This window comes from Artibeus jamaicensis, unplaced genomic scaffold, assembly GCF_021234435.1.
Source record: "Artibeus jamaicensis isolate MK-2021 breed Jamaican fruit bat unplaced genomic scaffold, CSHL_Jam_final contig_354, whole genome shotgun sequence".
Lineage (NCBI taxonomy): Eukaryota > Metazoa > Chordata > Mammalia > Chiroptera > Phyllostomidae > Artibeus > Artibeus jamaicensis.
The window spans coordinates 15,858,388-15,971,174 of NW_026521803.1; the positions used below are offsets into that span (position 1 = coordinate 15,858,388).

Below are 112,787 nucleotides of genomic sequence, written 5' to 3' on the forward strand. Positions count from 1 at the left end.
TCATTTCAATTAAAATTGTTTTTTGTTTTGGGTTTTTTTCTTTAGGATTGCACATTGATACTCTAAGTTTTTATTCCTATTTTTTAAAATTACCTTTAAGTCATCAACCATTTCAACAGTCATTTGAAGGCATATTATTTTTCAATGAACAACTTTTCAAGAAAATTTAATTCTTCTCTTTAGATGCTTTACTCTAATTCATAAACCTAAGGTTTTTCACACACCTAATAAAAGAAATACAAGCTATTTAAGATGTGAATAGTTATCATTCAAATCCATATTGCAAACTGAATCTCTGATCACTTTTCTCAACAAAAGAATAATAACTTAAATGTTATATATACAAAGTTTGAAACAAAGTTTAGTGTTTACAAAGCGTCTGACTTCTAAAGCAGAAGTTGGGGGCAAAAATTAATGCATTATTCATACTTATTTTATTATGTAATATCAACCAAAATACCAACTTGAGCTAATTTTATACTGAATTTTAGATGTATATGTATGCTACATGTTTTTAATTTCTATGTTGCCTGATCAAACTAAATTTGCACTGAAAAACTAACAAAATGAAAGTATGTGTTTAGAGTTACATATAGGCCTTCATCAGAACATCTGTCTTATCTTCATGTATAAAGATTTTAGCCTCATAATCTTCATTCAATGTAATGTGAGAAAATTTTAATTTTATGTCTTCAAAAGTTATATATTCTCTTCCAATGGACATTTTTAATCCTGTACAAAATTCATTTCTGGATTTATATCAACACATGAGTGCCCACTGGGCTGTTTCATATATGACACACTCAGACTTCAGTAGCAGTTTAAAGTAGGGGATGTTATTATCATTGACTAAAATGGCCACAGCTACGTGGGAAAGATATTTGAAGCCCAAAACAAAGTTTAAAAGTATTGCCATATTTTTCCATACCTATTTAATAAATCCCGACCTTGTTGAGATTTTGAGTATTGTTAGGACCTACTTAGCATTGCTCTAGATCACACCAGTCCACATAGATGATTAGTAGCCATGTGACAGAATCTGTCTTTCAGTTCCAGATTATTCAATCTGTGAGGACAAAAATATGAATCAATCAACCTGTTATCCATCAAATAATTTTAAAACAGTAATCTGTTTTCTTTCCTACAGTCTCACCATTTAGTTGTGTCAGAATTACTAAACTCTCTGTCACCAAGCTGTATGTAGTCTAACTTATCTTTCTTTTGATATTTCACAAGCACTTTTAAACTCTAACAGTCATCTTTGGTAAGGCTTCAAACAATGGCTTTTACTTCAAGTTTCAAAATAAACGTTCATGGATTATTTGGGTGCTATTTCTTGCTTGGTCATCTGTTGGCTGTTTTAAGTTGGTTTGTCATTTCCACAGAATTATATTTACAGCAGTAAAATGACTAATGTTGCTTTTATTATCTTTTTTTAAATGATAAGAGGTGTTGGATAATAGACTATAATGAAAAATTAGAGGTTCTCAAATCTAGTTGGTATTTGCAGATCATTTAAGGGAAGAATTTTTTTAAATATTCATGCTATTAAAATTTATTTTCACCTTCTATTTCCATTTTTTGTTCCTGTTCACTGAGGAGCCTTCTTTCTGGAGTGAAGCTTAGTAATGTCGGCGCACAGTCGTGAGCAGCCCCACACAGAAAACTTAATGATACGTGTTAATGATTTGCATTTTTAATTTTTATTTGATAGCTCTAAAATCTTTATGTTTTTAACTTTCCTTCTTTGCTATCCTATTTTTTAAATTTCTGTTTATACTACCAATTTATTTCTTTTAAAATAGCTTTTCTTTTTGTTTGCTTTTAAAATTACACCCTCTCATCTTCACTGGATGCATCTCTTTGCTCTCCAATGCCACTTTTTGAATTATTATCATCTTCAACTTGCACAAGACCTTACCCTTTCCAGACATATGTGATCTGCTTATAACTCCCTCCCTCTATTCTCCAAGTGCCATTAACTGACCTCTTTCTTACTGATGTCCCCACTCTTACTGAAGACTCATATTCAGGCCCAAAATCTTCTGTGACTTTTCCAATTCCTGAGGGCATTCAAAGTGACTTAAATGACCATGTGGGTGAGGCACTCAAATCCCCACATTCTTAGATCCCAGATGCCCATTTTCCCTTCTCCACCTCTCCCTGGTCATAAACTAGCATGGCAGCACCTTGGATGCCTCTGTTTCACTTCCTCCTCAGCCTTTTCTAAGTACTCCAGTTGTTGCAATTTCTCCTCTTCATCAAAACTTCCATTTGTTTGGGACTCCCACCACTTTCTCACTGTCTGTTAGTTTCACTTTCCTTCTTATCTAATCAAGCTTTATGAATCCGACTCTAGTCACTTCTTAGTGAATACCTTCAACCTCCTTGCCTTGCCATCCCACTTACATATCCCAAATCTTTCACCCTCCATCTCTGTCTACACACAAACAGCTGATTCAAGTGAGTTGACATTTTCATTTTAAATATTCAAACACAAATCATGGAGTAACATCTACTGCTTTTCCTGATAGACTTCTTTGATATATTCCTTGATAGACTTCCCATCTCACACCTAGCAGACTGAATACTATGCCATCTCTTGTTGATTCTCCAACCTCCCACTTCTCCTCTTTCCTCTCCATTCCTAGTTGGTGATCTAATCCTATTGTTTCTTGAGAAAACAAGTCATCAGTCTTGAATCCGCTCATCTTCCTTGGCCAAACCTACACATCCACCTGCATGTGCAACCATTTCCTCCCTGCACCTATTACAATAGAGTTACTGTCCTACTCACACAAAAAGACAATCCCCATTTGTGCTCAATGACTTTGTTCTTCCCCTAATAGTCTTTTTGCTATACCTGCTCTTTCTTTCCCTTTCCTTATCTCTCTGTCTCTCTCTGTCTCTGCCTCTCTCTCTTCCCACTCTGAAGCATTTCCATTAACACACTTTCTTGTACCTACTACCTCACTTTTGATTGATTCGTTTCACCAAACTTCTTAAGATTCATGCACACATGCTTTTTTTCTTTCTCATATCCCATCAGACTTTAACTCCTACCCATTAGTCCATCATAACAACCCTTGTCAAGTTCTTCTAAGACCTATACATTGCCAAATACAAGGCCCACTTTTCTGTCTTTTTTAAAATATGTTTTATTGATTGTGCGATTACAGTTGTCCCATTTACCTCCCTTCATTCCCCTCTACCCTGCACATGCTCTCTCACTCACAAACCCCCCTTTAGTTCATGTCCATGTGTCATAAGTTCTTTAGCTTCTACATTTCCCATATTCTTGCCCTCCCCCTGTCTATTTTCTACCTGTCATCTATGCTACTTATTCTCTGTACCTTTTCCCCCCTCTTTCCTCCTCCCATTCCCTTGTTGCTAACCCTCCATGTGATCTCCATTTCTGTGATTCTGTTCCTGTTCTAGTTGTTTGCTTAGTTTGTTTCTGGTTTTGTTTTAGGTGTGTTTGTTAGTAATTGTGAGTTTGCTGTCATTTTACTATGCATGTTTTTATCTTCTTTTTCTTAGATAAGTCCCTTTAACATTTCATAAAATAAGGGATTGGTGATGATGAACTCCTTCAGCTTGACCTTATCTGAGAAGCATTTTATCTGCCCTTCCATTCTAAATAAAAGCTTTGCTGGATAGAGCAATCTTGGATGTAGGTCCTTGTCTTTCATGACTTGGAGTACCTCTTTCCAGCCCCTTCTTGCCTGTAAGGTCTCTTTTGAGAAATCAGCTGACAGTCTGATGGGAACTCATTTGTGGGTGACTGTCTCTTTAGCTCTTGCTGCTTCTAGGATTCTCTCCTTCATTTCAATATTGGCTAATGTACTTATGATGTGCCTTGGTGTATTCCTCCTTGGGTCCAACTTCTTTGGGATTCTCTGAGCTTCCTGGACTTCCTAGAAGTCTATTTCCTTTGCCAGATTGGGGAAGTTCTCCTTTAATATTTGTTCGAATAACTTTTCCACTTGTTGCTCTTCCTCTTCCCCTTCTGATACCCCTATAATTTGATGTTGGAGCATTTAAAGATGTCCTGGAGGTTCCTAAGCCTCTCCTCATTGTTTTTAATTCTTTTTTCTTCATATTTTTCTATTTGGTCATTTTTTTCTTCTTTCAGTCCACTCCCTTGATTTGAGTCCCAGTTTCCTTCCCATCACTACTGGTTCCCCGTGTATTTCCCTTCATTTTACTTAGCATAGCCTTCATTTTTTCATCTAATTTGTGACCAAATTCAACCAATTCTGTGAGCATGCTGATCACCAGTGCTCTGAACTGTGCATCTGATAGGTTGGCTGTCTGTTCATCACTTAGTTGTATTTGCTGTGGAGCTTTGATCTGTTTTTTCCTTTGGGCCATTTTTTTTGACTTGTCACACCTGTTACATAGTGAGGGGCGGAGCCTTAGATGTTATCCAGGGTGGGACAGCCCACATAGCTGGGTTGTGACCCTGTATGTGGGGGTGGGGTCAGAGAGGGAACAATGGCGCTTGCTGTGCTCTCTGTTGGATCTCAGTCACTTCTGCCACTTTCCCCAAGCAAACTGGGCCTCTCTGGTGCTGATTCTCAGGTGGATGGGCTTGTATACATTCTAGGACCCTGTGGGTCTCTCCAACAAACTCTCCAAGAGGCTGGAAGTCTATCTCTGCACCTCAACCCCCACAGATATTTTCAATCAGTGTTTTGAGGCTTTATTTCCCCACCCTGGGACCCTGGGTTGCATGGTCTGTTTTACTTCCCAATTTCACATGGTTTATCTGCTCGAGAGATTGTGGGACCACCCACTCAGCTGCCTTGCATGCAGTGCCTCACTTCACAACCGCCACCTCGCAGGGTCTGCCCATTGCTACCCCATGCCTGGGGTCTGCCAGGCACCTCCTGTGTGCCCTGGGTCCGCCCACTGCTGTCTGGTGGGCCCAAGGTGCCTTTCGCACCAGGCGCCACTGCTTTTTGTGCCTTGACCCCTCTGCATCTGGCTGCCTCACTCCACCCCACTTACCGGTCTGGATGAATGTGTCTATTTTATCTCCTTGGTTGTTGAACTTTCATACAGTTCAATTTTTTGTTAGTTCTGGTTGTTATTTTGTTCCTAAATTGTTGTTGTCCTTATATTGGTTGTTCGAGGAGGCACAGTGTGTCTACCTACGCCTCCATCTTGGCTGGAAGTCACCACTTTTTTGTCTTTGTCTTTCATAACTTCTGGGAAGAGTCTGAAAAAAGTTAACTATTCTCTCTTCTTTGAAAACCTTCTTTCTTAGCTTTTATAACACCATCCACTCAGGGTATTACTTACATTGTATTGGTCACTCTCTTATTCTTTTTTGTTTGTTCCCAACCCACTCAACTTTTAAATGGCAATATTCCCCTAAAATTTGGCCCCAGCACCTTTCTTTTTAATGCTCTACACTGTCTCTATGAGACCTCGTCCAAGCCCTTTCTTAAATGTTCAAAATTTAACTTACAGTTTTACCACGCAAATATCCCTCACCCCAGTTAATGTGACCCCATTGACCCATTGCTCAAGCCAGAAACTAAGTACTTGTCCTGGATTTTATCCTTTCCCTCACTTCTTAAATTTGATCTGTTAAGTCCTGTTGATTCTACAACCAACATATATCTAAGTCCATCTAAGACGTTCCAACCCCATTTGCTACCATCCTACCACAACTGCCTCAAAAATAGTCTCTCTACTTTCATACAGATCATTTAAAAATAACTTTCTACATATGAACTAGGTGATCTTCTAAAATATAAATTAGGTTAAGTCAACTCTCACTCTTTTGAGCAGGTTAGTGATTTCTCATACCCAATTCTGTACAAATTTCTCTTACAGAAGCTTGTAAGTTCTATAACATTTTATTCATGTAACATTTCATTTTTATTTGCATATTAAAAAACAGTGTTAGTTATTAAGATGAATGTAACAGGGTATAGCCAGGGCCCACCCTCAAAAGAGGGATTTGTAATGGGTCCAGAACTTGTGGTGCCCAGGAATTATAAAATATAGGATATCCTCACCTCCACAAGTCTGAACTGGGGGATGGGACACATGAAACAGGACCATTAAAAGCTATTTTGCATATCAGCAGTTGGCCAACTTCATAGCTGATATGCAAAAACAGTTATTTTGCATATCTATAGCTGTTGGCTGGCTTCACAGATATGTTAAGTAGCTGTGGCCACGCTTTGAGCCAGGGAGATGGGAGTGACTTCAACCCATGTCTTAAATGGGAGGCAGCTCTCCCTGGTTACAGCATCTGCATGAAATCTTGGAGATGGTTTGCTCCATGCCATGGGATAATGCCTGCCTGGACTTACTGTGGCAGCCCAGAAAAACTGAGAAAATATGGGAATGCTGGCAGGTGTAGCCGATTGTAGGAGGAGTCAGAACATGGATGTAGAGGAAGATTTGTGACGGACTTTAAGACCCAGACTTGGTAACAACATGGAGGGGGCAGAACCATGCAGTTTTGGGGGCTAACCACTCATTTTGTGGACTCCCTTAACCATGCAGCATAGGAAACAGGAAAGCAAGTTGTAGCAACCATGCAGAGCTCTTTCTTAGCAGTTTGGAAGAAGGCAGGACAGACATTGCAGGAAGGAGAGTGGCGAAAGGACTCCTGCTGGTGGGCCATGAAAGGTGTCCTGTGGGTTTGATTAAGAACTGGAGATCCCAGTGATACAGCTGATGGTGCTGGGAATTGTGGGAGGCTTGCCAGCTGAGCACAGATTACTGGGAAGAACTGGGGGCTACCTGAGCCACGGACTTTTTTCTCCCTGAAATATGATACCCCAGACTGGGCAAAGCAGGGGGAAGGAAGGACTGTGTGTTTGTGGGTATTTTAAGGGACTTTGGGATTTTAACAAAGACATTAAGTCATTACTCTAAGTCCATATAACTTTTTAATAAATAGTTTATTTCCTTTTCACCAAACTCTGGCATTGAGAGCCATAATTCCTAAGGTCTGCAGGCAAGGTGAACCTAGTACAGAGGGACCTCGGGTGGGAGCAGGCATGTTTTGGTAACTCTATCTTGGCCCTACCCCAGGCCAAGCCTATTCTGTAACATGAATACCTCACTTATATTCATGTCACAGATCCTCTGTAGTACTTGTGGATGCCTCCCAGTGCCAGTGAGTGCACTGCTCTCCCTGACTCCCTGGCAGCCTCCACGGAGAGGACACAAGTTGTTGCCATTGACTCCACTGGCCAGCAGATTAGCACAGTTGTGTCCCTTGCATGTTCTCTAGACTTCTGAGCGATGTCCCCATCATCTTCTTTGGGATTCTTAGAGAGTGAGGCTTGAGTTCAATGGAGCTGAGTTTGTTGAAGGGGAGAAGAGAGGAACTGCTTTAGTAATAACATAAAAACCATGAGACAACAGTGTTTTGGATTTGGAAGACCATTATCATCAGGCTCAAATGACTCCTTAAGGCTGCAAGGTCATTTACAACCTCACTCCTGCTGATGCCTCTGGTTTTCTCACTCACACTTCTCTTCACAGGCTTCATTTAATCTCTGCTGAACTACCTGAAGATCCACAAATTCACTATCCAATTCATAAACCTGAGCATTTCTCTTCTCCTTACTTCTCGATCAATATCCCTGAATATCTGCCGATTTTACTGTGTGTTCTTCTCCCAGACTCTAAGTCCACCATTCTATGACTCATAATATACACCCTTAACTGCTTGCATGTGCAGTTCTAGAATTTAGTCATCAGCACTTCATATTACCAGGTTGATTATATGGAATTTTGAAGATGCTTACCAGGAATTTTGCAGTTGCTTATGCTGGAAAATCCTCCCAAGAACCAGAAAAATGTTTCAAACCTGTTGCCAGGTTTCTTATTGTAACTCTGTCATAATTGCCAAAAGATATTTACTGCTCACGATGACAACCACAACTTTATTCTTGAAATCCTCAATAATAAAAAAATGAAAAAATTCACTGCTTGAGATCAAGTGATAAGGAACTAAATCTGACTAATACTAATTATTTTTCAAAAGTTGGGATGAAGAGCTTCCATGGACATGCTATGAGAGCTAAGGTGGCAGAATTTCTGGAAACTGGCCCTTCCATTTAATTTAACTTAAAATATTTATCAGGCATGTATAGGGTTGCAAGAAATGCCAGGGAAGTACAAGGCAGAAGACATATTTCCCAACTTTAAGGAGCTTTTAATTACTTGGGAAGCCTGTTCATAATATCTACAGTACAAATCATACCGTCATAAATGACAGTTCCTGTGGCCACACCCTAAGCCTTGAGAAATTGTTCCGCTTCTAACATTTAAATTACAACACAAAAGCTTTAGAGCAGCAACCAGCTCTGCTTCCATAAATATCATTCTTTTGCTTTTGACACACATATCTTTGACCTCATTTAGACTTCGAGACATTTATGCTCTGCATTTCTTCAGAATCAATCACTTAGGGGATACAGTCCTTTCTTCTTTTTTCTAGAGCAAACTCCATAGTTTTCTCTTTGGATACTCTTGTCAGTACCCACTTTCACATTATTCTAGGTGTCTCTGGAATTCACTAACCATTTTCTATTTTCAGATAGAAAGGGTCTTCATCATCTTAAATGTCACAACAAAGTTTGAAACATACACCTTTCCTTCTTGAAACTCCACATTGCTTGGGGTTATTTATTAATTCAAAAATATTTATTGAGCATACTCTCATGTGCGAGGTATCAGGAATACAATTTTAATTTTAAAAAATATGATTTCTATTTTCCTAGGACATAACATCCTAGTGGTGAGGACAGAGTAACCGTAACACAAATACACATGAACTTGCAACTATGATAATTGCAAAAAAGAAGATGTACAAGAACCCAGAGTTTTGTTCCCATTTTTCTAAAAGCCATTGAAGTTTCTTTAAAGGAGATGCTACACTTAAGTTTGCTCTTGGGAATACTTTTTCAAGCACTAGTGTAGTAAACAGGTAAGAGACAGGCCAGAACAGATGCTGGTCTATTTGGAAGTTAAGAGCAACAATCCAGGTGAGGCACAATAATTACTTACTGTAAAGACAGTGGTTGTCAGATGAAGGAAAGGAAATGAAGCTGAAAGAGATGAATTAGATTTAATATTAATAGAACATGGTGGTGGATAGGAAATAGAAGGGTAAGGAAAAAATGTATTGATAATATCACTTGGGCATCTGTCTTATACAACTAGATAGATGGGCAGTATTATTGCCTGGTCAAAAGGAAAGAACCTTTTCTGAAAGGAAGAACATAAATTTTCAGCATGTTGAATTTGAACTATAATTGAAACTTTCAAGAGGAGATTTCAAGCAGGCTTTGGATTTGGATGTGGAGGGACAGAGTTCAGAATGAAAGAGCTTGGACTGGATAGATCATTGCAGGTCATTCTTGCATGAGACCAATGAGAGACTGCAGACAGGGAAGAGGGTCTAGATGCAGGGCACGCCTAAAATGAAACAGTGCATCAAATGAGTGCTAGAGAAGAATATGGCTGCAGAGAAACAAGAGTAAGAGCCAGATTGTGGGGGAAGAAATCAGGAGAATGGTGCACTCCTTTTATTTTCCTCCTGTCTTCAGGACTGTTTTGGAAACTTTTCATTCTTCTTTTGACTTGAATTACATTGGTCCAAAATGATTCTATTTCTTTGAAGGACTTTTTTTCTGGCTGTTTTGCTGACTTTTCTCTCCCTCTCCGAGACAAATTTAAGTATGCAAATTGTCTCTTCAGATATTTTCATGTCTTTCTCTTCATGCTCCCCTAAGTGATTTCCTCCACTTTGCAATTTCAATGTCACCTTCAAACTGACAACTTTCGCATACATATCTCCAATCCCATCTCTCTACCTGTTTTCAGATGGACACTTAACATTAACTCATTTCTAAATGGTCAATTATAAAGCTTAAAATATTTTTACATTTTTTTACATAATGAAGTCCTACTAATAATAAGAGATAGAAATGGGTAAGCAGAATGCATAATCAAATATACAATTTGTTTTCCAATATGCAGACTTTTGTAAATAATTCCAGCAAATATTTATGCATATGTAAAAATGTGTTATACACACATTTATACACAAAACATTTATACATATATATACAAAATATATGTTTTACACACAAGAGTATGTGTTCATACTCTTGTACCTCTTGGTTTTAAACTTACTGTAACCTGCACTACTTTTCATATAGGTATATAAGGATCTGTCTCACGTTTTTACTCCACTATACAATTGTGTCCTAATTCATTTAACAAATTCTACTCTGATAGACATTTCGGTTATTACCTTTTTTCACTAGTACAACAATAATGCAAAATCTTCCTTTTATGTGAGTTTTTAATCAGTTGTACCCCATATACATGGGGTTAAATGAGACAATAGAAATTGTTACATCAAAGTGCGTGCATGCCTAAGTTTGCGTTAGCTATTGTGAAATTGCCTTCCCCACACATTTTACCAACTTTCACATCTACATTCAGGCAAGATGATGATTTCCTATTTTCCTATTTCCTCCACAGCAATGAGTGTTATCTACTGCTTTTGTTCTCAAATGCTAATCTGACATGTGAAACATTTTTACCTATATTTATTGTACTTATTTGTATATCTAATTCTGACTGATGTTGGGCATCTTTTCTTCTGTTTATTGGCCATTCTATGTCTTTTTGAGTAAAAGGTCTGTTTATGTCCTTTGCCTATTTAAATATTTTGAGTTGTCAACCTTATTACAGATTTGTAATAGCTCATTATATATTATGGGAACTAAACTCTCATTGTTACACATGTAAAAAATCTTTATTCTAACTTATCACCTCTCCTCACCTTTGGTTATACTTGTTTGTTATGTACATGTCTTGATTCTTATACTTCTAAAATGCATCAATTCTTTACTTTCTGGGTTCTGGAGGTAGGTAGACATCCTAACTTCAAAATATTTATTTTTTTCTTTTCTTTTCTTTACCCCCCCCCCCTCCCCCCTCCCCCCCCCCGTTAAAACTATGAGTTTGTTGTCCTTTCACTGTTCATGCTTCTTTAACTTCTTTTTCTTAAAGTTTTACTCAGTTGTTTTCTTCCATGACGAGCTTCCTTTACAAAAAATATCTTTTCTCCGTCTTGATTGTTTCCATTACAAGGAGAATATTAATTTTGCTTTAAATGCCTAGTCACATGCTCAATACCATCTTTTGAATTGTGTACAGTTTCCTCACTGATTTAAAAACCCATGTGTATTTAAGAGTAGAGATCTTTTCTTATCCATACATTAAATCTATTCCTGGACCCCTTAACCTATTTCATTGATCTTTTCATCTATTTTCCAATTCCAAAGTGTGTTTTTTACTGTTGTGTTAACTTTAACCCTTGTCAGGCTTGACTTTACTCATTACTGCATTTTTCACATATTAGAATTTTAATTTGCGTTCTCAATTATTTATTACTTTATATGAAATTATATTGTCAAGTTCCAAAAGATACAGTGTGAGGATTCTGAAACATATTGGATCTTTCTATAAAATAAACAAAGTATAGCTTGCTATTTATTTATGTCTTCTTCTTGTCCCTCAGTGAACCTTAAAGGTTTTCACAATGCCAGTTCTGCATGTTTCTTCTCTGCTTCATTATGAAGTACTTTACATTTATAGTTGCTACTATGAACTATTTTATTATATTTCTTTTATGATATCCACTAACTAATAACTCTGTAGATTACTAAATATTGCTTATTAACTTGGTACTTAGTCACCTTAAAACATTTTTATGTCATTTGTAATATTTTACTTGGTTCTCTTAAAATTCTTAAGTAGAAAAATTTATGATATGAGAATAGTCATCATGATAATATCTTCTAATATTTGTATTTGGTTGTGCCACAGAAATATTAAGTAATGTAATAGTGGGATTTTTTTCAATTGTAATAAAAATGTGTTTACCATTCCACACTAAGCATAATGGTAGATTTTTGTGAGATGCACCATTTCTATCAAGTTAGTGACCATTTCTTTACATTTTAAAAAACCTATGAATGCTATTTTTTATTTTAGTTGTTATAATGGTTAAATATTATAACTAAACTTTCTAAAATTGAGCCACCTTACATTTGTAGAAGACAATATCAACTGGTCTCCAAATTCATCTTTCTCTCTAGTATCTCTTCTCTCTCCATTCATCACAAAATATCCATCACAAATTCTTTAAACACAACTATGACTAGATCAATACCTTGCTCTGAAGCCCACTGTGGTTATCTGTCTGCCATAGAATACCATCCAAATTTCTCAGGAGGGCATTCAAAGTCTTCCACACTGTGTTAACTCATCAGTACTGCTACCTCTCACAAATGTTACACTTAGGTCTGATCTGACTCCTTTTTGGCCTGAAAAAAAAACATATTCCCTTCTGTCTTCTTTTTAGTTTAGATTTTCACTTATTGAGAATATAGTCATCCTGAAAATTTCAAAGCTACCTTTTCCATGAAGTAGTCTCCAATGTCTTTGATATGGAAATTATTTCCCTTTTGCTGGACTCATAAAACACTATAAGCCTTTGCTATAGCACATATATTAATGTGCCTTATAGTAGAGACCTCATCACTCTTTTGAGATGCAATAAAGAATATAGCATCTGCAAAGAAAGAAACTTCTGTTACATAATTTTATCTCTCCTATAAACTTTCAGCATCTCTAGAGGGACTCAGAAAAATGAAAGTGGAATTCGGTTTTTAAACCTTCACTCAACAACACAGTGAAGTAAAATTTTTACTTGTTCATAGACTATAAACACTCAAATAATAAATATTCTAGGCAAATGTCAATTAATATCTTGCCCTAAGTCATGTTGGTACCATCATCATTGAAAGTAGGCTCTTGAAAAATGAAAGTCAAACACTAAAAATCTTAAGACTGTAGAGGTGATTGCATTTTGTTTCCACCAGATATAGTAAATAACCTAAGAACATAGAAGCTGAAATACAAAGATACTTTGACCTGGGAGGAAATATGGAGTTACTGTGGTTTCTTGAGAAAAGGCATGATACACGGAAAGCAAACTTTCAGAAACACTACTCTGGACAATGAACATGAAATGGATTTGGAAGGAAGAGTGACAGGTGCAGTTAGAAGTGTGGCACAGCAACACACATGGAGAGGAACACGAGCAAATAACAACAAAAATAAAGGCCAAAAGCCAAAGCTGAGCTAAAACAAGATATAAATTTGACAGTATAATGTTTGTTGATTTAGGTAAGCAACAAAAAAAGAAGAAATGGAGCATTTCAGAAATCAATGTTATCATGTCATAAAGGTGTAACCTTCAACAGTAGAATAAGTCTTCACTTACTGTCATTGATAAGTTCTGCAACCTTAAGAAAGATGTCATATAACAAAATCAATTTCACCATGGGCTAGTTGTAAAACAAGAGTTATGTTTCTATAGCATGATCACCATTAATGAAATGATGTTGAAATTACCTCCTTATTCAAGGACCTGCATGCTTCTAATTAGCAAGTTGGGGGAAAGTCTGTTGTCCTTCTCATTCAGCTAACCTGATACACTTGAGAGTGAGGACCAGAAAGTATCCATGTTTATAACTCTGGTGCTCAGCATAGTGCAAGACATAGAATAGAACAAAGAAAAAATATTGTAGAACTTAATTGATGATCATTTATTATACATAATAAGAAGAACTTAACTTGTTCCTTAATGTAGTTCCCTCAATTTTTTCTCTATTTAAGATTTATGTTTATGTTTCATTTATTTTTAAATACTTTGTACAACTGGTTATGTTAGTTCAGACAAATACATGAATCCAGAGGTTCACATACAACATAAAAGCATATCCATGGAAATGCATGATCCATGCTATGGATGCTGTGTAAATAAAGGAGGATGGAATTGCCAGTTACTTTTATTTGGCTAAAAAAATTCAAGATCAGTAGAACCCATCACCTTCGTGAAAGATGCTGATTACTTTGTCTTTCAAGATGATATGCCAGTATCCCAGGCTGTGAACAAATGTAGAAATGCAGACACTTGAGATGACATTCAAGGGTTTGCAGTGCCTTATGAAAGACAGGAAAATCCTTTCCCGGGAAAAGCGTGATGCTTGTAAGAAAAAGCTGTTAGTTAACCAGGAAGATTCTAAACAGAAAATCACTCCAAATTTCATAGAATTTCTATAAAATGAAGACTACTGACACATATGTGGAGGCACACCTAATAAACAATGTTCAGAGTAGAAATAGGGCACTGCGATACCACCTGGAAAAAGCAAACGAGTAGTGCAGGTCCGTGACAATGTAGTGTGAGCTCACAGACAAGGGGGCTGGAAAATGTGAACATGGGAAAAAGAGGGATTTGTGTCATCTGTGTTTTAAAGTATCTTATCTCCTTAGCATTAGAGAATAGGATCAGTAAAGAGTCAGGAAAGAGGACTGGACCAACCGAGAAAATAGGACCATACGAAGAAAAGGGAACCAAGAGCTGCTAAGTGAAAACTGGAGCAAAGCTAGGATAACCTCAGTGGAGAACAGGAGTTGAATGTATGAAGAACAGACAGAGTTGAAGCAAAGAGTAAGTTAGAAGATAAGAGTATTCTTCAATATAGTAACTGCAAGCCACATGTAGTTATTCAGATTTAAATTAACTAAAATATAATAAAGTTAAAAATTCATTCCCTCAGTCATGGCAGCCACTGTTAAATGCTCAGTAGGGTTAGTGGCTAACCTCATATTGGAGAGCACCGGGAGAGAACATTTCCACACCTCAGAGAGTGCTATGCAATAGCACAGTACTGAGGACACTAAAATGAGTGGGAAGGAGAACACAGCAGAAGAAGAGGTGAAGGAGGAGGGGTGGTGGTTCAGAATCCCCCTGTCCCATTCATGCTTAATTCCTCATGTGACCAGTCAAGACAGCAGCTGCTCTGCAACAGCAGGGTCGGCCACACCCCCTCTCACAAAGGTGCTCAGAGGTTGCTGCTTTACCCACACTCAGGCTGTTGGGATCTTTGGAGCAGGGCATTGAGTCAGGGGTGGAGCCAAGGCTGGTGGTGGATGAAGAGGGCCTGGGCAGCCCCTGGTGCCATGCCCAGAATTCAAGGTCGGTAAAGCACTCACTTGGCTCTCAAAACCTGCAAGAGTAGGTTCCTTCACCTCTGGTGTCCAGTGAGTCTTCAGTCACTCGTGGGCATGCAGTCCTCCTGCTCATATATTGCTCAGCCTAAGGCAGAGGGTGGCACTCACTTTTATCTTATTCCACCATGAAGAAATTCATAGAAATTTGTTCTGACCACCACCTTTTATTTTACTTATTCATATCAACCAATTCTAAGCATTCATATTCACTGCAAGTAAATGTAGGCAGCCTATCTCTTCCCTCTAAGCTCCATGAGGACTAGCATGACTACTCAAACCTCTGTGGAGTAACCTTTGTCACGCATCTGCAGTGAAATGACAGCATTCTGTAAAATCTCTAGCCCTCAGATTATCCTTCCTTTCTAGAGCATTTTTAGTATTTTTTGGACAAAATCAACTTCTTGTATAATCCAATAGGTCTTTTGTTCCAGACCCCTATTTCAAATCCCATAGACTTCCTGCCACACACAGTATTTATACCTGACATTAGGAGGTGAAGAGAACATATCCCAAGAACACTGTCAAATGCTGCCTGCCTTGTGGGAGTCACTATTTATTTCACAAACTCAGGGCTGCTCAGTTCCCCATTTGCATGTGTGGGCAGCTCTTTCTTCAATGTATTCCTTGTGTTGTAATTGGCTCACTATACAGGTTCTTGGCTCTGTGCTTGGGAATCGTCACTGACTTTTAACCCACCTCACCTGAAGAGGTTTCTGTGTGTCCACTAGTATTTCAGGTACAGATCCTCATCTTAGAAATTATCAACAGGATTTTAATTGGAGGTTTTGATTGTTTACTTTTAATCTGTTTAGTGGTATTTTCTTTACTGATATTTTATAGCAGTTGAAAAAGGCAAAACTTGAAAGAGAGAAAAAATGTTGGGAGAGAATGTATTCATTTAGAGCCAAACACGGAGACTTCCTGGGACTCAGGCTGATCACTTAAATGCAGACAACCTTATAATCGTAAGTATCAGAGTTTTGCTTATATGAACTAATGTTTTAAAAATATTCTCCCTCTTAACATTAGCAAATTTTGTGCCTCATCATGAACAATTTTGAAGATGGCTGGATATTCCCTAACATCAACTGAAATGGAAAGTTTATAGTTTTCTACTGTGTCCTGTCTGCTTATGAGCATGGGCCAGATAATCCTCCTGGAATATTGTAAACTCACATCCAGATTCCACTTGCCTTTCAATATGGGAAGAACCTAAACAACCTGTGAATAGAGCTTACTGTGAGAAGCCCCTATCAATTGCAGCATTCTCTATACTCCTGATCATTTAAATGCCTGCCACTGAAAACCTTCAGTAAAAGAATGAATATGCCAGTAGCTACAGAGAGCTGCCTTTTAGCTAGAGGAAGGGTGTGTCCCCATCTTTTAGCTGGAAGCAAGGATGATCTCGTCAAGCATCCTTCATGAGACCAGCCCAAGTTTTTAGGGTGGGGATCTAGACTAGTTATACTTACCTTCAGTCCTTCTTCCAGCAAAGTCAGAAACACCTCAAAGCCTGCATGTAGAACATCTACTGAGAAGTTGCTTTAATCAGACATCAGCTAATTGGGGGAAAGAAACAGAACAGAAAACATACAGCACTCCCCTGGTCTTGGATGTAAGAGCACCCAGCAGCGATGGACTGGCGCTTCGGGACAGCTGCAGTGCTGTTCATTTTTCTGGTGAGTGGATTCTGTTAAAAATCCTGCATGTTTACTCTCGTTGTCAGCAGGTGAGAACTTGTTTAATAGTGTATATTTATTTATTTTTAGAGCAAGGGGAAGGGAAGGAGAAAGAGAGTAAGAGCAATACCAATATGAAAGAGAAACATCCATCTATTTCTTCTTATATGTGCCCTGACTGGGGATTAATCGGGCACCCAGGCACGTCACCTGACTGGGAATTGAACTGGTGACCTTTTGCTTTGCTTGCTGATGCCCAATGTAGAGCCACACTGGTCAGGGTGACAAGTCAGAACTTTTTAGACAATGTTATTTAGTGTTATTTCTAACCTAAACCTATTAAAAGCTTATGTTAATGACAATGTGATTTTATGAACTGGATTTTTAAATAGTGTTTCTCTCTTGAATTGAAGACTGGAGATCACATTAATGCACCAGTGTCAACTCATCAGATGAAATCTCTGACATCAAAGACATTGCTATGTCACTTAGGGAAAATATTGAATTTGGGCTAGTCATCTCACCATTTAATTGCACTTTGTCATTCAAATTCACTTTTGCAGTTGGGCTTTTAGAGTCATATCACAGACACGTCCTGACTGTTAACCCAAACATTTTTCATTCTTTTGCCATCTTTGCAGGATGCATGTAGTGCTGTGGTTCATATCTGTTTCTACTTGCTTAAGTTTTAACTGGATTGTTGGGTTTCTACAATAACAAGTTAGATCTTTAATTCAATGTATGCTGGTTAGTTTTAGTTACGTTCATTAATTAAGATGTGTCATAACCAGTGGATTTAGTTATAAATGAGCATCAAGAAGCTGGCAGCTTTAGAGTCAAGGTGCCCTTTAAACATGAGCTCTCTTCCATGGACTTTCTAAGGGATCTTTAGGACCAGTTGATATCATAACTCGGGATGTGGCAGGGCTTAATGAGCATCATGCAGTATGTGTGTGAACAGAGGGGAATTTATTTGTACTTTGTGAAATAACAAAATACTTTCATTTTTAATTTTATATAAATTTGATATTAAGGCCTATTAGAGCGACAGTTGTTTAAAGATTGTACATTCATAAGTTTATAAGATACTTATTTGATTATATTTATGATTATTTTTAATTAACTACACCCTATAAAATGTCTTTAAACAGCCATGTTTCAATTAGTCATTCTTCAGTAAAATGTATCATTTTCTTAAAATCATGTATCCTTAGTGAACTTTCCCTCTTTGTACACAGGTTTTGGGGCATTTGTACTTATTTTCTGAGTCTGAATGGGTATCTTATGTGTGGATAATTTGTCTGGTTTTTTGCTGTATTTTTCTTTGGAATCAATCACAAGTTTCTCACATGCCTTATGAATATTATTTCTCAAAGAACTTGCTCTATGATGAGTTCAAATGTTTCACTTTTACACATTATTGTAACATTTTTGTAAAACATTTCAGTTTCTAAGAGAAAATCATAATTTATTTTCACTACTGATTTTACCAAATGATTTAGATAAATATACTTTGGGGTTATGCTATTTTTGCTTTAAAATACTTTTTACTCTCAAAATTAACCACCAGTATAGAAGACTTTTTCACTAATTTCTTAGTAACCTGTGAATGTCTACTTTTACAAAAAAAGGAAAGGAAAGAAAATGAAAGTAAAATATTTATGTAAAGCATTTATATTCTAGTCTGCTCAAAGTAAAAAGTGAGGGAGCATAGTTGGACAATTTTGAATGTCTTTAATACATTTAAACTGATTGCAACTTTAATGCAAATCCCTTTGAGAAGTGGGCAGCCATCTACTTGCAAATATGTTGTATAGTCCTCTCAACATTCTGAAGCTATAGACCTTGTTCAGATTAGTGGGTTAGAGCTGGAAGAATAAAAATGAAAAATCTGCTGTTACAGAACCCAGCATTGTCAGGTGATTCTTCTATTATTTAGACAAGTCTCTTGGGGAAAAAATAGCTTACACTTATTATAACATAGCAAGCCAAGTAAATGTTCTTGAGTCTGCCTTTATTTTTTGTTCCTTTTTGTTGCCATGGAGTTTTTGTATGGGGTAGGGAAGGAAGTATTCTAGGCCAGAGAACAAAGTTAGCTAAGCACCAAGTACAAGAAGTTTCTGCGAATGCTTGTGTGGTATGGCTTGGTCACTGTGGTAAAGTGAAATGGAACCAGTAGAATTTTTATAGTTCTAATGATTTCTAAAACTTATTTGTAAGTTTACCAACATACTTTCAAGGTGTATTTTTCTAGAAAGCAAACTTCTGCAGCAAAGAACTAAAAAAAAAGTGTTTGTATCTAGTACCTAGAAGGATCCAATTTCTTCAGCATATAATACTTGTCTAGCTTTGCCTCTTTCCATGGTTAATATTTCCTTTCCAAAAAATCCCTGTGACTATGTGACTACCTGATAAACTAAGCCCACACTTTGAACTTAGCTGAAATTACTTAGTCTTTAAGCAGGAGTTTACCTGATTATTTCTCAACACGTGGGCAAAAGTACACAAAAAATAACATAGGCGGTAAAAGGTGGGTTTACAGTCATGAGTAACCTAAGCACAAAGTTTATTCTTGCACGATTACTTATTAATTATTACAATATTTATTAAAATTAAAACACCAAACCTACTTTTTCCCTGCCTGTGTATGCATTATTACATATTTCATCAACTTATTTGAACTGGGAGTCTTAAATACCCATAACTGTGTTCACTGATGCATAAAGCAGAGGAAGGATTAAGAAACTCCTAGAGACCAACGGGAGACAAACAAGAGAATTCTTTATGATTTCTTGAGTACATGTTATAATAACATATTATACATATAAGTACTTCAATAAAATATCTTATAGAAAATGAAAGCAATATTTCTGTTCTCATGTTTAGTAAAATTTATAAATTATATCTAAGCAAAATCCTTTCCACTTACTTGAGGCTCTTAACTGCAGATTTTTATGGCACATTTAAGACTAGCATCTTCTTTCACCTTTATGAAAATGAAGAGTTCAAATGTATCATCCTTTAATTGGTTTTTATTGCTGCAGAGTAAATACATTTTGCCATGTCTGATTTAGACAATAGAAAAACTTAGAATGCTTCCCCTTGATTAATCTGAAGGTATGGCCCCAAAGGGACAAGATACACCTATTTAACAGGGCTCATGAATCTAGAGAAACAACACTCTTGTCTATACCCGGAGCACTGAACTTCTGATAACTCTTTCTTCACCATGCCTTCTTCAAGGACATTATTGCTGAATATCCCCATGTTCTAATGAGAATTGCCTAACATATGAGCAGGAAGCATGCTTGATGATGCAGTTAGGCTCACTGTACTCCGATCAGTGAGGAAACACCCTTACAGAATGCTGGATCATCCACCCTTGCTGATGATGCTTGGCGTACAAATTCTTTTAATGGACTTGGGTGGGTCAAAGTTATTTAAATGCCATTGGCTGTTGATCTTGCCCTCAACTGGTCTATAAGAATAAAGCTCACTCCTTTACACATATCTAATGAAAAACCACATCCCCACAAATTAACGATTGCCTGTTGCTCATAAAATTACTTGACCGTAAGTTATACAAGGGCAGGTTCTGTCTGATTCACTTTTGTACCTTTCATAGCACATTACATCAGTGCAAGACTGCTGAGTAGGTACATAAGCACAGAGCATGGAGTCATCAGAAGGGAATTTTGGGATAGTTTATATTTTATTTCTCCTACAAACTCCAAAAATTGTCAAGGTATTAAACCTGGATATCATCATGTTGAGTTTCCCTAATACTTACTTTGATAATGTAGTATTACACTTTCTTTTCATTTTATCTAAGGCTTACCATACTGTTTTTAGTGCTTAAGATCTTTAAATGTCTTAATCTGGCCTTGGATTCAACTAATATATATTCAATAAATATTTGTCAAATAAATACATAAACCAACTAACAAATAAGAGAAATCAACCAGTCAAGAAGTCAACTAGTGACTGATATCTTCTGTCCAGTACTACAAAGGAAAACAAAAGAGACATTTCTTAAAATAAACAAATTATATGTTCACTTTGTCTCAAGTTCATTCTTATGATGTCTAGAAGAGTTAAATACCTTGGAATTTGATGTGTAACCAAAACTGTTAAGTAACAGGAAGACCTCTTCATAAATGCAAGATGTTTTCCTTATAAAAATTATAAATTACTACATTCAGACCATTTTTGTTAAATGCAAAGAAATGTGAAACTGAATTAAAAGGAAAAGAACTAAAAATGCGTATAATTAGAAAATCATTGAACTTGGCATGCAATGTTGTATCTGGTTGTAGTTGGGTTTTGCTTTTGTTTATTTGTTTACTGTTGTTTTTGGTTTTTAATACATAAATGAGCTTCTGAAATAGAGATGAAGGGAAGAGATATTGAAGATTCACTTGAAGCAAATTATTCACTGTTTCCATTTTTTAATAAAATGAGCTTTAGTCTCATATAGATAAGAAGACTGAGTGACTTACCCCAATGCCCATAGCCAGGGGGCAAGAGTCTGAGAGGTACTCAGTGCACTTGACACCCCTGTATTCACCTCTAAGTAAATCTTCTTACAGCCTCCATGGAACATATTCCCAACTTATTTTGGTATCCAAAACACTCCCCTAATTACCAGACAACAACCTTCCCCTTACCCTAGAGACAAGGTCTGGATCATCCAGTATGATGTCCTTCAGTTTCCCTGTCCTAATCAATTGACTTTAATCTCCATCCTCTCACTCTTCCCTACCCTCTGTCTTCAAAGCCCTCTCTCTCTGCTGCTTCCCTCCTGCTCATCACATACCTCCAGCAAGTACTTTCTCAACCTCTCCTGTTTCCAATCAAAATCTCATTTTCTCCTCTTTCTCTGCCTTCAAAATTCGCATCTCCTTCTCCCCAAAAATCTCCCGGTACACTTCATCTTATTCTACTATCACTTCTGTTTCCTTATATCACCAGATTTCTCCAAAAAAGTGGCATCCTTACATCCTCTTCTCCTCCATCTTGTTCCCCACTCCTTGTCAGTCAGGAAGGCCCCATTCCATCCAACTGAAAGCATTCTCCTGAAGGTCACAGAAAAGCTCAGTGTTTCTCAGGATTCACCCTGTTCAACTTGTGTATGTCATCTGACACTTGTTTACCATCTATCTGTCTTTTGATTCTCCTTCCTTTGACACCCATGACATTGAATTATGTTTTCTTCCTATTTCTTTGGCCACTTCTTTTCTCTCTTTTGCTGTTTCTTGTTTATTGTCATGGTTCCCAGTCATATAAATGTAGGAATTCCCCTGGTTTCATCCTCAGCCATGGGCTATTTCTTTCCTGTGTTCTCTACTTCAGGGATCTCAAATTCTCCCATGAGTCCAACCTTTCTACCAAAGTGGGTGTCCCTCAAATCTGTGCATCAGGCCTAAACACTTGTTCATGGTGCTGACACATATTTCCAATTCCTATACATCTTCACCAGGCATTGCTCTGGTACCCCAAACTGGATGTGTTCTAACCTGCTTAATTGTGCTTCTGCCTTGCTCCTGATCTCCTAGTTTATAACCGCAATGGTCTCAGATTCTCCCCCTCATTACACCCACACACCGCTTGTTCTCAAACCCTGTCTATTTCAACCCAGCTCTATCTCCTCATGGATCTTTCCCAGTCTCATCTCTGGACTGACATGATGCAGAAATTCAACTGCTTTGGTTGCCTGTAATTACTGCCTCTTCCCACCACTTCCATCATGTTATCAGAGGCTTCATTAAAATCCACAACTTTATCATGTCTTTCTCATCATCAAGAAACTTCAGTATTTTCCTACTGTACAGAGATTTGATGTTAGAATTCAAAAAGTAACTGTATGAAATCTAGTTAATACCTATCACTTTATGAATGAGAAAACTAAAACTCAGAGAATGTAGGTAGTACATTGGACATTTTCTGAGTCCACCTAATGCTCCTTGAATCTCAACATTTTGCCTTAAATGTCAAAGAGTGACTTTGTTTTAGATTTAATTTTACACTCTGACCAAAAGGCATTATGGATATTTCAGTACAACATATTTTTAAGAAGACCTGGAAGTTTTTTTTTTATTGCTATTCCAATTGAGAGCCTCACTATACAGTGAAACCTACTTGGTCTTCTGCCTAAGTTGCCTCTCACAGCAAACAGAATGACCCAGTTTCATAAAGTGAGGAGGTTAGTGGCCTCTGGCAGGGTTCTCCAAACAAACAGTGGTGCTGACAGTTCAGTGTGGTGAGGGAAGTGCAAGAGAGAGGAGAGATGAATATGCAGTCCTGTAGCCATGAAGAATAGGCTTCCACACAGACAAACCCCACCTCCAACACCCACAAATGAGAGCAGTAAGTGCTCATGAGTTCATGGTAGAAAAAAGCACACAGGTGACCTAACATCATTTCAATTCTGCTCCCAAATGGGACCATAGCATTTTGGTTATTTGCCCAAAGCATTGGGCCATTCACTTTTCTTCTTCCCCTTCCTAGTATGACTATTGTTGCTTCCTAGTATGACTATTATTGTGCGTAAGCATTCCTAATCACAAGGATAATATGAGATTATATTAAAATTCAACATTTTTGGAGTTCCTAAAATTGTAATGTTGCTTCTCTGTAGTATATTTTATTTAGTGTTTTCCATAAAATTGGCTATCTTATACTTAATTGTAAAGCACACACCTCAAAGATATATTTAGGCTGAATAGTATTGGGTTGTATTAAGTTATTGAATTCAAAACCTCAATTTCTCATGTTTAAAATGAGATAATTAGGGTATTGACCACATGTTCTTGTTAAGATTAAATGCATGGGTTTCTCTAAACATGTCGTCTAGTATTTAGTTATCATTTAGTGAATTGTAAGGATGATAATGATAATGATTGACATTAACTATATACCATCAATATATAACTCCTACAATAAAAATATTATCTTTTTTAAGATTTTACTTATTTTTTTAGAAAGGGGGAAGGGAGGGAGAAAGAGAGGGAGAGAAATATCAATGTGTGGTTGCCTCTCACGCACCCCCTACTGTGAACTTGGCCAGCAACCCAGGCATGTTTTCTGACTGGAAATCAAACTGGCAACCCTTCCAGTTCACAGGCCAATACTCAGTCCACTGAGCCACACCAGCCAGGGCAAAAATATTATCTCTTTAAACTACACATATTAACCATAAGTACAAATTTTCTTAAATTATCAACGATGTGATTTAAAAATATACTTAGACATTAAAATTTATTTTAATTTAATGATGAAATTAAAGCTCATATGTAGTCATTACTATATTTTGAATATACTATTATTAGTATTTTTAAAATATAAACCATAATTTTATCTTTTGAGTAATACAGATAGTGTGTATTTATAACAACAGTTTTCATACTTTGCAATACTAAAATTAATTGAAGTTGAAGTTTAAAATATCTTATTTAGGCAGAGACAAGAACTAAAGATTCACACTCTATTTATTAATTTTGAGTGCAATTTTTTTTTGTTATTCAGCTACAATTGTCTTCATTTTTCTCCACCACTCTCCCCTGCCCTACACAAGCCCATTTCCCACATTCAGTCCTACCACTCTCCCGAAGGCTTTATCCATGTATCCTGTGTACACGGTCTTTGATGACCCTTCCCTTTCTTTCCCCAGTTACCCTCCTCCTCTATCCCCTCTGGTTACTGTCAGTTTGTTTTTTATTTCAATGTCTCTGGTTATATTTTGTTTGTTTGTTTTGTTAGTTAGATTCCAATTATAGGTGAGATCATATGGTGTTTGTCTTTCTCTGCCTGGTTTATTTAACTTAGTGTAATGCTCTCCAGTTCCATCCATGCTGTTGAGAAGGGTAGAAGCTCCTTTCTTTGTTGCATAGTATTCCATTGTGTAAATGTACCACAGTTTTTTGACCACTCGTTTACTGATGGGCACTTAGTCTGCTTCCAGCACTTGGCTATTGTAAATAATACTTCTATGAACATTGGGATGCCTAGGTTCTTTTGAACTGGTGTTTCAGGATTTTTAAGGTATAATCCCAGCAGTGGAATTGAAAACCATAAAAATCCTAGAAGAAAATATAGGCAGTAAAATCTCGGCAATTGCTCTTAGAAATTTTTATCAGATATATCTCCTAAGTGAAATAAGCTAGTCAGAAAAAGACACATACCATATGATTTCACTCATATGTGGTATCTAATGAAGAAATTTAAACAGGCAAAACAGAGACAAACTCATAGATGGAGAACAGATGACAGCTAGTGGTGCAGGGGAAGGTGAGGGAGAGGGATTGAACAAAAAAGGGGAAAAGACTCATGGACATGGACAGCAGTGAGATGATGGCTGAGGGAAGGGAATATAAAGGGATAAAATGGTAATGGAAAAAATACAACAAAGATATATTTAAAAAACTTATAAATGCAAAATAGCCTTCAAATTCACACCTAATTTTTTAGGAAGACATTTTACAATGCCTTAGGCATGCTCATATATTATTAAACTTAATACTTAACATAAGTGTTGTGTTTTTAGAAATGCTTTTGGTTTTTGGAGAAAAATAAATTTAAAAACCCTGATTTAACATGACAAATCATATGTAAAAGTCAAGGCCATAGCTGAGCTGAAAGTAGGCAGAGTTGCACTTGACGAGCTCACTTATTTAATGCAAGAGAAAAAAACTAATGATGGTTGCTTACCCAGCAATTAGTACCCACACTCTGAAATGTCTTCTCCTTACTATGGAAGAAAGCATGTATATCATCACCGTTGATTAGTGTGAACATTAAAACATCAAATATGAGCTCATTTATACATAGAGAAAATTATTTGGTTTTATTTTAGAACTTTATATCTCGTATTTCAAAGCAAATAATAAATTTTTCATCTTAAGACTTTCAAGAATAATGAAAATTCATTCATTTAGAATTAGAAAATTAAGAAGCGAGCATTCTGGAGCTTTCCAGTTACTCTTTGCTATGCTTTCTTCACCCAAACATGTTTTTTTGTACTTTCATCTGAGTCTACTCAGAGTCTAAAACTATAGTCAAAAGTTTGAGTTTCATAACTTACTGTTGAACATCGCTAAATATCTCCAGCTCTTCGGGCACAGGATTTACGGACAGGAGCCTGTTTTCCAACCCAGTGGATATAATAACCACTGGGTTCTACCTTCAAATGTCCTCACTCATGTGAGTATCTGTATCTTCATAGGCTAAAAATGGGGGGGGGGAAGGTTAGAAAGTAAAAAGTAATAAAAAGAAGAAGAGCAAAATTAAAAAGTAAAAACTAAAAGAAAAAAATCATTATCATCATTATCAGACCTGAGAGATTAAACCAGCTTCACCTGCTATATAGACCAAGAAAGTAATTTTAATGACTCACATTTGATTTTTTAATGATTTGGTAACATAAATTGTAAAACATTTATTTAAAAGTTAAACATTGTATTTATCATATTTTTTATAGGTGGTGGTGGAAGTTAACAGTGAATTTCAAATCCAGGTAATGTATTTTCCAGGAAAATTTATTTTTTCAATTTAAAAATGAGGAAAATGGTTCAAAAGTAACAACATATCCCAGCCCCCTTCAAAAAACTCATTCTTATAAATAAAGTTAATGTTTTGCTGAAATTAGTAGAATTTTGAAATTACCAATCTTACCAAGTAAGCATCCTTTCTGCCATTGCAATTACCCCTCCTACCAATTTTTAGTGGAACATGAATTATGAATAGAAGCTAATAGGTACCATTATTTACCCTGCCCATTCAAGGTAAGGGATTATAACACTAAAAATGGCACCATCAAGTGGCATTCAATCAAAAGGCAAAAGCGTGAATGGATCAAGTTCGCTGCAGCCTGTCGTGAAGGAGAAGACAACTCAAAGAGGAACCCAATAGCCAAGGTCAGTCTCAACCCCAAAACATGCAATTAAAATCAAAATGGATGAAGTTAAAGTTTCAAAATAACCTGTCTTTTAAATATTTTATGAATGTATCTCACTGAGAAGTTATGATATAAAACAGAACAATACTCATTCAGGTTTGAAAAACTGAAGCCATTAGAAGGATTAATTAAGATTTTTAGGCACTCACATAGTTAAACGCTGACTCACCGTACTGGTGAAATTAATACACATGATCATGTGTTACTCTAAACTCTAGATTTTAAAACTATAGTGATTTAAGTAATGAATTTACCACTCAGCACATTTAGAGGAACTATTTCAATACATGCTCATTCTACCTCATAATCTATTAGAATTAAATCCTGCTTTTGGTTTATGAAGATTCACAATGTACTGTCTTTTGTAACCTTTTTCCTTTCACTTTCCTTTATGTCTTTGTAAAGAGCATACACAGGCACACACTCAGTAACACATCCCCCTGCACTGATTCACTCATAATGAAACTATTTATATACATACATACACAGACATTTCTAGAGCTGTCTGGAAATACACTGACACACATTCAAGCATAGCACTATCACATGATATACATAAGAGACACACCCCATGCAATAATTTATTTCAAATCCAACTGTCCTGGTTCCTACAACCATTTATTTAAAGTCATTTCTTTATTTTTCTGCTAAAACATCCCCCCATTTCCAGAATTCAGAGTTGTATGGAGATATACAGTCTTCTCTTACCTAGATAAATTCATCATGGTCTTCTTCCTAACCACATTTAAAACCTTTTTGAATGGGAAGATAAAAGTTAGGTAATAACAACACTAGTCAACTGCTTAAGATCCATGGACAGCCCTGCTCCAGACCTAGTGAGACTAATATGAGACTAATTGAGTCTCTAGCCTGAGACTAATACGATCAAATTGTAAATGTTAAATGATTGCATGAACACATAAATCATAACTGCATAGAATTAGATGTATTAGGATGATATCTTACTTTTTTATTTTTTGGAAGAAATATAAATTAAATTTTTCTTTTACATTTACAGTTATCATTGAAAATCTAGAACTGTAACTACACCAGTTATCTATTAAAATAATTCTCTACCTTCAGAATTTCCCCCCAAATAACGGGCACAGAATGCTCAACACTAGTCAAAAAAGACAGCAATTACATATCAAATGTAACAGACTTATTTTGCATCCTGTGATATTTTTAAACGTGCTCTCTCTGCAGATTCATTCAGATTGTGCGGCCAACCAGCAAGTTACATACCACATCTCTGGAGTAGGAATTGATCAACCACCTTATGGAATCTTCGTTGTGAATCAGAAAACCGGTGAAATCAACATAACATCTATAGTTGATCGAGAAGTCACTCCATTTTTCATTGTAAGTGGGTGCAGTGTCAATATACAAGCATATGTTCAGGCCTAAATTACTTTGGCATTACCTCAAGCTCAGCTCATGCTGCACTTCATTTCAAGAGTGTCAGTATAGGTGTTTTTGGTTGTCTCTTAATTCTTGAGCAGCTGTGACCCAGAGACACACAGAGAAGGCTGAGAGGCAGATGAGTGTTTTGCTTAAGTGCCTTAGCAAAAATGCTAACCTTGATCTGGCCTCAGTGGCAGGCTAGAGCATTTGCATGGAAGGGCAAGTACTCAACCTTTCCTTCTTTTTCTTTTTTTTTAATTTTAATAACATACAGTTGAGAATGTTGGTCTCTGGTAACTCCAATGCCAAGCGATGATTCTATAGCTACCGCAGGAGCCTTCTCTGAGTGAAGGCACTTTAGGATAAAATGCACGTTGCTCAAGGTCAGCTGAGCCCAGGATGTGCCTTGGAAAGACTTAGTTCCTCTTTAACAGAATCTTACTCTATTCCTTACAGTAGCTGTGACCCAGCTTAAGTGCTCACTCTTCCAACCCTTAACTTCATTCCTATTTTAAGCAGCTGACCTCAAGCCAAATTCTCAGACTAAAAAATCCAAGTCCTCCTACAATTAATTCCTACAAATCAACAAACTCCAACAACTAATTCTCTCCACATGCTCAGATATGTTCTACATTAAATCCAAAAGCAAGATGAATTTTCTATGTTTTTAAAATATATCTCAAGAGTTTCCATTGTCTCATAATCATCTGGTATTGAGGAATCTTATTCTATCAACTTTGACTTTTCATGTTTCTTCTGCCTGCTCTGTAGGTTGCTTCCATCATGGTTCACACTTATTAATACTTAAAATGGAAAATAAAACCTTCCTCAATCTAATAACCTCTTCTATGAAAACCTCTTCAATCCATCTCCAAAAATGCCTTCAGATAGTAATCTGTGCTTGTTGCTTTCACTCATACAGCTTGTCTGTATTCCTAAGACTATTTTAATTCTTTGGTCTTCTCTTCCTAATTAATATTCCTTCTTTGTTTTCCACACTGTTTTCCCAAACACTCAAAATCTGCATGCCAGACTGTTAGCTTTTGTGAAAATATGATGTTTGTATATGAAACATACCAAATAGGTTAAATCGTATACATTATACTTTTGTACACACCTAATATATCAGTAATAACGATAATATAAGCCCCATATAGCCACCACCTAGCTATGAGTGCTGTTTCTTTGAAGCCCCCATGTGACTCTCTGTTACCACACCCTGAAACCCATTCCTCCATATTCCTACATTCAAACCTGCATTTTCATCACTTAGTTTACTTCCTTGCATGAATCCCTTGGCTTGGAACAACCTGACAATTTCCAGCACCACCTGCGGAAGTACTCTTTTAAGATCTGTCTCAACCATTGCATCCTCCTACCATATCATAGTGTTCTTGTTCTTCCTTTAATTGGTGATCGCATTACCTTTTCTCACATGGTATTCTGAGTTCATGTTTGCCTCCCCTTGTTGGTTGTAAGTACTGCCCGTGCTTACATTTCAGTAGGAAATAAAGTCTCATTTTCCTTTTAGCTATATGTAGCCTAGTATAGTTTCCAAACAAAGTAAAAACTTAATATTTGTTGCATCACATAATTCTTCTTCTTTCCTGTTTTTCTCTAGATTTACTGCCGGGCTGTGAATGCTCAGGGCCAGGATTTGGAGAGGGTTCTTGAGCTCAGAGTTAGGATTTTAGATATAAATGACAATCCTCCCGTGTTTTCTATGTCTACATTTCTAGGGCAAATAGAAGAAAACTCTAATGCAAGTAAGTAATCAACTTTATTAAATAAACAAGAGTATGTTGGCTTTCAGACCATTCTAAACAGCCAGTCAGCTTGAGGCTAAATGCTGTCAGTGTGCACAGCACAAATGTAACAGGTCATTACAGAAAACCAAGCAGAAGACAGAGGCATGAGGAAATCTCCATAAAGGCTTTCCCTTCGAGGGCAGAAGCAGCTCCAATCTGTCAAATCAAGGAGCAACTCCAAAGTAATGAAAAGCGTTTTCTCACCTAATTTACATATAAGCTGTGTCCTGGATTTCTAAGGAGAAATTCCAAAAGGACTCTGCACAGTGTCGGCGCGGCCCCTGGGTGGAGAATTCAGCCTCCCAGCCTATTTTAAAGGGCAGTATCATCCACTTTTATTCATGCTGCCTTTTAAAAAATCTTTCTTTAAAAAAACTACTTTAAAATCACCCATAGAAATCACTTACGGGCAATTTATTTTGTGGCACAATATTCAAGAGCTTTTTTGACAGCAAATAAATGCAAAAGAAGTATTCTGAATAGATAAAAGATAGATGATGATAAATAGATAGATAGACTGGCACAAATAACACCCCTTTTTATTACATAAAATGTTTTATTACAAAATACCAAGCATATAATTCTGTAACATAACAATATCACACTCAAGCACTGCATATGATATTTTAGGGGAAATGTTCAATGTGTTGTCAATCTCCTGCAAGACAATCACATACCCTACCAACCACACACAACAGTGTTACTTCTTTGGGACACTAAATATATATATATTTGTTGTTCTTATTCTTGTTGTAGTTTTGGCTTTCTATTCAAGCTACTGATTTTATGCATTTAAAATGTATTATAAACCAAATCCTATTTGCACCCCCCCATGCACATTTAAAGCGGAATGTCTCAAGTGGTACAAATTGAGGGGCACCAGAAAATCTGTAACTAGACAGAGCATCCACCTGCAAAGCTGTGACCATCCAAAGGTGCGATGGTCTCCTTATGGATCACTGTAAACGGCAACATTTTAACTGCCAAATATTCAGTCCCTTGGAAGGGACAGTATATCAACTGCATAGCACAGTATTGACGGTTGTGCTACACTTATGAAAAAGAGCAGAGATCATTTTCATTTGAATTTTTATCAGAATTTAACTCACCATAGTTACTTTTAATATTTAAGTGGTATAACTTCTTATAAATTAAGAAATCCTTACACTTGACTTTATGCATTAAAATATGTTCCCTATAGTATAAACGGTTAAAATATCATTTAAAAAATGTGTTTTAAAACCATTCACACAACACGGGTAGTAAAAATGGATTGGAAATTTGGCTTTTTTCTTTTCACTAGCAAGTACTGTCATTAGTTGCATAAGTACATATGTTCTATAATTACATAGACATATACATGCATATTTGGGGGAACTTTTCTACCTATTAGCATACAATGTGGATGTTGATTCAAGCATATTTTGAACATTTTTCTATAATAAGTAATATAGGTTTCTTCAGTCCTTTTGACAGTTGCATCAGATTAAAACAGTTTGAGTGTACAAAAATTCTAGTATATGAACACTGGCAAGTTTTCATATTCTCTGGTGTCTTTTGTCAAAACTACTTATAGGATTAAAGGTAAAGATGAGGGATAAGACAAAGTAACTAGTTAAATAAACTTCTCTTTAACACACCTAGTTACCCAGCACTAAACTAGAAACCATACAAAACAGAACAGTAATATAAATTTACTGAGTATGCATTATTCAGTAGGAAGTGTATATAATTTTCTCTCTTTAAGCTGCTTAATCCTCTCATGAACTCAAAGAGGATAGTCCGATTATCATTCACATTTACAGATATGGAAACAGAGGCCAAGGTTATATATCAAGAAAGTGCTAGGAAGTTGACAAACTATTGGTCTGGCCTTAGGATCATTTTGTTTCATCACAGTGACCTTAAAACAATGCCATTATACTAGAATAGAAAATGGAATAGCAGGATAAAACATTTCTCTGTTTTCTAACTATCAGTAATATCTGATAGTTCTTGGTAAAAGGTGATGTTTTGTCAATGCAAAGGTATGGAGAGGAGCTGATATATGACTATGTTAGAGAAGGAGAAAGAAAAATGGTAGAGTGCACATCATATGAACCAACTAACCCTAACACCTTGTCGAAAAAGTCATATACTGTATTATAACAAAAATGCAAACTGTCCACCTGCAGTCAATTTTCCTCATATTCTAGATACGCTGGTGATGAGACTCAATGCTACTGATGCGGATGAACCCAATAATCTGAACTCGAAAATAGCCTTCAAGATCATAAGCCAGGAACCTTCTGATTCACCCATGTTTATTATCAACAGAAACACTGGAGAAATTCGAACAATGAATAATTTTCTAGACAGAGAGGTAATTCCCTTTTTAAAATGAGTTGTTAGTTCATGTGAATTGATTCTAAAAGCAAGAGTAAGAGAGAAAAAAGGAAACTGTACTTTTAATTTTTATATGTATAATCTTTTCACATAATGGCAATGATATAATAACCTATTTCAAATGAAGATATGGGGATTCCTCACATACATTTCATACTGTCATTTTTTAATTTAATTTTACTTCAGATTTGCCTCGAATTAAGAAAACTGTATTCTGAGAGTACATAAAATATGTTTTCAGTATTTTGCTGTTACATCCGCCACCTCTGAGAGTCAATGCATGACCATGGTCAAGGCTCCAAGAAATTTTACAGGCTAAGCAACTTGTTTACCTTTTTTTAATCCAGCACATTTTGAGCTCCTCTGACAAAAATCTTTTGCTTGCTGTGTCACACTTACTGACAGCCCATGGATTCCTTTGAAAAATGAATCAACAGAATGATTGATAAAAATTAAGCAACATCCAAATCAATGTTGCATTTAGAAATAGGAAAACAAATCAGTGACTTATACTTGTTAGAAAGTTACAATCAGAAGAAATTGACTATTTAGCTCTTTCTCAAAAGAGTTTTAGCAATGAAGACAAGAAAGAGGGAAGGAACTCTGCATTTACTGGGATGCCATAAGAGCAGATATTCTTTTTTTTTAATATAGTTTATTGGTTATGCTATTACAGTTGTCCCATTTCTCCCACTTCACTCCCCTCCACCCTGCACACCCTCTCCCACCAACATTTCCCCCCTTTAGTTCATGACCATGTGTCATACTTGCAAGTTCTTTAGCTTGGACATTTCCCATAGTGTTCTTCCCCTCCCCCTGTCTATTCTCTATATATCATCTATGCTACTTATTCTCTGTACCTTTTTCTCCTCTCTCCTCCTCCCACTCCCTTGTTGCTAGCCCTCCATGTGATCTCCATTTCTGTGGTTTTGTTCCTGTTCTAGTTGTTTGCTTAGTTTGCTTCTGGTTTTGTTTTAGGTATGGTTGTTAATAATTGTGAGTTTGCTGTCATTTTAATGTACATGTTTTTTACCTTCTTTTTCTTAGATAAGTCCCTTTAACATTTCATAAAATAAGGGATTGGTAATGATGAACTTCTTCAGCTTAACCTTATCTGAGAAGCATTTTATCTGCCCTTCCATTCTAAATGAAAGCTTTGCTGGATAGAGCAATCTTGGATGTAGGTCCTTGTCTTTGATGACTTGGAATACCTCTTTCCAGCCCCTTCCTGCCTGTAAGGTCTCTTTTGAGAAATCAGCTGACAGTCTGATGGGAACTCCTTTGTAGGTGACTGGCTCTTTAGCTCTTGCTGCTTCTAGGATTCTCTCCTTCATTTTAATCTTGGCTAATATAATTATGATGTGCCTTGGTGTGTTCCTCCTTGGGTCCAACTTCTTTGGGACTCTCTGAGCTTCCTGGATTTCCTGGAAGTCTATTTCCTTTGCCAGATTGGGGAAGTTCTCCTTTATTATTTGTTCAAATAATTTTCCCATTTGTTGCTCTTCCTTTTCCCCTTATGGTACCCCTATAATTTGGATATTGGAATGTTTAAAGATGTCCTGGAGGTTCCTAACCCTCTCCTCATTATTTTGAATTCTTATTTCTTCCTTCTTTTCTGTTTCGGTCTTTCTTTTTTTCCTTCTGGTCCCCTCCCTTGATTTGAGTTCCAGTTTCCTTCCTGTCCCTATTGGTTTCCTGTACATTTTCCTTTATTCCACTTAGCATAACCTTCATTTTTTCATCTAATTTGTGACCAAATCCAACCAATTCTGTGAGCATCCTGATCACCAGTGCTCTGAACTGTGCATCTGATAGGTTGACTATCTATTCATCACTTAGTTGTATTTGCTGTGGAGCTTTGATCTGTTTTTTCCTTTGGGCCATTTTTTTTTGTCTTGTCACGCCTGTTACATAGTGAGGGGCGGAGCCTTGGGTGTTCACCAGGGTGGGGCAACCCACGTAACTGGGTTGTGACCCTGTCTGTGGGGGCGAGGTCCAAGAGGGAACAATGGCACTTGCTCCAGATTTCAGTCACTTTCACTGCTTCCCCCAAGCAAACTGGGCTCTTCTGGTGCTGATTTCCGTGTGGGTGGGTTTGTGTGCATTCTGGGACTCTGTGGGTCTCTCCAATGAACTCTCCTGCAAGGCTGAGAGCTTCTCCCTGTGCCTCAACCCCCACAGTTGTTTTCAGTGTTTTGAGGCTTTATTTCCCCAAGCTGGGACCCTGAATTTCAAGGTTTATCTCGCTCCCCAGTTTCACCTGGTTTATCTGCATGCAAGTGGGGGACCACGGGGCCCGCTAGCCAGCTTGCATGCCACGCGCCTCCACAATTCGCCACCTCACTGGGCCCGCCAACTGCTGCCTTGTACACCCGGGGTCCGTCCGCCAGCCACTGTTGGGTTTTTTTTTTTTGTTTTTTTTTTTGCCAGACCCCTCTCCTTCCAGCTGCCCAACTCTGCCCCTCCTACAGGTCTGGATGAATGTGTCTACTTTAACTCTGTGGTTGTCAGACTTCCATACAGTTCAGTTTTCTGTCAGTACTGGTTGTTTTTTTGTTTCTAAATTTTTGTTGTCTTAATTTTGGTTGTTCAAGGAGGCACAGTGTGTCTACCTACACCTCCATCATGGCCAGAAGTCCTTGTGCATGTTTCTTGAAAAGCAGTCATAACCCTTACCAGTTTCTAAAAATTTAAGCACCATTTAGTAGAATCAAAAAAACAGATCATCAATAATTCCACTGCCACAACCATTCCCCAAAGTGCAAACCATTTTTATCTCTTTATTTTTTCCATAACAAAGGCCTACTTATCAAAGGTATGACATTCTTAAGCCAAAAATCTTGATAAACCATAATCTCTCTCCTCCTGATCATCTTAAATCACGCTATCCTTTACAAACATTTTTCAAATGAGAGCGTAAAATAAGGAATGTTGCTTTTATAAAATGAGGCTGGGTAAATATTTTGGAAACTAGAAGTGGCAACTTTCAAGTTGATTCATGTAAGGTTTGTGAATTGTCAACAATCTGTATTACCCTTATCACCACCATAGATTTAAGTAATTGTGGAGCCAACATTTTAAAAGAACTTTGCATGAGACCGAATCAGGACTGTCTGAGTCAACTGTGCTGTGCTTTGTGATCTGTGTTTCAGCAATACGGCCAATATTCTCTTGCCGTGAGAGGCTCAGACCGAGATGGCGGGGCAGATGGCATGTCAGCACAGTGCGAGTGCAGCATTAAAATCCTCGATGTCAATGACAACATCCCCTACACGGAACTGTCTTCAGTAAGTGTTTGTCTTTGAAATTAATAATTTTTCACTCACCGCACTCTAACATTTGTTTGAATATTCCTACTCATAGATGTATCTGTTATCCTTAGTCACATACAACCCAAATGTACATGTGCACTTTGCCAGTGCTTGTTTATTAAATGCACAGAGGAAAACATTTGAAAAATGAAACATTTGACTATAAACACAGATCCCTTTTCTAAATAATGGGTAACTATAAACATTTAATATAAGTCTACTACAGTTCTCTCACTCACATGCTTGGTCTTATTTTTTTTCTTCTCGTTTCAGTATTCCATAACTGTCAAAGAAAATGCTTTGTATTCAGAATTGCTCAAAATTAGAGTCATTGATTTGGATGAGGAGTTTTCTGCTAACTGGATAGCAGTAATTTTCTTTATCTCTGGAAATGAGGGAAATTGGTTTGCAATAGAAATGAATGAAAGAACAAATGTGGGAATTTTAAAGGTTATTAAGGTATGGTATCATTATATTAAATATTTTATTCTCCTTGTCTTTTTGCAAATGTTAATCTTAAAATAAAGTATTAAGATGCCAGAAATATGAGCCAGAAAAAGAAAGGAATTCCTATTTTAAAAATGGTATATGCAATAGAGCTTTTTCACAGATAGTATTTAGGCTTATATAATTTTATGAAAACAGGCCTTGAATTTTAACTTGAAACACTTTATCAACACAGTAATCCATCATAGATCATATGAATTGAAAGAATTTTCAAACAAGAAAATTATTTTATCCTTACAAAAAGGCATGGTTAATCCTTAGGGGTTTTTTTAAGACTATTTATAAGAATATTTTTTAAATCAGATTTAACATTGCCTTTAAAAATTGTGTGTGACAACATATATGACAACTGTTATGCATTAAAAATATTCACCAAAAAAAAAGAATATTCACCATCGAAATGAAAGTTCTTCATTCTTCCAGTGTCTTTTTATGAAATTAAATAGCTCTAACTGCAGAATCACCTTCCTGTCTCCTTGTGGCTGCTGACCCAACTTTCTTATGACATAAATGCACCAGAGATTCGGTCCAAGTCCCTAGAGCTCTCCTGTGCCCCCTCACACTAGTGATGCACCACATTCCCCTGCAGCAGCATTTCCTCTGAGAGATGAGGGGCCAGGTCGGGCCCCTAGGGAGCTGGGAGGGAAAGTTCCACCCTGTGCTGCAGGACCTACCCAGTCTGCATGGATATTCGTGAAAGCTGTACATGGACTGTACGTGGTGTGCGCACTGTGGACCTTTATAGTAAAATGGAATTCCTTTCCCACTCTTTCCTTCCTTCAGAATAGTCCTCAGAAACAGACTCCTAAGGAATTCTGTCCTCCTAGCAGTGTGCGATCACTTGTTTCATGTCTTCATAAAGCGTCAGCACGTCTACAGCTTCCCTTTAGTGAGGCCATGAGCAGAGGCTTTGGGCTGCTCCTCACAGCATCCCTGCCATAGGTGATGTGCCCACATAACAGATAAACGCATTGGGGTTCAGCGAGAGCACTAACCTGCTGGAGGTCTCATCACTAGTGAGTGGTAGTGCTGACACTCAAACCCACATCCCTCTGGCTATTGAGTCCATATTCTTTCCACTACACTACCTGGGATTCCATGCTGGGGAAACTGAGTCCTAAACTGTTCCAGAGAAAACATCCATGTTACTTTAGAAAATTAATCTTTCCTCACTATCTCTACCTGTGAAACAGGAATGACTTTGATTTTTCTCCCATATATGGCATCACATATTATTTCCTTTTTATGATTATAAACTATATATAATATGCATTTGTATTTCTGTGTAATGTACATGTATACATAGTTTTATAGCCATTCTTGGAACTGCAACACAGACAATATTAGACCAAAGACCAAACATTTTTGCTAAGTGAAGAGTTCAGTTTGTGAATAAATGGTCATCTAAGTTACTCTCTTCTGAAAATTTAGAAAAACATATTTGGTATAATGCATAGTTAGGGGATTTTTCATAAAATGAAAAATCAGCTATATCCAGGAGCTGATATTGAAACCCCCTTTTATAATAAAAATGACTACTTGATTATTTTATAAGATGAAATAATTTTTCCAGAATATCCTGAAAATATAAGCATTTCTTCTTCATATGTATATGTATATGTATATATATATATACATATATATACATATATATATATACACACACACAAAAAGACACCAGACTTATTGCAAGAAGTCACATTTATAGAACTGAAATTCTTCTAAATTGTTCTTCATGGACAAAGCATGAAATGGTAGAAACTACAATGTATCCTCCCATAATTTGTGTATATGGAACTACTTTCTGAATAACATGAAATGATATGAGCTGACATAAACTGTCTTTGCACTACAAAATGCAGGGATTGACCGTCTTTATTAAGTTTTTAATTTGTTCAACAATTAGGACTCGTGTCATACATTGTCAATTTTTACAACAAAGGATCTAAAACAATTGGATTTTTTCTTGCTATGTATATTTTATGTGTTTGTACTGAATTAGAGGTAAAGAAAGAATATACTGTATATTTATATGTATCTATATTTAATTTTAAAAGAAGCCTAAAGTTTTCTTTGCTTACTATCAAAGAATGTCTTTTGCTTCTACAATTTCTTTTCTTCTGACAGTAAAATTATTTCACTCTGTATTTTCTAGCCCCTAGATTATGAAGCTGTGAAGAATCTACAACTTAGCATTGGTGTTAGAAATAAAGCTGAATTTCATCATTCCATTATGTCCCGATACAAGGTCACAGCGACTGCAATCTCAGTGACTGTGTTAAATGTAATTGAAGACTCAGTATTCCGTCCAGGTTCAAAGACATTTATAGTAACTCGTAATATGGAACAAAATTATAAAGTGGGAGAATTTGTAGCTATTGATCTGGATACTGGTGGCCCTTCAACAACTGTTAGGTAAGACTGACATTTTCAACTCATTTTCATCACATATTGAATTAAATACATATGTTCTTTTTAGAAATGTTAAGTATGAATTAAAATATTTTTCATTATTTAAAAGCCATCCTTTAATAATAAAAACACTAACTACTGAATTATTACTTAATTTAGAGTATTTAAGAACATATAAAAATTGGTGCAACATGTAAGATGTAAAAGTGTGAAGCTATTCATTGTGGAACTATTATATCTTTAGAGTTTCACACACCTGCATTTATACATTTCGTTGACCAATTAGCTGATCACCACATATCAAGGTTACTTTCCCTGGAAGGTTGCATGGACTGATTTCCCCATTGCCTGTTTGCCCAGATTGAGATCCATTAGATTTAGTTACTCTCTTTGCTTTAATCAGCACTTAGTTGGTATTGGCCTTTGATAACTTTGGTCTGAAAAATGAGGTTGATTAAAGGAAAGTCAGGTGATGTAACTTTTTTAACTTTGCATATCCAAACATTTCTCCTTGATCATAAAAATCTGTGTGACTGCGTGCACGTCTGTTTTACACAAGTGCTTGTGATCCAGCATCACAGTGGGGAAAGGCCTCACTACTGAGTTCTGAAAGGTCTCTGTCTGTGCTCTTCTCACACCACGTGAGCACTGCTGTTAGTGCTCTCATCACACTGTCCCCCCACTGCTGATAAAGTCCTCACCACCTGCAGACCTGAGTTCACTGAGGGCAGGTCACCCCCAACCCCCACCCCTGGGTCCTCTTAAAGTTCTTGTCCCTGAGTTTGGCCCAACCCCCGAGACAAAAAGTTACTAACCAGTATTTCCTTAACAAATGTAAATGAGGGGAAAAGACATGGAGGTGGAAGATGAGGAGGAGAGAAAAGAAAACAGAGAATAGGACAGGAGCACAAGGAAAGGACATGCATAGTTCAGAATTCAAAAGAAGTTCTGTGAAGTCATTGTGCATATGAAGATGGAGAGTGGAAATAGGGAGGCCGAGCTAATGATGAAGTAACTTCTGTGGTAAGAGAATACTTTAGAATTGTTAATGAGCTCAGGAAGTCCTAGGATCAGGGTCTTCCAGGATAGCACTGATGGTACCAAAGTCAAATGAAGTGAGACTGCAAGTATCAAAGGGAAATTCCGACAACCAAGTGGGTATAAGAGACATTCCACCAGGAGTGGCTGCTCAGAAACTCTTTTTTCTTAAGTTTACATCTTTGTCTATTTCTCGGTGTCCTCAAACACCTGGAACTGCCCTGAAAAAAAAATTGTCTCTAATAACTGAAAAGTATATGCAGGGATCATAACTGCTGACCCACTGACTGGAAACATTTTATAACCAAACATTTTATAAACAAAATCTCTCTCTCCTATTAGAGAGCTGACATTAATTTGTACTGTTATCTTTCAAATACAGATATGTAATGGGAAATAATCCAGCTGACCTGCTCGCTATTGACTCAAAGACAGGCATCATTACTTTGAGAAAAAAAGTTACCTGGGATCAATATCATATGCTTAATGGGAAATACAAAGGAACAATTCTGTCTATAGACGGTAAGAGATTAATTAATCAGTTTATTTTTTTTCCTTCTGGATGAAGTTATATATATACTCAGAAGTTAAAATTTAATCATTGCATTTTGAAGTAATTATCTTACTAACAAAACTTGTTATATTGGGTATTGTATAACTAAATCTTTAATGATATGAAAGGCAGTATAATTTAGTGAATAAGACCATGAGCTCTGGAGTGAAACTGGATTGGCATCTTGTACTTACTAGGTACAGGATTTTAGAGAAGTTATTTAACCCATCTTTTCCCCTCACCCTTCAATATGCATTTGAGTTACTACATGTAAAGCACTTAGATGTTCAATAACTATTAGCCCTTATTAATGTAAATAATTGAATATTTTAAATTGTATGTTTTGTAAAATTATTTTCAAATAGTCCAGAAGCCAAGCTAACTGAACTTTACATAATCTTTAAAAAGTTGATGTAAAACTTTGTGTAAACAACATGCTTATATTACTCTTCAAAACCAATAAAATTAAATGAGGCTGGTCACTGAAGGAGGGAAGTTCCTCAGGGTAATGCTAGTAAGCAGTACTTGTCACTTTAGTCATCTTCCTCCCTCTCTTTTTCCTCTTCAATCATCCTAAAACAGGGTTGACAGTTTCCACTTGCTTGACAAATGAGAAAATAAAAATAATAATAAAATAACATTTTAAAAATCATTAAACAATTCAAAATTATAATTTTTTCCACAATCAATCAAAAATAAATGTAGTGCCTGGCTGGTATAGCTCAGTGGACTGAGTGAGGGCTGTGAACCAAAGGGTAGCTGGTTTGATTCCCAGTCAGGGCACATGCCTGGGTTGCAGGCCAGGTCCCCAGCAGGGGGCACGCAAGAGGCAACCAAACTTGATGCTTCTCTCCTTTCCCCTCTCTCTAAAAACAGATAAATAAAAATTTTTTTAAAATAACTACATGTAGTTTTAAAACTAATATTACAAATAAAAATGTGATTCCATCTATTATTATATCTTATTTTGATTCAGTGCTGAAATAGGCTTAAGTAATTACTAGTTTACTCCTTTCTTACATCCAACATCAAGCTTAATTAGAGACATGAAGTAAAAACTAGAACTTAGCTTACAAAATTGTTAGGCTCCTGGCAAGGAAAAAGAATGCCTTTTCTCATCAAAAATTGCAACCTTCTGAAAATAAATATTACATGTGACGGTAATGATAAATACAACAACAAAACAGTAACATTAGAATCAGCAGAGCTGAGATGAAAGGCATGGGATTTGCTATCATGGACGGGATTTAAACTTCTCTGTGATGTACTTCCAGGGATATCTTAACTCTGAAACTATACGTTGAATCCCAACCGAACGTCAGCCATTGTGCCAGGTTCTAGGGTTACACCAATGGACAAAGGCTGACCACTGAGCTAACATTTATGTTAATATGACAGAGATAAAAATAATTATGTTAAACAAATTCATTACATTATTTTTATCAAATTTCAAGAATCTTAGGAAAATCCCTTAATATAGAAGACAGTCCCTATAGATGTTACTTGTAGCATTATCTATAATAAGTAAATGTAGAGAGCAATGTCAATAACAGGTAACTGGGTTGGTAAACCATTGTCCACTTTATATGAAATTATGCAGTCATCAGAAATCATTTTAATTAAATGATTTTTTAAATATGGAAGAATTCTTAAATGCAAAATAAAAAATGTAAAACAGAATGAGCCATATGATCTATCAATGAAATGTAAATAATATGTAAATTATAGGCATTATAATTAAGACCAAGAGATAACAAAACAGAATATCAACAGAGGTTGTGCTCAGGTAGTGCAATTATCAGTTTGTTTTATCTTTGTTTTTGTTTTGCTTCCTTATAAAATACTATGTTTCAAATTATATACAGTATCTATCCATTTCTTTATCCTATAAAGAAATAAGCTAGTAGTGTTACTAGTAATAATTCTTAATGGGGTAGATTATAATAATTCAAACAGTAGTTGAGCATATATGCTATGCACTGGCAGGCACATATATACTTCTACTTCTCTTCCCTTGCAGCTGGACAAAATTAGCTTTACATGACCTGAGTTCATAGACAGGAGTAGAGCAGTGTGTATATAATTTGAATAATAAATCACATTTTCTTTCTTTAAATGATATGCTATAATGACTTTTGCAGCAAACTTAGCTTCATAAATATGGGTTGCATAATATTTAAAAGATTAAGTGTTCAAAATATGAAAAATAATCTATGTGACACAAAAGCACTTAAAATAGCAGGAAAAAGGCTGGTGAAAGGGGCAAAAGGGAAGATGTTTGTCAAAAACTACAACTTCTAGCTACTAAATAAATATTTTCTGGGGATCTAATCTACAGCATTGTAATTATAGATAACAATATTTTACTAATGATATATACTTGAAAGAGTAGATCTTGAATTTTCTCACCACCAAAAGACAAGCAATGGAAACTGTGTGGTATGATGGAAATAATAGCTAACACTGTCATGGTAATAATCATACTGTAATACATAAGTGTATCAAATATCACATTGTATACCTTAAATTTACATGGTGTTACATGTCAAGTATAATATCTCGATAAAGTTGGGGGAATAGATAGGAGAAAAAAGATTATATTGGAATTTTCAAAATTGCTTTAGTAATAACTGCATGTAAATAATTGCAAGTGGGTTGGAGAAAAGGCTAATGTTCCATCAACATCATCCCTACACTGCAGCAAGAATTACTAGGACCACGGAAGTCTGGCCTGCTAGCACCTGTTGATGAGGAACCTTTCTGACATGGTAGATGCTACCTTTGGAAATCTTACCTCTAAGGGAGAAAACAGTCATATCTGGAACTTTCATTAATGTGGTTTTTCTAGAGTGAGCAGTTGCTAATCATGAATTTTCACATTCAAGTCCTGCAGGAAACAAACAGTACTGATGTGATGAATACATTTCTTCTAAGGTAACTTAGGAGAGAATAGTTAGAGCAACTGCATACAAAATACAAAGTAGCTGCATACAAGTAGCTTCCATTCATTTCAATAGGCGTGAAATATGACTGACTTTGTAAATCAAGATAAATGATTACAATAATGTTTTTAATATTGATCTGAGCAATTTTTTTCATTCAAAAATATCTTTTTTATCATCTCTCACCTATACTATTTTGGGGTTAAATTGTAATAGATTGAATACATGGTTACTTTGATAGCTTTTAAATGGACTAGTTTTGTTGCAAGATAAGGACACAAATATAGATTCAAATATATTCCTTATTCAACTTTATTGAGGTATAATTTACATTTAATGAATATGCCTTATTAATGTATATAGATTGATAAGCTTTGACAGATGTACATATCCATATTTACATTGCCCAAAACAAGATCTAGAGCATATTCATCACCACAAAAAGTCCCTTTGCACCCTTTTGCAGTCATTACTACAGCTCTGCCTCAGCCCATGTGCCTGCTGATCCAAATGTAGATGTATTTTAATGTACTGCCCTTTGTACCATGAGGACTCAAAATCAGTCCACTGTTTTGAATACTGGTTGCTTGGTTGGTTGAAATAAACAGCAAATATAAAGCAGTGAAGTTGAAACAAATAACAAATATCCCTACCCCTGTGTTTGGTCAAGAAATACAGTGACATATGGAAACTTCAAAGGACAAAAGAAAGCAAATTAGGAATATCTGCTTGAGAAACAAAGTGAATGTGCAAGAACATAGTCTAGAAATGCCTCCACTGTGGCTTTCAACACACCACTGGCCAATACTTACTTTCTGTGGCATTTGCTGTTTATGCTTCTCAACACATGAGACAGTTTTTCAGGAGCACTAGTAGTCATAATGGTTTGATTTAAAACTGATTCGTGAACAAGGGACAATTTGGAAAGTGACTGATGGATGGAACTAAAGACATTGAAATAAGTATTGATTCAAAAAGAAAATAGTTTTGTATGTCCAATAATTATTATACTAAGTATATAAAATATTTCTTCCATTTTCAAACCTTGTTTCAGATGCTCTTCAAAGAACTTGTACTGGTACAGTTCTTGTGAACCTAGAAGATGGTGACTGGGAAATTCTTAAAACTACTACTATAAAAGCTGATGACAGAGATAAACCTGAACATACTACTACTTTTAGTACTATTAAAAACACAGATGACAGAGTAATAACAGGTGTGCCCCTTATCAAAGATAATGTGCATTTTGGTCCTGCTGGCATTGGACTACTCATCATGGGATTCTTGGTCCTAGGATGTAAGTACTTTAACAGTTCAATTCCTATGTACCACACCTCAAAAATTGTGAGAAGTTTTTGATCTTTTGATGAATACATTTTACAAATGCTTATTTTGTTCAGCTATCAAGGGAGTTCTCCATTTGGTGCTGGATTGACCAAAAAAAATCCAGCTGCTTGGCACTAGAAGAGAAAAACTTTTTTGCATTAAATTTCAGTGTAATACAAAGTCCCATAATAGGCAGGTCAAATTGCTATGTGAGTGAAGAAGATAATGAGAAATAATCAGTTAAAACAGAAAAGCCTACATAAAGAAAATAAATGATCAGTGGGGTAGTAACAGAATTGGCCTGATGAGCAAGAAAAAAAAAACACAATACAAGAAGAAAAAAATTATGGAAAAACTCCCCACAGAATGACGTGCTGGTCACTGACATAAAGGACTCCAATAGGAAGAGCCAGAGGATGTTCAGGACTGCATGGTGACAGTTGAGACTAGAAAGATAGGCAGGCGCCAGACCTTGAAGGGATTTCATGCTACAGTAAAACTCAATGGAAGAGAGTCAGATAGATGTAGGGTTAAACTTCAGCTTCCAAATGTAATTGTCTGAGACTTTCAAAGCTTACTTTAACTTGCTGAGCCCGACTTTGTCACCTATTATGACATAACGTGGCTTTGATGATGAAAAAGAAGTACCCCACAAAGAAACATTAGAGATACATCATATTTATAGTCATTGGATTAGATCTCATGAAGTATCTAACCATGAGTGTAATATCCAATGGATTCTCTAAATGGTCTTCAACGTTCCCTTGGAGGATGGTAGATATTACAGTGGAGATGAGCTGGCCCTACAGTCTCTGAGGAATGAGAAGGGAAGCTCTAAAGTGAATAGGTTGATATCTACACACTACTATTAAAGTAAACATTGCCATTTTTAGCATAGAATCATAAAATCGTAGTGACAGAGGATACCTCAGGTATTATTTAAGTAAAACATACACACATAAAATATGAAATCAGAGCAGTCCACACTGAATCATTTTTTCTACCTTCATTTTCTTTTAGTATATAAACAGCTATACAATACATAGTTCACACTATGTTTATTAGTGAACTGGATTTTCTCTGATTTTAAATAACTTTCACCCTTTTGAAATTATGAAAAAAAATTGAATTAGTCAAAACCACAAAGATTTTGGACATGCTATCAGCACAACTTAAAGTGGAGGATCTTTTCCTATAGTTGAAAATAAAGTCCAAGAAACAAGGAACTAATAGGTGAAGTATTAGGATTTCATTGTTATTTGCTCATAAGAAATGGAAATAGCCATGAAAACACTTCTATTAAATGAGGAGAAGGTTAAAAAAGGCAACATTCTTACCAAAATAAACCAAGGCAAGAAAAATGCTACCAAATTTGCAAAATATAACCTAAAATATATAAGAAGATACAATTCCCCAATTTTCCTGCTTTGGATGTATTAATTATTAACCAACATTTTAAAACTTTAATGTTTCTCAAGGTAACAATTTACCCAGGTGCTAATTACCTCTATCGAAAAAAAACAAAACTGTTAACTTTGAATTTCCCTTTATATTGATGACTGTGTTTGAGTAGTGTCCTTAATAAAAGATTTATAAATAATATTTGGGCTTTAGAATCAAATACCTCTAAATTCAAAGCTATATCTAAGCCTGACATATTTGCAAGAAAACAAAACACCAAAAATTACTTTTCTCCTTTTTTTCTCCTTCTCTCTCTCCCTCCCTCCCCCGCCTCCCCGCCTCTCTTTAAAAAAAAATGTGCATATCATTTCTTACACTGAAAAAATGACCACTAATAGTCATGCCTTGAGGCTTAGCTCTACTGAGTTAAATACACTAACAATAATTGACATACAACAAATATATTTTTCTAAACACCATAGATATACCATTTCACATGCACATTTTAAACATATTATGTGTTTAGGACTCAGAAGTAATCTTGACATTTAAAACAGCAAACATATACAAAACAGTTACAAGTGAAAACAATGCTGGCAAAGCGCCCTGTGTTTTTATCCAGAGACACAACATCAAACCTCAGGCTCGAAAACATTAAAAACTGTTTGGTATATAAGAATATTTTGGGAGAGGGGAGCAGAGAGAATAACAGCTTTCCCTTTGGCTTAAGAGAGTCAACAGTTCGAAGTCATTAAACCAGAATTAGAAGCCCCTAGAGAAGTCAGAATTTAGAAGCAGAAAACTCAGAGTGGCAGGGAGCTGTGTGGGTTCTTCACTCCCCTCACCAGGCCCAGCCCAGGTTCCTGTCTAGAAAGAGCTGCTGAGGCCACTTCTGTTTCAGAAGGGTAATCATGTGATGGTGTGAGTGGTGATTTGTGAGATGCTTTTTCTTTTAAAGCACAAATGTCTGTAACCCAGCAGATGAATCTGCAGGCCCTGCTGGGAGTCTCAGGACAACCTCTGCCCCCACCATCAGTGGCCCTGTGAGCAGGGGGCCTGGAGGGGGCCCAGCAGCCAGAAGCTCAGCTGTCAGTGGGCAGGCAGCCCAGAGTTGACTGTGGTCACCTTTCCACCATCAGTTTTGATCAGAGTTGCCCTCTTTCTCTGCATTAGAATCTCACTGAAGGCTTTGCCTATGAATACATTTGGGGCACAACACATTGTCCTCCAGGCGGGGTGGGGTGGGGGGGCGGGTAGTGACAGGCAGGTAACAAGAAGGGTGCAGACACTTTCTCTTCTTCTCAGGAACCCAGGCTGGCCCAGCATTTCCCTCTGTCTTATTACTCTCCTCACTGCGTTCCTCCCTGCCTGCCTTGCTTTCTTCTTTCCTTCCTTCCTTCCTTCCTTTTTAGAAATTTACACATCCTTCCCTTCATATACCTATTCATTCCAAATCATTATTTAAGATCATATTATGTAAAACACCCTGGGATAGAAACTTATGTAGTTAAGAAAAATCCAGCTGGTCAATAGAAAAAGACATTGTTAAGCAGTGTAATGTTCTTTATCTGTGTGTGAGTGAGTTCAAGAAAAGGTATCTGTCTAGGGGCAGATAATAGCCTCAGAGAGGATAATGGCTTAAAGCATGAAGAAGGGGTTACTGTTGAAATAAAAGGTCAGGCATGTGTGAAAGGAGAAAAATAAAGACAAGAACAAATCAAACCTCTGGACTGGCCTTCCCACTTTCTTTTTCTCTCCTTTACTATTTTCCTGAGTAATGATGGGGGAAGACCCATCTGTTTCAAAAGTATCACACTATTGCAGTCTGAATCCCATGTAACAGATGAAAATTGATTGTAATCTAGTATACTGAATCTCACATTGATTTTGATATCTCACCATTACTCGGTTTATTTTCTCACCTTCATAATAATTTTAGGACCAAATGGGGTTATATTAGGGATTCAAATTTAATCACAAAAAGCAAGTCATTTTGTTTTAAAATGCCCTGCTGCTAATTTCAATATTCCCATCCTCTCACCACCAGTGGTCCCATTTTTGTTGATCTGCTGTGATTGTGGAGGTGCCCCCGGTGGGGGAGCCGGCTTTGAGCCTGTTCCTGAATGTTCAGATGGAGCAATTCATTCGTGGGCAGTAGAAGGACCACAGCCCCAGCTGATGGTGAGTGCAGATCTGTAAAAAACAGACTATGGTTGACACCTAAACTCAGCCTTGTGCACATGAAACTGGACATGGGTGGTCACCTCCAGTCTATGCCATTCTCTGTTCTGGGCAAGCCAATGAGGAAAATGGAGAGGGGTCAGAGGTGCATCAAAATTAGGCGGAAGTCTTCAGGGGAGGCTTTCTGAATGAGGTTCCTGTTTTAAATAAATTTCGACAGGTTCCTAAGTAGTATTCGTTCAGGAAATCTTAGTTAATTTGACAACTAACCCAAGGTATAACTAGAGATAGAAAAGTCATTACAATTGACAAAATGTTATTTCTTGTCTTTTAGGATTTGACACAAATACCACTGGATAATGCAAATGTGATTGAATGTGTTGACACTTCAGGTAGAGTTTAATTTTTTTTATTTTTAATAACTCAAATGACTCAGAAGGAATTTTGTTGTCTGTTAGCATATTTTGCTGTTCAATTGTTTTGTCTTAAAAATATTCTCGTTATTACTTTTTATTTTATTTTTTATTGGTATTCGAATACAGTTGTCTTCATTTTCCCCCAGCCACTCTCCCTCACCCCACCCATCCCCACCTCCCACCCTGGGTCCTACCCCCCTTTGGCTTTGTCCAGGTGTCCTTCAAATAAGAACATGTTTATTTTTCTTTTTTAAATAACTGATTGCAAAATAAATGATAAGGAAAACCCTACAGTAAATATTATTGTTACATGTTAAATTGTTAAAATCATTCTCAACCATCAGAGAACATTTAGGAAATAACCTGATTAGGATCTCAATAAATAGGAAAGAATAACTAAATTGTAACCACAAGCCGATATCAGTTGTACTTATTGTTGTTGTTGTTGTTCAATAGAGTAAATCTTATTTACCTGGAGGATATGAATTAGAATTAAAGTACAACCCATTTAACATAAATCTGTGCTTATTTATTGATATTAAATTTACTCCCCCAAAATATTGATTAGAATTAAAGCACAATACTATTTAATAGATCTGCTCTCATTTATTGAGACCGGAATCTATCTCCACAATTCATGAATGGTTCAAAATCACTCTGACTTCAGCTGCTATCAGGACAGAATTAAACACTTCATCCATTCTCAGCATCACCATAAATGTTAACCTACAGAGCTTCATCCCCCTTATCAAAATGAAAGCGGATGAGACACCATCAAAATCTTTCAAAAATCTCATCTGAGGTTGTGGGCATGTGGTCGAGTGTCTCCCTGCACGTGGGTCAGATTACCAGTGGAGCCCCCTTCACAACAGGGGTCTAGACCAACTCACAGGCCGACACTAGGGGACAATTAGTGAATTGTAAGTGAATAACTACCACTCTCATAAAAAGAACAATTAACTTTTAAAAACTTCCTATACTTTTGAAAAGAGTTGCACCATCTCTCCTTGTTTCAAGGTAAGTAAATATTATTGATTCTGTTATTCTTCTCTCAGTTTTCAAGCAGCTTGTAATCATGACTTTTCTTCTTTGAACTCTAAAATGCAAGAGGCACAGCATGTTTGTAACTTGAAGAACTGGACCTTACTCAAAAACTGGACATGCCTGTCTTTATATCTATTTCTCCTCCTGATATATTGATTTTTGTTAATGAGACCAAAGTCTCCCCTCCTCAGAAGCAGAAACTCATCCTTCTATATCTTTCTTATTTATTGATATTCAATTAGTTCTTAAAACCTGTCAAAACTACCAGCATATATTTATACCTTTATTCTCTCAAATTTAAGTCTCAAACTTTACCCAAACTTGAAAAAAGCACAGTGAAAGGCACCAAAGTAATAAAAGTATGTAAAATATATTGCCCCTTAAATCATGAGTTTTAATATATTCAACCATAAGACACCTTTCCCATGTCAACATGTCCCTGCCCGAGGCACTTCTACAGTCTAGGCCATCATTTTATCTCATGTACCTAGAATACTGTAACCTATTCACATCTCACATCCAAGTGCAAAGTCAAGACCCCATGTAAAACTTTCACCCGGCCGTGGCCATGGCTGCTTCTCTGAAAGCCGTCATTCAGGGCCTTTGCTGGAGGCTCTGTGTTTCTAGTACATTGGTTTATTCTCATACTGTTTACTTTAAAATAAATAAAATAAATAAATGAATAAATAAATAAAATAATCTCTAAAGCATAGTTTTTTTTTACATCTGTGCTTTTTGTAAGCCCTCTCTTCTAGTACAACTTATAACTACCAAAAACAATTAACAAAATAATTAAAAGATTAGTTAATAATATTATTTTGAACTTAATATCATATTTATTATTCCTGTATTTAAATTTCACCTTCATTTTTTTCCTTTCTAACAAATGCATACTTAAATGAAGGAACCATCCGTTAAAGTAAATTACTGATTTACAGTCTATAATAACCTACATGTAGTAAATTTAATTTGATTTACACTTTCAGGGGTTTACACAAATGAGTATTGTGGTAGAGAAACGCAAGATATGGGAGAAGAAGAAAGAATGAGAGGATTTGAATTAACTGATGCAGTTAAAACACCACGAGGACCTGAGACATGTCAAGAATATTCTGGAACATTAAGAAGAAATTCTATGAGGGAGTGTAGAGAAGGAGGTCTGAATATGAACTTCATGGAAAGTTACTTCTGTCAGGTAAGGACTCCAGTCCCCATGCCTTCCTGTCCATCCCAGATCCACTGCTGTGGCCAGGCTCCCACTATTTCCCTATGGGGCTTTGGGAAGCATCTCCTAACTGGGCTTCCAGCCTTGAGTCGTATGCCTGAGATGCATAGTGCTGCTAAATAATACAGGGAAAACTGTTACTGATACCCGGTACTCCCCCACCTAAATACAGCCAATGACCCCTAGCTGTGTTTTCTCTACGGCATGAAGTCTAACATGGAAAATAAGCTTATTCACAAACTGACCCCTGCCCTGTCATCCCCAATTACTCCTTACAATTTACTAATTGCACTTGCCAAGTGCCTTGCCTTAGTCACACCATGCTATTGCCCTCCTTGTCTTTGCTTGTGCTGTGCCTACACTGGAATGCTTTCATCTGGTCATCACTCTCATAAACCCCTACCCATCTCCAAAACCCCATTCAAATATCAGTGCCTCTGAAGTTGTATTAACCATTTTGTTGAAAATAGGGTTAGTGTTTCTTTATTTGTATTTTTGTAATACACATTCTCCTCAACTTACAATAAGGTTTGTTTCCTTAAGCCCATCATAAACTGAAAAGATTTAAATTGAAAATGGATTTAATTCACCTAACCTACCAAATATCCAAGCTTAGCCTAGTCTACTGAAAGCACATCACTTTTACACCATCATAAAACAAAAAATTGTTAAGTTGAATCATTGTATGACAGGGACCATCTACACTTGGTTTATACATTTAAAAAAAATAGCATTGCTAAAATCTGTAGGTTTATATGTTAGCACACTTTTTGGTGCCTCAAATAAGTTCTCCACATTATGTTGCTATAACCTAGTTTAGTTTAAGGCACAAAATAAACATTCCATAACAGTGTTTTCAAGACCTGTGGTACAATTCCAGAACATTCTAAGAACCTGTAAGAATCAATGTTGCCATCCTCAGGTGGAGACAGACATGCCTGTGGTGACACACCATGTGGTACTTAAGCTTTAAGGAATTTAGTTTTTGATACACATACGTCCTTCTACATTTTAGCCTAAAATGCCTTCATGAACCATCCTAAAGGTTTAGATGGCAACTGATATTTTGAAATAAGATACTAGTAAAAGCCTTTCAGATCCCAGTGGATAATAATAAAAGGTCTGTTGCTGAAATCTATAGAAATGCTACCTATCCAGGTCCCAACAAATTAATATATTTTCATGAAAAGTACAATTCTGCCTCCCAACTTCTGCACTTACAGATCCTTCTGCCCACACCATTCTATATGCCTTACTCACCATCACGTGATTCAAATCTCCAATCAAACATCACTTTTGGAGATGCCGTCCCTGACCATTCTACCTGAAAGAGCAACCCCCATCACTTTCTGTCCCTGTACCCCCCACTCACCACCTCCTGACAAAGGTGGTTCTGTGTTGTCTGTCTCATCCTACTCAGATGCAAGCCCTGCTAGAAAAGGATTTATCTAGTTTTTTCATTACCTCATTGCTAAGTTCCTAATAGAATGTATTGCAAATACTAAGGACTGGAAAACTATTTGTGAATGAAATGGCTCAATGTGTTGGTTTTCTAATAAATGCATTTCTGATACTTAACCTGAAAGTTTGCAGACCATTATCACAAACACCAAAGATGAACTAAAAGTACACATGCCCGTGGGCTTTACTTTGAATTGAAGGAGATTCTAGTTTTAAAAGTTGTCATTGGTCAGCTTCAGTTTTGAATCCAAAACTGTAATGCAGAGTTAAATTTTTCTGCTGTTTTGCAGAAAGAGCCGCATTGAAATAAATTTCACAGATTCACCATTATCACTCAGTGAGGAAGGGAAAGAACAATCCTGAATGAAATCAACTCAGCTACTTTTTATAAATAAACCAAAAACATACACAATTTGCTGAACTTCAAATTTAGCATTTTTAATCACCTCCTTCTAACTTGGTTACAAAATATTTCATGCTATTTCTTTATATGCTTTTGTGTCCATAGCACACTAATACAAAGTCTGTTTAAATAAAATTTAAAATTCAAAATGTTATTGGAATGACAGTTAAAATAATTTCTAAGCATATTCTTTCATGCTATTATATGATTTATTTTTAGAACATCTCTAGTAGATGTTAGAATTTCGGTTTTTATTTTTCTTTGGTAATGTCATATAAAAATTAATGATAAAGGCTTCCAATACCATTAAATATGTATTCATTATTTCCTTTTCTCTTTCTTCTACCAACTTAGAAAGCGTACGCTTATGCAGATGAAGAAGAAGGACGCCCATCCAATGACTGTTTGCTCATATATGATATTGAAGGTGTAGGTTCCCCCGCTGGCTCTGTGGGCTGCTGTAGCTTCATTGGAGAAGACTTGGATGACAGCTTCTTGGATAATCTGGGGCCTAAATTTAAGAAATTGGCAGATATCACCCTGGGAAAAAGTGTTGAACCATATCCAGACCTTGATCCCTCATGTCCACCTGAGAGCACAGGACCAATTTACCCTCCACAGGAAACAGAGCCCCTTGCTAGTGGGTGCCCTCCCCTCTCCCCATGCTATGGCACTACCACAGTCATTTCTGAGAGCACCTACCCCTCGGGACCTGGTGTACAGCATCCTATGCCTATTCCTGATCCTCTAGGCTATGGCAATGTCACTGTGACCGAGTCTTATGCCACCTCTGGCACTCTGAAGCCCTCTGTCCACATTCATGATAACCGACATGCCTCAAATGTGCTGGTGACAGAGAGGGTGGTAGGCCCTATCTCTGGTGCTGATTTGCATGGAATGTTAGAGATGCCTGACTTGAGAGATGGCTCCAATGTTATAGTGACAGAAAGGGTAATAGCACCAAGTTCAAGTCTACCCACCACTTTGACCATCTCTGATCCTAGAGAGTCTTCAAATGTGGTAGTGACAGAAAGAGTAATTCGACCCACTTCTGGCATGATGGGCACTTTGGCTATGCACCCAGACTTATCAAACGCCCACAACATGATTGTGTCAGAGAGGGTCGTCTCTGGCTCTGGTGTAACTGGAATTAGTGGCCCAGCTGGGATAATGGGAGGCAGTGGCACAGTCAGCAGTGGCTTCATTGGCAGTGAAGCTGGAATAAGTGGTGGTGGCATCATGCTGAGTAGTCTGGAAGGAGGCGGGGGCCTGAGTAGCAGCATGGGGAGGACAGCCACCATTGGCCACATGAGGAGCTCGTCTGACCTTCACTTTGGCCAGACCCTTGGATCTGCTTCCCCTAGCACAGCCCGAAGTCGAATCACGAAGTACAGTACAGTACAATATGCTAAGTAGCCAGGATCCCAGCACCGTTTTTCTCAGCAGTTGTGATTTAGGTTTAATTCCCACCACCAAAGAGCTAACAACATCATTTATGATGCACAACTTGGTGCTTCGGTAGTTGTGGAGCAAGGTGAGAAAAATAGGTGAAAACAGTGCTGCTGGGCAAGAGCTCTCCATGGCATTTGTAAACGTTTTTGTTACATTAATACTAATGGAGTCATGACAGGGAACTAAAACTTGATTCAGGGTTTTCTTCACTTCTGTGTGGCCTGTAGCGCATCTCTAGCATGTGGAAGAAATAAAACTCAGTCGTGTCAAAATGTGGGTCTTCTGATGGCAATTGACAGAATTCTCTCACTCTTTTTTCATATGCCATGTAGTTCAGGCAACATTTAAAAAGAACTAAATACGCCATATGTATTCATCTATGTGGGACAAATTTGGAATTTGTGCCAAGTGCCCTGTCCATTTCACAGATATTATAAATGAAAATCCAACCACATATTCATACCAGGGTTAACCATTAGAGGAAAAGATTCTGGTTACACAGTAAAGTCCACTAGCCACCAATCACTCCTAGTTTAGTGACCACCCTAGGTAAAATAAAATTCAAAATAGGAAATGTTTTCTGGGAGGGATATTGCATAGGAGAATGACAATGGGATGAGATCCTTTGGGGTAAACTGGGATTGTCTTGGCCTGTGTCTTGAGATGGGGCTGCAGCTAAAATTTTCATGGAGTGTTCGTTTCTAGTGTAGGTGCAATATCAATTGCTTTGCCTACTGGTGAGGTTGCAGGATATCACACTCATTTCCCCCTTTACTGCTGCGGCTCTGACTTAATAAAGGAGCCACAAAGAAGTACACCCTGCCAAGCGTACTTCTCATATTGCAGCAAGTGACAACTGACATCGCCATCCTCATTAGCGGTAGAGGACCTTCCAAGGAGGCAGATGGGAACAGCACTGTATTTTCATATGGTTTATATTTATGTTCAGCTTCTTCATTTTACATCCCCTAAGTTAAAATGATTTACTTAAACTGAGCTGTATGGTTAAATTGGGAAAGTTTTATAAACAAGATCATAAAAAATGTTTTTAGAACATTTAAAATGTTTAATGGTGTAACTTGGAATTTTTCCCTGAAGTAATAAGGTACTATTAGTTTGAATTGAGTTTAGTACTTTTTTAAACAACCCTTTGATGCTATTTTGAAGGGTCAGCTAGGAATTCTTAACAGAGTTGACAATATTGTGTTAATAAAATGAAATTATACTAGACAACCCTATTTCCTTATTCTCTCCCTTCCCAACTGAATTTTTTCACTAGCATAAATTCTACATTCCTGATTTGATTTGTCAATGCACTCTTGGATTTTTACACACTCCAATTTACAGATTCCAGATTATATCCTATGATATATTTTTCCACCTTCAAAATTTAGTGATATATTTATAACATGTCATTTATGTGTGTTTGCTATATAGTGTTACCTGTTTAAATGTCTGTAAATCGAATCAAAGCATTCTTAACTAGAGGTAAATTTTCCATTGCATGGTAGGGGAATATTTCTTCTCCTTTCTAAACTCAGTATTATTATGAGTTTCACTAAAGTAAAACTGTATATGACAAAATATTTTAAGGGTTAATACTCCCAATTACTCAAATTTCCCAGAGTCCTGCAAGATCAAAGACCATTCAACTTCCAATACTCGTGAAAGAGGTCTGGGGAATAAATTATTTTACCCAGAGCTATTTTGCTCTATGTTATAGCAGAAGGTGTCAATATTTTCAAAGCCACAATATACATCTTATTTTAACACTGTAGCCTACATAAAATCATAATGTTCTGTAGCATGCTGAAATGCAGAGGCGTAAATAAAGTCATTCACAGGAAGTCTTCCTTTTACTTCTTTCTTCCATTTGGGGCTTCCATTAATGATGGTACTTTTCCCAGAAATAAAGTTAAAGGGTGTTTAGTGAAATATACTTGAGTATGCCTAGCTTGTGGAGTTTGATTAAATAACATCATTATTATTTAATCATTAGTTAATTAATTAAAGTGTCTGGTTTCTTAAGAGGTATTCAGTGGAGGGCAGGTGCAGTATAAGTACTTATTTGATTATTTAATATCAACCAACATACCATCTTGAGCTAATTTTTACACTGAATTCCAGATATATCTGCTACATGTCATTAACCTCTCTTTAGGTTGCCTTATCTAATTGAATCAGCACTGAAAAACTACAAAACATAGAAGTATACATTTAGAGTTACTTAAAACCTTCATCAGAGCATGTTTTATTTTCATGTATAAAGTTTGTAGCCTCATAATCTTCATTCAGTGTAATATTCTGACAGAATGTTGATTATATAACTTCAAAACTTACATATTCACTCTCACTTGATATTTTTGACTACGAACACAAATCATTTCTGGATTTATATCAACACTTGAGTGTCATCCAGGCTATGATATATATGACACACTTGGACTGCAGAAGGAGTTTAAAGGTGTTGTCATCATTGACTAAAATGGCCACGGCTACTTGGGAAAGATATTTGAAGCCCAAAAGAAACTTAAAAGTATTGCCATATTATCTCATGCCTATTAATAAATTCTAACTTTTTATAAGATTATTAGTATTATTAAGACCTCCTTCCCATTGCTCTGGAACACACCAGTCCACATAGATTACTAGTAGCCATGTGATAGAAACAGCCTTCCCATTCCAGATCATTCAGTTTGTGTAGGACAAAAGTATGAATAAATCAACCCATCAGCCATTGAATAATTTTAAACAGTAATCTATTTTTGCCCACAGTCCATCAGTTTAGATATATTAGAATTACTAAACACTTTATCACCACAGGCTAAATTTAATCTCTGTTGAACTTTACCTGAAGATCCACAAACTCAACCACCATTTCCACGCCCCTCATTGAATTACCATAAACCCTTGATACTAAACAGGTATCATTATCTCCATTTTTCAAATGAAAACACTGAAACACAGGGACAGTGACTGGTTGAGCCAAGGCCATGCAGTAGAAGATCCAGAATTTAAACTGTTTCTCTGACTCCAAAGTTTGCTCCTTTTCCTCTATGCCAATCAATGTCTCCAAATTAATGGAAATACTCGGGTTGTTCACCATTGCAGAAACTGGCAGAAACTTCTTAAATAAATAATGCAATGCGTCCAGGATCACTGTGTCCTTGCTCACTTTGTAATAGTTGTGATATAGTCATCAAGACAATTTAGGAATAAGATCTTATTAACTAAGCCTATATGTCAGGGATTCTTAAACTTTATTACATCCAATCCACTTTGGGCACTTACTAATAATATAGCTCTCTGGGACACATACTCTAAAAATGTGGCTTTGGTAAGTGCAAATAAGGCCTAAAATTGACATTTTAAAAACAGTGGAAAATCATTTTCCATTATGTTTTATTGTGCAAAGCACTGATTACCATCAAATTTAATATCTCTGAATGTAAGTATTTTTGATGGTGAAACTTGTTAAGTTCCTGTTGTTACTCTTTCATGTGACTAATCTGAAATAAAAGTTGATTATATAATATTGATACAAGATTCCTAATGGAATGGGACATTTCTCTTATACTTCTCAATTAATATCCCTGAATATATGCAGATTTTACTGAGTGTTCTTTTCCCTGACTCTAAGTCCACCTGATTCTATGACATAGAATATACATGCGTGGATGCTTGCATGTGCAGTTGCAGAAGTTAGTCATCAGCTTCTCATAGTACCATGTTGATTATATCATGGAATTTTGATGATGTTCGCAGTTGCTTGTGCTGGAAAACCCTCCCATGAACCAGAAACATGTTTTATAGACCTGTTGCCAGGCTTCTCGTTGTAACTGTGTCATAATTGCCGAAAGATATGTACTACTCACTGATGACAACCACAAATTTATTCTTGAAATCCTCAATAATAAAAAAATAAAAATAAATCACTGTTTGAGATCAAGCGATGAGGAATTGAATGCAACTAATACTAATTTTTGAAAAGTTGGAATGAAAGAGAGTTTCTATGGACATGGAGACTAGAAACATAATATAAGAAGAACTAAGGTGGCAGAACTTCTGGAAAATGGATCTTTGATTCAATAGGACTTAAAATATTTATTGTGTGTATACAGGGTCCCAAGCAATGTCAAGGAAGCACAGGGGATAAGATATATTTCCCAACCTTAAGAAGCTTTAACTTCTCAGGAAGCCTGTTCATAATATCTACAGTACAAATCACACTGTCATAAACGACAATTCTTATGGCCACACCCTAAGCCTTGAGAAACTCTTCCACTTCTAACATTTAAATCGTAACACAAACGTTTTAGGACAACAACCTACTCTGCTTCCAGAAATCTTATTCTTTTACTTCTAATACATGTCTCTAACCTCATTCAGACCTCTAGACATTTATATCCTGCATTTTTTCAGAATTAATTGCTTAGGGGAACTAGTCATCATTTTTCTCCTCTCTAGAGCCAACTCCATAGTCTTCCTCTTTGAATACTCTTGTCAATACCCACTTAACAGTAGTCTAGGTATCTCTAGAATTCACTAATCATCATCCATTTTCAAAATTTGCGGCTTTATCCTCTTAGACAACACCTTTTCTTCTTGAAACTCGATGTTGCTTTCATTTCTCTTTTTTTTAAAATACAGGAAGAGAGGAAAACATCATTTGGTTGCCTTTTGCCCTCATTTCTCTTTTTGTTAATTCAAAAATATTTATTGACACTATCAAGTATTAGGTGTCAAAATACAATTTTGATTTTTAAAAGATATGGTTTATTCTCATGGACATCACATTCTAGTGGTGAGGACAGAGGGTGATAACAATACAATATACGTGTAAACTTGCAACTATGATAATTGCAAAAAAGAAGATGTACAAGGACCCTGATTTTTGTTCCCATTTTTGTCTAAAAGGCAATGAAAGTATCTTTAAGGAGATGATATGCTTAGGTTTGCTCTTGGAAATAGTTTTTCTAGCACTAGTATAGTAGACAGATTAGAGACTGGCCAGAACAGATGTAGGTCTTTTAGGAAGTTAACAGTAGCAATCCAGGTGAGGCACAAAAAGCACTTGGCAAAAACAGTGATTGTCAGATGAGGAACAGGAAATTAGTTTGAGAGAGATGTTTCAGATGTAAAATTAATAAAACTTGGTGTTGGACTGGAAATGTAAGAGTAAGGGAAAAATGTATAGACAATATCCCTTGAGTTTCTGTCTGACACTGGACAAATGGGCAGTCTTATTGTCTTGTCAATAAGGGAAAGAATCCTTGAGAACATAAATTTTCAGCATGTTGAATTTGAATTGGATTTAAAACTTTCAAGAGGAGATTTCAGGCAGGGTTTGGATTTGGATGTGGAGGCCCAGAGTTCAGAATAAAAAGAGCTTGGACTGGATAGATCTACTTGCAGGTCATTCTTGCATGAGACCAATGAGAGACTGCAGACAGAGAAGAGGGTATAGATGCAGGGCATGCCTACAATGAAACAGTGCATCAAATGAGTGCTAGAGAAGAATATGGCTGCAGAGAAACAGAGAGTAAGAGCCAGATTGTGGGGGAAGAAATCAGGAGAATGGTGCACTTTTTTTATTTTCCTCCTGTCTTCAGGACTTTTGGAACCTGTTCATCTCAACATTCTTCCTTTGATTTAAATTACATTGGTCCAAACTGGTTCTACCACTTCTTTGAAGGACTTTTTTTCTGGCTGTTTAACTGACTTTTCTCTCCCTCTCCCAGACAAATGTAAGTATGCAGATTGTCTCCTCAGATAATTTCATGTCTTTTTCTGCCTGCTCTCCTAAGTGATTTCCTCCACTTTGCAATTTCTTTTCTTTTTAGCAGATTTTATTCATCATGCTATTACAGTTGTTCCATTTTTTCTCCCACTTATTGTTTTCTGCCTGGTACTCCTATTCCCTCCAGGATTCCTGACCCTCCCCAACCCACCCCCCAGTTCATGTCCATAGGTCACACATATAAGTTTTTTGGTTTCCCCATTCCTTATACTATTCTTAACCTTCCCCATCTATTTTGTGCCTACCAGTTATGTTTCTTATTCCCTGTGCCTTTTCCCCCCTTCTCCTCCTTTCCTTTGCCCACTGATAACTCTCCATGTGATCTCTATTTCTGTGATTCTGTTCCTGTTCTAGTGGTTTGCTTAGTTTGTTTTTGTTTTGGGTTTTTTTAGGTTCAGTTATTGATAGTTGTGAGTTTGTTGTCATTTTACTGTTCATATTTTTTATCTTCTATTTTTTAGATAAGTCCCTTTAACATTTCATAAATAAGGGCTTGGTAATGATGAACTCTTTAAACTTTATCTTATCTGGGAAGTACTTTATCTGCCCTTCCATTCTAAATGATAGTTTTACTGGATAGAGTTATCTTGGATGTAAGTCCTTGCCTTTCATGACTTCAAATACTTCTTTCCAGCCTCTTTTTGCCTGCTAGATTTCTTTTGAGAAACCAGCTGATAGTCTTGTGGGGCCTCCTCTATAGGTAACTATGTCCTTTCCTCTTGCTGCTTTTAAGATTCTCTCTTTATCAAAAAAGATTCTTCATTTTGAGTTTATTCAGGTATATGGTAAAAGTTGCTGTTCTAGTTTCACTTTTTTGCATATACCAGTCCAGATCTCCCAACCATTTGTTGAAGAGGCTATTCTTACTCCATTGTATGCTCATGCCCCCTTTGTCAAATAGTAATTTATCATAGAGACATGGGTTTATTTATGGGCTCTCTATCCTGTTCCATTGATCTACGTGCCTATTCTTATGCCAGTTCCAGACTGTTTTGATTACAGTGGCCTTGTAATATACTTCGATATCAGGTATTGTGATCTCTCTTACTTTGTTCTTCTTTCTCAAGTTGCTGAGGCTATTTGGTTTTTTTTTTGGGGGGGGTCCATATAAATTTTTGAAGTATTTGTTCTAGATCTGTGAAACATACAGTTGGTATTTTAATAGGAATTGCATTAAATCTATAGATCGCTTTGAGTAGTATGGACATTTTAATTATGTTAATTCTTCCAATCTATGAATGGTATATGCTTTCATTTATTTGAGTCTACCTCAGTTTCTTTTTTCAGTGTCCCATATTTTCTAAGTACAGTATCTTACTTCCTGGGTTAAATTTATTCCTAGGTTCTTTTTTTTTTCTTGTTGCTATAGTAAATAAGATTTTTTTCTCAGTTTCTCTTTCTGATATTTCATTGTTGATGTACAAAAATGCCATTGACTTCTAAGTATTGACTTTGTATCCCACTATTTTGTCAAATTCACTTATTAGGTCAAGTAGTTTTTTGATGGAGCCTACAAGATCTTCTAGGTATGTTATCATGCTTTAAAAAAAACTACAGAAGCCATGTTTTAAATTTTAGTTGTTATAAGTATTAAATATTGTAATTAAACTTTCTAATGTTGAACCACCTTACATTCCTAGAGACAATTTCAATTGGTCTCCAAATTCATCTTTCTCTCCCTAGTCCCTCTTCTCTCTCCATTTATCAAAAAGTTGCCAGAACACGAGCAGCTCTATAGCAGCAGAAACAAAGACAGAAAGGCAAAGCTGAGACAAAATGACACAAAATTTGACAGTATAATGTGGGTTGATTTAGGTAAGCAACAAAGAAAAGAAGAAATTATACATTTTAGAAGTTAATTTTATCATGTCATAAAGGTGTAACCTTCAACAGTACAGTAAGTCCTTACTTAACGTTATTGATAGGTTCTGCAACTTTGTGAGATGACATATAATAAAATCAATTTTACCATAAGCTAATTGTATAAACAAGAGTAAAGTTTCTATAGCATCTCCTCACCATTAATGAAATGACAGTGAAATGACTATTTGAAGATCTGCTGTATAAAATTTATTTAACGTCATCTCCAACAACACTGGACTGAGGGTTCCCAAAGCACACTATGCATGCTTCCAGTTAGCAAGTTGAGAAAAAAAATCTGTATCTTTCTTATTTAGCTAACCAGGAGCCACTTGAGGGCAAGGACCAGGATGCGTCGATGTTTGTAACTCTAGTCCCTAGCATAGTACAAGGCATAAAATCAGACAAAGAAAATAATATGGTAGAACTGAACTGATGTTAATTTATTTTAAGTAAAAGGAAAAACTCAATTTGCACTTGCAATCTAAAGAGTTCATTGGTGGGTTAGCAAATACATGTAGATGCGTGTGTAGGGAAGTCTTCCAGAGAGAGTCATAATACTTCTATCTCAGTACACTTGTGCTCAGTAAAGTTGTCTCTTTAAGGGCAGAGTTCAAATTTCTTCTGAATGTTCCACTGCATCTATCACAGTAATGAATTTGTAGGAGATACTCAATTAAAATTATTTTTTTCATTTTTTAAAGAAACAGACAATAGTAAGTCAGTCTCTTTCACTTCTCTTACTTTATTACAAAGAGACTCCAATGTTCTCAAAATCATGTGAGTCATTCCTCACACAAGAATATTCTTTTTGTATAGAGACTTTAAGATGTGACATGGTTTAACACAGTCTAGAAATGATTAGAGAAAAATAAATTTAAGATTTTCCTTAAATCTGGTGTAAAAGAGTTAGACTGCAGATTATTCTAATCTATTGAGCAAAGTCTCTGAAAAATATAAAACTATAATTTGATGATAAAATGTATCTTTTCTTCAGCAATTAATTGCTTTAATTATAGTGCTTACTTTCAGTCACAATTTCTATGAACACTCTTGAGATCAATATTGTAGACTTTTCCTATTTGTCATATTTTGTATGACAAACTGTAATCGACTTATCTAGTCCAGGAGTCAGCCTACTTTTTCTGTACAGGTCAGATGAGTAATTGTTTTAGGCTTGGCAAACCACATGCTCTCTATCATAACTACTTAGCTCTGCTTTTATCATGGGAAACCAGCCATGATAATACAGTAGCATTTGAGTGTGGTTTTGTTAAGGAAGAAAAGAAAGGAAGGGAAAGGAAAGCAAAAAAAAAAAAAGGAATGGAGAGAAGGTGGGGAGGGGAGAAAGAAAGAAAAAGGCTTTGGGCTACATTTAGCCCATGGATATAATTTGCCCAATGGTACTTTAGTACAATATTTCAACATTTATTATGAAAATTGTCAAATAAAATAAAAAGAAATCTATATACTATTTCTTACATTTAACAATTGTTAATATTTTGCCATATTATTACCATAAAAAAACTTTCTGTCACCGTGAGATTTTGCCTCTACATAATTAAGCATGTATTTTTAAAAATGAGGACGTATTACTACATAAACTAATAAAATTGATAGTAACCCCTTAACAACCCATATTTAAATGTCTTCAGATATCCCCCAAATTATTTCTATAGCTGTTTTGTTTTGATCAGAAATCAAATTAAAGATCAGACATTGCATTTAATTATTAAATATTAAAAGAGAAGTCTTTTGTAATGTCAAACAGCAGCCTCCAACACACAGACACTTTCATATGACTCATTGAGGAATAGTCAATTTTTTATTACATTTTAATGATTATGCTCCTTATTCCAATTAGCATCCTTTATTTGTGACTGGATCATTTTTATGCTGTTGAACAATATGCATAAGTACTGGAAACAATCCATGTCCTAGAAACAAATGCCAAAATTTCTCTTTATATTGTTCTTAATATACTTACCTCAATTTCTTCTTTATTTTTATGTGATATTAGACAAAAAATGTGTATATGAATATAGATATTTGCATACAATATAAAAGCATATGCATGGAAATACATGTGTATGATCTGTGCTATGGGTACTATGTAAATAAAAGGAGATGGGATAGTCAGTTACTTTTATTTGGCTCAAAAATATTCTAAATCACTAGAATCCATAACCTGCAGTGAAAGATGCTGATTACTTTGTTTTTCAGGAAGACATGACAATATCCCAGGCCATGAACAAATGTAGAAATACAGGCACTTGAGATGACATTTGAGAGTTTGCAGTGCCTTATGAAAGACAGGAAAATCCTTTCCCAGGAAAAGCTTGATGCCTGTGAGAAAATATGTTAGTTCACCAGGGAAATTCCAACCAGAAAAATCACTACAAATTTTATAAAATTTCCATTGAATGAGAACTATTGAGACATATGTGGAGGTACACCTAACAAACAATGTTCAGCCTTGGCTAGTGTGGCTCAGTGGACCAAGTGCTGGCCTAGGAACCAAAGGGTCACTGGTTCAACTCTCAGTCTAGGGCACATGCCTGGGTTGCAGGCCAGGTCCCCAGTGGGTGGCGGGGGATGTGAGAGGCAACCACACATTAGTGTTTCTCTCCCTCTCTTTCTCACTCCATTCCCCTCTCTAAAAATAAATAAATAAAATATTTTAAAAAATAAATGAGAGAGGTTTGTGTTGTCTTAAAGCATCTTAAGTTATTAACATTAGAGAATAGAATCCACAAAAGTCAGGAAAGAGGACTGGACCAACCGAGAAAATAGGACTACACAAAGAAAAGGGAACCAGGAGGTGCTGAGGGAAAACTGCAGCAAAGCTCTGTAGAGAAAAGGAGTTGAATGTATGAAGAACAGACAGAGTTGGGGCAAAGAGTAAGTTAGAAGATAAAAGCATTCCGCAATATAGTAACTGCAGGCCACATGTAGTTATTCAGATTTAAATTAACTAAAATGAAATAAAGTTAAAAATTCATTCCCTCAGTCATGGCAGCCACTGTTAAATGCTCAGTAGGGTTAGTGGCTAACCTCATATTGGAGAGCACCGGGAGAACATTTCCACACCTCAGAGAGTGCTATGCAATAGCACAGAACTGAGGACACTAAAATGAGTGGGAAGGAGAACACAGCAGAAGAAGAGGTGAAGGAGGAGGGGTGGTGGTTCAGAATCCCCCTGTCCCATTCATGCTTAATTTCTCACGTGACCAGTCAAGATAGCAGCTGCTCTGCAACAGCGGGGTCGGCCACACCCCCTCCCACAAAGGTGCTCAGAGGTTGCTGCTTTACCCACACTCAGGCTGTTGGGATCTTTGGAGCAGGGCATTGAGTCAGGGGTGGAGCCAAGGCTGGTGGTGGATGAAGAGGGCCTGTGCAGCCCCTGGTGCCATGCCCAGAATTCAAGGTCGGTAAAGCACTCACTTGGCTCTCAAAACCTGCAAGAGTAGGTTCCTTCACCTCTGGTGTCCAGTGAGTCTTCAGTCACTCGTGGGTATGCAGTCCTCCTGCTCATATATTGCTCAGCCTAAGGCAGAGGGTGGCACTCACTTTTATCTTATTCCACCATGAAGAAATTCATAGAAATTTGTTCTGACCATCACCTTTTATTTTACTTATTCATATCAACCAATTCTAAGCATTCATATTCACTGCAAGTAAATATAGGCAGCCTATCTCTTCCCTCTAAGCTCCATGAGGACTAGCATGACTACTCAAACCTCTGTGGAGTAACCTTTGTCACACATCTGCAGTGAAATGACAGCATTCTGTAAAAGCTCTAGCCCTCAGATTATCCTTCCTTTCTAGAACATTTTTAGTATTTTTTTGCTCAAAATCAACTTCTTGTATAATCCAATAGGTCTTTTGTTCCAGACCGCTATTTCAAATTCCATAGACTTCCTGCCACACACAGTATTTATATCTGACATTAGGAGGTGAAGAGAACATATCCCAAGAACACTGTCAAATGCTTCCTGCCTTGTGGGAGTCACTATTTATTTCACAAACTCAGGGCTGCTCAGTTCCCCATTTGCATGTGTGGGCAGCCATCCTTGTGTTCTAATTGGCTCACTATACAGGTTCTTGGCTCTGTGCTTGGGAATCGTCACTGACTTTTAACCCACCTCACCTGAAGAGCAGCTTCTGTGTGTCCATTAGTATTTCAGACAAAGATCCTAATCTTAAACATTATCAACAGGGTTTTAATTGGAGGTTTGGGTTGTTTACTTTTAATCTGACTTACTGATATTTTCTTTCTTTTTTTTTTTTACTGCCCTTGAAAAAGGCAGAACTTGAAAGAGAGAAAAATGTTGAGGACAAAAGATAATCATTTAGAGCAAAAAATAGACTTCCCTGGACTTAGGCTGGTCACATAAATGCAGACAACCTTATGATTGTTAAGTATTCAAGTTTTGTTTATATGGACTAATATTTTTTTTAAATCTGCCATCCTAACATTACCAAATTTTCTGTCTCATAAAGAACAATTTTGAAGATGGCTGGACATTCCCTGACATCAACTGAAATAGAAAGTTTATAGTTTTCTACTGTGTCCTGAGTGTCTACTTATGAGCATGGGCCAGATAATCCTCTTGGAATATTATAAACTCACATCCAGACTCCACTTGCCTTTTAATATGAGTAGAAGTTAAACAGCCCATAAACAGAGCAGAGGGAGAAAAACCCCTATCAACTGCCTCGTTCTCTGTACTCCTGATCATTTAAATGCCTATCCCGAAAACCTTCAGTAGAGAAGCGAATCTGCCATCCCCTACAGAGAGCTGACTTTCAGCTGGAAGAAGGGTGTGTCCCCATCTTTTACCTGGGGGCGAGGATGATCTTGTCAAGCATCTTCATGAGACCAGCCTGAGTTTTTAGGGTGGAGATCTAGACTAGTTATATGCACCATCGGTCCTCCCACAAAGGCAGAAACACCTCAAAGCCTGCATGTAGAACATCTACTGAGAAGTTGCTTTAATCAGACATCAGCTAATCGGGGGAAGGAAAAGGAACAGAGAGCAGACAGCACTCCCCCGGTCCTGGATGTAAGAGCACCCAGCAGCGATGGACTGGCGCTTCCGGACAGCTGCAGTGCTGTTCATTTTTCTGGTGAGTGGATTCTGTTAAAAACCCTGAATGATCGCTTTTGTTGTCAACAACTGAGAACTTTTTAAAAAACTTACATATTTTTCATTTTTTAAGTGAGGGGAAGGAAGGGAGAAAGAGAGGCAGAGAAATATCTATCCATTGCCTCTCAAAGGTGCTCTGACCTGGGACCAAACACCCCCCCCAGGCACGTGCCCGGACTGGGAATCCAACCATCAACCTTTTGTGGTCCTGGATGGTGCCCAACCATTGATCCACACTGCCCGGGGTGACAAAAAAGAACTCTTTAGACAATGTTATTTAGTGTTATTTCTAACCTAAACCTATTAAAAGCTTATGTTAATGACAATGTGATTTTATGAACTAGATTTTTAAATGGTGTTTCTCTCTTGAATTGAAGACTGGAGATCATATTAATGCACCAGTGTCAACTCATCAGATGAAATCTCTGACATCAAAGACATTGCTATGTCACTTAGGGAAAATATTGAATTTGGGCTAGTCATCTCACCATTTAATTGCACTTTGTCATTCAAATTCTCTTTTGCAGTTGGGCTTTTAAAGTCACAGACACGTCCTGACTTTTAACCGAAACATTTTTCATTCTTTTGCCATCTTTGCAGGATGCATGTAGTGCTGTGGTTCATATCTGTTTCTACTTGCTTAAGTTTTAACTGGATTGTTGGGTTTCTACAATAACAAGTTAGATCTTTGATTCAATGTATGCTGGTTAGTTTTAGTTCTGTTCATTAATTAAGATGTGTCATAACCAGTTGATTTAGTTATAAGTGAGCATCAAGAAGCTGGCAGCTTTAGAGTCAAGTTGCCCTTTAAACATGAGCTCTCTTCCATGGACTTTCTAAGGGATCTTTAGGACCAATTGATATCATAACTCGGGATGTGGCAGGGCTTAATGAGCATCATGCAGTATGTGTGTGAACAGAGGGGAATTTATTTGTACCTTGTGAAGTAACAAAATACTTTCATTTTTAATTTTACATAAATTCGATCTATTAAAGCCTATTAGAGCTGCAGTTGTTTAAAGATTGTTCAGGTGTTTATGTACATTCATAAGTCTATAAGGTACTTATTTGATTATATTTATGATTATTTTTAATTAACTACACCCTATAAAATGTCTTTAAACAGCCATGTTTCAATTAGTTATTCTTCAGTAAAGTGCATGATTTTATCAGAATTATGTATCCTTAGTGAACTTTCTCTCTTCGTACACAGGTTTCTGGGCATTTGTACTTATTTTCTGAGCCTGGATGGGTATTTTTTTAAATAATTTATTTATTTTTAGAGAATAGGGAAGGGAAGGAGAAAGAGTGGAAGAGAAACATCAATGTGTGGTTGCCTTTTATGTGTCCCCTACTGGGGACCTGGCCTACAACCCAGGCATGTGCCCTGGCTGGGAATTGAACCAGCGACCCTTTGCTTCACAGGCCCATGCTCAATCCATTGAGCTACACCAGCCAGGGCTAGATAGGTATTTTGTGTGGATAATTTGTTTGTTTGTCTGTCTGTCTGTTTGTTTTGCCATATTTTTCTTTGGAATCAATCACAAGTTTCCCATATGCCTTATGAATATTGTTTCTCAAAGAACCTATTCTATGATGAATTCAAATGTTTCACTCTTATGTTATTGTAACATTTTTTAAAATGTTTCATTTTCTAAGATTTGGAAAATCATAATTTATTTTCACTACCGATTTTACCAGATGATTTGGACAAATGTACGTAGGAGTTATACTGTCCATTTTCACTTTAAAATACTTTTTATTCTCAAAATTAACCGCCACTATAGAAGACTCTTCCAGTTATCTCTCTACTAGCCTCCCTGTGAATGTTTGCTTTTACAAAAAAATTAAAAGAGAAAAGATAAGCATTTATGCAAAGCCTTTATAGTCTGCTCAAAGTAATAAGTGAACACCTACAGCAGGGAGCATAGTTGGACAATTTTGAATACCTTTAAGACATTGAAACTGATAGCACCTTTAACGCAAATCCATTTGAGAGCTGGCAGTCATCTCTTTGCAAATATGTTGTGTAGCCTGCTCAATATCCCGAAGGTATAGACCTTGTTCAAATTAGTGGGTTAGAGCTGGGAGAATAAAAATGAAAAATCTGCTCTTACAGAAACCTGTATCACCACAGGATTACTCCATTTCTTAGACAAGTCCCTTGGGCAGAAAATAGCTTACACCTGTTATAACACAATAAGCCAAGTAAATGTTACTGATTGTGTGTTTCTTTTTTGTTTCCATGAAATTATTATATGGGCAAGGGACTAGTATTCTAGGTCAGAGAACAAAGTTACCTACACACCAAGTACAAGAAGTCTCTGCAAATGCTTGTGACAGTGGTGTGAGATGTGTCATGGTCACTGCGGGAAAGCAAAATGGAACCAGTAGAGTTTTTATAGTTCTAATGATTTCTAAAACTTATTTATAACTTTGTCAGTTCCAATGAGTACAATCAACATACTTTCAAGGTGTCTTTTTCTAGAAAGCAAACTTCTGCAGTAAAGAACTCAAATAAATTTACCTTTATATAGTACCAAAGGTGATCCAATTTCTTTAGTACATCACACCAGCCTAGCTTCTTCTCTTTCCATGGGTAATATTATCTTTCAAAAAAAGCTTTGTGATCAACTAATAAACTAAGTCCATATGTTGAATTAGCTGAAATTATTTAGTATTTAGGCAGGAATTTACCTGATTATTTCTCAAAGTTCAGGCAAAAATACACAAAAAAAATAATACAGTTGTGTGCAAAAACAGATTTAAGTTGTGAATAAACTAGAAACAGAATTTATTCTTGTAGTATTATTTATTATTCTATTATTTTAATTAAGATAACAAACCTATGTTATTCTACTCCTGTATATATTCTATTACATAATTTATCAACTTATTTGAATTGGACATCTTAAATACCCATAACTATGTTTACTCCTAGAGACTGAACAGAAGACAAGCAAAAAAAAGGATTCTTTATGATTTCTTGAGCACATAATATAATGAGAAATTTATAGATATTAGTATTTCAGTAAAATATTTTATGGAAAATGAAAACAATATTTCTGTTCACCTGTACAGTAAAATGTATCAGTTTTATTTAAGCAAAGTCATTTCCATTTACATGGGCTCTCAACTGCAGACTTCATGGCACATTTACCACCAGCATCTTTTTTCACCTTTATGAAAATGGGCAGTACACAGTTATCATCAGTTAATTGGTTTTTGTTATTACAGAGTAAAAAAAAACTTTGTCATGCCTGATCTAGGCTTTAGAAAAACCTAAAGCACTAAAAAGTGCCGCTTTGATAAATCTGGATGCTTGGCCCCAAAGTGACAAGACACACCTATTTAACAGTGCTCACGAATCTGGAAAAACAACACTCTTGTCTATACCCAGAGCACTGAGTTTCTGATAAGTCTTTCTTCACCATGAATTCTTTAAGGACATCATTGCTGAATACCCCTATGTCCTAACAGGCATTGCCTAACATACAAGCAGGAGGCATGCTTGACGATGCAGTTAGGCTTACTATGCTCCCATCAGTGAGGGAACACCCTTACAGAATTCTGGGTCATCATCCACCCTTGCTGATGATGCTTGGCATGCAGATTCCTTAAATGGACTTAGCAGGTCAAAGTAGTTTAAATGCCATTGGTTGCTGATCCTGCCCTTATCAGGTGTGTGAGAATAGACCTCAGTCCTTTACACCTGCCTAAGGAAAGGCCACATCCCCATAAATTAATGGCTGCCAAGTAGTCATAAAACTACCTGACTGTAAGTTATTTGACGGCAGGTTGTGTCTGATTCACTTTTGAACATTTTGTAGTGCATCGCACCAAGGCAAGGTTGCTCAGTTGGTGTGTAATCACACAATGTAGACTCAACAAAAGGGAATTTTTGGAGAGTTTATATTTCCCTTCCTCCACACACTTCAAAAAATTGTCAGAATATTAAACATAGAAATCATCGTGTTGACTCTCCCTAAGACTCACTTTTATGACGTAGTATTACACTTATCTTACTTTTTGTCTAAGGCTTACTGTAATATTTTTAGTGCTTAAGCCTTTTAAATGTCTTAATCCAGCCTTGGATCCACACAATACACATTCAGTATATATTTGTCAAGTAAATAAATAAAACAACGAACAAATAAGAGAAATCAACCTATCAAGAAATCAACTCCAGAATGATAGCTTTTGTGCAAGTAACAGAAAGGAAACATAAAAGAGAAGGTTCTTAAAATAAGCAAATTATTACATTTTAGCTTTGTCTCAAGTTCATTCTTGTGTTGTTTATAACAAGTAAAACCTTAGAATTTCATGCAAAACAAAAACTGCCAGGAAACTGGAAGACCACCTCAAGGTTATTAAATGCAAGAGGTTTTCCTTATAGAAATTAGAAATTATGAGTTTCAAAACCAATGAAATGCAAAGAAATGCAAAACTCAGTATTAAAGGAAAAGAACTAAAAATGAGTATAATTAGAGAATCATTGAAATTAGCAAGCAATTTTGTATCCTATGGTTGTTGTGTTTTGCTTTTTTTAATGTGGAATAGCTTCTAAAATCGAGATGAAGGGAAGCAATATTGAGGATTCACTTGAAGGGAATTATTCATATTTGTCATTTTGGATAAAATAAACTGCTTAGTCTCATATACAGATAGGGAAACAGTGACAGAGAGTGACTGAGTGACTTACCCCAATGCCCATAGCCAGGGGGCAAAAGTCTGAGAGGTACTCAGTGCACTTGATACCCCTGTATTCACCTCTAAGTAAATCTTCTTACAGCCTCCATGGAACATATTCCCAACTTATTTTGGAATCCAAAACACTCCCCTAATTACCAGACAACAACCTTACCCCTACCCTGTGGACAAGGTCTGGATCATCCAGTATGATGTCCTTCAGTTTCCCTGTCCTAATCAATTGACTTTAATCTCCATCCTCTCACTCTTCCCTACCCTCTGTCTTCAAAGCCTTCTCTCTGCTGCTTCCCTCCTGCTCATCACATACCTCCAGCAAGTACTTTCTCAACCTCTCCTGTTTCCAATCAAAATCTCATTTTCTCCTCTTTCTCTGCCTTCAAAATTCACATCTCCTTCTCCCCAAAAATCTCCTGGTACACTTCATCTTATTCTACTATCACTTCTGTTCCCTTATATCACCAAATTTCTCCAAAAAAGTGGCATCCTTACATCCTCTTCTCCTCCATCTTGTTCCCCACTCCTTGTCAGTCAGGAAGGCCCCATTCCATCCAACCGAAAGCATTCTCCTGAAGGTCACAGAAAAGCTCCGAGTTTCTCAGGATTCACCCTGTTCAACTTGTGTATATCATCTGACACTTGTTTACCATCTATCTGTCTTTTGATTCTCCTTCCTTTGACACCCATGACATTGAATTATATTTTCCTCCTATTTCTTTGGCCACTTCTTTTCTCTCTTTTGCTGTTTCTTGTTTATTGTCATGGTTCCCAGTCATATAAATGCAGGAATTCCCCTGGTTTCATCCTCAGCCATGGGCCATTTCTTTCCTGTGTTCCCTACTTCAGGGATCTCAAATTCTCCCATGATTCCAACCTTTCTACCCAGTGGGTGTCTCTCAAATCTGTGTATCAGGCCTAAACACTTGTTCATGGTGCAGACACATATTTCCAATTCCTATACATCTTCACCGGGCATTGCTCTGGCATCCCAAACTGGATGTGTTCTAACCTGCTTAATTGTGCTTCTGCCTTGCTCCTGATCTCCTAGTTTATAACTGCAATGGTCTCAGATTCTCCCTCTCATTACACCCACACACCGCTTGTTCTCAAACCCTGACTATTTCAACCCAGCTCTATCTCCCCATGGATCTTTCCCAGTCTCATCTCTGAACTGACTTGATGCAGAAATTCAACTGCTGGTTGCCTGTAATTACTGCCTCTTCCCACAACCTCCATCAATTCTTGTCAGAGTGTTCTTTTAAAGCGACAATTTGTCATGTCTTTACCATGATCAAGAAACTCTAATACAGTATTTCCCTATTGCACACAAGGATTTGATGTTAGAATTCCAAAGGTAACTGTATGTAATCTAGTCAGCATCTGCCATTTTTTGAATGAGAAAACTAAAACTCAGAGAATTTAGCAAGTGCATTATAAGTTTTCTGATTCTACTTAATCTTCTTTTTACCTCATTATTTTTGCCTTTAATAATCAAAGAGTAACTTTGTCTCAGAGTTTATTTTAGACTTTGAGTAAAAGGCAATATGGATATGTCAGCACAACATATTTTTAAGAAGACCTGGCAGTTTTTTAATTGCTATTCCAATTGAGGGCCTGACTATACAGTGAAACCTACTTGGTCTTCTGCCTGAGTTGCCTCTCACGGCAAAAAGAATGACCCAGTTTCATAAAGTGAGGAGGTTAGTGGCCTCTGGCAGGGTTCTTCAAACAAACAGTGGTGCTGACAGTTCAGTGTGGTGAGGGAAGTGCAAGAGAGAGGAGAGATGAATATGCAGTCCTGTAGCCATGAAGAATAGGCTTCCAAACAGACAAACCCCACCTCCAACACCCACAAATGAGAGCAGTAAGTCTTTATGAGTTCACGGTAGCAAAAAGCACACAGGTGATTTAATATCATTTCAACTCCACACCCCAGTGGGACTCTGCAATAACATTTTGGCTACTTGTTCCAACCATTTGGAATTATTTGTATTTCTTCCTCCCCGTCTCCCGGAGTATGACTATTATTGTTGTTGTTGTTGTTATTGTGTGTAAGCATTCTGAATCACAAGGACAATATGAGATTAAATTAAAATCCAGATTTATTTTTTGAATTCTCAAAATTGTAATGTGTTTCCTGTACTGTATTTTATTTAGTAATTTATATAAAATAGGCTACTTGTACTTAATTGTTAAACCCATGTCTCAAGCTCATTTAGGCTGAATTGTATTGGATTGTTTTTAGTGATTAATATCTAAAATTCAATTTCCTCATCTGTAAAATGAAGATAATTATAGTGTTGATCAAACGTACTTGTGAAGATTAAATGCATGGGTTTCTCTACACATGTTTTATACTACCTAGTTATCATTTAGTGAATTGTAATGGTGATAAAGATAATGATTAACATCAAATATATACCATGAGTATATGACTCCCATATAAAATATTATCTTTTAAAACTATTCATATTAATCATAAATGAACATTTTATTGAATTATCAATTATGGTGATTTTAAAAATGTACTTATATTATACTTTAAAATTTATTCTAATTAATGGCAAAATTAAAACACTATAAGAGATATTTACTATATTTTGAAATTACTATTATTAGTACTTCATTAAATGCAAACCATAATTTTATTTTCTTACTAACATAAATAAAGCTTGTGTATAATAACAGTTTTCATATTTTGTAATTCTAAAAAATTCAAGTGTCAATGTTAAAAATATCTTATTTAGGGAGAAGTAAAAATTAAAAAGTTACATTGTACTTATTAATTCTAAGTACAATTTAAAACAATGTATACACACTAACTTTCAAATCCACACCTGTTTTAGATAAATATTTTATAATATCTTAAGTATGCTCATCTGTTAAACTTCATACATAAGTGTTTGTGTTTTTAGAAATGCCTTTGGTTTTTAGAGAAAAATAAGTTGAATTAACCCGACTTAACACCACAAATCATATGTAAAGTCAAAGCCAGAGCTGAGCTAAAAGCAGTGAGAGGTGTGCTTGACCAGCTCACTTATTTAATGCAAGAGAAAAACTAATGGAAGTTACTTACCCAGCAATTAGTCCCCACACTTGTCTTTTCCTTGCTGTGGAAGGAAGCATTCATATCATTGACTTTGCTTAGTGTGAACACTAAAACATCAAATATGAGCTGATTTTAACATGGAGAAAAAATACAATCATATTGTATTTTTTCATTGCAATGAAAAAATTATCTGTATTTATCTTAGAACTTTATATTCTCATATTTCAAAGCAAGTAAAAAATTTATTATCTTAAGGCTTTTAAGAGTAATATAAAATAATCTATTTAGAATTAGAATGTGAAGAAGCAAATATTTTGAAGCTTTCTGGAAAGTCTCTGTTTCATATTCTTTCTTCATCCCAAAATATATTTTTCTATTTCCATCTGAGTCTACTCAGGGGCTAAAACTGCAGTCAAAAGTTTGAGTATCATAACTTATTGCTGAACATCACTAAATATCTCCAGCTCTTCGGGCACAGGATTTACTACCAGAACCCAATTTTCCAACCCTCATTCCCACTGGGTTTGACCTTCAAATGTCCTAGCTTCTAAGATTACCAATATCTGCATAGGCTAAGAATGAAAGTAAGTTAAAGTAATAAAAAGAAGAGCAACATTGAGAAGTACAAGCTAAAAGAAAAAGAACCATTGGCATCATTATCAGACCTGAGAGACAAACCAGGTCCACCTACTATCTAGAGCAAGAAAATAATTTTAATGACTCAGATTGTTAGATTTTTCAATGATTTGATAAGTTATAAAGCATTTATTTAAAAAATAAATATTGCATTTATCATATTTTTATAGGTGGTGGTGGAAGTTAACAGTGAATTTCAAATCCAGGTAATACATAAATTAAATTTTTTGATTTAAAAATAAGGAAAATGATGTGGGAGTAACAACATATCCCTGCCCACCCCCCTACAAATAAAATTCATTCTTATAAGTAAAGTTAATGTCATGTTGAAAGTAATAGAGTTTTGAAATTACCAATCATCCCAAGTAAGCATCCTTTCTGTTATTGCAATTACCCCTCCTAACAATTTTTAGTGGAATGTGAATTATGAATAGAAGCTAATAGGTACCATTATTTACCCTGCCCATTCAAGGTAAGGGATTATAACACTAAAAATGGCACCATCAAGTGGCATTCAATCAAAAGGCAAAAGCGTGAATGGATCAAGTTTGCTGCAGCCTGTCGTGAAGGAGAAGACAACTCAAAGAGGAACCCAATAGCCAAGGTCAGTCTCAACTCCAAAACATAAGGTCAAAAATTAAATGGATGAAGTTAAAGTTTCAAAACAACCTGTCTTTTAAATATTTTATGAATGTATCTCACTGAGAAGTTATGAGATAAAACAGAACAATACTCATTCAGGTTATGAAAACTGAAGCCATTAGAAGGATTAATTAAGATTTTTAGGCACTCACATAGACAGTTAAACACTGACTCACCTTACCAGTGAAATTAATATACATGATCCTCTAAACTCTAGATTTTAAAATTATAGTGACTTAAGTAATGAATTTACCACTCAGCACATTTAGTGGAACTATTTCAATACATGCTCTTTCTGCCTCATAAGCTATTAGAATTAAATTCCTGCTTTTGGTTTGTTTATGAAAATTCACAATGTACTGTCTTTTGTAACCTTTTTCCTTTCACTTTCCTTTATGTCTTTGTAAAGAACATACACAGGCACACACTCAGTAACACATCCCCCTGCACTGATTCACTCATAATGAAAATATTTATACACATATATACACACACATTTCCAGAGCTGTCTGGAAATACACTGACACACATTCAAACATAACACTACCACATGATATACATAAGAGACACACCCCATGCAATAATTTATTTCAAATCCAACTGTCCTGGTTCCTACAACCATTTATTTAAAGTCATTTCTTTATTTTTCTGCTAAAACATCCTCCACATTTCCAGAATTCAGAGCCGTCTGGAGATATACAGTCTTCTCTTACCTAGATAAATTCATCATGGTCTTCTTCCTAACCACATTTAAAACCTTTTTGAATTGGAAGATCAAAGTTAGGTAATAACAACACTAGTCAACTGCTTAAGATCCATGGACAGCCCTGCTCCAGATCTAGTGAGACTAATATGAGACTAATTGAGTCTCTAGCCTGAGACTAACACGATCAAATTGTAAATGTTAAATGAATGCATGAATGAACACATAAATGATGACTGCATAGAATTAGATGTATTAGGGTGATATCTTACTTTTTTTATTATTTGGTAGAAATATAAATTGAATTTCTCCTCTTACATTTATAGTTTTCATTGAAAATCTAGAACTGTAACTATTCTACTTAGCTAGTAAAATAATTCTCTACCTTCAGAATTTCCCCCAAAATAACAAGCACAAAACATTCAACACTTGTCAAAAAAGACAGCAATTGTGTATCAAATGTAACAGATTTATTTTGCATCCTGTAATATTTTCAAACGTGCTCTTTCCGCAGATTCATTCAGATTGCGCAGCCAACCAGCAAGTCACATACCACATCTCTGGAGTAGGAATTGATCAACCACCTTATGGAATCTTCGTTGTGAATCAGAAAACCGGTGAAATCAACATAACATCTATAGTTGATCGAGAAGTCACTCCATTTTTCATTGTAAGTGGGTGCAGTGTCAATATACAAGCATATGTTCAGGCATAAATTACTTTGGCATTACCTCAAGCTCAGCTCATGCTGCACTCCATTTCAAGAGTGTCAGTATAGGTGTTTTTGATCGTCTCTTAATTCTTGAGCAGCTGTGACCCAGAGACACACAGAGAAGGCTGGGAGGCAGATGAGTGTTTTGCTTAAGTGCCTTAGCAAAAATGCTAACCTGTGGTCTGGCCTCAGTGGCAGGCTAGAGCATTTGCGTGGAAGGGCAAGTACTCAACCTTTCCTTCTTTTTCTTTTTTTTAATTTTTATTTTATTGATTATGCCATTACAGTTGAGAATGTTGGTCTCTGATAACTCCAATGCCAAGCGATGATTCTATAGCTACTGCAGGAGCCTTCTCTGAGTGAAGGCACTTTAGGATAAAATGCACGTTGCTCAGGTCAGCTGAGCCCAGGATGTGCCTTGGAAAGACTTAGTTCCTCTTTAACAGAATCTTACTCTATTCCTTACAGTAGCTGTGACCCAGCTTAAGTGCTCACTCTTCCAACCCTTAACTTGCCTATTCATGCCTATTTTAAGCAGCTGACCTCATGCCAAATTCTCAGATTAAAAAATCCAAGTTCTCCTACAATTAATTCCTACAAATCAACAAACTCCAACAACTAATTCTCTCCACATGCTCAGAAATGTTCTACATTAAATCCAAAAGCAAGATGAATTTTCTATGTTTTTAAAATATATCTCAAGAGTTTCCATTGTCTCATAATCATCTGGTATTGAGGAATCTTATTCTATCAACTTTGACTTTTCATGTTCTTCTGCCTGCTCTGTAGGTTGCTTCCATCATGGTTCACACTTATTACTTAAAATGAAAAATAAAACCTTCCTCGATCTAGTAAACTCTTCTATGAAAACCTCTTCAATCCATCTCCAAAAATGCCTTCAGAAAGTAATCTATGCCTGCTGTTTTCACTCATACAGCTTGTCTGTATTCCTAAGACTATTTTAATTCTTTGGTCTTCTCTTCCTAATTAATATTCCTTCTTTGTTTTCCACAGTTTTCCCAAACACTCAAAATCTGCATGCCAGACTGTTAGCTTTTGTGAAAATATGATGTTTCTATATGAAACATACCAAATAGGTTAAATCATATACATTATACTTTTGTACACACCTAATATATCAGTAACGATAATATAAGCCCCATATAGCCACCACCTAGCTATGAGTGCTGTTTCTTTGAAGCCCCCATGTGACTCTCTGTTACACACCCAGAAACCCATTCCTCCCTATTTCTACATTCAAACCTGCATTTTCATCACTTTGTTTACTTCCTTGCATGAATCCCTTGGCTTGGAACAACCTGCCAATTCCCAGCTCCACCTGCGGAAGTTCTGTTTTAAGATCTGTCTCAGCCATTGCATCCTCCTACCATATCATAGTGTTCTTGTTCTTCCTTTAATTGGTGATCACATTACCTTTTCTCACATGGTATTCTGAGTTCATGTTTGCCTCCCCTTGTTGGTTGTAAGTACTGCCTGTACTTACACTTCAGTAGAAAATAAAATCTCATTTTCCTTTTAGCTATATGTAGCCTAGTATAGTGTCCAAAGTAAAAACTTAATATTTGTTGCATCACATAATTCTTCTTTCCTGTTTTTCTCTAGATTTACTGCCGGGCTGTGAATGCTCAGGGCCAGGATTTGGAGAAGATTCTTGAGCTCAGAGTCAGGATTTTGGATATAAATGACAATCCTCCCGTGTTTTCTATGTCTACATTTCTAGGGCAAATAGAAGAAAACTCTAATGCAAGTAAGTAATCAACTTTATTAAGTAAACAAGAGTATGTTGGTTTCCAGATCATTCTAAACAGTCAACTTGAGGCTAAATGCTGTCAGTGTGCACAGCACAAATGTAACAGGTCATTACAGAAAACCAAGCAGAAGACAGAGACATGAGGAAATCTCCATAAAGGCTTTCCCTTCGAGGGCAGAGCAGCTCCAATCTGTGACATCAAGGAGCAACTCCAAAGTAATGAAAGTGTTTTCTCACCTAATTCACATATAAGCTGTGTCCTGGATTCCTAAGGAGAAATTCCAAAAGGACTCTACACAGTGTTGGCGCGGCCCCTGGGTGGAGAATTCAGCCTCCCAGCCTATTTTAAAGGGCAGTATCATCCATTTTTATTTATACTGCTTATTTTTTAATCTTTCTTTAAAAAAATAAACTACTTTGAAATCACCCAGAGAAATCACTTCCAGACAATCTATTGTGTGGCTATAAGCTTCTAGAGCTTTTTTAACAGCCAGTCAATGCAAAATAAGTATTGTTTCTTCTTCTTCTTATGTGATTATATATGTGCGTGGGTGTGTCTGTGTGTTTTGATTTCTTTTTACTCAAGTTACTTATTTTATGTATTTAAAATGTATTATAAACCAAATCCTATTTGCCCCCCCCATGCACATTTAAAGCTGAATGTCTCAGATGGTGCAAGTTGAGGGGCACCAGAAAATCTGTAACTAGACAGAGCATCCACCTGCAAAGCTGTGACCGTCCAAAGGTGCGATGGTCTCCTTATGGATCACTGTAAACGGCAACCTTTTAACTGCCAAATATTCAGCCCCTTGAAAGGGACAGTGTATCAACTGCCTAGCACAGTATTGAAGGTTGTGCTACACCTATGGAAAAGAGCAGAGATCATTTTCATTTTAATATTTATCAGAACTTACTATAGTTACTTTTAAAGTTTATGTGGCATAATTGCTTTTAAATGAAAAAATTCTTATATTTTACTTTATGCATTAAAATATCTCGATAGTGCAAACTGTTACAAATATCATTTAAAAAATCTTCTTTGAAAACATTCACACAACATGGAAAGTAAAAATGGAATAGAAATTTGACTTTTTCTCTTTTCTAGTGCTATCATTAGTTACTTAAGTATGTATGTTCTATAATTATGTAAATATATAGACATGTTTTTGGAAATTTTTTTACATATTAATACACAATGCAAACTTTTAAAAACATATTTTGATCATATTTTCATATTAAGAAATATAGATTTCTTCAATCCTTTTGACAAGTTGCTTCAGATTCATTGTATAAATGTACCACAATTAATTAATTGCCTTTTGATATATCTTTTTAAATGATTCTGAAAGGAATACACACAGAGATTGAGAGAGGGATATGATTAGTCATTTTTGTCTGTAAGACAAGTGACTGTATTTCATACAGCTGAGTATAGAAAAGAATTCCAGTTTATGAACATTACTGGCTTTTCACACTCTCTGGTGTCCTTCATCAAAACTGTTTATAGGATTAAAGGTAAAGAGGAATAGGGCAAAATGTGTAGTTAAACAAACTTCTCTTTAAACCTACTAGTTACCTAGCACTAAACTAGGGACCACCCAAAACAGAACAATAACACACATTTACCGAGTATGCATTATTCAGTAGGAATGTTATATGATTTTTCTCTTGTTAAACTGCTTAATCCTTTCATGAATTCAATGAGAGTTGTCCTGTTATCATCCACATTTACAGATGCAGACTGAGGCCAAGACCCTATAGCTAGAAAGAGCTATACAGTTGAGAAACTGTTGGTCTGGCCATAATATCATTTTGTTTCACCACAGCAATCTAAAAAAAAAGGCATTATACTAGAATAAGAAATTGAAAGGCAGAATAAAACATTTCTTTGTTTTCTAACTATCAGCAATACCTTGGTTCTTGGTAAAATGTGTTTGTTTTTTGTTGTTGTTGTTGTTCATTCAAAGGTACAGAAAGAAGCTATTACATGAATATGTTGAAGAAGTAGAAAGGAAAAGAGGTAGCTATAACAAAAATGCAAACCATTTACAATTAAATTTCCTTGATTTTTAGATACATTGGTGATGAAACTCAATGCTACTGATGCGGATGAACCCAATAATCTGAACTCAAAAATAGCCTTCAAGATCATAAGCCAGGAACCTTCTGATTCACCCATGTTTATTATCAACAGATACACAGGAGAAATTCGAACAATGAATAGTTTTCTAGACAGAGAGGTAATTTCTCCTTTTCTATTTTTTTTAAAGATTTTATTTATTTATTTATTTATTTATTTATTTATTTATTTATTTTTAGAGAAAGGGGGAGGGAGAGAGAAATATGGAGAAAAGCATCAATGTGCGGTTACCTCTCATGCACCCCCTATGTGCCCTGACTCTGAATCAAACTGGCAACCCCTTTTGTTCACAGGCTGGCTCTCAGCCCACTGAGACACAACAACCAGGGCATAAGTTCTTCTTTTTTTTTAAGATTTTATTTATTTATTTTTAGAGGGGAAGGGAAGGAGAGAGAGAGAGAAATATCAACACATGGTTGCCTCTTGTGTCCCCTGATGGGAACTGGCCTGCAACCCAGGCATGTGCCCTGACTGGGAATTGAACCATGGTTGCTTCGTTCCCAGGCCCGCGCTCAATCCACTGAGCTACACCAGCCAGGGCAGTTTTTCTTTTTTTCAAATGAGTTGTTTATTGATTGAAACCAATTCTAAAAGAAAAAGTACCTAAGAAAGAAAAAAATTATATTTAAAAATTTTGATTACCTAATCATCTTACATAATGGCAGTGACATAAAAAATATTTAAAATGAAAACATAGGGATCTCTCACATATATTTTATACTGTCATTTTTTTTGTATAACCTTACTTAGGATTGGCCCCAAATTGAGAAAACTCTATTTTGAGATTGTATAAAATATGCGTTAAGTAGAATCAAAAGCTTTGTCTTTCATACTTGTTCCTCAAAATCCCTCCCCATTTTTCCCCTTAAATTCCAAGTATGAAAGACGCAGGGATGAGGACTGGGGGAGGGGGGGATGGGAGGGAGGTGGGGAGACGGGGACGGGGGGGGGGGCTGGGATGGGAGAAATAGACAAAAAATTGTTCTTGAAAAATAATGAAATAAAATTTTTTTAAAAATCAAAAAAAAGAATCAAAAGCTTTGTTATTCATGCATGTGAACGTGATCAAAGCTGCAGGAACAGGTTAAGAAACTGGCTTATTCTTCTTTAACACCACAGGGCATTTTAAGCTCATTTGACAACAGAAAGTTTTTTTTCTTATGTCACACCTACTGACAGCCTATTGATTACTCTGGGAAATGAATCATAGGAACAGAATAATGGATAGAAATTAAGCAACATCGAGATCAATGTTTCATTCACAAATAAGAAAAAATAGTGATTGTCATAAATTAGAATCAGCATTACATGGTTTCTATGACGCCAGTTGTCCTATCACTTAAAGTAAAAGTATCTACTTTCATTATTATTCAATATTACAATACATCTGAGCTGTGTATACTATAAGGATATAAATGAGGAGTTTTGTTTTCTAATTAATAGTCCATACATTTTGCTTAAATCATTATAGTTATTTAAAAATGACAATCTCTTGTTAATGAGATTACCTAGAAGTCTAGCATAAGTTTTTTAACTCTTTAATCATCTAAATGTCATCAGTTTCTAGGTTACCCATATAATTCTGTTTATAATTGTTTGAAATTACAGTCAGAAGAAATTGACTGTTTAGCTCTTTCTCAAACTTTCTTATCTTAACCCAACAAAGTCCTTCAATGTTGAAAGACGTTTAGCCGTGAAGTGCTCTAAACAGTGAAGGAACTTTGCAGTCACTGCTATGCGATGCCACCATAGCCTCAACCTGAGGTCCAGGGAGAGACCTCAAAATGTCTCTAACTATGAAACTTCTACAGTTATATGACAATTGTTAATGAGAATGCAGTTATGAATGTGTCTGGAAAAGGAGTCAAAGCTTTTACAGCTTCTAATAATTTAAGCACCACTGAGTAGAATCAAAACAGATCATCAGTAATTCCATTGCCAGAACCTGCCACCACCACCATCCAGGAAAAGGAACCCATTTGTTATCTCTTTATTCTTCCACACTCAGGGGCTGGTTATCAAAGGTATGGAATTTTCAAGCCAAAATTCTTGATAAAATTTAATCTCTCTTCTTCAGATACTTTTGACCCACTTTATCCTTTATAAGCATTTTCAAATTCTGAGCATAGAATAAGGAACGAGGACTTTAAAAATGTTGCTTTTATAACATGAGGCTGGGTAAATATTTTGAGACTAGAAATGGCGACTTTCATGTTGATTCATGTGAGATTTGTGAATTGTCAACAATCTGTGTTACCCTTATCACCACCATAGATTTAAGTAATTGTTGAGCCAACATTTTAAAAGAACTTTGCATGAGACCGAATCAGGACTGTCTGAGTCAACTGTGCTGTGCTTTGCGATCTGTGTTTCAGCAATACGGCCAATATTCTCTTGCCGTGAGAGGCTCAGACCGAGATGGCGGGGCAGATGGCATGTCAGCACAGTGCGAGTGCAGCATTAAAATCCTCGATGTCAATGACAACATCCCCTACATGGAACTGCCTTCAGTAAGTATTTGTCTTTGAAATTAATAATTTTTCACTCACCACATTCTAACATTTGTTTGAATATTCCTACTCATAGATGTATCTGTTATCCTTAGTCACATGCAACCCAAATGTAGACTCATACTTTGTCCGGGATGTTTATATAAGGCAAGAGGAGAAAATATTTGAACAGTTAAAAGTCTGACTATAAATGCAGATCTTTTTTCTAAATAATGATTAACCATAAACTTTTGATATAAGCCTAGCATGTTCTCTGGTTCACATAGTTTGTATTAAGTTTTTTTTCTTCTTGTTTCAGTATTCCATAAAAATTGAAGAAAATGCTCTGTATTCAGAATTGCTCCAAATTAGAGTCATCGATTTGGATGAGCAGTACTCAGCTAACTGGATGGCAGTAATTTTCTTTATCTCTGGAAATGAGGGAAATTGGTTTGACATAGAAATGAATGAACTAACAAATGTGGGAATTTTAAAGGTTATTAAGGTATGTATCATTATCCTAAATATTTTGTTCTCCTTGTCTCATTGCAAATGTTAATCTTAAAATTAAGTTTTAAGATTTTACACACTTAAGTGTGTGAAAGAATAAAAATTCCTGTTTTAAAATGATATATGAAATAGAGCTGTTACATAGAAATGTTTCTGTTTATATAATCATGAAAACCAATATTGAATTTTTAACTCGAACATTTCTTTTTATTTTGGGGTTTCTTTTTTGTTGTTGTTCAGTCACCGTTACCTGCCTTTTTCCCCACTGCTCTACTCTGCCCCACCCACCCCACTCCCACAGTCAATGCTCCCCACTGTCTGTGCCCCTGAGTCCTCTATTCATGTCCACTTCTATCAATATAATACTCCATCACAGGTCATATCAATTGAAAGAATTTTCAAACATGGAACTTATTTAATGCTTACAACAAAGTATGATCAATCAGTAAGGTGTTGTTTTAGAATATTTAGGAAAATATTTTAAGTATATATTATTGATGATGCTATTACAGTTGTCCCATTATTTTACTTCCCCTTAACCCCTTTTGCCCAGGTCCATGGGTTGTATATATAAGGTCTTTGGCTTCCCCATTTCCCATACTATTCTTAACCTACCCCTGTCTATTTTGTACCGATCATTTATGCTTCTTATTCCCTGTACCTTTACCCCATCCGCCCTCCTCCCCCTACCCTCTGATAACCCTCCATGTGATCTCCATTTCTGTGATTCTATTCCTGTTCTAGTTGTTTACTTAGTTTATTTTTTTCTGGTTTTGGTTTTGGTCCAGTTGTTGGTAGTTGTCAGTTTGTTGTAATTTTACTGTTTGAATTTTTCATCTTCTTTTTTTTCTTAGATAAGTCCCTGCAATATTTCATGTAATAAGGTCTTGGTGATGATGAACTCCTTTAACTTGACCTTATCTGGGAAGCACTTTATCTGCCCTTCCATTCTAAATGGTAGCTTTGCTGAATAGAGTAATCTATGTCGTAGGTCCTTGCTTTTCATTACTTTGAATACTTCTTTTCAGGCCCTTCTTGCTTGCAGGGTTTCTTTTGAGAAACCAGCTAGCTGATGCCATTTTATGGAAATGCCTTTGTAGGCAAGAGAAAAGGAACTGTCTCCTTTTCTTTTGCTGCTTTTAAGATTCTCTCCTTATCTTTAGTCTTGGGTAATGTAATTATGATATGCCTTGGTGTGTTCCTCCTTGGGTCCAATTTTTTTGGGACTCTGAGCTTCCTGGACTTCCTAGAAATCTATTTTCTTTGCCAGATTGGGAAAGTTTTCTTCCCTTATGCTTTCACTTTCTTGCTCTTCCTCTTCTCCTTCTGGCACCCCTATGATTCAGATGTTGGAACATTTAACATTGTCCCAGAGGTTCTTAAGCCTCTCCTCATTTTTTCACATTCTTGTTTCTTTGTTCTGTTCCAATTGAATGTTTCTTTCTTCCTTTTACTCCAAATCTTTGATATGAGTCCCGGTTTTCTTTCCTTCATTGTTTGTTCCCTATATATTATTCTTTATTTCACCTCGCACACCCTTTACTTTTTCCTCTATTTTGCCACCATATTCAGTCATTTTTGTGAGCATCCTGATTACCAGTGTTTTGAACTCTGTAGTTGATAGCTTATCTATCTTCTTGTCACTGAGTTATTTTTCTTGAGTTTGGATCTGTTCTTTCATTTGGGCCATGTTTCTTTGTTTCGGAGCAACAGTTACATTCTAAAAGGTGGTCCTTAGGTAATTATTATAGCTGGGCAAGCCACTTCACTGAGTTGTGCTGCTGTACATGGTGGAGGAGACATGGAGGACAAAACACCACTTGCTTTGCTTTCTCCTTGCCTTCAGTCACTTCCCTCACTTTCCACAAGTAGATTGTGCACTTTCAGGTGCTAATTCCTGGGTGGGTGGGCTTGTGTGCATTCTAGGATCCCATGAGGCCCTATAATGGACTCTCCTGTGAGACTGAGAGTTGCTCCTGCTGCTGCAACCCCCACAGGTTTTTACATCCAGCTGTTTTGAGGCTTTGGTTTCCCACATTGGAAACCTGGGTTGCTCAATCTGTCTCACTCTCCAGTTTTCCTCCTGGCTTATCTGCACTCAAATGTGAGAATTCTGGTCTGCCAGCCACCCCTTGACCCATGTTCTCACCATACCAGCTTCCCATTTCTGCCCTCCTACCACTCTGGATGAATGTTTCTTTAACTCCTTCATAGTTGGACTTCCATACAGTTCAAATTTTTGGCAGTGCTTTTTTTTTAATTGGTTGTTATCCTTCTTTTACTTGTGTGATGAAGCAAAGTGTATCTACCTATGTCTCCATCTTGGCTGGAAGTCCTCAGGAAAACGTTTTTAAATCATATTTAACATAGCCTTTAAAAATAATTGTGAATGTCAACATTATATGACAATCATTATGCCCTAAGAATATTCATCACATAAACTGAAAGTTCTTTATCCCTCCAGTGTCTTTTTATGAAATTAAATAGCTGTAACTGTAGAATCACATTCCCGTCTCCTTGTGGCTGCTGACCCAACTTTCTTATGACATAAATGCACCAGAGATTCGGTCCAAGTCCCTAGAGCTCTCCTGTGCCCCCTCACACTAGTGATGCACCACATTCTCCTGCAGCACCATTTCCTCTGAGAGATGAAGGGCAAGGTCAGGCCCCTAGGGAGCTGGGAGGGAAAGTTTCACCCTGTGCTGCAGGACCTACCCACTCTGTGTGGATATTCGTGAAAGCTGTACATGGACTGTACGTGGTGTGCGCACTGTGGACCTTTATAGTAAAATGGAATTCCTTTCCCACTCTTTCCTTCCTTCAGAATAGTCCTCAGAAACAGACTCCTAAGGAATTCTGTCCTCCTAGCAGTGTGTGATCACTTGTTTCATGTCTTCATAAAGCGTCAGCACGTCTACAGCTTCCCATTAGTGAGGCCATGAGCAGAGGCTTTGGGCTGCTCCTCACAGCATCCCTGCCATAGGTGATGTGCCCACATAACAGATAAACGCATTGGGGTTCAGCGAGAGCACTAACCTGCTGGAGGTCTCATCACTAGTGAGTGGTAGTGCTGACACTCAAACCCACATCCCTCTGGCTATTGAGTCCATATTCTTTCCACTACACTACCTGGGATTCCATGCTGGGGAAACTGAGTCCTAAACTGTTCCAGAGAAAACATCCATGTTACTTTAGAAAATTAATCTTTCCTCACTATCTCTACCTGTGAAACAGGAATGAATTTGATTTTTCTCCCATATATGGCATCATATATTATTTCCTTTTTATGATTATAAACTATATATAATATGCATTTGTATTTCTGTGTAATGTACATGTATACATAATTTTATAGCCATTCTTGGAACTGCAACACAGACAATATTAGACCAAAGACCAAACTTTTTTGCTAAGTGAAGAGTTCAGTTTGTGAATAAATGGCCATCTAAGTTACTCTCTTCTGAAAATTTAGAAAAACATATTTGGTATAATGCATAGTTAGGGGATTTTTCATAAAATGAAAAATCAGCTATCTCCAGGAGCTGATATTGAAACCCCCTTTTATAATAAAAATGACTACTTGGTTATTTTATAAGATGAAATAATTTTTCCAGAATATCCTGAAAATATAAGCATTTCTTCTTCATATATATATATATATATATATATATATGTGCATATATATATATATATACACACACACACAAAGACACCAGACTTATTGCAAGAAGTCACATTTATAGAACTAAAATTCTTTTAAATTGTTCTTCATGGACAAAGTATGAAATGGTAGAAACTGCAATGTATCCTCCCATAATTTGTGTATATAGAACTACTTTCTGAATAACATGAAGTGATATGAGCTGACATAAACAGTCTTTGCACTACAAAATACAAGGATTGACCATCTTTATTAAGTTTTTAATTTGTTAGACAATTAGGACTCATGTCATATGTTGTCAATTTTTACAAGAAAAGATCTAAAACAATTGGATTTTTTTCTTATCATGTATATTTTATGTGTTTATACTGAATTAAAGACAAAAAAAGAATACATTGTATGTTTATATGTATCTATATTTAATTTAAAAAGAAGACTAAAGTTTTCTTTGCTCATTATCAAAGGACTTCTTTCCTTTCTAGAATTTATTTCTTCCTATAGTAAAACTATTTCACTCTGTATTTTCTAGCCCCTAGATTATGAAGCTGTGAAGAATCTACAACTTAGCATTGGTGTTAGAAATAAAGCTGAATTTCATCAGTCCATTATGTCCCAATACAAGCTCACAGCAACTGCAGTCTCAGTGACTGTGTTAAATGTAATTGAAGGCCCAGTGTTCCGTCCAGGTTCAAAGACATATGTAGTAACTAGTAATATGGGACAAAATTATAAAGTGGGAGATTTTGTAGCTACTGATCTGGATACTGGTGGCCCTTCAACAACTGTTAGGTAAGACTGACATTTTCAACTCATTTTCGTCACATATTGAATTAAGTACATATGTTCTTTTTAGAAATGTTAAGTATGAATTAAAATATTTTTATTGTTTTAAAGCCATCATCTAATAATAAAAATACTAACTACTGAATTATTACTTAATTTAGAGTATTTAAGAACATATAAAAATTGGTGCAACATGTAAGATGTAAAAGTGTGAAGCTATTCATTGTGGAAATATTATATCTTTAGAGTTTGACACACCTGCGTTTATACATTTCATTGACCAATTAGCTGATCACCACATATCAAGGTTACTTTCCCTGGAAGGTTGCATGGACTGATTTCCCCATTGCCTGTTTGCCCAGATTAAGATCCATTAGATTTAGTTACTCTCTTTGCTTTAATCAGCACTTAGTTGGTATTGGCCTTTGATAACTTTGGTCTGAAAAATGAGGTTGATTAAAGGAAAGTCAGGTGATGTAACTTTTTTAACTTTGCATATCCAAACATTTCTCCTTGATCATAAAAATCTGTGTGACTGCGTGCACGTCTGTTTTACACAAGTGCTTGTGATCCAGCATCACAGTGGGGAAAGGCCTCACTACTGAGTTCTGAAAGGTCTTTGTCTGTGCTCTTCTCACACCATGTGAGCACTGCTGTTAGTGCTCTTATCACACTGTCCCCCCACTGCTGATAAAGTCCTCACCACCTGCAGACCTGAGTTCACTGAGGGCAGGTCACCCCCAACCCCCACCCCTGGGTCCTCTTAAAGTTCTTGTCCCTGAGTTTGGCCCAACCCCCAAGACAAAAAGTTACTAACCAGTATTTCCTTAACAAATGTAAATGAGGGGAAAAGACATGGAGGTGGAAGATGAGAAGGAGAGAAAAGAAAACAGAAAATAAGACAGCAGCACAAGGAAAGGACATGCGTAGTTTGGAATTCAAAAGAAGTCCTATAAAGTCATTGTGTATATGGAGGAGAGTGGAAATAGGGAGGCCGAGCTAATGATGAAGTAACTTCTGTGGTAAGAGAATACTTTAGAATTGTTAATGAGCTCAGGAAGTCCTAGGATCAGGGTCTTCCAGGATAGCACTGATGGTACCAAAGTCAAATGAAATGAGACTGCAAGTATCAAAGGGAATTTCTGACAACCAAGTGGGTATAAGAGACATTCCACCAGGAGTGGCTGCTCAGAAACTCTTTTTTCTTAAGTTTACATCTTTGTCTACGTCTCAGTGTCCTCAAACACCTGGAACTGCCCTAGGGAAAAAAAAAAACATTGTCTCCCATAACTGAAAAGTACCTGCAGAGATCATAACTGCTGACCCACTGACTGGAAACATTTTATAACCAAACATTTTATAAACAAAATCTCTCTCTCTCTCTCCTATTAGAGAGCTGACATTAATTTGTACTGTTATCTTTCAAATACAGATATGTAATGGGAAATAATCCAGCTGACCTACTTTCTGTTGACTCAAAGACGGGCATCATTACTTTGAGAAAAAAAGTTACCTGGGATCAATATAATATGCTTAATGGAAAATACCAAGGAACAGTTCTGTCTATAGATGGTAAGAGATCAATTTGCTTTTTTTTCCCCTTCTACATGAAGTTATATATATATACTATGAACTAAAATTTTAATCATTGCACTTTAAGGTAATTTAATGGTTTTTCCAACAAACCTTATTTTATATTGGGTAGTATAGAATCAAATCTTTAATGATATTAAAAGCAGTACAATTCAGTGGATAAGACCATGAGCTCTGGAGTGGGACTAGATTGACATCTGTGTGCCATCACTTACCAGATACATGATTTTAGAGAAGTTATTTTCTCCCCACTCTTTAATATGGATTTAAGGAGTTACTACATGTAAATCATTTAGACATTCAATAAATGTTAGTACTTATTAATGTAAATAATTGAATATATTGAATTGTATGTATTATAAAATTATTTTCAAATAGTCCAGAAGCCATGCTAACTGAACTTTACATAATCTTTTAAAAAATTATGTAAATCTTTGTGTAAACAACATGCTTATATTACTCTTCAAAACCAATAAAATTAAATGAGGCTGGTCACTGAAGGAGGGGACTTCCTAAGGGTAATTCTAGTAAGCAGTACTTGCTACTTCAGTTGTTCCTCCCTTCTTCCTTCCTCTCTTTTTCCTCTTTCAATCATCCTAATAATGGTAGACAATTTCCAAATGCTTTACAGACTAAAATAATAAAAACAAACGCTTCAACAAAAACACTTCATAAAGTCATTCAACAATTTAAAATTTTTACCAAATATAATGTTTTTCCACAGTCAAAATAAATGTAGTTTCACAGCCAGTATTATAAATAGAAATGTGACCCCATCTATCAATAAACCTTATTTTGATTCAGTGCTGAAATAGGCTTCAGTAATTGCTAGTTACTCCTTTTCTTACATCCAACATCAAGCTTAATTGGAACATGAGAGATAAACTGGAACTTAGCTTAAAAAATTGTTAGGCTCATGAGAACCAGAAAGCATGCCTTTTCTCATAAAAAAATATAAGCTTCTGGGGATAAAAATAACAACAAACAATAACATTAGAATCAGCAGAGCTGAGATGAAAGGCATGGGATTTGCTATTTTTTAATATATTTTATTAATTATGCTATTTACAGTTGTTCTATTTCATTCCCCTCCACCCTACACACCCCCTCCCCCACCATTCCCCCCTTTAGTTTATGACCACGTGTCTCAAGTTCTTTAGATTCTATATTTCCCATACTATTCTTGCCATCCCCCCTATCTATTTTCTACCTACCGTCTATGCTACTTATTTTCTGTTCCTTCTCCCCCCTTCTCCTTCTCCCACTCCCCTGTTGCTAACCCTCCCTGTGATCTTTATTTCTATGGTTCTGCTCCTGATCTAGCTGTCCTCTTAGTTTGCTTTTGTTTTAGGTGTGGTTGTTGATAACTGTGAGTTTGCTGTCCTTTCACTGTTAATCTTTTTTATCTTCTTTTTCTTAGGTAAGTCCCTTTAACATTTTATATAATAAGGGCTTGGTGATGATGAACTCCTTGAACTTGACCTTATCTGAGAAGCACCTTATCTGTCCTTCCATTCTAAATGAAAGCTTTGCTGGATAGATCAATCTTGGATGTAGGTCTTTGGATTTCATGACTTGGAATACCTCTTTCCAGCCCCTTCTTGCCTGTAAGGTCTCTTTTGAAAAATCCACTGACAGTCTGATGGGAACTCCTTTGTAGGTGACTATCCCCTTCTCTCTTGCTGCATCTAGGATTCTCTCCTTCATTTTAATCTTGGCTAATATAATTATGATGTGCCTTGGTGTGTTCCTTCTTGGGTCCAACTTCTTTGGGACTCTCTGAGCTTCCTGGATTTCCTGGGAGTCTATTTCCTTTGCCAGATTGGGGAAGTTCTCCTTTATTATTTGTTCAAATGAGTTTTCCACTCATGCCTGTTCCTCTTCCTCTTCTGGTACCTCTATAATTCGGATGTTGGGACGTTTAAAGATGTCGGAAGTTCCTAAGCCTCTCCTCATTTTTTTGAATTCTTGTTTCTTCATCCTTTTCTGTTTGATCATTTTTTCCCTCCTTCTTGTCCACTCCTTTGATTTGAGTCGCAGTTTTCTTTCCATCACTATTGGTTTCCTGTGCATTTCCCTTCATTTCAATTAGTTTAGCTTCCATATGTTCCTCTAATTTGTGACTAAAATCAATCAGTTCTATGAGCATCCTGATCACCAGTGTTTTGAACTGTGCATCTGAAAGTTTGGCTATTTCTTCATCACTTAGATTTATCGACTCAGGGGCTCTGAATTGTTCTTGAGCCATGTTTTGATCTGTTCGTGCCTGTTACATCTGAGGAGCGGAGCCTTAGTAGTTTACCAGGGTGGGGCCACCCAGGTCGCTGGTTTGTGACGCTGTATGTGGTGGCGGGGTCAGAGAGGGACAATGGCAGTTCCCTCTGCTGCTTCCTGCCACTGGGGCCTGCATGGTCCATCTCACTGCTAGCTTCTTCACCGGTTTATCTGCGTGCAAATGTGTGACCTCGATCAGCTCTCAGTGGGTCCGCCCACTTCTCCACACCTGGGATCTGCCCACAGCTGCTGGTGCACCTGGGTTGTGCACCTGGGTGCATCTTTCCTTCCTGACCCACTCTGCTGCTGGCTCTGCCCCTCTTACTAGTTTGGCTGAAGGGTTCGTTGTTGTCAGACTTCCATGTAGTTCAATTTTCTGTGGTTCGGCTGCATTTTTGTTGCTAAAACTTTGTTGTTTTTAAACTTGGTTGTGCGAGAAGGCGCAGTGCCTCCACCTAAGTATGCCTCCATCTTGGCGGAAGTCTTGAAATTTGCTATTATAGACTGGATTTACACTTGCCTCTGTGATGTACTTCCAGGGATATCTTTATTCATTAACTCTGAAACTATACATTGAATCCCAGCCAAACATCAGCCATTGTGCCAGGTGCTAGGGTTACACCAATGGACAAAGGCTGACCACTGAACTCACATGTATATTAATGTGACAAAGATAAAAATGATCACGTCAAACAAAATCATTCCTTTATTTTACCAAATTTCAATAATCTTAGGAAAATCTCTAAATATAAAAGACTAAATATACATAAATATTACCTATAGCATTATCTTCAATAATTAAATCTTGAGAGCAATATCAATAATAGGTAACTGGTAGATAAATCATTGTCTACTTTATATGAAATTATATAGACATCAGAAATTATTTTAATGAAACAATTTTTCAAATATGAAAGAATTCTTACAAGGCAAAGAAAAAAATATAAAATGGATATATCAATGATATGATATATCAATGAAACTTAAATAATTGTAAATTTTAGGCATTGTAATTAAAGCCAGAGGATAATATAACAGAATATCAACAGAGATGGTTCTTGGGTAGTACAACTAACAGTTTGTTTGTCTTTGTTTTATTTCACTCTTTACATAATTCTATACTTTTCAAATAATGTGGAGTATCCAGCTACTTATAATGTAAAGAATATTCCAATAGGGTTACTAGTAATAATTCATAATAAGAACAATTTTAATATTTCAAACAATAGTTGAGCATATATGCTATGTACATGTGAAAGACCATGGCAGGCACATAAATATTTCTACTTCTCTTCCCTTGCAGCTGGACAAAATTAGCTTTACATGACCTGAGTTCATAGACAATAGTGCAGTGTGTATATAATTTTAATAATAAATTATGTTTTATTTCTTAAAAAGATATGTTGTAATAACTTCTGCAACAAACAGTTTCATAAATATGGGTTGCATAATATTTAAAAGATTGTGTTCAAAATATTAAAAACAATCTATGTGGTTCAAAAGCATGTAAGTGGGCAGAAAAAGGGCTGGTGAGTGGGAGAAATCAGGAGATGCTGGTCAAAAACTAACTTCCAGTTACTAAAGAATTACTCCATTACTAAATAATTAGGTTCAGGGATCTAATGCACAGCACTGTGATTATAGATAAGAATTCTGTACTATAGATATGCACTCAAAAGAGTAGATCTTAAATTTTCTCACCACGAAAAAGAAATGGTAACCTGTGATATGATGGACATGTTAGCTAACACTGTCGTGGTAATAATCATATTGTAATACATAAGTGTATCAAGTCAGCACATTGTACACCTTCAATTACAAGATGTTACATGTCAAGTATAGTATCTCAATAAATTGGGTAAATAGATAGCAAAAGAAAAAATGTTACCTAGGAATTTTTTAATGCTTCACTAATAACCACATGTTAATAACTGCAAGTGAATTGGAGAAAAGGCTAATGTTCCATCAACATCATCCCTACACTGCAGCAAGAATTACTAGGACCACGGAAGTCTGGCCTGCTAGCACCTGTTGATGAGGAACTTTTCTGACATGGTAGATGCTGCCTTTGGAAATCTTACCTGTGATGGAGAGAACAATCACACCTGGAACTTTCAGTAATGTCATTTTTCTGTAGTGATTGATTGCTACTCAGGAATTCTCAGCTTCAAATCCCACAGAAAATAAATAGTGCAGATATGATGAATAAATATTTTTAATGTAACTTTGGAAAATAGAGTAACTGCATACAAAATTCAAATACAAGTAGCTCTCATTCATTTATATAGATGTGAGATAAGACTGACTTTGTAAATCAAAGGTAAATGATCACAATAATGTGTTTTATCTCCTCTCACATACACTATTTTTTGTCAAATTGTTATTGAATGAGTATATGATTATTTTGATAACTTCTTAAAGTATATTTTATTGATTATGCTGTTACAGTTGTCCCAGTTTTTCCCCTTTTCCCCCCTTCACATGGTACTCCCTTCACTCCAGCAGTCCACACCCCTTAGTTCACATCCATTGGCCATGCATATTAGTTCTTTGGCTTCTCAATTTCCTATATTATTCTTAACATCTCCCTTTTTATTTTGTATCTATTAACTATGCTTTCTAATCCTTGTGCCTTTTCCCTCATTCTAACCCTTCCTTCTACCAGCTGATATCCCTTCAAATGATCTCCATATCTATGATACTGTTCCTGTTCTGGTTGTTGCCTACTTTTTTAATTTTTTTTAAGATTTGTATTTATTTATTTTTAGAGGGGAAGGGAAGGAGAAAGAAAGAGAGAAAAACATCAATGTGTGGTTGCCTTTCATGTGGCCCTCACTGGGGACCTGGCCTACAACCGAGGCATGTGCCCTGACTGGGAATTGAACCAGTGACCCTTTGGTTTGCAGGCCCACACTCAATCACTGAGCCACACCAGCCAGGGCCTTTTTTTTTTTTTTTTAGATTCAGTTATTCATGTGAATTTTTTGGCATTTTCATGTTCATAGGTTTGATGTTCTTTTTCTTAAATAAATCCCTGCAATATTTCATGTAATAACAGCTTGGTGATGATGAACTTCTTTAGTGTTACCTTGTCTGGGAAGCACTTTATCTGCCCTTCCATTCTAAATGATAGCTTTGCTGGATAGAGTAATCTTAGTTGTAGGTCCTTGCTTTTCTTCATCTTGAATACTTCTTTCCAGTCACTTCTTGCCTACAAGCTTTCTTTTGAGATATGAGCTGATAGTCTGATGGGAACTCCTTTGAAGGTAACTCTCTCCTTTCCTCTTGCTGCTTCTAAGATTGTCTCTTTATCTTTAACCTTTAGCATTTTAATTATGATTTGTCTTGGTGTGGTCCTCTTTAGGTCTAAGTTATTTGAGACTCTCCATGCCTCCTGGACTTGCATGTCTATTTCCTTCACAAAATTGGGGAAGTTTTTTTCAAATTATTTTTCAAATAAGCTCAATTTCTTGTTCTTCCTGTTCTTCTTATGTCATCCCTATGATTCAGATCCTGGCACTTTTGGAGATGTCCCAGAGCTTTCTTATACTCTCCTCATTTTTTTTTTTGAATTCTTGTCTCTTTCCACTGTTCTGGTTGAATGTTTAATTCTTCATTATATTCCAAATTATTGATCTGAATATCAGTTTCCTTCCCTTCATTGGGTCTTACCTGTGGATTTTTCTTTACTTCACTAGAGTAGCCTTCATTTCTTCCCTTTTGCTTTTGCTGTATTCAGTGATTTCTCTGAGCATCCTGATCTCCAGTGTTTTGAACTCTGCATCTAATAGGTTGGCTATCTCCTTTAAATTTACTTCTTTTTGCAGCGTTTTGTTCTATTCTTTCATTTGGGCCATATTTCTTTGTGTTCTCAATTTGCAGCCTCCTTTGTTTCTTTCTGTGTATTAGGTAGAGCTGCTCTGACTCTCTGTCTTAGCACACCTGTTAGGTTGTATGGGGTGGAGCCTTAGGTATTCACCCTGCAGGCCAACTGACTTCACCCCTTTGTGGTACTGTGGGGTTGGGGAGGGGTTGGAGAGGTGACAGTGTTGCTGCCTGGCTTCTTTTGGAGGCTAGACTAGCACTCACCCCATTTCCAGTCACTTCCCCCACTTCCCATATGTGACTGGCACCCTTCTAGCTGATGCCCTGGTGGTGATTCCCAGAATAGGTGCATTTGCATATGTTCTAGGTCTGTGAGGGCCCTTTAAAAAGTCTCTCCTGAGTAACCAGCAGTTTCTTCCACTGCCCCAACCCCCACTGGTTTTTAAAGCCAGAATTATGAGGCTTTATCTTCCTGGTGCTAGAACCCTGGGCTGGGCAATGTGGCCTAGAGCTGGGATCATTTGTTCCCAAGGTAGCCCTCCTGATTTTTATCCACCACACACAAATAGGGACCAACCATTCTTCTGCTACCATTGTCATCTCTCCATGACACATTGTTCTTTCTGCCCTGGCTCCCCATCTCCACCCATCCAACCTAGACATCTGCATGAATATGTCTTCTTTAAATCCTTGCATACAGTTCAATTTTCTGGCAGTTATAGATGTTTTTGTTTTGAGGTTAGTTGTGATTCTTCTTGTGGTTGCAGAAGGAGGCAAATTATGTCTACCAATGCCTCCATCTTGACCAGAACTCTTATTTTGATAGTTTTTAATTGACCAGTTTTGTTACAAGATAAAGATATAAATACAGATTCAAATGTATTTCTTATTCAACTTTATTGAGGTATAATTTTTATTCAATAAATACTCTTTTTAAGTGTAGAGCCTGATGAGTATTGGCAGATGTATGCATGCATATATATTGTACATTACCACAGACAAGATCTAGAGCATATTCATCACCACAAAGAGTACCCTTGCATCCTTTTGCAGTCATTACTAAAGCTCTGCCTCAGCCCCATGTGCCTGCTGATCCAATTGTAGATGTATTTTAATGTACTGCCCTTTATACTACAAGTATCAGTCTACTGTTTTGCTCAAAATCAGTCTACTGTTTTGAAATGCTGGTTGGTTGGATGGTAGGTTGGTTGGTTAGTTGGTTGGTTTAAATAAATAGCAAATGTAGAGCAATTCAGTTGAAACAAATAACAAATGTAACTACCCTTATATTTGATCAAGGAACACAGTGATTTACTATAACTTTGAAGAACAAGAAAGAAGCAAATTTTGAATATCTCCTTTTGAAACAAAAGTGTTTCACCTTCTAATTGAAATGAAAATGGCCCCCTACCTCCAATAATTTCAGTTTCCTGTCCTATAAGTTATTAGTTGTGAGTTTGGGGATATGCTGCTTTATCACTAGGAAATCTTTGTAGAAATGTTATACCAGCTTACTCAAAATCTGTTCATTTTGCCAGCTCATAAAAGGAAAAGAACAAACATAATTGAAAAAGAGAGTAAAACAACAAAACAATCTAGCTTTAATATAAGAAATATTCAAAAGCATAGTCTAGAAATACCTCCACTGTGGCTTATAACACACCACTAGCAAATACTTACTTTCTGTGGTATTTACTGGTTATGCTTCCCAATACATGAGACAGTTTTTCAGGAGCACTAGTAGTCATAATGGTTTGATTTAAAAACTGAATCAGGAATAGGGATGATTTGGGAAGTTATTGATGGATGGAACTAAAGACATTGAAATAAGTATTGATACAAAAAGAAAATGTTTTTGTATTGCCCAACAATTACTACACTAAATGTATAAAATATTTTATTTTTGAACCTTGTTTCAGATGGTCTTCAAAGAACTTGTACTGGTACAATTACTATTAACCTTGAAGGTTCTGAATGGGAACAATCTGAGCCTACTACAACAGGTGGCCCCGAATATCAAGTTACACTCACTACTTCTGAACTTGAAAATGGTAACAATGGTGGCAATGTTGACAATGGCAACGGAGGAGTAAATGAGCAAGGAGAAACAGGGGTTGAATCAGGTGTGCCCCTTATTGCAGATAATGTGCATTTTGGTCCTGCTGGCATTGGCCTACTCATCATGGGATTCTTGGTCCTAGGATGTAAGTACTTTAACAGTCCATTTTATATGTTTCCCCTCAAAAGAAATTGTGAGAAGTTTTCTGATCTTTTGATAAAAACATATTTTACAAATTCTTATTTTTTTCAATTATCAAGATATTTTTATATTTAGTGCTGGATTTATAAGATAAAAAAGTCCAACTCTTTCACAGTGAAAGATAAAAACTTTTTTCATTAAATTTCAGTGTAATGGGAAGTCTCATAATGTGCAGTTCAAATTGCTATGTGAGTGAAGTACACAATAAGAAACAATTGACTAGGAGTCAAGAAAGCCTACATAGAGAAAATAAATTCTCATTCAGATATTAACAGAGCGAGCCTAATGAAGAGGAAAAGGGGAACAAATAACAAGGAGAGAAAATAATCTATGTACAAACCCCCCACAGAATGAAGGGCTGGTTACCAGCATAAAGGACTCCAATAGGGAAGAACCAGAGGTTGTGCAGGGTTGCATGGGGACAGTTGAGACTAGAAAGATAGACAGGCACCAGACCCTGAAGGGATTTCATGCTACACTAAGACTTAATGGAAAAGAGTCAGATAGATGTAGGGTTAAACTTCAGCTTCCAAACGTAATTGTCTGAGTCTTTCACAGATTACCTAACTTGCTGGTCCATGGAAACATTTATAGTCAATAGAATAGTCAAGATTCTAACCATGAGGGTATAATATGCACTGTATTCTCTAAATGGTCCTCAGTGTTGCCTAAGATGATTATAGATATTAGAGTGGAGATGAGCTAGATCTTGCTGTCTCTGAGGAATGAGAAAGGGAGCTCTGAAATAAGTAAGTTGATATCTGCACATTACTACTAAACTAAATTTAAATACTGTCATTTTTCAAATATAGAATCATAAAATCTGTGACAGGATACCTCAGGCATTAATCAAAACATACACACATAAAATATCAAATCAGAGCACTCTGCCTATGAAATATTTTTCTACCTTCATTTTTTAATATATAAACAGCTGTGCAATAGATATTTTACACTAAATTTATTAGTAGACAGGATTTTCTTTGATTTTAAATAACTTTCACCCTTTTGAAATTTATGATCAAAAGTGAATTTATCTGAACCACAAAGACTTTGGACATACTGATAGCCCAACTTAATTTAAAGTGGAGGATCTATTTTCATAATAAAAAATGAATTTCAAAAAACAAGAAATTTATATGTGAAGTAATAAGATTTCATTCTTATTCACTCATAAGAAATTGAAATGACCATGAAAAGTTCTATTAAATGAGAAAAAAGGTTGAAAAATCATTCTTATGAAAAAATCATTCTTATCAAAGTAAACCAAGGCAATAAAAATGCTAGCAAATTTGCAGAATGTAATATAAAATATATATGAGAAGACACAATCCTCTAATTTCCCCTGTTTGGATATATTATTAACCAACATCTTAAAACTTTAAAGTTAGATATTTCTCAAAGTAACAATTGACCCAGGTGCTGATAACTTCTACTACAAAAACTGTAACTTTCACTCGAAGTTTGCTTTTTATATTGGTGACTACCTTTGGTTAGTATGGTTAATAAAATATTTTAAAATTATATTATGGGTTTTAGATTCAAATCTATCTCTAAGCCCGACATATTATCAAGAAAGCAAAATACCAGGAATTATTTTTCTCCTCTTTGTCCTTCTTCCTTCTCTTTCTCTCTCTCTCTCCCTTTTAGAAATACAATGTGTGTATTATTTATTACACTGAAAAAATAACCATTAATAATCACTTCTTCAGGCTTAACTCCACTGAGTTAAACATATTAACAATAATTTGCATACAACAAATATAGTTTCTTAAACACCACAGATATCATTTTACATGCACATTTTAAACATATTATGTATTTAGGACTCAGAAGTAGCCTTGGACATTTTAAATAGCAAAAATATATAAAAGAATGACAAGTAGAAGTGATGCTGGCAAAGTGCTCTGCATTTGTATCCAGAGACACACCATAGAAATCTCAGGTTAAAAAAACTTTAAAAACTGTTTGGTATATAAGAATATTTGGGAGGGGGAGTGGAGAGAATAACAGCTTTCCCTTTGGCTTAAGAGAGTCAACAGTTTGAAGTCATTAAACTTGAATTAGAAGCCCCTAGAGGAGTCAGAATTCAGAGGCAGGAAACTCAGAGTGGCAGGGAGCTGTGTGGGTTCTTCACTCCCCTCACCAGGCCCAGCCCAGGTTCCTGTCTAGAAAGAGCTGCTGAGGCCACTTCTGTTTCAGAAGGGTAATCATGTGATGGTGTGAGTGGTGCTTTCATCTTACTGTCTGCAGTGAATGATGATTTGTGAGATGCTTTTTCTTTTAGAGCACAAATGTCTGTATCCCAGCAGATGAATCTGCAGGCCCTGCTGGGAGTCTCAGGACAACCTCTGCCCCCACCATCAGTGGCCCTGTGAGCAGGGAGCCTGGAGGGGGCCCAGCAGCCAGAAGCTCAGCTGTCAGTGGGCAGGCAGCCCAGAGTTGACTGTGGTCACCTTTCCACCATCAGTTTTGATCAGGGTTGCCCTCTTTCTCTGCATTAGAATCTCGCTGAAGGCTTTGCCTATGAATACATTTGGGGCACAACACATTGTCCTCCAGGCGGGGTGGGGTGGGGGGGTGGGTAGTGACAGGCAGGTAACAAGAAGGGTGCAGACACTTTCTCTTCTTCTCAGGAACCCAGGCTGGCCCAGCATTTCCCTCTGTCTTATTACTCTCCTCACTGCATTCTTCCCTGCCTGCCTTGCTTTCTTCTTTCCTTCCTTCCTTCCCTTTTAAAAAATTTACACATCCTTTTCTTCATATACCTATTCATTCCAAATCATTATTTAGGATCATATTGTGTAAAACACCATGGGATAGAAACTTATGTAGTTAAGAAAAATCCAGCTGGTCAATAGAAAAAGACATTGTTAAGCAGTGTAATGTTCTTTATCTGTGTGTGAGTGAGTTCAAGAAAAGGTATCTGTCTAGGGGCAGATAATAGCCTCAGAGAGGATAATGGCTTAAAGCATAAAGAAGGGGTTACTGTTGAAATAAAAGGTCAGGCATGTGTGAAAGGAGAAAAATAAAGACAAGAAGGAAGAAATGCAAAATCAAACCTCTGGACTGGCCTTCCCAGCTTTCTTTTTCTCTCCTTTACTATTTTTCTGAGTAATGATGGGGGAACACCCATCTGTTTCAAAAGTATCACACGACTTGCAGTCTGAATCCCATATAACACATGAAAGTTGATTGTAATCTAGTATACTGAAACTCATATTGATTTTGATATCTCACCATTTATTTTCTACCACATTCATAATAATTTTAGGACCAAATGGGGTTATCACACACACACACACACACACACACACACACACACACACACACATATACTATATTAGGGATACAAATTTAATCACAAAAGGCAAGTGGTTTGGTTTTAATATGGCCCTGCTGCTAACTTCAATATTCCCATCCTCTCACCAACAGTGGTCCCATTTTTGCTGATCTGCTGTGATTGTGGAGGTGCCCCCGGTGGGGAAGCCGGCTTTGAGCCTGTTCCTGAATGTTCGGATGGAGCAATTCATTCATGGGCAGTAGAAGGACCACAGCCTCAGCTGATGGTGAGTGCAGATCTGTAAGAAACAGACTATGGTTGACACCTAAACTCAGCCTTGTGCACATGAAACCGGACGTGGGCGGTCACCCCCAGTCTATGCCATTCTCTGTTCTGGGCAAGCCAATGAGGAAAATGGAAGGGGTCAGAGGTGCATCAAAATTAGGCGGAAGTCTTCAGGGGAGGCTTTCTGAATGAGGTTCCTGTTTTAAATGGATTTCATAAGTAGTATTCATCCAAGAAATCTTAGTTAATTTGACAACTACCCAATGTATAACTATAAACAGACAAGTCGTTACAGATTACAAAATTCTGTTTCTTGTCTTTTAGGATTTGACCACTCTCCCTATACTACAAATGCCATCAGATAATGCAAATGTGGTTGAATGTATTGACACTTCAGGTACAATGTTATTTTTTTTATTTTAACAACTCCAGTGACTCAGAAGGAATTTTGTTCTCTCTTTGCATACCTCTCTTTCTCAATTATTTCATGTGTCTTTAAAAGTGTTTCAATTATTCCTTTTTAAATTATTGATTTGCTAATTAAATGATGAGGAAAATTACAGGAAGTATTATTCTTATATGTTAAATTTCTAAAATCACTCTCAATCTTCAGAGAATATTTAGGATGTAATCTGATTAAGATGTCTATAAATAGGAAAGAATAACTAAATTGTAATATTGGTTTGGGATTTTTGTTTGTTTTGTTTTTGTTCAATAGAGCAACCCTTATTTACCCCCAAAATACAAGTTAGAATTAAAATACAACCCAATTAAAATAAATCTGTGCTTATTTATTGAGAATAAAATCTTCCCCAAAATAGTAATTAGAACTAAAGTGCAACCCAATTAAAATAGATCTGCTCTCATTTATTGAGACCGGAATCTACCTCCACAATTCATGAATGGTTCAAAATCACTCTGACTTCAGCTGCTATCAGGACAGAATTAAACACTTCATCCATTCTCAGCATCACCATAAATGTTAACCTAAAGAGCTTCATCCCCCTTATCAAAATGAAAGCGGATGAGACACCATCAAAATCTTTCAAAAATCTCATCTGAGGTTGTGGGCTTGTGGTCGAGTGTCTCCCTGCACGTGGGTAAAACTACCAGTGGAGCCCCCTTCACAACAGGGGTCTAGACCAACTCACAGGCCGACGCCAGGGGACAATTAGTGAATTGTAAGTGAATAACTACCACTCTTATTTTAAAAAATTAAGTTTTACGAACTTGTACCTTTGAAAAGAGTTGCACCATCTTTCCTTGTTTCAAGGTAAGTAAATGTTATTGGCTCTTATTTTTCTATCTTCCTCAAACTTGTAATCGTGACTTTTCTACTTAGAACTCTTTAAAATTCAAGAGACAAAGACATGTTTGTGACTTCTAGAACCAGGCCTTTGAAAACCTAGACAAGCTGTGCTTTAAAACTATTTCTCTTCCTGATGTATCCATTTTTGAGGGGGGGTACCACTACCCCCCACTTCAGAAGCAGACACTCATCCTCTTATATCTCCCTATTCATTAAGATCCAGTCAGTTCTCCAGAGTTGTTAAATTCACCAAGATTTATTTATGCATTTATTTATTTATTCTCTCATGAAATTGGCAAAGCTTTACACAAACCTTGAAAAAAGCCCAGTGAGAGGCATCAAAGTAATAGAAGCATAGAGAACACACTGACCCTAAAATCAAGATCTTTAAAATATTAAAGCATGAGACATCTTTCCCATGTCAACACTTACCTGTCTGTGGCTGTCCCATAGTCCAGGCCATTGTTTTATCACATGTACCTACAATACTGTAACAGACTCCTACTTGCCCCTCCCATTCAAGTGCAGATTCAAGATCCCATGCAAACCTTTACCCTGACCATGGCCATGGCTGCTTCTCTGAAAGCCGTCATTCAGGGCCTTTGCTGGAGGCTCTGTGTTTCTAGCACATTGGGGTATTCTCAGACTATTTAACTTTTAGAATTTAGAATATTTTCCCTCAATTTCTGTTAACTTACAGTCAAAATCTCATAACTATATGTGGTATAAGTTGGATACTGTAAATATCAGGGAAATACTGTAAAATATATGATTGTCTTATCGATATGTTGCACACATGAAATAAATACAAAATAATATTGAATATAAATTGTAATTTTAAAAAATTTAATTAAAAATAAAATAATAATTTCAAAAGCATGGGTTTTGTAACCTCTATGTAGCCCCTCTCTTCTAGTGCAACATATAGTTACCAAACAGTAATTAGAAACAATAATTAACAAATTAACTGATAATATTATTTTGAACTCAACATCATATTTATTATTCCTGTATTTAAATTTCACCTTCATTTTTTTCCTTTGCTCACAAATATATACTTAAATGATTAAACCATCTATTAAAGTAAGTTACTGATGTTCAGTCTATAATTCCCTATAAAGTAAATTTAATTTGATTTACATTTTCAGGTATTTACACAAATGAGTATTGTGGAAGAGAAATGCAAGATATGGGAGAAGAAGAAAGAATGAGAGGATTTGAACTAACTGATGCAGTTAAAACACCACGAGGACCTGAGACATGTCAAGAATATTCTAGAATATTAAGAAGAAATTCTATGAGGGAATGTAGAGAAGGAGGTCTGAATATGAGCTTCATGGAAAGTTACTTCTGTCAGGTAAGGACTCCAGCCCCCACGCCTTCCTGTTCATCCCAGATCCACTGCTGTGGCCAGGTTCCCACTATTTCCCTATGGGGCTTTGGGAAGCATCTCCTAGCTGGGCTTCCAGCCTTGAGTCGTACGCCTGAGATGCAAAGTGCTGCTAAATAGTACAGCTAAAACTCTGATTGACGCCTGTTACCCTCCACTTAAGAACAGCCAATGGTTTCTGTATGGCACGAAGTCCTACTTAGCAAATTAGCTTATTCACAAGTTGGGCCTGCCCTCTCATCCCCAATTACTACTAAATGCACTTGCCAAGTGCCTTTGCTTTCTTTACACCAGCCTATTGACCTCCATATCTTTGCTTGTGCTGTTCCTACACTGGAATGCTTTCATCTGGTCGCCACTGTCATAAACCCCTACCCATTTCCAAACCCCATTCAAATATCACTGCCTCTAAAGTCTTATTGTTAACTGTTTCATTGAAAATAGGATTGATGTTTCCTTATCAGTATTTCTGTAATACACATTCTCCTCAACTTACAATGGTATTATGTCTCCTAAAGCCCCTCATTAGTTGAAAAGATTTAAATTGAAAATGCATGTAATATACCTAACCTACCAGATATTCTAGCTTAGCCTAGCCCATATCTACTGAACGCACATCACTTTTACATCATCATAAAATAAAAAGTTGTTAAGCTGAATCATCGTATGTCAGGGATCATCTGTACTTTGTCTATACATTTTAGAAATACACCATTTCTGAATCTGTTAGTTTATATCCTTAACACACTTTTTCGTGCATTAACTACGTGCTCTTCACATGTTGCTAGTATCTAGCTCAGTTCCAGGCACACAATAAAAATTTCATGAGTGGGTTCAAGAGACATAGTACAATTCTAGAACATTCTAAAAACCAGTAAGAACTAATTTTGCCATCCTCGGGTAGAGACAGAATTGCCCATGGTCACACGCTATGTGATACTAAAGCTTTAAGGACTTTACTCTCTCTGATACACATACATCCATCTACATTCTGGCCTAAAATGCCTTCACAAACTCTCCTAAGCATTTAGATAATGGCCGCTATTTTGAAATAAGATACTAGTAAAAGCCTTTCAAATCCCAGTGGATAATAGCAAGAGGTCTGTTGCTGAAATCCATAGGAATGCTACCTATCCAGGTCCCAACAAATTAATATATTTTCATGAAAAATACAATTCTGCCTCCCAACTTCTGCACTTACAGCTCCTTCTGCCCAGATCTTTCTATATTCCTTACTCACCATCACGTGATTCAAATCTCCAATCAAACATCACTTTTGGAGATGCCGTCCTTGACCATTCTACCTGAAAGAGCAACCCCCATCACTTTCTGTCCCTGTACCCCCCACTCACCACCTCCTGACGAAGGTGGTTCTGTGTTGTCTGTCTCATCCTACTCAGATGTAAGCCCTGCCAGACAAGGATTCATCTAGTTTTGCTCATTACCTCATTGCTAAGTTCCTAATAGAATGTATTGCAAATACTAAGGACACGAAAACTATTTGTGAGTAAAATGGCTCAATGAGTTAGTTTTCTAATAAATGCATTTCTGATACTTAACCTGAAAGTTTGCAGCCCATTATCACGAACACGAAAGATGAACTAAAAGTACACATGCCTGTGGGCTTTACTTTGAATTGAAGGAGTCTATTTTGAATAATTTTCTTTGGTCACCTACAATTTTGAATCCCAATGGGGCACAGACCCATAGTTAAATTTTTTCTGTTGTTTTGTGGAAAGAGCAACATTGAAATAAATTTCACAAATCCAACAATCACTCAATCTGAAGAAAGGAAAGCACAATCCTGAATGAACTCAAATTAGCTCAAACCACATTTTCAATTAAACCGAAAAAAGATACACAATGGAGTATACTTCAAATTTGGCATTTTTAAATACCTCCTTCTAACTTGGTTACAAAGTAATTCGTGCAAATTTTTTTTTGTTTTTTGTTGATTGTACACTCTAATAAAGTCCATCTAAATAAATCTTTTAAATCATAATATATTTTAGGATGATAGTTAAAATAATTTCTAAGCAAATTCTTTCATGTTGTTATGTGTTTTATAGAGCACCTCTAGTAGATGTTAGAATTTTGTTTTTTATTTTTCTTTGGTAATGTCCTGTAAAAAAATTAATGACAAGGACTTCCATTACCATTAAATATGTACTCATGATTTCCTTTTCTCTTTCTTCTACCAACTTAGAAAGCGTACGCTTATGCAGATGAAGAAGAAGGACGCCCATCCAATGACTGTTTGCTCATATATGATATTGAAGGTGTAGGTTCCCCCCGCTGGCTCTGTGGGCTGCTGTAGCTTCATTGGAGAAGACTTGGATGATAATTTCTTCGATAATCTGGGGCCTAAATTTAAGAAGTTGGCAGATATCACCCTGGGAAAAAGTGTTGAACCATATCCAGACCTTGATCCCTTGTGGCCACCTGAGAGCACAGGACCAATTTACCCTCCACAGGAAACAGAGCCCCTTGCTAGTGGGCGCCCTCCCCTCTCCCCACGCTATGGCACTACCACAGTCATTTCTGAGAGCACCTACCCCTCGGGACCTGGTGTACAGCATCCTGTGCCTATTCCTGATCCTCTAGGCTATGGTAATGTCACTGCCACTGAGTCTTACATCACCTCTGGCACTCTGAAGCCCTCTGTCCACATTCATGATAACCGACATGCCTCAAATGTGCTGGTGACAGAGAGGGTGGTAGGCCCTATCTCTGGTGCTGATTTGCATGGAATGTTAGAGATGCCTGACTTGAGAGATGGCTCCAATGTTATAGTGACAGAAAGGGTAATAGCACCAAGTTCAAGTCTACCCACCACTTTGACCATCTCTGATCCTAGAGAGTCTTCAAATGTGGTAGTGACAGAAAGAGTAATTCGACCCACTTCTGGCATGATGGGCCCTTTGGCTATGCACCCAGACTTATCAAACACCCACAACATGATTGTGTCAGAGAGGGTCGTCTCTGGCTCTGGTGTAACTGGAATTAGTGGCCCAGCTGGGATAATGGGAGGCAGTGGCACAGTCAGCAGTGGCTTCATTGGCAGTGAAGCTGGAATAAGTGGTGGTGGCATCATGCTGAGTAGTCTGGAAGGAGGCGGGGGCCTGAGTAGCAGCATGGGGAGGACAGCCACCATTGGCCACATGAGGAGCTCCTCTGACCTTCACTTTGGCCAGACCCTTGGATCTGCTTCCCCTAGCACAGCCCGAAGTCAAATCACAAAGTACAGTACAGTACAATATGCTAAGCAGCCAGGATCTCAGCACACTTTTTCTCAGCAGTTATGATTTAGGTTCAATTCCCACCACTGAAAAGCTAACAATGTCATTTATGATGCACAACTTGGTGCTTCGGTAGTTGTGGAGCAAGGTGAGAAAAATAGGTGAAAACAGTGCTGCTGGGCAAGAGCTCTCCATGGCATTTGTAAACGTTTTTGTTACATTAATACTAATGGAGTCATGACAGGGAACTAAAACTTGATTCGGGGTTTTCTTCACTTCTGTGTGGCCTGTAGTGCATCTCTAGCATGTGGAGGAAACAAAACCCAGTCATATAAAAGCACAGGCCTTATAATGGCAATTCACATAATAATTTTCTTGCTTTTTTTTGATTTGCCATGTAGTTTAGGCAACATTTAAAAAGAACTAAACACTCCATATGTATTCATCTATGTGTGACAAATTTGAAATTTGTGCCAAATGCTCTGTCAGTTTCAAAGATAATATAAATAAAAATCCAACCATATATCCAGACCAGAGTTAATCACTAAAGAATTTGGTTACATAGACAAATCTCTAAGCCACAGAGCACTGCTACCTTAGTAATCACACTAGGTAAAATAAACCTCAAATTAGAAAATGTTTTTGGGAGGGATATTGCACAGGAGAGTGACAACAGTGTGAAATCTTTTGGAGTACACTGGCAATTCTGAGCCTGAATCTTGAGATAGGGCTGCAGCTAAAATTTTTCTGAAGTCAAGAGTTGTCTGCTTCTAGTTTGTGTTCAATGGAGATGCAATATTAATTGCATTGCCTACTGGTGAGGTTGCAGGATATCACACTCATTCTCCCTTTTTACTGTGGCTCTGACTTTGTAAAGGGAAAACCTTCCAAGTGTACTTTTCACAGTGAAGCAAGTGACAACTGACATAGTCGTCCTCACCAGCGGTAGGTAACCTTCCAAGGAAGCAGATGTACTTGTACTTTCAGACTGTGTTTTTAGCAAGTGTTCTTCAGCCTCTTTATTTTTTATCTCCTAAATTAAAATAACTAAATTAAGCTGAGCTGTATGATTAAGCTTTTGGGGAAAATTTTAAACAGGATCTGAAAAATGTTTCTAGAACATGTATAATGTTAAAAGGGAAGCATAGAATTATTCAGTAAAGTAACACTGTACTATTAGTATGAATTGAGCTTAGACCTTTTTTAAACAACCCTTTGATGCTATTTTGAAGTTAACAACTAGGAATTCTTAACAGAGTTGACAATATTGTGTTAACACAAATGAAATTATACTAAATAACCCTATTTCCTTATTCTCTCCTTTCCCAACAGAATTTTCTCACTAGCATAAATTCTACATTCCTGATTTGCTTTATCAATGCACTCTTGGCTTATACATGCTCCAATTTACAGATTCCAAACTGCATCCTATATCATTCCACCTTTAAAATTTAGTAATGTAGTATTTGTATAATACGTCATTTCTGTGTTTTGCTAAAGTATTGCCTGATTAAATGTCTGTAAATAGAATCAAAGAATTCTTAACCAGAGATAAATTTATCATTGCATAGTAGAGGAATATCTTTCTCTTTTTAAACTCGATGTTAATATGAGCTCACTAAAGTAAAACTGGATATGACAAAATCTTCTAAGGATTATTACCCCCAGTTACTCAAATTTCCCAGAGTCTTACAAGATCAAAGACCATTCAACTTCCAACAGTTGTCAGAGGGGACTGCATAATGAATTATTATACCAAGGTATTTTGCTCTATGGTACAGCAGATGATGTCAATATTTTCCAAGCCACAATATACATCTTATTTTAACTCTGTAGACTACATAAAATTGTAATGTTCTGTAGCATGCCAAGATGCAGAGGTCTCAATAAAGTCATTCACAGGGAGTCTTTCTTTTACTTCTTTCTCCCATTTGGGGCTTCCATTAGTGATGGTTACTTTTTGCAGAAATGAAGTCAAAGAGTATTTATTGAAATATACTTTAGTATGATTATGTCCAAGAATTTGATTAAGTAAAGTCATTATTAACTAATTATTAGTTAAAGGAAGTTATATCTGACCATAAGTATCTTACTTGTCACTTTGATATGACATATCAAAAGTTTTCTTGAGACTTCTAGTATCTTTAAACATGTTTTCAGGTCGTCTATCTATTGCCAGAGTGGCCATGTCTCTGCTTTGTAATTTCCAAAGAGTTGTGTTTACAGCAATAAAATGACTAGTATTACTTTCACTATCTTTTCTGAATTGGAAAAAGACTGTAAGGAATAATTACAGGTTAACAAATCTAGCTATTTTCAGTCCATATAGGAAAGATTTTTTTAATTTTCACACTACTAAAATTTATTTTCACCTTCTCTTTCCATTTTGAGTTACTGTTGATGGAGGAGCCTACTTTCTGGAGTGAAGCTCAGTAATGTCAGCACACATGAGCAGCCGGCACACAGAAAACTTAATGATACATAACTAATGTTTTTCACTTTCACCTGATACCTTTGACATCTTTATGCTTTTAGCTTTCTCCCTTTGCTACTCTAATTTCTGTATTTTTGTTTACACTAGCATTTTATTTCTTTTAAAATGATACTCTTTCATCTGTTTTGGTGCATATCCTCTTTACTCTCCAATGCCATTTTTCAGACTATTATCATATTCTATTTACATAAAACCTTACCCTTTCCATTCACATGTGATCTGCTTATAACTCCCTCCCTCTATTCTCCAAGTGGCATTAACTGACCTCTTTCTTACTGATGTCCCCGCTCTTACTGAAGACTCATATTCAGGCCCAAAGTCTTCTGTGACTTCTCCAATTCCTGAGGGCATTCACAGTGACTTAAATGACCATGTGGGTGAGGCACTCAAATCCCCACATTCTTAGATCCCAGATGCCCATTTTCCCTTCTCCACCTCTCCCTGGTCATAAACTAGCATGGCAGCACCTTGGATGCCTCTGTTTCACTTCCTCCTCAGCCTTTTCTAAGTACTCCAGTTGTTGCAGTTTCTCCTCTTCATCAAAACTTCCATTTGTTTGGGACTCCCACCACTTTCTCACTATCTGTTAGTTTCACTTTCCTTCTTATCTAATCAAGCTTGATGAATCCGACTCTAGTCACTTCTTAGTGAATACCTTCAACCTCCTTGCCTTGCCATCCCACTTACTTATCCCAAATCTTTCACCCTCCATCTCTGTCTACACACAAACAGCTGATTCAAGTGAGTTGACATTTTCATTTTAAATATTCAAACAAATCATGGAGTAACATCTACTGCTTTTCCTGATAGACTTCTTTGATAGATTCTTTGATAGACTTCCGATCTCAAATTTAACAGTAAATACTGTTCTACATGTTGTTGGTCCTCCAACCTCCCACACCTCCTTTTTTCTCTCCATTCCTAGTTGGTGAACTAATCCTATTGTTTTCTTAGAAAACAAGTCATCAGTCTCGAATCCACTCATCTTCCTTGGCCAAACCTACACATCCACCTGCATGTGCAACCATTTCCTCCCCCGCCTATTACAATAGAGTTACTGTCCTACTCACGCAAAAAGACAATCCCCATTTGTGCTCAAGGATTTGCTCCTTCTGTAATAGTTTTCTGCTATGTTCTCTCTCTCTCTTCCTCTCTCTCTCTTTCTCCTCTGAGGATTTCCATTAGCACCCCTCCTTGTACCTACTACATCACTTATTATTTATTTCTTGCACAAAACTTCACTTTTAACTTAAAATTTTTAGTAATGACATAAAACATTTCAGTAGTACCTTTTCATCATGATATAACTCAAAGTGTTATTTTTAAATTTAATTTATTGTTGTTCTATTACATTTGTCCCAATTTTCCCCCATTGCTCTCCCCTGCCCCACCCAGTCGATCCCCACCCTGTTGTCCATGTCCACGGGTCATTTATACATGTTCCTTGACTAGACCCTTCAAACCTTTTAAGACTCATGTATATAAACTTTTTTTCTTTCTCATATCCCATCAAACTTCAATCCTCACCCATCAGTCCATCAGCATGGCCCTTGTCACCCTGGCAGGTGTGGCTCAGATGGTTGGAGCATCATTCTGTACATGAAAAGGTTTTGGGTTTGATGCCTGGTCAGAGAACATACCTAGGTTTCAGGTATCCCCAGTGAGAATGCGCACAGAAAGCAATCGATATTTTCCTCTCATGTCAGTGTTTCTCTCTCTCCCCACTTTCCCCTTCTCAAAAACAAAGAAAATCAATGAACATGTCCTCAGATTAGAATAAAATGAACATTAAAGTCTTTTTTAAAAAGAACTAGCCCTTGTCAAATTTGTCTAAGACCTATACATTGTCAAACACACGGCCTGCTTTTCTGTCTTTGTCTTTCATAACTTCTGGTAGGAATCTGAAAAAAAACTATTCTATCTCCTTTGAAACACTTCTTTCTTGGCTTTTATAATACCATCCTCTCAGGATATTACTTACATTGTATTGGTCAACTCTCTTATTCTTTTTTGTTTGCTCCCCACCTACTTGACTTTTGAATAGTGATGTTCCCCTAAAATTTGGTCCCAACACCTGTTCTACCTAACATCCTACACTGTCTATTTTTTTCCTCTTACAAACAAAGCTTAAGTATGACAAACTTGGTATACCCCAGTCTGTGCTATACCATGTCCCAG

The 112,787-nt window shown here is 36.6% G+C and overlaps 1 protein-coding gene and 1 pseudogene across 1 annotated transcript; both read left to right on the top strand.

The window, feature by feature from the left end:
* The first annotated feature begins 16,647 nt into the window (after positions 1 to 16,647).
* On the top strand, positions 16,648 to 55,863 carry LOC119057860 (desmoglein-1-like). Its single transcript, XM_037156792.2, has 15 exons — positions 16,648 to 16,823; positions 26,299 to 26,334; positions 26,603 to 26,734; positions 27,982 to 28,137; positions 29,801 to 29,945; positions 32,183 to 32,349; positions 35,525 to 35,659; positions 35,957 to 36,142; positions 38,346 to 38,605; positions 40,023 to 40,162; positions 44,190 to 44,432; positions 47,910 to 48,043; positions 48,378 to 48,435; positions 50,490 to 50,698; positions 52,947 to 55,863. The coding sequence occupies exons 1-15, from the start codon at positions 16,779 to 16,781 to the stop codon at positions 54,006 to 54,008; spliced, it is 3,108 nt and encodes a 1,035-aa protein (XP_037012687.2). The 5' UTR covers positions 16,648 to 16,778; the 3' UTR covers positions 54,009 to 55,863.
* Positions 55,864 to 66,786: 10,923 nt separating this feature from the next.
* Positions 66,787 to 108,181, top strand: LOC119057861 (desmoglein-1-like; annotated as a pseudogene).
* The last annotated feature ends 4,606 nt before the right edge of the window (positions 108,182 to 112,787 follow it).

What these genes read in the sequence shown, in the direction of transcription:
- LOC119057860 (XM_037156792.2), top strand. Translation starts at nt 16,779, where the DNA reads ATGGACTGGCGCTTCGGGACAGCTGCAGTGCTGTTCATTTTTCTG. An exon ending in ACAGTGAATTTCAAATCCAG is followed by an intron (nt 26,335 to 26,602) that starts GTAATGTATTTT and finishes TGCCCATTCAAG; the next exon opens with GTAAGGGATTATAACACTAA. An exon ending in AAGTCACTCCATTTTTCATT is followed by an intron (nt 28,138 to 29,800) that starts GTAAGTGGGTGC and finishes GTTTTTCTCTAG; the next exon opens with ATTTACTGCCGGGCTGTGAA.